Consider the following 144,179-nt stretch of genomic DNA (forward strand, 5'->3'; position numbering starts at 1 on the left):
ATGTGAACCTTCTTCAAAAGATTGTTTATTCCTCCCCTCACTCTTATTAGCCAAAGAATAAAAGGAGGAAGAAGATAGAGTATACATAGTTTTCTTCGGATTCTTGATTTGAAGGACAGCGACATCTCCATAATAAATCTTTGTTGAAAAAAAAGCAATTAAATGAAATGATGGCAGAGTCCCCACAGAAACTCTCTGGGGATCATATGCATATAAGCATGAAATACCTACTTCTCGTGGAATTCCCAACTGAAGTTTGTGAATCTGCTTTGCTATCTCCGGGGGTAGTTTTCTTGAGATGTTTATCCTTAAAATAGCTAATGGAATGTCATATGTAGCATGATGGATAAAAGGAACCCCAGGAGTCTTGACTCTCAGTCTGAGCTGTTAGACTCTCACCCAGGTTATGGGTTTTGTTCTCCAATGTTTATTTATTCAACAAATATATACTAAGAGCCTACTGTATGCTATGAACTTCTTTAGGCCCTGGAGATACAAATGTGAAAAAGACAGGCAATGTCTTAACCCTCATGGAACTTATATTCTAGCCAGTCTGTTAGGCCTCCCCTGAGATTTTTTTATTTTTTGGGTTTCCTTGCTTTAATAGATTTTTAAAAAATTTTTTTTATTATGGAAAATTTTAAACATACACAAAAACAGAAAAAAATTTAATCTTCCCTATCATCTAGCTTCTACAGTAATTGACTCATGGTCAATCTTATTTCATTGATACTCCATTCTGTCCCCTTACTACATTCCAAATTATTTTGACAGCACAGATATCACATTATTTCACTGACAGATTTTAATAATATTATATATATTTTTTTCTTCTGGATACTGGGATTCACATCTATCTGTCATCTGTGGCAGTTTCTACAGGAGACTTTGGAATTGTATGCATGTGTATGTATATGAATGTGTTACATATGTATGTAGACATATGTATATTCAGCTTCCATCCAATCAACCATTAATATCTATTAAGTCTTCCTCCTAAAGGCACATACAGTGTACTCATTATCACTAAACCCAGACTACACACTGTAGCCAAAGAAATTCATAAAAGCCCATTATTAATCATGTCACTATTTAAAACTCTTTATTGACTCACCATTCTCAGGCTAAAGTACAAATTTATTAATAAAAATAGTTAATTGAAATTGTGTTTTATGGTATTAAGCACTGTGCTAAGTGCTTTTTACATTCATTATGTTAATCTTCACAATTTAGCATCCCCATTTTATAGCTGAGGAAATTAAGGCTTTGATTTGCCCAAACATGGCAGAGATTGAACTCGGGTCAGTAAATAACAAAGACCACATTTTTCCTAGATTTTTTAATAATTGATACCTGCCTTGCAATTCAACTTTGTATCTCATTTCTTCACCTTTCACACTTTACAATAATGCCATACCAAAGTATTTGTAGTTCTCCAAACAGTACTGCATTATGTAATAGACAACCTAGTATATGCTGATGAAACCATCGAAACATGAATATAAATATTTTTTTTAGAAAATTCAAGATTTCTTTTAAAGTAATAAATGATGAGAAAAACCAGGCAGAAGGACTTTCCCACATGTATTTTATAGTTAGTATAATTTTTATTTTTAAATTTCAAATGGAGAAGCATTATAATATTTTAATGCATTGGGCCTACAAAACCCTTAATCTATTTCTACAAACAAGTCATACTGTTTTTTGTTCTGTTCTTTACACATGGAGGCCCTTCTTTTAGAACATTTACCATGCCCAACCGTATTCTTTACCTAACTCCTAATAATCCTTCAGGACTTCTCTGAAAAATCACTTCCTTCAGGAAGCCCTAGCCAACTGGGCTGAGTGTTCACGGTGTTTATTCCTATTATAATTATATCACACTGTATTGTTAATATTTGTCTATCTACCACATTAAAGATTAAGTTCCTTAAAGGTAAAAGCTTTTCTTTTATTCACTGTTTTATTCCCAGTATCTAACATAATAGATATTACACTTCATTTTTCAAACAAACTTAGGCTTATTATCTTGCCACAGCAAGGGAGAGTGCACACCGTGGAGAGTTCAACAGTTAGGGAAGAATATCTATAGGTAGTCATAGGATGACCTTGGCAAAGATTGGTTAGAATTTGTAAAGCAGGAAGTTGCTAGAATAATCAGTGGTTTTGTCTTTAGAATGCATGTCTGTGTGGAGTTATTGGGAGATAAGTTTGTCTGTAGTTTTTAGAACACCATGGGTCTGAATGAACTGGTGTTAAGAGTCTGAACTTAGTTTGTCTTACATGTCATGGTTTCATACAATTTTGCTATTTGGTGAGTTATAATACAGTTTCACAAGTTTTGATTTCTGTTTCAATCTTCAGTTCCCCCTCACATTTAGTTGCCAAATGAATTGGTTATCTTTTTATCAGAAGAATAATGACAAAGTTTCTGTCCTCAAGGAGTTTCCAGTATAGGCTATTATAGTTTGATATGTGCCATAATAACAATATAAATAAGGTATGGAATTCAGAAGAGACAACCTTTTTATAAACTATTTTTTTTATTGAAATCCTTCCATAAGCAAGGCTCTTACGTACATTATGTATTAGGCAAGTTACATACATTATTGTATTTAATCCTCAGCAATCCTATGAAGTTGGTGCTATTTTTCTTATCTGCATTTTTTTTTTCAGCACAAATACTTTTATATTACCAGGAGTTAACAAGCCACAAATTTTGAAGATGAATCCACTGCGAAGATAATAGCAAAATTTAAAAAGGAGATTTCTATGATCATGTGACTTCCGTTCACAATGAAACACTCATAATTGAAGTTTTTATTTTATAAGAGTCAGCATTCTTTCTGCAGTAAGGTAGATATCTGGAATGACCTGTTCCTGGAAGTTCACTTAGTCCAACTTAATAAAGCCTATATCCTTCACGTACTGAGGGAAACACTGGTGGCACATGTTGAGGCCATATTTCCGGGTCAGACCATGCTGGTTTGAGCAGATCCAGAAAGAACGGGAGCCCTGGCCGAATTTTCTCAGATGGCTCCAGTACAGTTGCTGATGACCCATCTTGCTCTCTTGGAGGCAATGAGGCAAAAGCTTTCTTATTCTCATTTTAAAGTCAAGAAATTGAGATGCAAAAAGATTAAATAACCCACTCAAGGTCACCCAGCTAAGAGATGATAGATCTAAGAATGTACTAAACATTTGCTGGGTGCCATCCTAGGTGCTCTATATAAACTCCAAAATAGACCTCTGAAGTAGCTACCACTCTCTCCTATTTCACTGTTGAAGAACTTGAAACATGGGAAAGTGAAGTAACTTATCTAAGATCACAGAGCTCATGACCACATTGTAGAGGCAGGATTCAGACCCAGGCAGCCTGGATCCATGGTCCATGCACATTACCACCTTATCTGCTACTTCTCCTGAGCCCTATACTCCAAACAAAACCAGTGGAAATTATCATTGTATAACACATGCTAGGAGCTGAAGAAACAATAATGATCTATGATTGCTGCTTAGCTGAGTGGTTCTGGCTCAGGGCCTCTCATGAAATTGCAGTTAAGATGCCTTCTGGGGCCATAGTCTTTAAAGTCCTGCTTGGGATTGGAGAATCTTCTTTCAAAATGGCTATTGGCAGGAGTCCTCAGTTCTACAAACTGAGGACTCCTGCCAATACAAACATGTGGGCCTTTTCATGTAAATGTATAACTGTCCTCATGATATAGAAGCTGGTTTCCTCCAAAACAAGCAATCTAAGAGAAAGCAAGTCAGAAGCCACAATGTCCTTAATGAATTAGCTTTGGACATCTAACACCATCACTTTCTTCATATTCTATTCATTAGAGTCAAGTACAGCTTGTATTCATGGGGAGGAAAATTAGGCCTCACCTTTGGAAAGGAGGTATATCAAATAATTTGTGGATGTATATTAAAACCACTGCACTACCCTTATTGCTAGGTGAGAACTATATCAGTGATTCCTTCAGGAGCCTCAGTAGAGAATTGACTGCTTGCTTGCCTATATTACCTTGGGTGGTAAAGATTTCAGTGGTATACTGGTTAATGTTTAGCAATTGGCTTTCTAGAAAACAAAATAAATGGATACATATATATGTACATAAGTTTTACTGATATAAAGAATGTGTAGCATGCAATTTATGAATAATAATAAATATATAATATCCTTTATTGTAAATTCATACAACAAATTGGTTCTCATAAAATGTTTTAGTTGATTTTTGCCAAATGCTTGTATCTGTAACGTTTGCTGCATCACTTTTTTATGTCTAGACAATCAATGAAACCATAAATCAAACCTAACTCTGTAGCACTTGCCAATTTCCATGGTGTAAATGTTCTCACCATAACCAATTTCAAGTTACCAACATATCACTGAACTCAGAGTTGGAAAGTGATTCACAGTAATACACCATTATATAGTATTTCCACCATACAGATACGATAGATGTAAATAACTTGAACATAAATAATAATAAAGGATAATAATTAGGAGATGATGAGTTTTGATTGTTTTTTAAAATATAAGTAATGTAATTTTAAGTTCAGATAGTTTGGTTTTTAATAAAATCTATGTTTAAAAATAGCTTGCGAAATTCTTGAAATTTAACGATCAGCTCTCCTAGGCTGCTAACAGCTGGTTCCTGCACATGATTGGCTAGAAACACCTTTGCTTTCCACTACATGGGGAATTCACAGTATTTCAACAATCAGAATTGAAGACAAGAAAAACAACGTCTTATGTAAGAAGCATCAATAGTTTGAAAGAGGAATATCAGTCAGAACAAACAAAGGGAAAATAGAACCGATGAAAAAAAGAGATGAAAACTTAAATTTTTAAAAGAAGCATCCATAAAGATTTAAGTACAATACACAAAAAATTTAAAGAACTTAGTAGATAAATATAAGGATAAAATGGTCACCACTGAGACAATAATCAATAATCTGTGGTATAACAATAGAAATCATAGGAAAATAGATAGCTTATAATTTTGCAAAGCACATCATAAATTAGTATATCATAGATTATGCTGTCATGACAAAGAAAACAATATTTATAGACTCTCAGAATTGTCATGTGAATCGTTGCTTAACTATGCAAATATTTTATATCTCATAGCTTGAAAATATGCATATTTTTAATTATATATGAATATACTAACAACATGTAGGTTTTTGGTTACTACAGTTTTTCTTGGTTAATACAGTTTAAAAGTCATAATAAATTTAAAAAACTAAAATTCTTTCTTTTTTCTCTTTGATCAGGTTTTTATTCAAAATTAGCTGTCCCAGAGTGATTTCACTTTTACAGAATAAACTAATTTCAGTTTATGCCACAGGCTTCTTTTCTTCTATGGTGGGTTTCTTTTCCATGGGCTTCTCGGCTGCTACTTTCTTAGTAGCTTCAGCCTTTTTTCCCGCCAAAGTCTTCTGCTTCATAACACCAACAGTCTTCTTCCCTTTCTTCCCTACCACAGGCTTCTTGCCTGGAACCCCTTTCTGATTTGGCTTCTAGCGATGCTTCTTTATCTACCTGGAGCTTGTGATTCTTGGCCTGGCAAAGAATGGTGTTCTGGCGCATGGTCTTCACATATGGGTTTAAGCTTCAACATGATAGATTTTTCAGTGGATTCTTCTTTAGGACTCTGCAATGAATCTTCTTGCGTGATGCTCGGAGAGCTCTCTGGATCTCTGGGCTAAGGTCTGTATTGAGCATCTTGTGCATGGGAAGGTGGTTGTTTCTCTTGAGAGAGGCAACTTTATGCCAAGTGCCATACAGATCATCTAACTTGCAGAAAGCACTTTCAGTCCAAGTGCAGAAACAGCCCACATGCCCACCAGGAGCAAGTTTCAAATGTTCAGTTTGCTTACATTAAGCAGAGTAATTCTGGGGATATTTCTGAAGGCTTTGATGATGCCATTGTCCTCGTTGTAGATAATGCAAGGTCCCCTGCGCTGGATATGACAATGGTTTCTCATTTTGCCCTTGCCAGCTCTCATTCGCTGAGAGGCAGATACCTTTTTTATATCATTCCAGGCCTTAAGCTTCTTAAGAAGCAAAACAGCCTTCTTGGTCTTTCTTGTAGCTTTCAATTTTATCTTCAACCACCAAAGGAAGTTCAGGAACTTCCTCAATACGATGACCTTTAGACATGACCAGTGCTGGTAAGGCTGAGGCAGCCAGGGCAGAGCAGATGGCCTATCGCTTCTGTGTTGCATTCACTCTGCTGTGCCAACGGCATCAGGTTTTGGTTGGTGCAAACATGCAGCCCCCACGGCACCCTGGCTAGAATGATGAGTCCCACTGCCTCAAACTCTGGGAATTTGAGCTACAGCTCTGCCTATACCCCATGACTCAGCCCTGGTTTGATGACCTGCTAATTCACAGACAGCACAGGGCTGTCTATTGTTTTTGCGCAAGTTGGTGTGAACAAAGTTCACAGTATCTGGTCGAGTGGGAGCCTTGAACACAGCTGGCGAAGTGACATTTTTGCCAGATGATTCCCCCTTTTCAGAGTACACCGGTGTCAGTGGACGAGCACACGCCATGGCCGGGAGATGAGAAGGCCGCGCTCCTCTCCACCTGGTGGCTCCCACAGTTAAAAAAAAGCAAAAAACTAAAATTATTTTATACATATTGCAGTACATGTGGAAATTTTTCCTATACAACCTAATTAAGTGGTACCATATTTAATGGAACAAGTACATACTGAATAAAATTTTAACATTTATATTCAAATGCTCATCTTGCCAATATGAGTAGTATATTAGCAGAACTTAATATTTACAGGAGTATGAAAAAAACTTAGGTTTAAACTACTCTCTTTAATGCTGGCAAATGAATTAATGGAATTAATGTGTCAGTTTGTTTCTACTTAAAGCCAAAATACACTCTGATATGCTACTGCAGAGCCAGCAGAGGGAGCTCAAACTTTTTGCTTTTTAACTTACAAAAGAAAATTGATTTAACTTTTAAAAGCTGTTGGATTCTGAAAAGTACTATTGTTATTTAAATAATAAAAATGTATTAGTAAATATAATTTTATTCTTTTGGTTAAAATAATATATTCCCAAACATAAAAGATATCAATATCACTCATTTTATTTAGAAATAGCAGGCAATTAAAATTACATTCTTTCCACTTACTTTTCCAATAGCTTTTATTTCAAAAAAACTTTTTACCAAGATTTCTGGTTCTGGTCAGGTAGACTAAACTAAAATGCACACTTTCCAGCTACAAATATAAAACATGATAGGTAAAATATGGCACATTTTAAATTTAAATCTTGCATATGTAATAAAACATAATATAAACATATTCCTAGGCACTCAACTATCAGCCCCTTCACATATATAAACAACATTATTAGTTTTTTATGTATCCTTCCTTAATTTTTCATGAATATACAGCTGTATATGAATATAAAGTCTCATTCGAATTCATTTTTTTTCTTATGCAAAAAGTAGCATATCATACACCCTATTATGTATCTTGCTTTTATCAATAATATATCTTGGAAATCTTTCTGTAAGTCTATAGTAGAGACCTTATTCATTTTTTAAAAAAATTTTGCATAGTGGATAGCAAGTGCATTTTAAGACTATATCATAATTTATTTAGCTGTTCTTAGTCAATTAACTTTCGAGTTGTTTCCAATCTTTTTTATTGCAAACAATTTTTTGATAATAACCTTGTATACATGTGATATGTAGTACATGTAAAGATTATGTCTGAAGGATAAAGTCCCAAAAGTGGGATTGCTAGGTAAATGGACATACAAGGTCCATGGCCATGCCACCCTAAATGTGCCCGATCTCATCTGATCTTGGAAGCTAAGCAGGGTCGGGCCTGGTTAGTACTTGGATGGGAGACCACCTAGGAATATCAGGTGCTGTAGGCAATTAAAAAGAAAAAAAGGACATACAAGTTTGTAATATTGATGAATATTGTCAAATTACCAACTATGCAGGTTATACTAATTTATATTCCCTCAGGAACAATGTACCTAGTTCATCACAATATTGGTAACTAAGTGCAATGAAACTTTTGAATTTCGGCAATTGGATAGATGAAAAATATGTACCTAGTTTTACATATAATGTACATTTCTATTATTATGAGTTAGTTGAACATTAGTGTCAGCCATTTGTATTTCCTTTCTATGAATTTACTGTTTATAATCTTTTGCACAATTTTCTATTGAGTTGTTGGTCCTTTTCTTATTAATTTGTAGGCAGTCTCTCTTAAATTGGGCAATTAGCCCTTTGTGATATGTGTCACCCCTTTGTTGTCTTTTGACTTGTGGCATGCAAATATTTTCACATTTCATTTGGCATGCAAATATTTTCACATTTACTTAGTTTAATTTATCAATCTTATTTAATGTCTTTTAGATTTTAGGCCACGGTTACAAAAGCCATCCCAACTCCGAGGTTATAGAGAATTCTCCCATATTTTATTCTGTTACATTTATGGTTTGTTTATTATTTTTTTCCATTGATTTCTGGATTGTGACTTTATTCTAAAGTATTGTGTGAATTATGGATCCAACATTATTTTTCGAAATGGGTAGCAAGTTGTCCCAATAACACCAATATAGTATAATATCCTAATGACTCCACCAAAAAAAAAACTGTTAGAACTGATAAATGAATTCAGTAAAGTAGCAAGATTCAAAACCAACATGTAAAAATCAGTTGCATTTCTATAGAGTAACAATGAATTACCTATGAAATGAAGAAAACAATCCCATTTACAATAGCATCAAAAACAATAAAATATTTAGGAATAAATTTAACAAAGGAAGTAAAAGATTTATACACTGAAAATTATAATGCATTGATGAAAGAAATTGAGAAGACAAATAAATGTAATGATATCATGTGTACATGGAGCAGATTAGTATTGTTAAAACGTCCATATTACCCTAAACCATTTATAGATTCAATGATATCCATATAAAAATTCTAATGGTATTTTTCACAGAAATAGAAAAAATTCTAAAATATCTATAGAACCATAAAAGACTCAAATAATCAAAGCAACCTTGAAAAGCAAACAAACAAACAAAGCTGGAGATATCACACTTCCTGACTTCAAACTATATTAAAAAATTATAGTAATCAAAACAGTATAGTATTGACATAAAATCAGACACATAGATCAATGGAACAGAATTGACAGCCAAGAAATAAACCCATATATAGTTAACTAATATTTAACAAGGGAGCCAACAATATTCAATGGGGACAAGAGTCTCTCCAATAAATGGTGTTGGGAAAACTAGATGTTCATTCACATGCAAAAGAATGCATAAAGTTGGACCCCTGTCTTACACAATTCACAAAAATTAATTCAAAATAGATTAAGGACTTAAATGCAAGACATGAAACCATAAAACTTAGAGAAGAAAACATAGGGGAAAAGCCCCATGTTGTCAGTTTTGGGAATTATTTTTTGTATATGACTCCAAAACCACAAACAACAAATGCAAACAAGGAGATTACATCAAACTAAAAAGCTTCTGCACAGAAAAAGAAACACTCAACAAAATGGAAAAGGCAATGTATAAAATGGGAAAAAATATTTGCAAACTGTATGTTTGATAAGGGGTTAATATCCAAAATAGATAAGAAACTCATAAGGCTCAAGAGCAAAAAAATACCAAATAATCCCATTAAAAAATGGGCAGAGGATCTGAATAGACATTTTTCCAAAGAAGACATACAGATGGCTAAAAGGTACATGAAAAGATGCTCAACATCAATTGTTAGGGAAATGCAAATCAAAACCACAATAAAATATCATCTCACACCTCTTAGAATAGCTATTACCAAAAAGACAAGAAATAATAAGTGTTGGAGAAGATGTGGAGAAAAGGGAACCCTCCTACACTACTGGTAGGAACGTAAATTGGTGTAATCACTGTGGAAAACAGTAAGGAGTTTCCTCAAAAACATAGAACTACCCATATGAACCAGAAATTCCACATTTGGGTGTTTATCAAAAAACAAAACAAAACAAACCACTAATTCTAAAAGATATTTGCACCTCTATGTTCATGGCAGTGTTACTTACAATAGCCAAGACATGGAAACAGCTTAAGTGTCACACCAAACTCTATGCTTTGTTTCTTATTTCTTTAAGCCAGTATGACTGTGGGGTTCCATACAAGTTTTAGAGAAAAAAGTTTCATTCACCTGTTGCCACTTTCTTCAAATGTTCACTTCTTTCCACCTTCTGACTAATTTTAGTCACTCTCCAGTGCATTTAGGTAGTTGTTTTCAAGCAGTTGTATTTTTAAATCATAATGTATATTTGAAGGATTACTGTGATGTCAGTGCAGTGAATTGGGTTTAGTGAACAAATGTTGGATGCAGGAAGCCTCACGTAACAAACTGATGATGACCTGAAATGGGACAATGATCATAAGAATAGAGAAGGCAAAAAAATTGAGAACATCTACAAGCTTATATTAGTGAGCTTTGTGACTCTAAACTGTCATATTCAACCCATCTAAAATTTTCTTCATTGTATAGGGAGGATTAGAAAAGAAAAGAGGTTGAGGTAGTAGCATCCAGAATTATTAATTGCTTGTCAACTAAAATTTATAAATGAGGCAAAAATGAAGAGAATTACCTATAGCTTTAAGCAAAAACCATCTTGTCCCATTTCTCCTCATTTTTCATTCATAGAAAATAAATCCAGACATTTCATGATTGATTTCATATTTGATTACAGACATATTATGTCAAGTAGGAATTTTGTCAGCTATTAGCAATAGAGACCTGATTACAATTGCTTAAACACCTAAGAGTTTATTCTTCTACATAAAAGAAGTTAAAAAGTGGATTATCCACACTGGTACAGAGTTCCACAAAGACAACAGGAATGCAGGTCTTTCTATATTTCTGCAGTGCATTTCTTACCGTGGCTTCCATCTTTAAGATCACAAGATGGCCACTGGAATTGCAACCATTATATGTCCATTTTGGAATAAGTAAAGAGTGAGGAGTAAAAGGACTTATGCAAGAGTTCTGTTAATAAAAGCCTTCTAATAAATCCCCAATCTATAACTTCCGCTTATAAATTCCTTTGACCAGTACTTAGTTACATAGTCGTATGTAACTGCAAAGGAGGCTGGAAAGTACTTTTTTTTTTTTTAAAGCTGGAACAATTGACACCTTGAATAAAATTGAGATTATGTTACTAAGAATAATGGGGAAATAGATATTGAATAAGCAACCAACTTTCTCTGCCGCATGTATCAAATGATTTTGTTGGGGCTTTCAAAAACAAAAACAAAAACAAAAATGGAATACAATGACCCATTAGCAAACTTCGGGTATCTCTCTGTATAGGCATACCCAATTTAGGTGCTCAAGTGAGCGTTAGGAAATTTACTTCCTTTTATCTCTTACTTTTGCTTTTGTCTGACTTGGAAATAGGCTTAAATGTTCTCCCTTCATGATACAAAACCTAGACACCATGAAAGGAAAGATAAACCTAACTACTGGGCCTACAGTCTCCCAGTTTAGCAGTTCCAGTGGAAAGAGATCACCTGTTTCTTAATTTTAGAATGAGTCATAAGAGGGACTCATGGTCCTTCATATGATGTGCCTATTCCTACAATCGTTATAGACAAGGCAAGTTGTGCTCTGATTGGGGAGATCTGCGTCATGGACCCTATTCTCTTGGATCGGTCCCAACTAAACCATATGAACTGAGTCAGGGCAGGCATGTTTCCTTATATTAAACTCAATGCCAGAAAAAGGGCAACTGGATGCCAGGCAGGCAAAAACAATAGGCCTGGTGCAGAGGGCAAAAACTTAGAAGGAATAAAAAGTAAGTTAAGACACTTTTAGTCTAGAAAAAAAAAAAAAGGCAAGGTACTCATGATCTATAAATCACTAGCATTATTCCTATTGTCTTCAATAATATTCAATAATACAATATCGATAGGGAGAAAGTATACTACAAGCCAATGCTGGTAATGCTGTGAACATTATGAAAAGCTTTTACAGTTCTAAAACAACTACCAAAATACTAAGAAGAGAATTTTTATAACTATGCTATTTATAGGGATATTTATTTGTGGTAACTCCTTTAATATCTACATCATAGAGATTCAAAGTGATGCACAATCATAAATTAATTCTTTTGACAATTCTGTAATAAAAAAGATTATAAGGAGAATAAGGCACAAAGCAATGACGTATATTTTTCCAAAGTCATGAATTAAATCAGCCACCAACTAAAGCTCCTGACTCCCAAAATATATGAGTCATTCTCCTCCTCATTTCCATAAGTTATTTTAGTTTACCACACGATTGGTCTTTTTTGGCATTTTTTTTTTTGGAGGTGATTGGCAGAAAATGAATATGACCATATGTTTGAAACTCAGCATCATCTGCCCTAGGGAAATACTGAACAAAAGAGGACAACACAAATACTCAAATGAAAGAAGCAAATGGGCACGGCAAGAAGTCCATGGAGAAAATTTGCCAGTAGCTAAAAATAACTAATAGTGGAGTGTAAATTGTGGTATTGGAATTTTCAATATTTGGTATGACAGCGAGTACCCTTAGGATTGTCTTTTAGTTTGTTTTCTTTTAACACAATATCATACTTACAGAAAAGTTTCAAAAATAGTACAAAGAATTCTAGAATAACCACCACCCAGATTCCTCAAATGTTAACTTTTATTATAATCACAATCTTCACTTTTTTTCTGTACATGTGTGCACTTGTGTGTGTGCATACACACACATTTTTGAACTACTTAAGAGTATATTTTGGATATGGTACCTCTTTTCTGCTATACTCTTCGATGTGTATTTCCAAAAAAAACCAAAGATGTTTTCTTACATAACCATAGCACAATTTTCAAAATTAGGAAATTAATGCCGTCTCAACAGTGTTATTTATTCTACAGCCCTTATTCAGCCCTTGTCCCAATAATGTCAAATATAACGAAGGTTTAGGACCATGCATTACATTCAGCTGTATCTTTCTACTTTCCTTCAGTATGAAAGTCCTGAGACTTTCTTTGTATTTCATGAAGCTGACATTTTTAAAGAATACAGGACAATTGTTTTGTAGAGTGTTCCTCATATTAAAGTTTGTCTGGTATTTTCTCATGATTAAAGATATGTACTCTTGGCAGAAGTATCACAGAAATGATGCTGTGTTCTTCCCAGTGAGCCACATTAGGAGGCATACGCTGTTGATTTGTCGCACTATTGGTGAAGTTAACCTTGATCATTTGCTAAAGTGGTGTCTGCTATGTTTCTTCACTGTAGCATTACTATTTTACCTCCTATAATTAATTAATGCTTTGGGGAAAGATACGTTGAAATCATGTAACTATTTGGTTACTCCTCAAGCATTTACATACTAGTTTTAGCATCTGTTGATGACTACTGCCTGAATCAATTAGAATCAGTATCTTTTTAAAAATATTATTTTATTATTAGTTTCAAGTACACAGTACATTGGTTAGACATTTATACAGTTTATAAAATGATCCACCTAATTGCTCTTTTTCTCCTCTGGCTCTCTACCTAGCCATTGCATTAATGATAACTGCATTCCCTATACCATGCTCCCCATTCCCATGACCATTTATCAACTACTAATCTATATTTCTTTAACCCTTCACCCCATTCTCCCAGCCCTCCAACTCCCTCCCCTCTGGCCGTCACCAGATTGTCTTTTACATTTGTGAGTCTATTTTTGATTAGTTTGTTCTTTTTTGTTCCTTAGATTCTGCATATAAGAGAAATCATATGGAATTTATCTTTCTCTCTGACTTATTTTACTCAGCATAATAACCTCTAGGTCTACTCATGTTGTTGCAAATTGTAGGATTTCATTTTTTTAATGGCTGAGTAATATTCCATTGTATGTATGAACCATAACTTCTTTATCCAATTGTCTGTCGATGGTCATTTAGGTTGCTTTCATATATTGGCTATTGTAAATTATGCTGCCATGAACCTAGGAATCTTTTAGTAAAACTTGTTTCTAAAATCTATACCACTCATGCCATCCTAAGTGTTAGCATAGTTATAGGACTTTCATTATAGATGAATTCTTACAACCTAAAAACACTATAATCAATGATAAGGAGATGGGATACAATTTAAATATTCCTGGTAGTGAGCTAAGGACCATCAATAGGCATAAGTGATCTTATAAGGAGGATGAAAATATTCTAAAATTGACTTATGGTGATAGTTGCACTACTCAATAAAGTTACTGGTTGAGTCACTGAATTAAATACCTGAAATAGGTAAATGTTATGATATGTAAAATATGTTTCATTAAAAATATAAAAATGGAAAAAAATTAATTAAGAATAAAACGATTTGAGTCAGAACACAGAAGCAAAGGCCAGTGATTATTCAGTGTTGTGATTTGCTTAAATAACAATTACATCTAAATCAAAAGTTCTGAACCTTTTTTTATGTCATGGGCCTCTTTGACAGTCTGATAAAGCCTATGGACTCCTATTAAGAATACTATTTTGAATACATAGAATATATAGATAGCATTACAAATAAAATCAAAAATATATTGAAATTTATAAAATATTATTTTTGTAATATAACAATATATGAGCTTTTAAAAATATGCTAAATAACAATAGATTTAAAATACAGGCAAGCCAAAATTAAATTTTATTTTTATAACACTTATCAGTGTGAAGGTTGTAGCATAGCACGTATAAGAATGATAAACTTTTTTTGATGGAGCAACGTGCCATGATACTGGATGAAGACATCCAGTTGACTTCCAGTTTTGTTGTTGTTGTTGTTTATTTGTTTTGTTTGCTTTGCTTTCTTTTGGTTACAAGTGTTGAGAATCCAGATTCTCCAAAATATATCATCATAAATTTAATTAAAGTTTTCATAGCTTGTTTAACAAGAAATGAATAGGTTCTCTCAAGGAATACCCAGATTCTCTAAAGCTCTTTGAGTTAAATTTCTATTATGAGATTGGATAGATTCACCATTTAGAGGCCCAGAGTTGAACTGAAGTTGGCCAGCTCCAGTGCAAGAATGTCTGTGGCTAGAGAAGCTAAGAACTGATACTGCGGTATTCTTGAGGGAGTGATGAGCATAAACGATATTTTGAAATATCTGTCACAACTTCATGTGATTTGAAAATATCTGTGATTTCTAATGGCAACAAGGTCACAGTTACTAAGATTTTTGCCAACATTCATACTTGAAGAATTTTCTAAATTTTAGTTAATTGTTACTGAAAATAAATGATGTACATATTTTTACTCATCAAATTTAAGCACCCTCTGAATTCTATTCATGGACCCTTTGGCCATCCAAAAGCTCCAGGTTAAGAACTCATGATATAAACATAGATAAACAGAATTTATAACCCTCACATTTTGGCTGTTTGGTATAGTTACAGAATGCCTAAAGACAGCATAAATACATTTATAAAGCTAAGATGTTTTAAGAGAAAAGGAAAATTCTGGTTCTGTCTATGTCAAGTCTAAAGATTCAAAAATAGAATTTTAACTCAGTTTCTTTCAAGATTCTTCTTCATAAAATATGATAAAAAAAACCTAAGTGCTGTTTAAAACAACAACAACAAAAATGCCTAGTGATGAGACATCTCTTTCTGCTCTTTCATTTCTAGGCATTATTCCAGCCCAAGTTTTCTTTGCCTCATCACTTGTGACAGGAACAAACTGATCTCCTCTTTCTTATTCTTATTTCTAGTTTGGGGCTGTCTTTTTATTAATTTTTTATTATCATCTTAATTTAGATGTTGAATTCTTCTTCAACACATTGCAGGCAGGGAAAGTACAATTGTGTGTTCTTGAGCAGTTCTTTCCTGTTACAAACTCATTTGTCCTAAAATGTGTTATCAGGTTCTTTAGTCTTCTAAAAGAAAAATATTGTAGGTTTCTGCTCCTTATATATTAAGCAAAAGAAAAATTTCTGAAGTTAGCAATTAGGATATATTAAAAGTTACATTGCTAAAAGTCAAATTCATTCTTAGATTCATATTATGCCAAATTGGGCACTTCCAAGACTATTTCTGAGCCTCAGTTCTCCTTAGGTGGAAAATGAGTGGAATTTTGCTATCTAATCTCAAAGGTACTTTCTACCTCAAAAATCAAACAAGTCATGACTGTATTTAACAGAGTATCTGTTGTTAGCAACTCACAGATGTCCCCATCTGGGAGAATTACTCTCCCCTACACAGCAGAACAGGAGACTAGATCAACAACACTTTGAGGGGTATAGCTCCTGTCTGATAATTGACTGACATGAGCACAAAAGGTGGCCCCTTTTCCTCAAGATGGGACCAGAATTTCTTGTGGGACTAGAGTAAAGCTGGTGTCCTGATGAGACTATACCCTTGCTAAGCTTCTTTTCTCTGTACGATCCTGCCTCCTTCACCTCCTTCTCCAGAGATCACACTCTCAACTGATCATTTCAACAAGAATCCCCATCTCAAGCTCTGTTTCAAGGGAACTGGCCATAAGATAGCATCTTACAGTAGCCATTTAGCAAAATTTTGTGGACTGAATGAATGGAGTTAATCTGTTTAATATTATTTATAAAATTTATAGAAAAAGCCTAAGAATGCTTCTCATAGTTTTCAGCAATAACTATGTGTTGAGAGTATTTCTGAGGAAGTACTATAAACATGTCTGTAAGCTTGCTTCTTTCCCTTTCTTATAAAATTAATTAAATCTTTTCCAGAAGAAGCTTCCCCCAAACGTTTTATCCAATGTTCTGCAGAGGATAGGATAACCCCAGGCACTGACCCCAATGAACAAAGTAATGCACTCAATATTTAGGGAGAAAAGAACGCTAATAATTCATATTCCCAGAGTTCAGCACATTTGATTATTTATTTCTATTATAAGGGGTTACATTAACAACTTATTAGCAACACACTATTAAGAATGTATGAGAAGACAATGCAGTAAGTGCCTAAATGTGAGGCTTTCAATTATTCAGTGATAAAGATGGGTTATGTAGATGTGTGGTTGGAACAGATTATACAGTTTGTATCAAACCACAGAGAACAGACAAAACTCTCATTTATCAACAAATCTGCTTTTAACTAATGATACAAGTTTTTTGTTTTTTGTTTTGTTTTGTTTTTTTTTAAGTGGAAAAAGCAATTACGTAAGTTTTGAAGCTTCTTACTGGAGAGAACTTCTCTATAGTTACTCCTCAAACAATCAGAAATATAAGAGCTACTCCTGTTTTATAAGAATAGTAAAATCCTGGGTACCACAGTTTGAATTCTAGCTCTCCTGGTGCATGAACTCTGTTCTCTACTCAGTTCTAGATATCAGTCTCCTGGTCCCAAATTATTTTCTTTCGGTGGATATTCAGTTGTTAATGAGCATCTGTTTGGAGATCATTAGTAAACTCCCAGTTCAGTGTAGTATGATTCACTACTTTTGCTTTCATACTTCTTGTGATAGTGCTGTTGAACAGAAAAAAAATGTTTTCCATTAATTTTTCCCTGATGAAACTGCATTTACATGTCTTGTGGGGTTTTATGTATTATAGTCCAAAGAACACTGTAAGATTTATTTTAGCCATCATGAAGAGAACACTCAATTTTCTCTTCTGTTTATTAAAGAATGTATGTACATATATTATTCTGCTTATTAGAGAATATAGCTCTACCAGAGTGGTTTTGAACCCAGTTAAATCTGAATATTCTAAACTGTTTCTTAAAATGTTTGTATTCCCCACAGTGCCTAGTGTACAGCAGACATTTCTGAACACATGTTGAAAAAAATATTGAAAACTGGTACTTGTTTGCTAGGGCTGGCATAACAAAGTAGTACAGACTGGGTGGCTTAAACAACAGAAATTTGTTTCTCATAGTTCTGAAGGTTAGAGGATCAAGGTACTGGCAATTTTGGTTTCTTCTGAGGCCTATCTCTTTCACTTGCAGGTGTCAACCTTTTCTCTGTGTCTTCACATGGTCTTTCCTATGTATGTGTGCATGTCTATGTCCTAATCTCCTCTTATAAGAGATATCAGTCATACTGGATTAGGGCCTACCTATATGACTTCAGTTATCTCTTTAAATGCCCTATCTCCAAATATAGTCACAGCCCAAAGTACTGGAGATTAAGCCTTCAACATGAATTTTGGAGGTATACAATTCAGCCCATCACATACATTTAGATTAGTCTTATACATTTTAACTCTTATCAAGTTTATATACTAAAAAAAAGCAAAAATAAGTACTTAAATTATTTTAAAATGAGACATAAATTATAGAATCACTCTTTTTTACCCGTTTGTTGGAAAATTATCTATATTAACTATAACTTAGTAGTTATTATAAGTTATATTAATATCTCCTCTTAGCAGAAGCAAATATTAATGAGGCTGATGAGATAAATTCAGCTTTCATCTTCCAATTCTTCATATAAATGGAATATAAAACTCTGAGTAAAATAAATTTGGGCGTTTTCATTGATATTTCTTTTATGAAGGGGAACACATCAATATTTGAGGCAAGAATTTGGAATTACAGTATGTTATATGTTATAACTATATTACCTTTATGGCATATTAATTAAATTATGAAATTACTTTGAGTGTAACATAAGTGAGGAAAAACCTTAGGGTGTTTTTCCACAAGACTACTGGTCTTTGTTGTAATTATAATTAAAGCCATTTCATTTATGTAAAAAATTTCTGCCTTGTAACAGATAAAAATCAAGGACACACTACACTTTGGAATTCTGATTTTTTTTATCCAGAAAATGATTAGGATCACTAGAAGATAATGTTATAATATATTGGGAATATGAAAAGAAGGGAAAGATTGTCTTCTTTATGAATTCTGTATGCAAAGATATGAATCATGTCATCTATAGAGAAAGCCTTCATATCAACTTTATAAAATATATAATATATTAATATATATATATTTGATATTGGGTTGAAGCTGTTTAACTTGGAGGTTAGTTATAGACTTTTTGTAGATGCCCTTTATTAGATTGAGAAAGTTTCTTTCTATTCTTGTTAGCTGAGATTTTTTTTAATCATATATAGATGTTGAATTTTGTCAAATGATTTTTTTTTGGCATTAATTGGTAATGATAATGTGGTGTTTTTATTTAGAGTGTTAGTATGGTGAATTACTATAATTGAATTTTGGTTACGGGACCAACCATCCCTACATTCTTGGGATAAAAAGCCCACTTGGTTGTGCTGTATGATTCTTTTTATATGTTGTTGGATCTTACTTACTAATATCTTGTTGAAGATTTTAGTGTCTATGTTTTTGAAGGTATGAGTCTGTAGTTTTCTTTTCCTATAGTGTCTTTGTCTGGATTTGGTATAAGACTAATGCTGGGCTTATAAAGTAAACTGGGAAGTGTTCTTTTCTATTTTCCAGAAGAGATTGTATAGAATTACTTTTATTCTTTAAATGTTTAGTAAAATTTTCTAGTGAAAAAAGCTAGGCTGGATATTTCTTTTTCAGAAGATCTTGAACTATGAATTCAATTTCTTAAATAGTAACAGGACTATTCAAGTTATGTATTTCTGCTTAGGTAAGTTTGGTAGTCTGTGGTTTTCAAGGAATTGGTCCTTTTTATCTTATGTACATATTAGTTATTAAATTTATGTGCACATAATTGTTTATAGGATTCCCTTATTAGGCTCTTATTGTCTATAGGATCTGTAGGTATATCCTCTCTTGCATTACTGATATTAGTATTTTCATGCCATGCACTCAGTCTTGCTAAGGTTTATCAATTTCACTTATTTTTTTTCAAAGAGCCAGCTTCTTTTTTTATGAATTAACTTTTTTTTATTTTTTAAATTTTAATTAGTTTCGAGTATACAGTACATTGGTTAGACATCTATATAGTTAGTAAAATGATCCCCTCAATTGCTCCCTCCCTCCCTCTCTTTTTTTTTTTTTGGTTTTATTGTCTTTCTTTATTGTTTTCCTATTTCCAACTTAATTGATTTCTGTTCTAATCTTTATTCTTTTCTTCATTCTTCTTGCTTTAGGTTTATTTTTCCCTTCCTTTGCTAGTTTCTAAATTGAAAACTTACATCATTGATTTGAAACTTTTCTTCCTTTCTAATATAAATATTTAATGCTATATATGTCCTAGTAAGCACTGCTTACCTACTGCCTCTTAATTTTAAGATTTACTACATAAGATGTTTAGTCCTTTGTCTTTCTTATATGTCATCAATATTTCTCCCAATTTGTCAGTTATGTTTTGTCTTCGTTTACAATTTTTTGTCATGCAAATTTGAAAAATTTTTTTATGTAATTCAATTATTTTCTTATTGTCTCTGATATTGAGTCACAATTAGGAAGTCTTTCATTACACCAAGGGTAAAGAGGAATTCACCCATGTTTTCTTTCAGTATTTTCATGATTTTTTAAATTTACATTTAAATTTTTTTGCTTCATATCCCAGTAATTTTGAGTTCTGCTAGTCTATAGGACTTAGTTCCAGGAGGGAACTCTTCCACCAGCAGACAAAATAGTGATTCTATCAAACCTCTTAGTATTTTCATGCTCTAAGGTTAATGGAAAACTCAACAACCCAAAATAAATAAATGAATGAATGAATAAAACAAGATTATTGAGAATATAGACTCTTCAGGAATTAAATTTTGGATTATTCCAACTGGTAAAGAGCCCCAGCCAGCTGATATTTTTCCTAAGAACAACGGAAATATGGAAAAGACATTAGAAGAAAAAAGTCATAGATATCAACTATAGCCGCATAGTCAATTACGGAAACAAGGTCTGTAGTAGCTTTGTATATTTTCTATTTGCTGGCTGAGTGTATGCATTTATTTGTATATATTAGTGATTTTCTCTCATTTATTATTTTACATACAAAATTTTGAAGATTAAATTTACAATTTAGCCTTAGAAAACAGATTATTCAGTGGGTCTATGGTTGAATTACAATACAGTAATTACAATAACTCTTGGAACTGTGTATCTCTCATTTTGGTAAGAGGGTGAGAACTTTTTCACATGCACAAAGAATAAGCACATCTCATGTCGGGTGGAAAACTTGAGCTGTTTCGTTGTTGAGTGGAAGTCTAAATTCATGTAGAAAAGTGTATACGGCAGCTGAGTAGCCAAAGGGTGGGCTATACAGTTATCAAATTATTGTCTCTCACTCCAAACCCACCATTCTTTGCCCTGCTTTGTGATACTGCAGCTGGACTCTAAACGTTTCACACTTCTTCCTTTAAGGGAATGTTAGGCTTCTCTGCCAGTAGGGGGCGCTGGTGTGGGCCATCAGGCAATAACAGGAAAAAGATACTTCTTTTTTAGATTCCAATTTTTAGATATTATTCAGAGCAGGATATTAGCAACTGGCTGTGCAGATTGACTTCAGCCATGCCCTAAGGCCATGATCTCCCAGAAGCCAAATCTGAGCAACTCTAGCCTGCCTACACCTTCTGGCAATGCTGTGTCACTTCTAGAGATCAGCTCCAGCCCACTCACAATCTCCCAGCAATGGTGGGCTCTTCTGCAAAACAGTGCTAGCCTATACTCTGGCTAGTTCTTCAGCCACAGGTAGGCTGTATGTTGCTATGGTAGCTTCTTCCTCTCTGAAGAGGTTAGACACTCAGCCTGGGGTCGGGGGCAGTCTTCTCCTGGTACTCGGTTCTTTTATTGTCTATGTTCTCACAGCCTACAGATAGTAGCTGCTTTTTTAACACTTGACATTTCAGGACTCATTTTGGTAGATGAGCACCTTCTACTACTTAGTAATTCTTTATATTGAACTTTTTCTTTTCAGATAACTGGCATGTTTTCTGTATCCTGGACCCTGACCCGTAAACCCTTTGAGAAGGAAATCATTTATTTATTTATTTATTTTACCAATTAGTCTTTTGCTGATTGGATTTGCTAGGAGAATAATCAGTGTACTAAATCAGATTGTATTTTGTTTTATAGTGTACTTTCTGTTCTCTAAGTTTCTGTGTCCAAAAAGAAGAGGATATGCTGTGAAACCTATTATCTATTATGACATACACAAATAGCAACCTTTATACTTGAGTGCGTTAAGGTTTCGTGAAGCATTGTTGTAAATAATTACCTAATGTCATGACATAATAGCTGAAGTAAAATTGATTATGGTTCATAAATTTTATTGGTTGGTACAAATGAATCAGCAGCAAGTTCACTAACTTTGCTCTTTTTAGGTTATTTTCAGAGCTATAAAAAGCCCATTGTAACTCTTGGTGGTTAGAGAAAAATGACATTCTTTTCTGCAGCAGATATTTTTAACAAAAGGATCCATGTCTGATCCCTGAAATCTAAATACGATGCCAAAAAATGTGGATGTTTTTTAAATATAAACCTTTAATATACATCAGTCAAGACAGAAACTGGCCTTTGGAGTTAGACCGAGGTCCCTATTTCCATTAAAGCAAGCTGCAAACTCCAGCTGATACAATGGGGAAGCTATTCTCAGACTTTAGCGTGTGCCAGGATCCCCTAGTGGGCTTGTTAAAATACAGCTTACTGGATCCCACCTGAGAGTTTCTGATTCACTAGCTCTGGGGCAGGGCCTGAGAATCTGTATTTATAACAAGTTCTCGTGTGATAATCATCTGGGGTCCACAATTTAAGAACCAGTGTTTTAGGGTAACTCTTCAGGACCTGCTTCCTCTGTCTCCTCCCCTTTCTCTCCTTCTTCTCATTTTTAATCCCAAATTGCACTTGCTATTATTATCTTGAGACCCATATGTTTGGTACTGTATTCTGCTTTTTTAAAAACATTTTTGAAACTTGGCACATTTTTTTCTTGTTCTTTCCTCAATCATCTGGCCTTAAAATCTCCCACTGCCATAGCCTTTCCATTACCTGCTTTTACCCCCGATATCATGTTATACTAGCTTCCATTGCAGCCCCTTAGCCAATGCCCCTCTTCTTCTTTCCTCCCCTCCCCCTCCTGTAAGCACACAGACACTCTCTGCTACTACCAGTTATGAATAGTAGGTTGTGGGATTTGGAGAGATTAGTTTCGAATGTGATCTTTTTGAGTTAAGCCATGCTGGGAACTAGAAAGACATGAAGCATTCTTCAATAATCCAATTTAGAATCTTCCTTGGGATCAACTGTTTTAGACTTTGTGGAATGATCTTATCTCTTCTGAACATTGTATAATCTTTTCCTCCTGCCCTGAATCCCTCTTTCACAGTTGCTCGAGCATCACTGATACCCATGCAAGTTCTTGTTTACACTGCTTTACCTTTTCACCCTGCCTTGTCCATCTACAATGTTCTATTTATCTCTGAGATTTATCTCAAGCATTGCCTTTTCTGAGAATCCTTCCCAGATGTCTTCTCCCTCAGGCATAGCTAATATGTAACTATGCTTTATGTCCCACTGGTGACATGGAACTTACCCAGATTAGGAGATTTCATCTTCTTTAGAGGATTGGCATGTTCTTTGAAAACTCTTCTTTAATTGTGGGTTTCTATTCTTTGCTAATATTCATTTCATGATAGTCCATCAAAAGATTGTTCTACTTGAGAGAAAACATTAGAACAGCATGGGAAATGAGAGAAGTGTGCTTTCACTGTGTCCTCAGCACACACCGGTTGCAACATTTCCTCTGTGTTTAGATTTGATATCACCTTCCTAACCACCATGGTGCCTGATGCTTTTCCTCACTTCCTTTTCATGACCTCATCTTTCTCTCTTGGCCCTAATTATTGATACTATTCCTCTGATACTAACCAGAGGAGCATATCTGCCTACATGCGTCCACTCTGAGTAAGCCCTATTGTTGTAGCCGCGAGCCCCCAATAGACACATGGACCACCAGAAACCAGTGAGTTATAGGAAACACACTCTTTATTCAGCCAGCTGGGGCTGCCAGGGGTACACAGACCCCAAATTAAGGAGACCCGAAATGTAGAGGTACAGGATTTTTAAGCCCTAAACTCATTCTGTCTGAACACAAAAGTCTATTTTTCTTCTATTTACTAACTGTCAACCCACAAGTCGGTTGTGCAAGTCGGGGTACAGAAGCAGAAAGCTTATTGTTAGAATGTTATGTTCCCATGGGTGATAACCTATGTTCCCATGGGTGATAGCCAAGCAGTAATTTTCCAGCCAGCACACTATTTCTGGGACCATGCTCTACAATGATGACTTAGTTTCATAGAAATTGGCTTTGAAGAAACCAAAAATGAGCATTCTGACATATTTGTCTTATATATTTTATTGTGTAATGTCTAGTGATAAAATTTCAGCAAAGAATAACAGAAGATATGAAGCTACGGCACCCTTTCTCAACTAGTTCTGTGGGAGAATTAGGCCTTATTGCACTATTGCATTAAGGCATCTATTGAATGCAGTGAATTAACTTCTTTGCTAGAGTGGTACTAGTTATGTAATCATCTTGGGAGAGTTGATAAAATTGTTGTTTAAATCATTTTCCCATGTTCTGTGGCACAGATGAGCAGAAAATGTGGCTTTTTGAGTCTCTTAGAGGATATGTGTTAGGGAAATGGCAATGGTTCTGTGATTGTCCAGGATAAGGTCCTGCCATGTCAGGGTAAAGTTGCCCATTGGAGAAAGGCAGACTTAAGCTTAAGCTTTAGAGTCCCTTACTTGCATAAGCCTTTTCTAAGGCCTTGGGAGAGACTATAGTTTTGCATTTGTCAGTTTTATTTCTTTTTAAGTAGGGTCTTCCTCCCAAATTGAGTTTCAGCCTCCACAAAACCTGGATCTGCTGCTGCTCTTATTTAAACCACATCCACCTGAAACTCCAGGATAATTACCTTAGATGGCTTCTAAAACTGTCTTAAGTAAACTATATTACATGCATTTCATCCAGGTCCTAGGTAGAGTTTTTCACTGTGTCATAGATGCCATCTTGTTACCTGGTCCATAGGTTATATGTGCAATGACACCACAATCATGCCTCATTGGCCTATGCAACAATGACTAGCCTGCAAACATGCACGAGGCATGGCAGGCCTGAATGGAACCTGCCACAAGTCCCAGCCTCAGGAGCTAGAACTTGCTCTTTGCCTTAATTTATTTACTTATTGTTTAAAAAAATTTTTTTTTTTGGTCACATATAACAGAAAAGGAAGGAAGAAAGGAGCGGGGAGGAAGGGAAGGAAGAAAGAAACAAGTTGCTATGTATGGTATTTAAAAAATAATCTAAATTCATCCTTTGGACATATTGCTGTCTATTGACATTGTCTTGTTATATGCTTTATATGCTACATAAAAAAGCATATGCTATATGCTTTATGTGCTATATATGATATGTGTATGTATAGATAATATTCCATTCAAAACTATATATATATATATAATTTAAATGTGAGATTACCAAAAAATTTCCTGACTCACATTGTTTCTTTTGATATCTCCCATTCATTTACACATATACTAAACCAATAACACTATAATGTAGAATATCTACTCAGTATTAGTGTGAATTATATAATGAGAAATATATTTCTTGAACTACATAGGAACCTTAAACTTTTTTCCTCTAATTTTTTTGAAATATTGTTTCTTAAATGTAGCAAAATTGATGTAATTTAGAGTTTAGATTTCCTAAAATTAGATTACACCCAGCTTTTCTCTCTAGACCTATGACAAACTCTAAAATAAAATTTAAGTTCTTTTAACACTTTCTTACATCATCTCCTGCCATTTCCACCTTCACACCTTATGTTCCAACAAAATTGAGCTGCTTAAAATTCTCTAATCCAGTTGGCTCCATGGTTGGTGATAGAAGTACATACACAAAGACATATCTTCCATTGCCCATCCACATGAGTTTCTCCACCTTATGGGAGGTTAAATTGCTAATGAGTATGCCAAGAATTCTAACATAAAATATTAGTAAGGAGATTTAAAATTTTGAAAGATGGATATTTCATTATGATGAGTTTTAAGCAATAACAATAAAACAAAGAAATAAATATACTGTAATTAAAATCTTTTTAAAAAATCACTTGGTATTGCAGAATAGTGCAAAAATCAGATGCTACAATCTGGCTTGCACTGGCAATCCTTGTCTTCCCGGAGAGGTATTGTATGTAAAGCTAAGGGTAAACAGATCCTAAATAAAATTCCTGGGATTGCAATTCTATTCCTTATTTTGGACACTTACTGATAGCATCTAATGGGAAATAAGATCCTCCTGCACTATTTTTTACCCACTATGGAAAGAAAATATTTTAACTGAGAAGCAGAATAGAAAGCCAATTTTATATAAATGGCGTTGAAAACAAAGTTATTGATTTTAGACTTGATTATAGCTTGTGTTCAAATAAATAAAAGGAGGCCTACAAGAGAAATGACAAAAATAAAATAAAATAAAATAAAAGGGGTTATTCCTGTCTCCTTAAAATGTCGCTAAAGACAAAAGACAATGAGTCACAAACCACCACAGCAGAGCTGAAAATCAGGGCAATTCCCCAGAACTCTGTGTGGGGAAGTGGGGGTGGAGTGTGTTACTACTTAGCAAACAAGCACCTGGCAACAGTGGGGCAGTGACTCAGGACAGTGACTCTTCTGAGGGAGGAAGTGGCTCAGCCACTGTTAGAAACAGGCTTCTGATCTGTGTCTGTATAATCAGTACATGCTAGCCTCTTTTGTCTTTGAAAGAAAGGGTCAGATTGTCCTTTATTCTCCTTAAACAACACTCCAGGTGCCCCTGATTTTTACATTAAATGCAGTTCTAGCTGTATAAAAATGTTGGCTAACCAGACGAAATGAAGGGTGAGGCTGTGATATTTGCCCTTGCCCAAACTGTTCTAGAGTTAGATTATTTTAAGAATAACAAAAGAGAGAGTGTGACTAATCTGAGGCTAATTTGACAGCTAGATAAAATGTAAAGGTTTTTGGCTGCTTGGTTGGTCTTTTAGGAAAGACTTAAAAACCGAAAAAACCCAATCAAACAAAAAACAAACAAACAAAAAGAACTACAAAGTGTAAATTTAGCCCAGTTAAAAGGAAGGGTCTTAAACAACAAAGAAACAGATGAAGTGTGTTGATCTCAATTATTATTGTGCATAATATTAAAACAAACTGAGCAAATAGCTATCATTTCTGTGAAGCACTGTGAATTATCTCTGAACCTAAGGAATCCTATAGCCAGAAAATTAGAAGACAAAATGAAATCTAAATTGGTCTTTTGGTATTGGTGAGAGCTCAGCAATGAGAAAATAGTCTATTTTGTTTGAAACCGTTTTCCATCCATTAGATTGTCTAATGCCTACTGTAACCTAATCTACATATTCGAGTTGTATCTGAATTCAAAAACACTTGTTCCATAGATGCAAACAAGGGCAGTCATGAAGCTACTTTGAGAAGTAAGAAGTCTAATCCTTAGGCGAGGGTGAAGTGGGTAAAAGGGATCAAATATGTGGTAGCTGAAGGAAACTGGACTCTGGGTGGTAATCACACAATAGAATATAGAGATGTCAAATTATAATGTACACCCAAAAATTATATAATTGTGTTAACCAATGTTACCCAAATAAACTTAAAAAAAAAGAAAGAAATCTGATCCTACGTTTCTCCTGGGTGATCTTAGAAAGTGTGTAAGTGTATTATTTCCTCATATTTCTCCAAAGAGAGTTGTCAACCATCTCTTCCTGACTTGATCTCCAAAAACTAATATCCTGCCTCATATATAACCTCCTCCAAGACATTGTACTCCAATGTTGAATGAACTCAAAAAGAATCTGGAGGCTTTCCTAGAAATAAATGATATTTATTCAAGAGTCTTGGAGTTTGCAAATGGGATACACAGCTAGGCAAACCCCCAGAAGAGTTCGAAGAAGAAAGCAAAGTTAAAAGTTCTTATAGTAAAAAGTACATTATTGAGAAGTATCAGTCCTGCATTCTTAGCCCAGGATTGGCCTAGGACAATTATCAAGTGGACAGATATCAGGCAGTCAGGATGATGGATGCCAGGTGGTCAGGAAGATGGGTGTCAGGAGATCTGGTCAGTCCCAGGCTGGGCTAGATAATGGATGTCTGATGGATGTATACATGAGTCTTTCACAGGGTAATCAGGAGGCCTGGAACATGAATCCTTCAGGGACTAATTAGAGGGTTACCTGGAGGTCCAAATGTATATCCAGGCATTGACACATGTATAGAGCATAAAGAAATAAGGACTCTTTGGATTTTACAAAACGGATTCCATAGGAGCTATGACAGTAATGTCAACTGGCACATAATGGGGACCCCCTTAGAGTGTAACTGGACCATCCCAAACCACAGAAACTTCACTGTTCTGGATAAGCCCCCATCTGCAGGAGGCTATAAGCATAAGGATCCCACCTTCTAAGATCCATATAAGCTGAACACCAGACAGATGATGCACAAGCCTGACCACATAGCATAATGGACAGGTGTGCTAGAGCCGAAAACTCTGACCTTCTGACCCATAATCATAGCCACTGGCTTGGAACCACTGAACAGCTGGTGCTGCCAGCCAACAGAGCTCGCTTTGGAGATGCTAAGGACTTTTATTCCTTTGCTCTGTCGTGTAAGACTTTGTACATTCCATGTTAACTTGTGTGGGTACCTGGTTGGTTTATCTGAAAATGTTCCTCTTAATAAACCTGGCATTGTGGAAAGACACAAATGTGTTCAAAAGTGTCATTTCGGTAGTTGCCTTCCTTGCTTGTAACAACACAGGACCGGAAATGTCAAAAAAGTTTAACTTTCTAGGCTAGTTAGAACAAAAATGGAGTCTTTCCACATGGCACAAACTTCATAATGTTAATAATTTTCACAGCTTGGTTGAAATGATTCTATTTTCTATATTCCTTATTTTAACTCTTTTCTCATCTAAAAAATAAAAACAAAAACAGAATGCCATAAAAAATGACAAAGAAGGATGTGGTTCCATAATGTAGCAGTTAGCACATCTGCTTTACATGCAGAAGGTCCTGGGTTCACGCCCCAGTGAAGCCACGGTCCATGATTACAAGTCACAGTGGCCAGAGTAGAGGAGCAGAAGCATGTAATCAGCCTTGCCACTAGCCCAAATGTCCTTGTGAAATGTCCTTGTGAAACTTAGAAAAAAACACTTTCTCACATTTTACTGCCATCTGCCAGAAAGCCACAAATCAATGATGACTACAATGTGAACAGAGCCTTCTAGAATCCTGTATAGCATAATCAGGTAACAGCTCTCCCAGTAACAGGAGATTAGGAAAGAACTAAAGAGGATTCAAGGGCTCAGAAGGATAACTTTTTCTATTTCATAACTTCCTTAGGATTATTAAGCAGATTCCTAGGAATATTTAGATGATTCTTTTCTCCTAAAGTAGGTGCTATAAAAATGGGATGTCTTATTCATTTCTACATAATTTCTATTAAAGAGCAAAGCTCATGATAAACAATGATAATTTCACAAATGATTGATGTATTAAAAATTATAAAATCTTAGCTTTTTAAAATTATAATTATTGGGGTGACATTGGTTAATAAAATCAGTTTCAAGTGTACAATTTAACAATATGTCATATGTATACTGCATTGTGTGTTCACCACCCAAAGCTAGATTTCCTTCGGTCACCAAATATTTGAACTCCTTTCCCCGTATCAACCTCCCCACTTCTCCTTTCCCTTTGGTAACCACTAATCCACTGTGTCCATGAGTTTCTCTTTGTTTATCATGTTTGTTTGTTGCTTTCAGTTGTATTTCCCACATATGAATGACATCATATGGTTCTCAACTTTTCTGACTTATTTCGCTTAGCACGATTATCTCAAGATTCATTCACGTTGTTGCAAACAGCAGTATTTCATCTTTTCTTATGGCTGAGTGATATTCCATTGTATATGTACCACAGCTTCTTTATCCAGTCATCTATCGTAGGAAACTTGGTTGCTTCCATGTCTTGGCCACTGTGAATAATAATGCTGCTATGACATTGGGGTGCATATATCTTTGCAGATAAATGTTTTCAGGTTTTTGGGTAAATATCCAGAAGAGGGATTGCTGGGTCTTATGGTAATTCTATTAGTTTTCTGAGGAACTTCCATACCGATTTCCATAGTGGTTGTGCCAATTTACACTCCCACCAGTATATGAAGGTTCGTTTTTCCTCACAATCTCAACACTTGCTATGACTTGTGCTGTTGATAATAGCCATTCTAATAGGTATGAGGTGGTATCTCATTGTGGTGTTGATTTGCATTTCCCCAATAGCTAGTGAAGTTGAGTATCTTTTCATGTCTGTTGGTCATTTGTATGTCTTCTTGGAAGAAGTGTCTGTTCAGGTCCTCCGTCCATTTCTTAATTGGATTTTATTTATTATTATTATTGTTGAGTTGTATGAATTATTGAGTTGTATGAATCTTTGCTTTGTTACTAGGATTATATTTCTTTCACCTTTGAGAAATTTAGAGCCAGGGCTCTTGTAACAGTCTTTTATTTCTTACATTAAATGTTGAGGTAACATTGGTTAATAACATTACATAAATTTCAGGTGTACAATATAATAATTCAATGTGTGTATACTTTATTGCATGCTCATCACCCAAAGTCCAGTTTTGAGTTCCAGTACCACTACTTTCTAGTTTGTGACCTTGAGCAAGTTACTTAACATTCCTGAGCTCAGTTTCTCCATATGAAAAATGGAGTATATACAATACCTACTTCATAAAGTTTTTATGAGGATTAAATAATGTTTAAAAAATATTTCAGAAATTAGTACACAGCAAACACTCAATAAGTTTTACTATTATTACTAATCCAAGCAATACCTCACCTTTATTAATTTTCACAATTAACAGTTCTATCAGTTAGGATTTACATTTGGTATCTAGTCACAAATCATAAGAATAACAGGATCTTTAACTGTTTTTCTCTCAGAAAAGAAGTTTGGGGGTGGTAGTCTAGATCTCATAGGGTGGCGCCGTAGTAATCAGAAACTAAACCTATTTTTATATTCCTATGAAAATCCATGCTTTTCATAGCCATGGCTTCTAGCTTAAAGGTTTTTCTCATGACCCAAGATGGCTGCTGAAGCTCCATCCACCATGTTTGAGTTTCAGGCAAGCAAGAGAAAGGAAAGACAGTAAAAAGAGTTCATGCAAGATGGGTATCTCTTTCTTAAGGAGACTTTCTGAATTCTGTGTCTAGCTTCAGTGGAGGTTGTAAAAGGAGTCTTTTAATTGGTCATATTGCTACCTGGAAAAAAAATCAAAGTTTTGTTATTAAGTAAGAAGACAATCAATATTGGTTTGACAGCTAGCCTTTCATAACTAAATCAGGACCCTAACACTGCCATCATAATGAAGGTTTTAATTGATCTAAGCAGTATTCCAAAATTATGATTTCTTTGTTTTTGCCCTGTGGTAAAGATATGCTTGCACCAGTGGAATGCAAGGTTCATTAAAGTTTGTGTGAAGATAATTCAAGATACAAAAGTAAAATTTATGAGTTCTGAAAATTATACAGGTTACCAGTCATTTATATCTTGCATTTCCCCTTGCCTTCAGGACAAATTTATACGGATAAATACATGTATTGTGTCATTGTGTATTATTCATGGATCATAGAGTAACTTTAAATTGGCATATAAAGGATAAAATCAGCCTATATATAAGGATGAACTCTTTTTTTGACCCAATCATTTAAAAATGGCAGCACTAATAACTAGCTTAATAAAATTATGGTTTTATAATTGACATTTTCCACCAACAATGTTCTAAGAACTGAGATATGGCATAAAATATGAAAAATGTACCTTTTCCTTTATAAATTATTACCTTTTATATAAAGGAGAAAGATAACTTAAGTAATGAAGACAAAGTTTTTGAGGAGGAAAAATTTTAATTATTTGTAAGAATTAAAGGTTAATAATCAACATAGAGACATCATTGCCTTAGAAGAATCTACCATGGTCAAGGCAGATGACCAACCATCTCGATTTGCCTGGGATGTTTCCAGTGTTAGCACTGAAAATCTCAAATCCTGGGAAACCTTTTGTTCTGGGCAAACCGGGACAGTTGGTTACCCTATTTTTTAAAGCTAATATCAAGGTAGCTGATTTAGGGTAATATAAGAGAAACGATTTTTTAAGATCTGGATAACAAAAACCTAACATATGATTCACTGATAGAAAACACTGATTCCTGGAGTCAGAGGTTAAGGTAGATGTGCCTGGAAGGAGGGCAGAAGCAGATAGGAAAAAGCAACTCAGCAGCTACAAGCTAATCAATCTTGCTTGAGTTTTTGCCATGTTATATATAAGCATGTGTTTATGGCCCTGTCAGCTGCTGACAGTACGTCTTGTTTGCAAAGAAACATTAAAAATCAAGAGGATTTTCATAGAAAACTTCAACCTTAACTTTAAGTATTAAGTCATAATCTATACATCTGATTTTTCTAGTTCTCATATAAGGTGCCAGATAATATACAAGATGTCTAGTTAAATGTGAATTTCAAATAACTAATAACTCTTTAGTTTAAGTATGTCACAAATATTGCATAAGTCATACTAAAAAATTATCCACTGTTTATCTTTAATTCAAATTTAGCTGGGGGGGGTGGTGTCTTGCATTTTTATTTGCTAAATCTGGAAACCCTCTAAGAAGAAAATCAGAATGTGCCCATTGGTACCAGTGTAAATACAATTTTTTTTCCTCAACAAGGCTCCCCGAGATAAAATAGCGCTTTTATCTTTCTCTTGTGAGCCTGCTCTCATCTACATGGTCCTTACTATTCATGAACCTTAGCCTTTACAGAAAGGGTACTGGGTGCTCACCACCTATTATCACTGAGAAAGAAGGAGGGGGTTCAAGGTAGAATTCCCTCAACCTTGTTCCTATCCCTTCTCTCTAACTGTCTGTGTCTCTGTTCCTATCCTTTCTTCTTTAGTTCCTGTCTCTGCACTGAGATCCTCCTTCTGTTGAAATCTTTTCCCTGCAAAATAGATTTCATGACCTTGGCTCCTCCAGCTTCTCCCCTCCTGCTGGTCTTCTTTCTTTCTTTGTCATGTGAACAGTCAAGGCTTTTTGATTTTTAACCAAAGGAGCCCTTCAGCCCTCTAACTGCCATCTTCTCTCCTTTTCTTTGACATTCAAACTCCTTGAGAAGAAGTCTGCACTGCTGGGTCCCACACCTAATTAAACTATGGCATTACCTGGGAAATTTTATTGAAATATTGGTCCCACTTACTAAATCCTGGGGTGGGACCCTCACCAGATCTAGCCAATTCTAACTCTTCCATATCTCTGGGCTCTAGTTCTGCCTCTGTGTGACCATAGTCCCTGTTTTGGTCCAGGTAAGTGTGACTATCACTTTCCTTCAGTTGCCCTAAGTACCTCAAACCTCCTGAATACACTTTCACCTAATCCTTGTCATATTCCTCATTTGAGTTTTTAACTGACTTTCTTTTGCCTTCAGGATAAAATCCAAATTTCTTAGCATGCCAAGTAGAATTCTTAAGTATGTGGCCACTTCTAACCATGCAGCCCAATTGCTCGTCACTCTTCTCCCCAAGAATACTTAACTGCCTGTAATTTCTCCAGGCACCGTACATTCTTTTTCCTGGGTTTTACTTGTGCATCTTCAGAGCTCCTCCTGCCTGGAACTCATTTAGCCTACTTCCTAATCTCATTCATCCTTATTTTTTAAGATAAAAAAATTACCTGTATACCTGTCTGTCCTTGCTACAGATTCTGAGATCCTTGAAGACAGGCAAGGTGTCTGATTCATCATGTGACTGCACAATATACCACAATGGCGTAAGATGTTTTTGTAGGCACTTTGTAAAAGAAAAAAATACCTGTATGAATTACTGGATCATTGAATTAAAAACATTAAAAAGCCAACAAGTTATTTCCCATGGAAGGTATGTTAGAATGCAAATTAAAATTTCAAAAGACTTAGAAAGTATAAGTATATAAGTGACTTAGAAATTTCAAAAGACTTAGAAACTTAGAAAACTTATTGAAACTTATTAAACTTAGAAATGGACAGGATCTCAGAGTTCATATAGCCTATTTTATATATTTAGAGATTAAAAAAATTAAAAATAAAATTAACTCAAATTTACTTCATCAGAATCAACTGGGTTTATATTCAGCTATGTTTCCTGTTCTTATTTGTTATCTGTATCCTTGATTCTTTGGCCTTTCCTTTGATTATCTTTCTCTTTACTATAAAATCCTACGATGGCTATCAAATTTCCTAATGCATCCAGTAAATTCAACTAGTAACTCCAATCCAAATGACAGTATGTTTTCTCTTTTCATCCCTATATCTGAATCTCTGTGCTAAATTGATCGAAGGTTTCACAATCCATTCTCTATCTCTTCTGGCCTGTGAATAGGATGTTTTAGAGAAGCAAAACAACTTATTTTGATCCACCAGTGCAGGTATTTATCATCAACTTTTTATGTTTTCCTTACATTTGTACTATTAATAAATTTTTCCATATTAACTAGAAATTGGAAAATCTCTAAGCAAAAACGAGTTCCTATATAATACTGTCCTTCAAGATATACAGGAGTCACTTATATACTTGTTTATGCTAGATTCACAAATACATATGCAAAATATTTATTAATCTATCTTGTCTCTGTATGCAAATAGCATAGTGTAGCGTGTTCACTTGTTTTTCTTCCAAATTTTTTATTGCAGTTAAATACACATAACAAAATTTACCATCACAACCATTTTTAAGTGTATGGTTTACTGGGATTAAGTTCGTTTATATTGTTGTGCAATCATCACCACCATCCATCTCTGGAATTCTCATCTTGCAAAACTGAACCTCTATGCTGTTAAATAATAACTCCCCATTTTATCCTTCCACAGTCTCTGACAACCACCATTCTACTTTCTGTCTTTATGATGTTGACTACTCTAACTACCCATGTACATGAAGTTGTACAGTATTTGTCTTTTGTGTCTGGCTTACTTTGCTTAGCACAATGTCCACAATGCTCACCTATGCTGTAGCATATGTCATAATTTCCTTTCTTTTTAAGGTATGCAATATTCCATTGTATGTATATATCACATTTTGTTTATATGTCCACCTATCATGGACACTTGGGTTGCTTCCATGTTTTAGCTATTTGGAATAATGCTCCCTGAACATGGGTATACAAATATCTCTTTAAGACCCTGCTTTCAATTCTTTTGAGTATATATCCAGAAAAGGAATTGTCGAATCAAATGGTAATTCTATTTTTAATTTTTTGAAGAACCATCATATTACTTTCCATAGCAGCTATATCATTTCATATTCCCACCAAAAGTACAGACGTGTTCCAATTTCTTCACATCTTCACCAACACTTATTTTCTGTTTTTTGATAGTAGCCTTTCTAATGGATATGAGGAAGTAATTTGTTTACCTTATTAGGATTATTTGGCCTACTTTGAATAATTTGATAGCTTAAGTATTTTTTGTTTCTATTGATTATTTTTTAAGTTCATTTATGAAGCTTTGTTTTGTTGTGAGCAAATAGTTAGTAAAACATACTACTCTCATTTCCTGAATATTGATCTATAGTGCTTCTGATACAAAATGATCAGTAACCTTGAATTGATGACAATATCACATGTGCTTCTCAAACTTGAAATCTGATGTAAAAATCAGAAAAACTAACTGACTCTTTTTGTTTGTTTAATGACTATTTATTTGATAATATTAAGAATTACTGATAGGTAGATTTTTTTAGCCACGGTAATGGATATTATGATTATGTTTAAAAGAGAGTTCTTATCTTTTAGAGATATCTACTAAAATGTTTACAGACCAAATGAAATTTATGTCTGATATTTGCTTTAAAATAATCCAGTGGAGGTTGGGGGATGAGAGAGAGTAGGTTATAGATGAAAAAAATTGGTCATTGATTGATAATTGTTGAAACTGGGTGATGGATTCAGGAAAGTTTATTATATTAGTTTCTCTACTTCTAAATAAGTTGTGATTTTTCATTATAAAAATGTTTTAATCTGTTAAATTATTATTTAAAAAGAAAACATTTGTTAAGTATGGCGAGAGAAGCTTTTCACTTAATGAAGAAAAACCTGAAATAAAATCTATATATTACACACACTAATTGCTTTTCTTGTATTTGATCCTTACCATAGAGAATCTAGGTCTAGGTCTCAAATGATATCAAACTTGGATCATATTAGAAAAAATTTTAAATTACTAAATTTGTATAATTAGTTAAATGAAATTGGAGCAAAAGCACTTTACTCATGAATTGATGCATAATCCAAACATGCCACTTTTTGCCTAGAGATTATAATATAACTCTGTCCAATAGAACTTTCTACAGTGATAGAAATATTCGATGTCTGCTCTGTACAACATGGTAGCTACTAGCCTATATGGCTGTTGAACTGGTTGATATGAACAAGTGGTTAGTAGACTAGGGAAGAGAAGTTTAAATTGTATTGATTTTAACTTGCATTTTTAAGCAATTTTCATTAAAAGTTCTGACAAATTATGTTTTTTGGTAAAGATGTATCTGTTTGACAAGTGAAAAATAAGATCACAAACGTAGTCCATAAATTAAAAATTAGGGATTAGAAGTCATACTACTTGACCTGATATACTTTATAGATATTAAAATTTAAACTGAGAAAGCATTATAAATGATTTTTCTATAAATAACGTTACAGATTTTAAGTGTAGTTAGTCAATTATTATATGTCTTGTTTTAAGATTTCTGTTGAGTACCACATTAAGGGTATTTAATAGTTAATGATAATAATAATAGGTAGGTGACATTTATAGAATGCTTAGCATATGTGAGGCACTATTAAAATACTTTATATATATTCAATAATTTTATATGTATTTAATGTTAAAGATTAACAAATTTTATTCTTATACCAACCCTATTAGGTGTAGGTACACATTCTCAAATTGTTTTGCTATTTTACTCTCTTGCAATATGTTAATAAAGAATTTCTCATTACTTTGGAAAAATCCTATGTGGTGTACTGTAGTAACTGGGAAAACAATATAAAATTGAATATGGAGACTCATTCACTATGTTTCCTTCTCTTGGCCTCTCAAAAAACTATGCTTAGAAAAAAAACCCCAGAAATAAATCTTTGTCTATCTGTTTTTTTGTATATTCAAAATTTATATATTCAGAAAAAAGTTTATTATAAAGCTTTAGCTATTAAAATGATAACGCATATTTAAAAGTTCTTCGTGGTTTATATTAGTATTTTATATTAGAAATAATCTGAAACTAAATTATTATAAAAGTTCATAAAAAATTCTCCTGAGATGTTTGGCCATTTACTTTCCCAGATGCTCACCCCGAGAATGAGATTGGTCTTAGTTGAGTCTGAAGATGCTTCTATTACCAATAAGTTATTAAGCTCAAATTCCTTAAAGAAATGATTTTACTTATTTGTCAGATAAATAAAACTAAACATTTTTTTCCTTGAAGAGACAAATCATTAGTACTCCATAAAACTGAACTCTTTGAACTGACACTTTAATCTCTCTGATGTTGGCAAATAGATTGTGGGTGGAATAAAAAGTACATGTTTCACAAATGATTCTTGTTATCCTTCATTGATTTCAGTACTCCAGAAGCTAAAAATATCTTTTGGATATGCCACGTATGTATGACCTAAGATGACTTTTTATGAAGCAAGAGATACATTGCATACATTAGTCTAGACTAGTCCTAGAAGATATGAAACAGACTCTTGAATTGTTACTATTAAGATGAATCATGTTACTAGCTGCCATTTATTGAATATCCACCATATGGCAGGCACTATACTAGGTATTTTGTTATTTTATTAAATCCTCATTTCAGTCCACTGAGGTGAGCGATTTTATTTTTATTTTACAAATGAGGGAATGAATATGCAAAGAAAAATTCAACTTGGCCAGGGTTGGTAAGCTATAGAACCAGCTTTTAAATTCAGGTCTACCATAGGTAGTAATTGTGATGATTAAATAAAATAACCCAGGTGGAAATAGCCCAAATGTCCATTGATGGATGAATGGATAAATAAAATGTGATATATCTATATTTACATATAAAATTTCAGTCTTAAAAGAGAAACGATATTCTGATACATACTACAAAATGGATGAGCCTTGAGGACATTATGCTAGGTGAAATAAGTCAGGCATAAAAGGACAAATATTGTATAATTTCACTTATATGAAATACTTGGAATTATCGAATTCATAGATATGGAAAGTAGAATGGTGGTTGCTAGGGGCTGGGAGAAGAGGAGAAAAAGGAGTTAGAGTTTAATGAGTAGAGAGTTTCAGTTGAGAATGATGAAAAAGTTCTGGAGATGAATAATGGTGATGGTTACCCAACAATATGAATGTATTAATGCCACTGTCCTGTACACTTAAAAATGGTTAAGATCATTAATTTTGTTATTTGTGTTGCACCACAATAAAAAAAATCATAAAAGACTATCTATAATAATAAATGCAAGTAGGAAGGAGGTTATTAATGACATGTCATTTATGTGGTCAAACCTAGTTCTACTTACATTTAGAGTAAATTGGGGGAAAATGTCATGGAAAACTCTTTGAGATTGTCTAAGCTTCATTTATAAAGTATGATAGTTTTATTACCTCTTGGAATATGTCCTTGTTGATATTAAAAATTCTTAAAAAACAAGAGCATTCTATGAACAAATGCTATGCACCTATTGTATAGCAATAAAATGAAGGCTTCAATCAATTATAGGGCCAACAAATCAACAATGAAGGCCTACTCTATGCAAGATTCTGTGTTAAGTATTGCAAGTGGACATATCCTATACTTCTCTGAAGCAAGCTTTGCAAGGTAGGAGAAGTAAGCCCAGATAAAAAAAAAAAAACTGTAAAGAAGAGAGGTGAGCAGGCCAAATAGATAAAGCCTTCTGAAGAGAACACTGAAAGAAATGGACACAGAGAGATAAACAGTCTGACACTCATATGGAGAAACATGCACATTCTCACTCCCCGAAAGTAAAGGCCAGATTAAAAGAAAATTTTTTTAAAGACCAGTAGTTGATGGATAGTTTTGCAATTTATTCCTCCTTTTCCTATTACAGAATATGAACCCCCACCTTTGGTATTGTAAACACATGCATAAGAGGAGGAGGCAGAAAGTAAAGCAAATCAACTATACCTGTCTACTTACATGAAGCCTGGTTCCTAATGTCAAAAGGAATAAAAGGAGTTATCTATCTATCTATCTGTCTGTCTATCATCTATCTATCTAATCTATCTATCTATCTATCTATCTATCTATCTATCTATCTATCTATCTATATCTATCTGACAAAGCACCAGTTATTTATGGGAAAATAATGAGTTGTTGCAAATCCAAGAAAATGTCATGCAATTCAAGAGATAAATAGGCAATATTAATGTCCTATGGGTAGTGCTGATATAACATACAAACCTGTCGAGAATTTTTATATGGATGCTGGTCACATGTACAGTAGGCTATGATGATCTCCAGACAGTCGATAAAGATATAAAAGGGAGCTCAATTGTATTAGTCATCAGGGAAATCCAAATTGAATCACAATGAGATACAACTATATTCCCATCATAAAGGCTGAAATAAAAAAGACAGATGATATCAAATGTTTGTGAGTCTGTGGCTCAACTGGAATTCTCATATACTAATCATGGGAGCCAAAATTGATATAACCATTCTGGAAAACTGTTTAGCAGAATTTACTAAGGCTGAACATATACTCTATAATCCAGCATATCCACTGTAGGAATGTACTCATCAGAAATGAATATATATATTCACCAAAACATGTGCAAGAATATTCTTAGCAATATTGTTCACAATAGCCCTGTTAAGAGTTGAATTGTGCCCCTCCCTCCAATTAATATGTTGAAGTCTTAACCCCTAGTATCTCAGACTGTGACTTTATTGGAAATAGAGTTGTTGCAGATGTTAATAGTTAAGATGAGGTCATACTGAAGTAGGGTGGGGCCCTAATCTAATGTGAATGGTGACCTTTTAGAAAGGGGAAATTTGGTCACAGACATGCACACTGGGAGAATGCCATGTGAGGATGAAGGCAAAGATCGGTGTAATGCTACAAACCAAGGAACAACAAAGATTACACAAAACCACCAGAAGCTAGTGGGGAGAGCCATGGAACAGATTCTTGCTCATATCACTCCAAAGAAACCAACCCCATTGACACTTGATCTCCCACTTCTAACCTCCAAAACTGTGAAATAATATCTGTTTCTTACGCCATTCAGTTTTGGGTACTTTGTTACAGCAGCCCTAGTAAACTAAAACAAACTCCAAGCTAGAAACAACACAAATGTCCATCAGTTGTATACATTTAGTAAAACAAGTAAATAAAGTATGATATAGTCACACAATGGAATATGTTGACATAAGAAACGTCCAAACCTGTTGAGTGTTTTTATGAGTTTATTTGAGACGAAATGATGACATATACCAGGAAGCAAGATCTTAAATGCTCCAGAGAGTGATAGTTTTGCAGCATCTTTTATGCATTTGAAATTAAGGAGAGATGATTACATGGAGGTGAGGGAAAACAAGTTGGGATTGGATTACAGGATATTTAACAAGGCTGTGTGCTCTCGAGGGTGGTTATAGCTTATTGCAAAGGTGTGTTAACCCAGATGCACAGAAACAATGGACAACACTTGCATAAGGCAAAGATAACCTTTTACTAAAGAAGTTATACACCTGGGGCATGACTATACGCCATGACCCCATGACCTGCCCAGTTAAAAATTTATAATCAGATCACCCTGTGAGGTGACTTGCCCTAGAAACTCTTTTTTCATCTACAAATACTATAAAGCAATAAAAATGAACTAATTACAACTATACTCAATAATATGAATCCTACAAATATAAAGTTAACAAAAAAAGAATCATACTCAAAATGTACGTATAGTATGACTCCATGTATATAAAGTCAAAATTATAAATTATTTGAAACTAATTTATGGTGCTACAAGTCAGGATATGGCTAAACTTTATATGCAGGTAGAGAGAGGAAGTGAGCCAAGGGCTTTCTAGGGTTCTGGAAATATCCTATTTCTTAATATGGGTACTGGTCTCATGGGTTTCAGTTATGAATAATCTTTAAGCTGTACAATTATGAATTACACACCTTGTGTGGACAAAAAAGGGGTTTTACAGAAAGTAAATTCACAGGGTGACCTTATCATAAATTCCTAACTGGGCAGGTCATGGTGAGTAGTCATGAACCAGACATAAAACTTCTTTAATAAAAGGTTTATCTTTGTCTTAAACAAACCCTGTCCGTTGTTTCTATGCATCTAGGTTAACATGCCTTTGAAATGCCTCTTTTCAGACCACTCAGAAGCAAAAAACACCTAGGTTAACACACCTTTAAATAATCAAAACCACCCTGGAGAGCACATGATCTTGTTAACTATTTTATAATTCAATTCCCACCTTGCTTTTTCCCACCTTCATGTAATCTTCCTTACATGTCCTTCTTAATTCAAAATGGATAAGAGAAGCTGCACACTGCCATTCTGACAAGCGTTTTTCTCAGTCTGTTGATGTCCTCCTTCCAGGTGTATTCTCTATTTGGCTCAAATAAATTTTCTTGAAAATTCTCGACAAGTTTGTACGTTCTTATGTCAACATTACTCATAGGACATTGAGCTTATGCTATAGGATTTTTGCTGGCTGAGCTATAAAACATTTTATCCTAATGTGTACATTTTAGGGGTTTCAGGAAATATTAAAAAATAAATACATATGTGGGGGTTCAGCACAAGTCACCTCAAGATGTGCCTCGGTGGTATGCAGATTTTTTGAGCTAGCGGGAACAAAGACCCTGTGGGTTAAGGGAAACTTCTGCCCCTCAACTACCTTGAAGAACTTGAATTAGGGGTTTTGCCCATAATAAGAGATTATCAGAGATAACCTCTTGACATCCTTGTAGGGCAGGGCAAACTTCTATTTACTAAATATCTGCTCTTCTCCTTGTTCTGCAATGATCCTTTGAAGTCCCAAGGCACCTTACCTCATCCCTAGCTCAGAATGTCATAAATACACATTTTTCTTTTTTACCCTCGAACGTCTAGTGCAATGTGGGGTCTCTGACTTTCTCATATATATGGAAATCCATACAAATGTATATAATTCAATTTAGTCATTTTCCCTTGCAAATCTATCTCATTCTCTTAGATTGTTAGACCAGCTGAAAGAAATTTGAAGATAGAGAAAAGTTTCTTCCTCCTCCACATAACTAATGTTAGGTATCTATATGTTTTCCAAGACTACATTAGTTCCCTTCATTCACTGCGGATATGTTTCAAGACTCCCAGTGGATGCTTGAAACTGCAGATAGTACCCAACCTTATATACACTATGTTTTTTGTATACATACATACCTATGATAAATTTTAATTTATAAATTAGGCACAGTAAGAGCTTAATAATAATAATAAAATACAGCAATCTCAATAATATATTGTAACAAAAATTTTGTAAATAATGTGGTAGCTCTCTCTTTCTCTCCCAAAATATCCTATTGTATAATACTCACCTTTTCACTTAAAGGAAACACTTTACAGTTTCCTTTCTGCATACTTGAATTTCCAGCATCACCACTCTTGCGCTTTAGGGCCTTTATTAAGCAAAATGAGAGATACTGTAACACAAGCACTGTGATACCTCAACAGTATAACCAAGATGACTACTAAATGACTAATAGGTAGGTAGCACATAAAAGCCAAAGACACTGGACAAAAGGGTGATTCATGCCAGATAGAGCAGGACAGTGTGAGATTTCATCATGCTACTCAGAACAGCATATAGGTTAAAACTTTTGAGTTATTTCTGGAATTCTCCATTTAATATTTTTGGACTATAGCTGACCAAAGGTAACTAAAACTACAGAGAGTGAAATTGTTGATAAGCGGGGAACACTGGATATTTTTGGAGAGCCCACTTATTGTATTCTAAAAAATACATGTTTTACTTGTTCCAGAGTTGGAACTCCTGAAAGGCTTAGCAGCTATTCTAGAATTTATCCTTTTTGGTTGTAATACACTTAACTATAGCATTTCTTCTATAAAAAATGTTGACATGTTGAGTTCATTTTGTATTGGAGTTCTATATTTTTGATTTTTAGTAGTACTATTTTGGAGGGCTGTTTCTTGTTGGATTTTGTGGGAACACTCAATGGAGTATTTTGGATTGTTTATGAGTTACCACATTTGATACAGCTGGAAGTGGAATGAGCTAGATATCACTCTATGACTGCATTTACCTGAGGCTCAGTTTCCATACCTTTGTTAGGCAGTTAGGTAGCCATGAGCAACAGGAGCAAAAGCCCAGATCCATAACCATAGAAATGACAATGCCGATAGCCCAACCCAAGAGGCCACCCTTCGGCCCTCCCAGAGAAAAACTCGTTTTTCAAATAACAATAACCTCTGCATCCTAGAGTACAAGGATATAAATGACCATAGCATAGCAATCGGTTTAGGCCAGCAACAAATGTGCAGTAAGGAGTACTCTGACCTTCTTTTCAACTCAGCCTCATTACACCATCATTATAATATCATGCATATAGCCAGAAGTTCATGAATCTAATTATAACAGACTGAATTCCAGGGAGGAACACATGTAGTTAACAATATCTTATATAACAGTCAACTGTCAATCAAAACTACCTCACCCTTCAATCAGCTAGCACCACCCTTGTAATCACCTATCAGCCCAAATATAAGACAGACCTCCCCACCTTTATGAAGCTATAGCCCTCTCTATAGCATATTTCTCTCTTGAAATATACTTTAATTAAACTTACTTTTCCTAATCTTCACTGATCTGTAATTCTTTATTGCATTGGTGGAAAGGACCGAGGCTCTCAGCGCCAGCGAGGCAAAAGGAACCTAGATTACCCGCAACGGTGACACCTTCAAATGAAGGTTTTGGGATGGGCTATCAGGAAGGGCCATACAAATTCTAAAGTTTTATAACTCCATGAAACTGTCTTTTACAGACAATTGAGTTCTAAGGAAATTTCAAGGGCCTATAGTGAGACAAATCATCTGTCCCATTCAAACAAAAGCATTTTGATTTTCTAGTCTATGTGTTAATATTTATGTGTGTGTGTTTTTGTAACACATTTTTTGTTTGGCTTAAATAAACTCTTATAAAAATTATCTACAGGTTTGGACATTTCTTAGTTGACAAGATTATTTAAAAAATGAGGCCTGGTTGCTGTTATAGAAGAAAGATGGCAAACAATTTTTACCACGTTAAGGAAACCTTGAAGTGTAGACAACATTTTTCTCTCCCAGTATTTTATACACACACCCACACCCACATGTATACATATAGTATTTGTCTTCTTACAACACGATCATACATTAGTTAGTCAAGAAAACTTTTTATAATAGTCAATATTCTCAGTGCCAACCCTATGGCACTTTCTATGATGAAAGTGATTATCAGCCTTGCTGAGAAAAAAAGAAGACAAATAACAACACATAATGTTCATTATGTACGGTCAGAGAACAGCCTTCTATACTCAAGTTAAAGGCCATTTCAATAACTAATGACTTAGTCCAGTGTAAAATATGTATCTCCTAAAGCAAAATAGCTGTTAATTTGCTCACAGTTGTTGTTCATGATTAAACAAAGGAACAATTAAAATGCTAAATAAAACAGTGTTAGCACTGAGATGGTTAATCAGAATCCAACTCTTTTCTAATTGTTGCCTGATGATGACTCCATGTATATAAAAGTACGTATAGAAAATGTAGCTGTTAGGAAATACTTAATATGGGAATTTGTTTTTACCTCTAAGCTAACTCTCTGGTACCTCCTCCCTTTCTTTAGTTCCTGTCTTTATCCTTTATCATACAGAGACAATTTCAGCTTGTAGTATTTACATAAACATGGGACAGTTTTCAGTGTCAGCTTGGTTAGCTATATACCCAATTATTCAATCATAGACTACTATAAGCATTGCTGTGAAGCTATCTTGTAGATATTATTAAAATCCAAAATCAGGGTATAAAATGTACTTTACGCTGCCCCATCATACTCTTCTACTTGATAAACATGCTTTGTACCCTGTGAGATACACACAGTACACGTGGACAGAACAAAAGGGGTTCTATGGAAAGTAACCTCACAGGGTGATTTGATCATAAAGTCCTAATTGGACAGGTCTTGGTGGGTAGTCAGACCTATAACTTCGTTAATGAAAGAATTTATGCTAGCCCTGTCTATTGTTCTTGTGCATTTAGGTTAACACACCTTTGAAATAACAGAAGTAATACATCTCTAAGGGGTAGTAACTCTCAAGAGAGCACATCGTCTTATTAACTATCCTGTAATCCAACCCCTGCCTTGTTTTCTACAATCTGCCTTATGTCCCTTCCTTAATTTCAAATGCATAAAAGCAGCCGCAAAACTCTTATTCACTGGAGTATTTGAGATCTTGCTCACACGTTGTCAGTTTGGCTCAAATTAATAAAAATTCTCTACGGGTTTCTTAGGTGGACACAGGTTATGTGTTGTTAACCAGACACCGAGATAGTCTCACAATGTTGCACGCAAAGTGATTTCTTGCTGTTCAACTCTCCCAAATTATTTATGTATGAAAACAAAATGGTCCTATCTTATCTCAATATTTTCTTGTATACTTCCAGTAAGTTGAGGCTCTAGAGGTCTCTTTCCTTGAGATGAGTATGGCTGAAGAGTCCTTGTTGGGATTCTTGTCTTTCACTACCAAGCGGGAAACAAAAAATATTTTAAAAGATATTTCTTACCTCACTAATGACTTTGAGCATTTTAGAAATGTCCTAGAGATGGATCTCCCTGCATTGTCTTAGGTTGGGTGAGTAATAAGAGAAGTGTCGGTAAATGACCTGTCCGCAGGTATTCTACGAATGCGTTTGCTCTGTCCTCCACATCTGTTTCTGCCGTGGTGTGATCCCGCACTCCCCAGGGTGCGGGATCACACCGTCCAATAAAAAAGACCAATCAAGGACTTTTTTTTCTCCGTTCCTTTTGCCACCGCCCACTCCTGACAGGGTGACAACCTAGACAGCTCCTCTGACTTGTCTTACTTTTCCATCTCCTCCCACCCAGCCAACCCCCGCAACTCGCGTCGCGGATGGGACGCCGGAGGACCCAGCGCGCATGCGCGACCATCCCGCGCATGCTCAGTAGCACGCGCTGCGCTTCGGAGCATCACCGCGTCGCGGCAGAGGCGGAGGTCTCCGCGGCTGCTGCGGGAGCGACAGGAAGTGAAGCGGCCTGCCCTGGTGACTGCGGCGGCACAAACAGTGGCGGAAGGAGCCCTGCGGCTACGACGTCGTCGACTGGGGTGGCCGAGGGGGCTGAGCACCTAGGAGACTCGCCGGCTGGGAAGCCGGGTCCCGAGCCGGATAGGATGGATCATCACCAGCCCGGGACTGGCCGCTACCAGGTGGTAAGTTCCAGGCCCCCGCCCCGGCCCCCGGGAATCCCGGGACTGTCTCCCTTCGTGTCGCCGAGTCTCTTGCCTCGGATTATTCCCGGAGGTGACGTGCTGGCCTTTTTTGGGGAGGGGGAGCGGGCGGGAGAGGGGAGAGGCTCTTCTGGCCGGACCTGCTTCCTTCACGCCTCCTGTGGAGGCTGTCTCTGACTCCTTTGAGACCCTTCCATTTCCACGCCCGTCTCCTCCTAGCTCCCCACCCCTCACCCGCATCCTACACCCTGCTGTAGCCCCACCCCCCAATTAAAACTTATATCTGTTTTATTTCTCACTTTCTGGGTCATTTCCTTATTCCCTGACCAAGTGACTTCTGAGACATTCTAGTGGATTGTCTACTGAAAATGGTACTGAGTTTAACGTACCTTCTGCAAAGGTTATCACCGTCATAAACGGAGTGGGTGTGGGGAAAGGGGATGTAAGCATTACGTAGGGTAGGATGTGGATTTGGCAAAAAACAAATGTAGCTTTAAAAATTGTGCAACTGTAGAGACTAGTCGTGATGCTGATTTCGTCTGTCAGCTCTAGTTAACCTTTGTCATTTTTGTCCTTTTCCATTTTGTTAATATTAAAAGTGAATGTATTTTTTCTTTCCCATTTTTGGGGGGGGTAGGCGAGGAGAAACAGGAAATTTTACTAGAAAAATGCTAATCTTGTTGGAAAAATTATTTTTCCTTAAGTACAATATTTTCCAGCTTAACCATATAAACCTTTGTATATTGAAATGAGTGAAAAGTTTTTCTCTATTTTCAGTGTCTAATTTTTCTAATTGGAAATTCCTATTGTAACACTATTAATAAAATGGACTCAGCAATAGTTGACTATTTTGTTGCAGCTAGGTAACATGTTATTTTGTAAACTTTGAGTCAGTAGTTAAATCTGTTTATTGAGAGGAGAAAAACAATATGTAGCGCTGATGTTGCAATTAATAGTACTGTTTGTGACATTTTACAAATGTATATATGTTAGATTTCACCTTTTAAACCTACCTGCACATGTGAAACAGTTGTGAGTTAAGAATTTCTAATAAGTGTTTTGACAAATAATGAAGGCTACTGAAAGATGAAATCCATTTCATCTGCTTTACATCCTGTTGTACCTCCAAATGATCCATATTCTGAATTATGTGAAAACTTATCAGTATTTTCTGGACAGTTTGGAAAATATTGTTGATAGCAGGTAGGGCATTTTTCAAGGTGTCAGTGTATACAGTTTTGGTGGTTTTATTTTTTTATAAAAGCATTTTTATTTTTTTGCAGATATTAACAAAAATAAAATACAGTAGATAAATATTGAATACTATTACCAGTGGGACTTGTTTCTCTTTGTAATGTATTTTTGTTTCTTATTTGTTTCCCTTAATGACATTAGCTGATTTGAATTTTTTCTCTTTGGGGGTTTTACGAGAATCAACTATGTTCTCATACACAAGTCACTAAACATTTTTAAGTGATGTAGCTGTGCCTTAAAATAATTTATTATATTGTCACATTTGCTTTCAGTAGTTATCACTAGTTAAGACTTGACTTATCTTTTAAAATGCCTAACGCCAAAATATTGACATTTGTTCTCTCAGTTTTAAGGTATTTTTTTTTCTTTACAACTCATTTCAAAATAAGTAGACAATATTACATTTTAATGCTCTTTTTTTTTTTTCCAAACTGGAAATGTGTCTTAGACTTTGAATGGGTGGAGGCATTCTTTCAGAGCAAAGGGCAAAAATCAGTCCTTCTAAATCATACTACTCATGATTTAAGTAGATGGGCCATAAATTTGTTTTTCTTGTAAGGCAAAGTGTTTAAGAATCTTAGCATAGTTTAAATTTAGATTTTAATTCCTGTTACTATACAGTAATTTCATCTGTCTAGTATAACTCCTGGTTTTGTTGAAAAATGGCCTCATCAATAATTATATCTAGGTATATGTCAGAGAAGCTGCTGAATTGGTCTCTAGTAGACTATTTAGCCAGGGACCAATCTGCAGTTGTGGCTCAACACAACTGTTTTGTGTGGCTGCCTTTAGCTCAGGTGTTTTGAAAACTCTGGAAAGTTTAATAAACTTGAGCAGTAAACAGTTTCAGTTGTTGAGTGTTAAGTGATGACTGAAGTAGGAGATAGGCAAGCATGCTTAGGGGTGAAATGGTATGCAATGTTAATTTATCACTTGCTGGTAGAGTTAAAATTTAGCTTTCCATATTGGAAAGTTAGCAGTGATGACCAGAACAGTCAGAATGACTTACTACCTTTAACCAGTGCACAAGTTTTATGAGGAAACTGTTTTTTCTGTGGTGTCTCCTTTCCTTCCCAAGTTAAAAAGGGTACAAATTTTGTTAAGTAAAACAGTGGATAATTGGGTAGAGCTACAAAAAGCCTTGACCATTACCCATCTAATTTCAGAAAAAGCCAGGTATTATATGTAGTTTCATTGTGTTATGAGAAATTGTTTTCTTTGGTAGGAAATGAGCAGGGTTGCCAAACTATGAAGTAGTTGACTTGAAGCTGTTAAGCCACATTCTAACTTTGATGTTTTCTATTTTAGAGGATTATGTGCCTGTACCAAGCTACTACTACTAAGATTTCAAAGGTATTCTGTTATATTGGCACTCTATGTTGCAGCAGTAGGTTTCTCAAACTGTATTCCTGAGTGATAAGAGTCTTAGAAGATTTATAACATATTAGCATATTAAAACATACATTCACATATTAAAACCATGAGAAATTCTGCTATGAAGTTGTTGATTTGGATTTGTTTAACCAAACTCTTAAATCTTGGCCACAGATTTTTAAAGAAAAATTTAAGATTATATTGACATTTCCAAAATGTTCGTTTTCTGTGATGATCTATATACTTAGCTCTGTATCCGGAGAATGAGAGTTGCCCTTGATAAATCAGCTAATACGAAGGTTGACTATTGATGATTAAAAAAAAACAAACACAAGTTACAGAGTCATCTGGGCTTTTATTTAGGTTGTGTTTACAATTTATGAGCTCTTGGTTTGGTTACTTAGAACTGAAGCCTCAATTTCCTCATATTAGTACTCACTTCATTAGGATTATTAGAGAATTTATAAATACATATTAGAGCATAGAGACTGGTACATGAAAAATAAGTATTGTTATGAATAATATAAAATAAAGTATAAAATATTTTATATATTTCAGTTATTATTGGTGACCACTTTGTGTCTTGTTTTATTTAGTAACCTGAATATCAACTAGTTCTTTGTTGTTCATGTCAAGAATTGTGAAGTTTTTAAATTCTATTTTACCATATTTAGAAGCTAATAAGTTAATCTGTTAATATTTCATGGTTGCTAGCAGAGAACAGGAGACTCCCAGGTCAGCGACAAATGGCATTATCACGACCAGCTGCATGAATATCAGCATATTTGTGTAAGATTTCCTTGCACCCAGGTCCCATGAGCGTGATGGGTCTACATGGATGCACTAGTGGGTCACAACTGAGGAACTCAAGAGCAACGGTGCAAGTACTTTTTTAGCAAGCAGCAAACATTGTAAAACAACAAACAAGCTAGTTCACCTCTCCCTGGGAGGGCAGTAACATGCTGTGGTAACCTTGACCTTCTTTGTTACCTCTGTGACTTATTATATGAATCCACTCAGTATCAGGAAATGGATAAGCTTTACAGACTGTCACACTCAACAAGAATGTTCAGGGACACTCAGGCCCACGGTGAACTGCCTTACCCAATAGAACGTATTCTGGATGAGATAATATACGTTGAGTTTTTAGGTGCAGTTATTCACTTTTGTTTTCCACTTTAAAAAAGTACTGCAGTCTTTCACCTTATGTTGCTCTTAGTTATTATTTTCTTTTCTTGGCCCAGTTCAGTTCCTTTGATCTTCACTTGTTTCTTTTTAACTTACCAGTATTCTTTATCTGATTTATATTCTTACCACGCCTCTTTTACATCATCAGGGTTGTCCATTGCTTAATCTAATCTAGGATACTTTTCAGCTCTTGTCTTGCTTCATTTTTGTCATATTGACACTTTGAATCTTCTCCTTGAAACTCCTACCTTGTTAAGAAGAAACTTTCTGCTCTGATTTTTCTCTCTTCGTGAACTTAATTTGTACTTAACTCCTTAAATATTGATGCTTTCTATGGCATGGGCTATTGTAGTAGCCTAGTTACTACTTTCTTCCTTCATCTGAACTTCCTTCAGGGTATCATTTGCATTACATGAGTCATATTTATAGAATGTAAGTTACATTTTTCATTTTTTTTGTTCAAAAATCTTCAGTGACATCTTATTAAATTCCCTCTGTCCCCATATTTAATATTAAACTTTTCAAATATATAAAGTTGGAAGACTTGTACCGTTAGCTTCCATAAACCAAGTAGGGTCTACAGTTACCAACAGTTTGTTATATTTGTATTACTGTACACCTGTCAATCACTTTTTTGATGCTTTCAAAGTAAGTTGCAGATATAAATGTACCTCAGTGCAAACTGCTTGCTTACCATTAGCTTAGAGTTTAATATTTCCTTAAGATTCTTTTTCTTTAGGGTAAAATTGACAAATAGTGAAGTGAACAAATCTTATTGGATGGGTTTTGACAAATCACCTGTTTAACCCAGACGACTTTCAAAATATCGAGTGGAATCAGCAAACTAAGTTCCAAGTCTTGGTTTTGTAAACAAAGTTTTATTGTAACACAGCCATACTTATTCATTTACAGAGGTAGAATTGAGAATTTGAGACAGTCTTCAAAGCCTAGAATATTTGCCCTTTACAGAAAAAGTTTACTGGCCCCTGATACAGAACATTACTATCACCCTAGAAAGTTCCCTCATGGCTCTTCCCTTTCAATTCTTACTCCCCATGTGATAGTTATTCTGATTCTTTTCACCTTAAATTAGTTTTGTCTCTTCTGAAATCATACAGCATATAGTCTGCAAAGCTGCTTTTACTCTGAGTCAAGTTTTGGAGATTGAGCCAGGCTATCGTGTATATCAGTAGGTCACCCCTTTTTATTGCTGAATAGTATTTTGCATGAATTATATAAATTGTATCATTATACCTCTGTTTATTCATTGTTCTTTTGGACATTGGGTTCTTTCCAGTTTTTGGCTATTATGGATAAAACTGTTAAGAATATTTTCAAACAATATTTTTGTAGACATATGTTTTCATTTCTCTTGGGTAGAATTACTGGGCACTAGGGTAGGTGTGTGTTTAGTTTTGTAAGAAACCACCAGACTTTTCCCCAAAGTAGTTGTACCATTTTTCACTATGAACGATGTATGGATGTTGTGGTTGCTCCACTACCTTTCTAAAATTTTGTTGGTGTCTGTCTTTTTAATTTTAGCTATTTGGGTGGGCTTATTGGATTTTTGAAGTATGAATTTCTCTTCTATATGTACAAGTTCCTTGTATTGGTTTTTCCTTATATTTTAGCAATCCCACCTCTTAATTTTTATGCACTAACTTCTGGAGTCTAGCAGAACCTACTTATTATTAGGTCTTCAACCATAATGTATTCTCTCTTCACATATGTTTATTTCTCATCTGAAGTTCTGTACCACACACCCTTCTGGTTTGTTTACCTCATAAAATTCTGTTCTTAAAGGTAAAAACTCCTACAAAACTATAATTGGAAGAGGGAGGCAGGGCGAGTTTCTTGTATCTGTCATCATCTGGGCAGAGGAAAAGGTGAGAATCACAGTATTGGAGAACTTGTCATACCGAATTATGTTTTTGTGTGTCTTTATACCTTCTAAACTGGTGCTTTTCCTCAGAGATGTTTGAGGGTTCTGTGAATGTCTGATCTTTATTTCATCTTTAAAATAGGTTTTAAAAAATTGTAATTGAGGAAATTCACATTCAGGTATATTTTATACCAAATTTCCACAGTTTGAAGATTAGTATGTTAATTTGTGTTGCCAAGGTAATTTGTTTTTGAATGGACAGCAGATTAAAAGTTTCTCTGGCTATTTCTGTGCATCTGCTGATATTTACTATAAGCGTGTCATTGATTTGATTTGGGTGCAGCTCATTTTTTTAAAAAAAATTGTGTAAATGAGTAAACTACTTTAGCACACCTGAATAATGCTAAATCAAATGCTACTCATAGTTTAGGCATATTTGAGCAGTACATAATCTAGTAATGGTGTAATATTTGTGCAGTAACAAGTAAATGCATTGGCATTATGTCATGACAGTACTGCATTATAGAGTTTATGTGTTTATTTTATGTTTTGAGTGCCTCTTGTCAGATTTATGCTTAAAATAATGTGTGGGAGCACTTTTTAGATATCAAGACCTAGGATTCATTTCTTCATTTATTCAATATATAATAATTTATGAAAGTATCTTTAATCTGTCAAATTCTGTTTTAGGTGCTGGTGAACAAGACAGTTAATTCTTGTCTCATGGCTCATACTTTTGTGAAGAGGAGGCAGATAAATAAGCATAATTTTAGGTAGTAATAGGTGGTTTAAAGAAGATGAAGCTGGTTGATGGAATTAATAATACATGCTATCATTATTAATAATACATCCTATCATACATTGTTTGTAGCAGCAGAGCGATAATGACTTTGCATTATGTCGGGAATAAGCTGAGAACTCTGCTAAGCACTTTACACATGAGCACATTTAATCCTTAGGACACTTCTGTGAAATAGATAATGCTGTGATCCTCATTTTGCAAATGAGAAAAATGAGACATCAAGAGGTTAAATAATAGGCTCAGCTGTGATGGATCTGATATTCAAATCTTGGTGTTTCAGTTTTACATTGCTTTGTAACAAACTGCTCCAAACACAAACGTTTTATTATGTTTCAAGAGTCCCTCCTGTTGGCTCTGATCAGCAGAGCAGTTCTGCTCCATGTGATGTTAGCTGGGACTGTAGCTATTTTGGGGACTCATTGGGTTGGAACACCCAAAATGGCTCACTCACTTGGCTAGCAGTTGATGCTGACTATTGACTGGGAGCTCAGCTGAGACTGTTGACTGGATCATTTTACTTCTCTCTGTGCCCTCTTCACGTGTCCTATCAATGTGACCTTGGTTTCTCATATTGTAGAAGGAAGCTGCTGTTCCTCTTAAGATACAGGCTTCGACGTCCAGAATGTCATTTCTACTGCATTCTGTTGGTTAAAGTAGACATAAGTCCAACTCAGATTTAAAGGGAAAGGAAATAAACTTCATCTCTCAGTGAGGGAGAGGCATGTGCATACATGGAGGCAAGGAATTGATGGTGGCCATCTTTGGAGATGATATGCCACATCAGTCAGTTTGACCGCCTCAGTTGACTGGAATCAGGATAATCCGGGAATTCCATTCATTCTCTGACACTCAGACTGAGACTTGATTGAAATGTTATAGTTGATGAATATATCAGGTGTGATAATGACCTGTAGTGGAAATGAGTACGTTGGTTTAAGAAATGCGAATAAAACTGTGTGGCTAGAACAAGGTAAAGGAGAATGGCTCAGGGTGGAATGAGACAAAACAAATAAATTTTATGCTGAATTTTATAGAATGGAACTCTCATTTATAGCTTTCTTTAATTTTTAATTTTTGTTTCAAGAAAGCAGTCAAGTCCAGGTACATAATTTGTAAGTCTCAATACTAAATGAAAATGCAGGATCCTCTCTCAACTCACAGCAGATAGGCAACCCCCCAAAGATTGTAGTCTCCACATTAGGACTTGCTTAATACCTGAATTGGTGATAGGCAAGAGACCCTGCTGGTTTACATACAAATGTGTCATGGTGATGCCACACTGGGATGTGGATGGCCACTGCCTTGCCATACTCATGGTTACAGGATGAAGAGATTAAGGTGATCCAGGGGTTTCAGCTGACTGAGAATCCTTCCTGGGTAGACAAACTGCTTGTGAGCTGAGATTGTAAGCTGGCACATGCTTTTTTGTTTTATTGGAGTTCTCGTTTAAAACTCAGATTCAAAAATAAAATTATTAAGCATTTCAAGATGGTGACCACGGAGCTTTAAAAAAGTATGGGGCCCTCCTGAAGCAGGTTTCCATGTGGCTATACCTGTTATGTGCTCATAAAGATGCCCCTGAAAGTAGTCTCATTGTGGGGGTGGTAGTGGTGGTGGTGGTAATGATCTGTAAATGGTCAGACAGTAAATATTTTAGGCTTTCCAAGCCATGTGGTCTGTCACAACTACTCACATCTGCTGTTGTAGTGAAAAAGTATTCATACTAAATATGTAAACAAATTAATGTAGCCGTGTTCCCATAAAACTTTATTTATAGATAAAGACAGTGAGCTGGCTTTGGCCTGCTGGCTATAATTTACCCACCCCTGAGGTGAGTGATAGGAATGTGCCTCATACAGGCCTGAAGCTTGGGCCTGTTGTAGGATACTTCTGGCACATTAATTTTTTATTTCACCTAGTCTTGAAATAAACCCTTAGGAATATGATAAAGTTTTTTCGCATCACTTACTTGTACCTGGTAATTAGCAGACACCTAGTTTGTCACTAGAATTGAGGTGGAGATGAATGAATAGTGGAATAGAGTATAAAATTTTCTGTGAGAATGGGGTAGACAAGTTTCTCATGCCTGATAGAAACTTCATTTTGTTGGATTGCTCACCACACTGAGCCATTCTTGATCACCTTATTTAAATCATTACACCCCCATCACAATACCATTCCCTATTTTAATTTTTCCCCCTATTTTATTTTTTTCCCCCATAATACTTGTCACCAACTGAAATTCTAAATATTTTTCTTATTTAATTCCTACCTCCCCCACCTTTTCCCTAAGTGTAAGCTTCATGAGGATAGGGATTTTTTTTGTCTGCTGTCTCTTTCAGTACCTGGCATATGGTAGGCGCTTTGATAATATTTGATAAAAACGTTCAAGACCAATTTTGTAGACTCAAAACTTTGCGTATGTTATCTTATTCTAATTTCTATTTTTATATTCATTGCTACTGAGACTTTGGCTCTCTAAGGTTTATTATTTTTATTACCTTACAGCTTAACATGTATATATTGCTTAGTGTCTTTCTCTTTCTCCCTCCCTCCCCATTCTCTTCCTCCCTTCCTGCTCTTTCCCCTTCTCTCCCCCCTCCCCCATACATATGATTGGCACCCCCTACAGTTCAGTAAATAAGCTATGAAGTCATATGCAGTGGCCCTGCTTATTTAGTACTTTCTTTAACTGGAGTTGTGGGTACTGCTTTGATTTTCCTCATCTGTTTTATACTGATTACTTAGTGACTATTTTATGGTTATTTTTCTTTAATATTAGATCTGCATTCTGTCTCTGTATTAGTAGTGTTATTTTAGAATTTTATGCATATTCTATGTGTGTAGGCCTTAGATTAAATATGGAATGCATTCTTCTGACATTTAATAAATGTAAATTTACTGACAAGATCATTGTAATTAAGGCTAGCCTACCTATCACATGATTGTAAATCAGCCTGCGTCTGTGTTTTCATGCCATGTTGTTATGGTTTCTTCAAAAGTTTGATCACTTAGCTGGAATTAAGGTGTAGGTAAAATTCTTGTTAAAGACATGCCAAATGCAAGTTGGGAAATGCTGCAGTCATCTAAGATGTACTGTCAGATAATTTCAGGGTTTTGACTTGCTTGCTTTTAAGATTTGTTTGAGCATGAACAATTTAACATTTTAAGTTTAGGAATGTGCTGTGGTTTAGTTTGTCTATGATATTTCTCCAGAATTACCTATTACATTATGTAAAGCAATCATGCTGTTTGGCAGAGGCTTTGAGAATAAGGAAATAAACTGGATGGTTTTACCTCTTCACTAATTTTGAGGCTCTTAGGACTTGTAGCCTGTTGAATGTCAGACTGAAGAAATCCAATAGTGACAGTTTTTATAAAACATTTGTTCTCACTTGAGTAAAGCTTTCACCCATATCAGCATGATGTTTTGTGAGATTTTTCCCCAAAGGGGAAGAGTCTTGAAATAACACGTGAGACCTCGTTATCTTGTTCTGCCCCTCTCCAGCCATCACTCCAAACCGTCTGTGGTCTCTCTTGCTTTCTGACTTTTGAAGATATTATTCTCCTTTTCTCTTTTCTTCCTCCTTCCTCCAGGACTAATTCCTGTTCTTTATTTAAATCTATTTAGATGTTCTTTGCTCCAGAAAACCTTTCCTCACCCCTCTACCTCCCCACCTCCCATTTCCCACCCTTTACTTACAAGTTCTGTGTGTTCTTTTAACACTGTGCACTTATTCCTATCATAGTCCTTATTCCATGGTATGTTATTTTGTAAACTCAATGGGAAGTAGGGCATAGATATGTTTTATTTATAATAGTATATAACATAGTTTTGTGGGCCCATTACAGGTATGCAGTAAATAGTACTTATTGAAGAAATTAAGTGAATGTCTTTCTGAACTGATTTCAAGAGTATGCATGAGGTTACTGGTATATATTTATAAGGTGAACAGTTTTATAGAGTTCTGTCATGTAAAAGTAACAATGTATTGCCTAGCCTATACAATGTTGATATTTTTGATTTCCATAATTAGGGTATGTACTTTGCTTACAGAATAGTGCCAGGGAATCTGTTTAGATGAATTCTGGTATTTTTATAATTTCTCATCTGATTGATGGCTTGCACTTGCAAAATAGTTGGGTTAGGTTATTTGGTCTACTTATGGAAAGAAGGAAAATAAACTGTTTGCATATTGTGAAAGTAGTTAGTGATCATTTTCTTCAACCTTCTCATTTTGTTGCAGATTGTCTGAGAGAGAATCTGCTCAAAGTTACCCAGCAAAGCTTGGAGGACAAATTTTTTTTTATTGCTCTAAATGTATCAGCTGAGTTAAAATGTATCAAAGATCCTGGGAAAAAGAACTTTCATTATAGTTAACTTTCTTTTATTCATTGTGATGCAAGACATGGAAAGCTTAGGTATAGGAATAGCTAGTTAATTACCTAGCTAATAAATGAAAGAAGGTCCACAACTTAGTTCATTGTGCTGAATTCAGCTTGTGACAGGTTTTCTTTGACCAGCATATATTTTTTAAATCAAAATAATGCAAGTATACAGTTTCAAAAGTTAAAAAGAGTACCAAAAGACAAATGAGAAATAGCAGTCTCCTTTTCCATCCCTGTTTTCCTCCAAGCCTTTCTCCTTAAAAGAAATTAACCTTTAACTCTAACTCCTTTGTTTGACTCTATATTTTTAACACAGTATTCAGTTACTTGTTGATTTATTAGTTTTACTTTTCTTACATGGCCTGCTTTCCCTTCCTAAATGATGATTTCGTAGTCTCACATCGTGAGTTCAAATCTTGGCTCCTCACTTACAAGCAATATAACCTTGGGCCAATTGCTTAACCTCTCTTTGCTAAAGCTTCCTCATTTATAAATAAGGATCATACAGGTATCTATCTCATAGAATTATTGTGAGGATTAAAGGTATGGAAAACTAATTTTTAGTTAAATCAGAAATTACTATTTACATTTTATGACTATATTGTTTACTGTGTCAGATAGTGTATTTTCTGTAACTTTAAATTTTTCATGGAGTTTTCTAATTTTTAAATCTTTATTTTTCTGTGACTCTATTGTTAATTCTTTGCATATCCTCTGGTGTTTTTTTCGAAATTTGCTCTTCAGCTATATTTTCTTTTTGTGTAGTCAAATGCTTCAGATAATTAGTTTCTTTATTTACTTCTTTGAAGACATTCTTCCTAGAACCCTCCATCTTCCTGTTTCTGTCTGTACTGTTTGTTATGTAGGCCCGATGCACAGTTGTGATACTGAGACTTTTTCCTTCATAACTTTGCTAAGCGGAGCCTCTTTTGATTTACTCCCTTATTTTAGTTGAACATATTTCCCAGTAGATTTTCAAGAAAAAAATGCCTCGAGGTATATATATATATATATATATATATATATATATATGTTTAATTTGTTGTCATTGAGTTCATAATTAAAAAAATCATTTTACTGTCTGTAGGTTTCTGGTGATAACCCCTTTTTCATTCTTAATATTAGGGATTTGCTTTCTCTCTTTTTTTCTTCTTGAATAGTCTGCGATTTTTGTCAATTTTGTTGATCTTTTCAGAGAACCAACCAGCCTTTGGCTTTGTTAAATGTCTGTGTTCTATTTTATTGATTTCTGCTTTGACCTCATTTACATATTTCCTTATTATTTCTTTCCTTTTTTGTGATTTACTTTACTTTTTTCTAGCTTTTAATGGTAGAATTTTTGGTCATTGATTTTTTTTTTCCCCCTTAATATAAGCTTTCTTCTCATTTTTTGCTATATCCTGAAAATTTTGATGTAATATTTTTGTTACTCAGTAAAGATGTTTCCTAATTTCTCTTGTGATTTCTTTGAACAATGTATAAATAGAAATGTGTTAATTTTCCATTTATTTGGGATTTTCTTAGATAATTTTTAAAATTTTCAAAAATTTTTTTTGTAGTAAGAGAATACACTCACTTTAATCTTATTTCTTTTAATTTTATTATTGAGACTTGTTTTATGGCCCAGTATATTTATTTTGGTGATGTAGTCTGTGCATTTAAGATGTATACTCTTCTATTATTGTATATAGTGTTCTATAAATGTCAGATCAAGTTGGTTTATCCTATTGTTCTGATCTGTGTCTTTACTGATTTTTGTATTCGTGTTAGTCTATTAGTTGCTGAGTAAGGGGTTTTAAAATCTATGATTGTGGAGTTATCTCTTTTTAATTATCTCATTTTCTTGCTTCCTATATTTTGAGGCTCTATTATTATGAAATGTCATCTCTTTATCTCTGGTTGTACTCTTTTGTCTTCAAGTCTTTTATTTATTAATACAGCCATTCTTTATTTTTTACACGGCATATCTTTTTCTGTTTACTTTCATCTGGTTTGAATCTTTTTAACTGTGTCTTTTTTTGGTAGTCGTAAGTGGATCTTGCTTTTATATTCACTCTGACAGCTCTGCCTTTTACTTGGAGTGTTTATGTTTAATGCAGTTATTGATATGGTTGGTGTACTTCTACCATTATCTTTCTATTTTTTTTTGCTTGTTGTTGTTCCTCCTTTTACCCTTTTTTGCTGCATTTGGATCATTTGATTTAAAAAATATTTCAGTGTCCCTTTCAGTATTTCTGTTGCCTTTTTAGCTATTCTTCTTTACATTATTATTTTTTTGCTTGCTGTATGATGACAGTAAAAAGTTAATGTCATATCACTTAACGTAAAATGTCAGACTTTATAACTTTATAGGTCTGTGAACTCTCTACCCCCACCAACCTTGATGTTATAGTTATCATATATATTACCTATACCTTCATTGAAAACTCTAACAATGTTATAGTTTTTGTTTTAAATAGTAACACATATTTTTAAAAACTTAAGAGGAAAAAATCTTTTATATATACTTAGACATTTATCACTTCCTATGCTCTCTCTGCATCTCAAAAAAACGAATTTCTCTATTATCTATTATTTTCAGCCTAAGAACTTCCTTTCTCATTTCTTAAAGTACAGATCAGCTGCTAATAAATTCTCTTATCTTTCTTTTTTTGAAATGTCTTTGTTTTGCCACCATTCCTGAAGTATGTATATATATATTTTCAGTGTAAAATTCTTGCCTAAGTTTTTTCCTCTCAGCCCTTTAAGATGTTCCATTTTCTTCTGATAACCATGGTTTCTGCTGAGAAACTTGTAATTATTTGAATCATTGTTTCTTTGTATATAATACATTTTTTTTCCTCAGGATACTTTTAATAACTTTTCTTTATCTTTGATTTTTAGAAGTTTTATTATGACGTACCTAGGTTTTCTTTGAATTTATTTTAGCCTCACTGAGATTGAATTAATAAATTTACTTCCTTCACTCCTTTGAAGAATTATAGAAATTATTTCTTCAGAAGTTTTTCCTGCTTCATTCTCTTTTTTGTTTCCTTTGAGCCTCAAATTACATGTTTTTTTAGACCTTATAAATGTTAAAAGTCTCTGTGGCTCTTTGTGTATTTGCTTATTTATTTCTTCAATCCCTTTTTTTTTAGAATGAGTAAATTCTATCAATCATTGTATCAATTTTAAATTCACTGTCTCTTTCATTTGTTATTTTTATTAGACTGTGGATCCCATGTGGATTTTTTATTTCACATAATTTTTTTTTTCATTCCAAAATTTCTGTTTGGTTCTTCTTGTAGTTTTTTCTTTCTCTGCTGAGAGTCCCTGTCATTTCATTGATTTCAAGGTAATTTTGCTTTACTTAATGGAACAGTTATAATAGCTACTTTAAAGTCTTTGGTGACTATAATCTGAGTCATGGAATTGACATCTCATGATTGCTTTTTCCCTGGAGTCTGATTTATATTTCCTAGTATTTTGTATTTCTAGTAATTTCAGATTTTATCCTGGATATTATGAGTTTTGCTATGGTCCTTTGGAGAATATAAATATTTTGTTTTAGAGGCAGTCAACTCAACTTTAGATTGTAAGCAGTATCTCACACTCTGTTTAGTGGTTCAAATCTATGCTTAATTTCTTAGGCCCTTACTAATCTGTTTGGGTCAGTCCTACACATGCCTGGTTTGAGGGTTAATGATTTCCCCTCACTTTCTGGCCTGCCTGGACTCCATTCCTTGCTGCTTCTGGCTAGAAATTGCAAGGTTTCTATTGGAGTTTTAGTAGCCTAGGCCGTGGTGCTTCTTCATAGCTATGGTTCTGCCTCAGAGCAAAGCTGGAAAACCCTCTGACTGTGTAGGTCATCCAGGTCCAACTGCCCTTCATTTTCTAGTTCAGAACAGTTCAGGCACTGGTTTGGCTTTTTTTTTAATTTTTAAAAAAATTTGTTGCAAGTTTATAGTTACTGTCAGTGGGAAGAGTGGACTGTAGGGGCCCTACACTGTCATTCTGGAACTTGAGCTAACTAGATTTTTGAGATTTTTGTTTTTTACTTCCTATATTAACTTTCTTCCTAATATTTTTGTTTTGTTTTTCTTTCACGTTGGAGGTTTTCTTTAAATTCGGTGTTCCTTCTCTGCCTGTTTATAGTCTATGTTGTGCTTTTGTGTTTTGACATGTTGATTGGTGGTTTTCAGTGTTGGGTCATTTCTTAGTGAGCTAACCTTTTCATTCATGGCTTCCCAAATGTCAGTGTCTACAGTTTAGTTAAGAAGTTATAGCAGTAGTTTTAGGTAAGGAATAATGGTGGCCTGGATTAGAATAGTAGCATCAAAGAGAAGTAGAAGAGTAGATTTAAAGATGTGTGTATTTGAATCAACAAAAGCACTCATAGAGGCGGGGTAGATTACTACCTGTAAATTTTTATTGGAGGCATCCTGAAATAAAACCTTGAATTTAGAGTCATCGAAAACTGAGTTTGAATCTTTCTTTGCCTCTAACAAGGTATGTCAGTTTACTTTAAAATTGTTCCATCATACTCACCTCAAAGGATTATTCTAGGAACTAACGTAGATGATATATATATATAGAGAGAGAGTACTTAAAAAAAAATCTAACATTTATTGGGCCTTTACTATGTCAGGCATTATTCTAAGTATGTACGGGTGTTAATTTTTGTAGTCTTTACAAAAGCCATGAGAAAACATGTCCCACTTTATAGATAAAAATGAGGCTTAGGCAGTCACAGAGTTAGTAAGTGCTGGAGCCTAGGTTTCAATTTTGAAAAGTTTATTCTAGTTCCTGTGTACTAACTTAACTAGTGTGCTTCTGTTCTTAGCCCAGTGTTGGTGATTGAGTAGGCTCAAAAATATGTGTACCAGTATTTTGTTATTTATCTGTACATAATATATTATTATACAGTGCTTTTCGTTGATCTTGTTAAAAGCAAGTTATTGTATAATGAAATAGTTTTAAGTCTGTCTGTCAGTGTTTTATTAAACTAACAAAGATTTCTCTTTAAAGCAAAATGTAAAGTTAAACATTTAGATACCCGGGTTTTTTTCTTTCCCCTCCAAAACTATTTAGTAAATTTGTTTTACCATGTGTGCTGACAGTTGGAATTTGAGTACCACAGAGAATTACCTACTCAGTTTCTCTCTGGATAGTATTTTTGCTCTGGTTTCTTTAAAGGCACAAGTTATAATATATTTTTGTCTTGTGCATCATTACTTCTAGTTCAAATTAATGCAGTAATAGAATTCATGTAAATTTTTCTAGAAAATGCCAATTATGCAAAGTTTTGTGGAAAACTTTGGTGTAACTGTTTTTGTATTGACTAGTACCTTTAGAAATGTGGCATTATAATGATCATTGTAACACGAGAATAAGTATTATTTATACAGGAATAAATATATAGGGTGAATCAGTATAGGGGCACATGATTGCTACTTTAGAGAGAGAGAGAGAGAGAAGGGGGGTGGGTTGGCTTCTGATATTATGAAATTATTCAGATTATGTTCTTAGATTTATCAGCCAATTTTTGAGGGTTTGCTTTGGCATATAACATTTTGATGGATGAGCCCTTTAACTATTGCCTGCATCTTGGCATTTGTTGTGCTTCCTGGATGAATCATCAATAACAGCATCTTAATAATTGATATTACTCTGTGTAGTTTTGCTTGAGGATTCTCTTACTAGCTTCTCTGTTTTCTGAGGGAAGAAAAAACTTTCTGTGAAGCAGTTGGTGTTTCAGGCCTGGTTCTTTGCTGGTCTTAGCTCTCTAGTTTACTTATGATAGAATATGTAAACTTTTATTTTCCTTTATTTCTTGTGTTGTAGCCCTAGTCACACTGTATTATGGCCTTGCCTCAGAGCTCTTAGTCATTAGAAGTTAGACATTCTAGGGATCGATGGATTGGGATTTTGCCTGTTTCCTCTGCCCAAAATAGTACCTAGAACATATTATTTAGTAAAATTGGTTGAGCAGCTGATAACTGACTGACCGACTGAATGAAAATTAACGAATCACAGAAAGAAGATGAAGCTCAAAGATCAAGGTTATGCAGCTAGCAGGTGGTAGATCTATATCTTAAATTTAGGTCTTCTGGCATCGAATTATCTTCTTTTTTAGTTTATTTGTGTAGCAACTACCTGATCATGTAAAAAATGTGAAATCAAACCAGAGTACACTGTACTAATTTTTAAAATGATGAATGCTTTTAATAGTAACTTTAACAATATCACATGGGCGTAGTGGCCTTATGCCCTTGCAAATGAAACTAAATCAAACCAGTTACACACCTTTCAGTTTCTGTCCAGTACCTCTGCCAGAGGTAATATCTATAGCTCTGGATTCAGTTTTAGCTAAGACTCTTTAAAATTGGCAGAAGAAAATCAGGGCCACTACAAAATGAAACAGAATGAATAGTCAAAGGTAGGAGGAAAACCAGAATGGAATGTAGTTCTCTGGAAGCTAAGAAAAACCAGTTAGAATACACTCAACTGTGTTGAATATATTAAAGATTATTTTTTAGGACAAGGACAGAAAAAAGGTTTTTGGGTTTAACAGTTAGAAGGTCAACATTCTTAGCAAGAGCTGTTTAAGCGAAAGCCAGATGGTAATGTATTAGGGTGGAAATGAGCATTAGAAGTGCACAGAATGAGGATAGATCTTTTTTGGATCTGAAGGAAAGAAGGGAGAGATGAAAATAGTTCAAAAATCACGAGAAAAAATATTTAATTTTAGCTGGGGGCAGGTTTTTTTTTTTTTTTTGGCATGGTGTGAATAGAATATATATGTGAATAGAGAGAAAGAAGTAGAGAAAAGGAGACATGTTATTTAAAGGAAAAACAGTACTTTGGGAGGCAGGATTATCTCTGTACAGTTCTCTGGCATTTAGGAATAAAGAATATAAGTTAGGATGAATGCCATAATGCTAAATTTAGAGATTCAGGGGGGATAATTTTTGCTTGAAAACCTGTTTTTTTTTCTCTGCGAATTAGGAAGCAAAGATTTTGACCGAGAGTTTCATAGTTGGAAGTGGGGAGTAGGAGAGCGGTGGAGCTGAAACACCTGCCAGGATGACGACTAGTTCTGACAGCCCTACTAGGATTAGAAACTCAATTTGTACTGGTACCAACCTACAAAGTTATGGGACTTGTTTCCCTTCTTCTACCAGGAGATAGTAGACAGACTCGTCCCATATTGGGTGTCAGTGGAATAGGTGTGGCAGAGAATGTGGGAACTAGGAAACTGAGGGTGAGTGTCATGCAAGATTTTCACTATATAGTCCAGGCTACATAGAATAGAAAGTAACCAAGTGGCAGCAAAGGGAGGGCCCAAGGAATAGACTTAGTGGAAATAAGGGAGTGAGAAAGGTAAAAGGCAGGAGATCGTGACCAGAAAGTAAGATGTAGAAACAGTTCTGGATGATACTCAGGTCAGGGAAGAAGAAAAATGTTCTAGTTACTGGACTACTCAACTCTGGATATCATTTCTGTCCTGTTTTATAGCTGAGATATTAAGTCGGTTTAGCTGTCTTGTATTATAGTAGGATTTAAGGTAGAGAGGATGATATTGTGGCTAGGGAGCTGGCTAATAAGTCTTACTGGGAAATTATTTGGAACCTCGCAAATAGTAATAATAAATAAGATCAGGATGAGAGAGGGTCTGGCAGGCTGTATAAACAATGTGAACTTCAAGAGAGGCTCTTGATCTAGAATTGGCAATATTCCAAAACTTCCTTGTTGTCTTGTTCCAGATAAGAGTATCTTGAGCTGAGTATTAATATTCTTGTTTAAAGGTCTTTGAGGAGTGTAGTCCATCTGGGAAAACTGGATTTTGTTTAAATGTTAAAAAATCATTTTGTGAAGTAACTGAAGGTATAGAGCTTTTTAATGATCATATAAGGCTTCTAGCAATAGAGTGGGAATTGTTAGAAGCTGGTTTGTAGTTTTAAGTTAATCTGTTTTTATGCATTATATTTTTCATTTTGCTTATAACATTTTATTTTAAAATAATTTTAGCGTTATAGAAAAGTGTGGAGAAAACAGTACAAATAATTCCTTTATAGCATTCATCCAGTTTCCTCAAATATTGATATTTTACCACATTTGCTTGTGATATTCTTTTTATGTATGTACATATGTATATATATATACACACGGACATTATATTTTTTCTGAAACATTTGAAAGTAAATGGCAGACATGCTATCCCTTTATATAAATATTTCAGTGTATATTTTCTAAAAACAAAGACATTTTCTTAAAACTAAAGTGCAATTATCAAAATCAATAACATTGAAACAATACTATAATCTCTAAACATATTTCACTAGTTTTTCTACTAATGCCTTTTATGGCAAAAGAAAAACCTTTTTTTTAGATCAGGCTCTAGTCCATGATTAGATATTATACTTCTTAGTCTCTTTTAACCTGGAACAGTTCTTTAATCTTTTTTTCTATCTTTCATGATATTAATGTTTTAGAAAGGTTCATGTCAGTTATTTTGTAGTATACCCCACAAATGTCCTTTAAAAAAATTATATTTTCACTCATTGGTTTTAGAATTCATAGGTTATTATTGCCTAAAAGAGTTATAATTATGGTCGTTGTCAAATGGTGATTTTCTAATTGTCATTTGTTCTACATTTATTATTTAGAATTCTATAAGGAAAAACTTTCCCTTGCCTTAAGTTTATTTATTTATGTCAATATGAATTCATGGATTTTTATTTTATTCTATTGGTTATAATCTTACCTTATCATTATTTATTTTGAGGTTCAGATCACCCTAGATTTGATCTGAACATCTAGTGAACAACTAGTGGGAACATCTTCCATCTATTCTTATGTCCTTGTGACATGTCCCTATTATTTTTGCACTTTCCTACTATATAGCACTTAAATATTGTGAAACTATCTGATTTCTAAAGTTTCATTTGGATTGAGGAACCACTGTTTACACATAAAGTGGAAGACAACTAACAACGTTTATTGCCACAGTAGCTTACTGCTGCTATGCTGGGTGCTTAATGAGCATTTCCATGTGGAGTTTGTGGAGTTTGCCGAGTCCTTTATCAGTTGGATTGTCAGATAAAGCAGTTGGAACATTGGTGGCGTGTTGCTTACGATGTTAGTGTGCCATCCTTACAATTGGAGTCCTAAGAGATAATATTACTATGAAAACACAATGCCTTTGTAGATTATGTAGGCAGTATATACTCTGATTAACAACTAGTTAAGGCAAAAGGGCACCATGAATAAAACTCTTGTTAGGTGGGAGACAAAAAGCCCTTATGAATCATTGTGACCTCAAAAATGGATTTCATTAGAAAATCATCACAGTAAAATAGATACATGCTGCTGTGACTTTGTGTGTTAGTACTGTTAACCGATTGATGGAAAATAACAAACATGATAATATCTGAGTTTATGTACCCGACTTTCTTTTCTTGTAAAGATGATAATGGTTATAAAAGGTTGTTGAATGGGTGTGGAATCTGTGAGAAATTTCACAAATGTCAGTTTTCTAACTTACAGAAGCTTATTCCTTTAAGCATACATGGAAATGTCTTTTAACATATCACATTCTGTTCTACACTAAGAACAAGAGAATTTTTTTTACTTTCATTTTTGTTCTAGAGAACTTGGAAAAAATTCAGAAAATTAAAAAAAAAACAAGAAAATAACAACTGGTAGTGCTATCCATTTTGCCTGTTGTCGTTTTGAAACTGTTAACATTTTTCTCTTATTTAAAATTGGAATAATATATGTTTTATACACATACATATACACAATTTTGTTAACTTCTTTAACACTGTATCATGAACATTTCCTTACGTTATTAAGTATCCTTTCAAAACACCATCTTAAATGGCTCTATAATATTCTATTATATTGATAGTGTTTTTATTTTATTTTGGATGAATAGATTATTTCCAGTTTTCTATTATTACAACATTATGATGAACAGCTTTATAAAGAAATTCTGTTTTATAGTTCCAGGTGGGTACTAGACTAATGGGTGGGGGATCACTTTGTAAATTATGTAAATGTTTAACTTCTATGCTGTACATCTAAAACTAATATAATATTGAATGTCAACTGTAATTGAAAAAAGAAAGGAAAAAAAAAGTGATTATAACCATGACTACAACAGTTATGTTTATTATCTAAACTTCAAATTCAAGCACCTAGATTGAAAAGAAGTTAAAAGAAGAAAAAAATAAGTGCGTTCTTCCTGATTGCAAGAATCAACCTAGATGAAAAAAATTAAAATTAGAGGACGTTTATGTGACACAATTGGAATCTAATAAAGAATACTTGAAATCATGAAAAAAAAGAAACTCTTAAGTTTCTGATTAGTTTTCTTGGAGTGTAGTCAAAGCGAGAATTACTAGGCTAAAGTGTGAATGTTTTTGTAACCTTTTTTATTTTTATAAAAAATGATATATACTTATTTTTTAAAATACAGGTGGCATAAGCACAAAGCAAGAATCAATCTAGACACCCAAATCTTACCAGCCAAAAATAATTTATGTTAATATTTGTAGAACATCATTCCATTTGTGCTCATAGATAGGGATAAGATTATATAAGAATGAGATAATGTTATTTATGCTATTTTTAGAAATGAAAATATGAAATACGATTTTGTTTAAATTTAATTTAACAAGGAGAATACCTTAAAGAATTGCTGAATTCTAGGTGAAGTTTTCTTTTTAAACTACAGAACCATTAGGTTCTGTAGGATTTCATGAAAATTAAGAAAAGAGTATAAAAATCAGTAAGAATTTGGAGTAATTTTAAAAACTGCTTATTTTAATTTACTTTTATTTAAAAATATTTTAAAATATTAAAGTGGGTTGTTATTGATAAGCATATTTTAATTTTGAATATTCGAGATTAAGTCCCTGGTTTGAAATATGAGATGAGTGGTACTAATACTACTTCTCACCTCTTCTTTCCCTAGTTTCTGATTTTTATGTTGCATATATTTTATATTTTCAGGGGTATATAATGTTTGCTCTCTGTTTACCAGCATTTAGTCTTTAGCTCTATATTTAGCATTAGTTATATATTTAAAAAGATACAGTGCTAAGCACCATATGTTTTCCCATTGCTTTTCTCTTTATTTGCTTTTTATTTGATCAATTTTATAATTGCATGGTTTTCATCATAGAGTAGTTTTTTCCAACGATGCATGGGTGCTATACACTTTATACATGGAAGACAATTTGCCTAGCTAAACTTTGGTTTTTAAATAAACATTAAAACTATGAAACATTTCAGGCATAAAGAAAAGTACAGAAAACAATTTAAAAGATAGTTATATTCATCATGGAGATAATAGATGTTAATATTTGCCATATTCGTTTTAGATCTTGAAAAATTTTTTTAAAGAAAGATAAACTAAAGTCTACATTCGTGCCTTGCCCCTCTCTCTTCCCATTACACTGTCTGAAGTTGGTGTATATATCTGTGAATGCTTTTATTACATATGTGTGTCTGTATAAAGTAGATATTTAGTTTTAAATTATGTGAAATTGTATTTGTTATAGTATTTTGCTGGTTTATACTTTTTCAGCTTGCTATATTCACTTAGCATGTTTTCAGGATTTATCTATGGTGGTTCATATCTAATTCATCAATTTAAATTTTTTGTGTGTGTGTGCTGTATGAATCATGGAATAATATTTATTTTCTACTGGCCAGATGGTTGTTTTCAGTGTCTCAGAATTACAAACAGTACTGTCGTGAGCATTCTTGTCCATGTCTCTTTATGTGCAAGTGTGAAAGTTTCTAGAGTTGACATCTAGAAGTAGAATTACTGAGTACTACCCATGTTTGGCCTTACTAGGAATTGCCAAATTGCTCTTCCGGGTGTTTAAATGAATTTCTATTCTTAGTAACAACAGTTCTATTTCTATTTCTTTCTAACACACAATTTTTATTTCTTTAATTATTAGAACTATTTTTCTATTAATTTATGTTCCTCCTGTGTACTGCCGATTAATTTTCTTTGTCCAATAATATTTGTTTTTCCTGGAGTTTTTATTTTTACTAACCTGTATCAATAGATCACCCTTTTTGTGCCTCTTTTTAGTTTTTGTACTATATTCTTCAATAGTAAACTTTTTTTTTTGATGAATAAAAGTCCTCTGGATACTTTTTACTGTTCTGTGCTCTGTCACTGATACCTCTTTCATCACTGTGTAAAGAGTCTCTGTCTCTAATCTAGTGACCTTCGCCTTGTCAACTCTGTTTTTGTGTGGGAGAGGATATAGCTCCTTGTCATTTTTGTGACTAATGTTGGCAGTCTTGTCTAGCTGTGATAAGAATGACCGTCTTTAGAGTAGTTATTCTAAAGACTTGGATGACGTGGGGTTGGCATTTATATTCTTGTTTAGAATGTGTAATTCAGTGATCTATGGTTTTTGGAAAACAGTTTAATTAGCTAAACTTCTGGGAACATATATTTGCTTATTGAGTGATGGTGACTGCCCCCAAAAGTTGAATGATTAAATATTTCAAGTTCCTACTATGTGTAAAACACTGGGAATCATGGAAATATATGATCCTGATATGTTCAGTGCACCCATTACTTGACTAAGCTCTCTCCTGCCTTTTGGTAAAAGAAAAACTGGGTGGGTTGGGGGACTGTGCATTTAATGTGGAGCTTACTCTATGTCCTTAACTCTGTGAATAAAGCATATTTTCTAAATTTCAGAAGCTTATCTGATTGGGAAAGTAGAAACATCCCTAAATCCAATTAGAGGTTGCCAAGGTCCCTAAGCCTCCAGGGCCTCATGAAGCACAGCATAAACTTGCAACTGGTAGTTTTCTGGAAGGAAATGGTTGTAATTAGAATTTACTAGCTCTTGTTTTCCATTTTTGTGCCCGAATAGTTTTGCTTTTAAAGCCTCTTAAATGTTCACATTATGATTGCTGAAAGGGGACATATTTCAAGCCTGATGATATCTATTTTGATATTTTTGCTATCTTTAATGTCTGAGAACTCTGTTATTTATTATGAATTATACTTCTAAGCCACTTTTGCTTTTTCAACTTTAGCAGCTACTACGTTTTCTGACTTGTTTTGGTGCATGCAAATCAGAAACTTTCTGAAGAATCCGTCAAAGCATTTTTATGTAATTTGATTAAGGAAAGAGAAAAGAATAAAACCTTTCATTACAAATTGCCATTACCATTATGCTCATCAGTGCCTAAGTTCGGTAGGATACCAGTGTGTTAGTTTGTGAAAACCAGAGCATTGGGCTATTTTGAAATTCAGGATTTGAATAGTTTATAAATTAAAACATTATCATTTATAATTTCTTCTGGCTTTTATAAATGCACAAGAGCATCTTCTCTAGTGAGGTTACTAAATTACGGTCCCCAAGCCAGTTAAGGAAATCTTAAATACTAAAATTGCTCTGTATCATTATTTCTAATAAAGCATAATTTGATGGAAGGCAGGTTTGTCTTGGAATTATTCATCTGTGTTGATTTACACAAATACTAAAAGTGTGTGGTGTTTCCTCAGCTGTGTTGAGGAAGGTGGAGAGGGTCTCATTTCTCTCCTAACTTTATCTGTTTCCTTTCTAGTCATCAGTTCTCCCGCTGACGATCGCAGCAGTTTTGGAAGTCCTTGGAGTGGATCATCTTAGCGTGTTTTATTGCTCACCTTTGACTCAGGCATCTTGCCCAGGAGGAAGGCCATGCTGGTTGGGAACCAGTTGCTGTGCCAAAGAAGAGCATTATCCGGATTGACCTAGATAGTCAGGGACTAGTCATGGAGTAGAGTGGGTTCAGTCCCACCCAAATTGCTCTTGTTGGGGAGAATAAAGTTTGCCCTCTGTAGTCTCAAGGTTCTTTTGGCTGGTCTAATAATCAAATAAACATGAGCTAGAGTAATATGAGAAAATAACCAAATTTAATTATGTATACATGTATGGGAACCCTGCATACTTGAGAAGTTTAGAGACAAAGTGTATAAGACATTCTAAGCTAGGAATGAGGTGAGGTTTTACACTTTGGGGCTNTTTTTTTTTTTAAGTCTGCACGGCCTTGGTTGTCTTTAGCTCAGAATAATCTGCATACCACCAAGGCACATCTTGGAGTGCCTTCTTCTGAACCCCTGCACTGTGACTCTGTAGTGAAAGAGGGGTGAAAAGGATTTTAGGGAAATAATCACATGTCTACCACAGATAACCTAATTTCTTAAGACCACAGTATGGTCACTAATAAATATATTTGGCAAGGCTGCTTGCATTGTAGATAGAGAGAAACCCAAGTTAGTGGCCAGACTTTGAAAAATGCAGTATTTAAAAAGTAAACTTAAAATGTATTATATGTAACATGTATTTTGGTATAAAAGCACAAAGATGAGGCTGAACAATTTCCTATGATGAAATATATAGACATTTATAGGCATACATTATGTTCTTCTCATGCTAAGTTGATGTGAGCTAGACTGATAGGTTATAAGGAGACCTTGAGAAGGTAAGTGGAAGCCAGCAGGGGGAGCAGCGCCCTGAAGGCAGACAACCTTAAATGAAAGAAAGTTTGAAAAGGTGCCAACCCAGCACACTCAGATATTTTTCTAGTCTGTCTTTTTTCTTTTCTTTCTTTTTTTCTTTTGAGGGCTATGAGATCGAACAAGCTGTTAATAATCTTTATTAAAATCATATTGTCCTATTGATAAAGACAATATCAAAGGACAGGTCTTCCTTAGGTAAAATCTGAGTAAACTAAATAGAATTTTGAAAAGAGTATCTTTCTGTTGATATTTTATAAAAATTTAAGAATCAGGTCAAGTATTTGTCTTGTAATTAAAGGACAGTGAATGCAACTCATGAGTGTGCCATATAGAGAGCAGTTTGTATTCAAAGATGGAATTTTAGGCTCTGGCATATTTAATTGCAGTTTTAGCATATAAAAAGGAATTTAACCAGAGGTTGAAAATACAAATTTATATAAGATCTTTAATCCATCTGTTTGGCGTATTTGTTCCTTGGAGGTCTCTGGAATGTGAAAATGCTCTTTCTCCTTTCCTTTCACTTACTTAGGTAATAACTGGCTGTTACAGACTTAAAATACTTAAGTTAACAAGGTTATTTTCTCTCAAGGCTTTACATTTTATACTACTATGACGGTGACCTATATTGCATTTTCTTTTAATTTTAACCAAGACTTTGGAGCTTTTATTTTCAGTGTTCAAAAAGACATATACAACCTTGGCTTTTGTAGAGCTCTTACTTTAGCTGGGAAAAGAGATTGTAGATGATTACATAAATAATTGCTATTGTGATACCTGCTCTGAAGAACAGGGTACTTTAAGATTATGTCAGAGAATCCAAATCTACCTTTAGGAGATAAGAAAGGCTTTCCTGAGAACTTGATTTTAAGCCTGAGATCTGAACAAGTTGTTTAGCTTGAAGTTAGCTAGGCAGTGCAATAGGGGAGACAAAGAATTGAACATACACAGCCCAGAGTCCGTTTTGTATGTGATTATGTTTAATTTTCTTTTAAGAAATGAATTGTACACTTGAAACTTATTTGATTTTATTAACCAATGTCACCCCAATGATTTTAATTAAAAAAATGAATTAATGAATAGATATACTGGTCTGAAGCTTAGAAAAAGTCTAGTTTGGCAGTATAAACTTTGTCTTCTATTCTTTAATCACTTTATTTCCACATTAATTATCCCTTTCTTTATTTACCTTAAAAAAACAGATGCAGTTTCCGATTTGCTTTCTTTATACTTTTTGTGTTATAATTCTAGATTGTGTCATTTTTCAAGAGAAATTGCATATGCATTAACCTATAGGAACTATTATTATGATATTACATAATATTTCATATGAAAAAAGCTTATATAGTGTCTGCCTTAACGTTGTTGCTTCTGAGACATGCAAAACCAGAAATTAGAGGTTTCATTAAAAATTTCAAATGAATTTATGTTTAGTGTGAAAAATTCAAATAGTAGAGAATGATGGAATATCTTCCCCCCTCCTGCAGGTCTTTGCTGTTTCTTGTGTATCCTTCCAGAAATTTTAATTAGCCATATTTATTACACAAATAATATCTCTTATTATTTTAAAGATTCAGTTATACCGTATCTATTCTCTACCTTTCTTTCACTTATCGTGAATAGACGATAGCAGCTTAAAAACGAAACAGAAACTCTTATTTAAAAGAAAAGTTAGTTGTGTCTTGATAAAATATCTGATGACACTTGGTTTTAAACAGCTTTTTGCATACCTGTTCAGTTGATGGAGCATCTGGAGCTCATGGTACTCTTTGTGGAACACCATGAAATGATGATATTCTCTTGTACTAACAAAAGATTTTTACTAGCAGAAATATGCTTGTATTATGAAATATAGCAACATGACTAAACTTTTGTACTTTCAAAAGAAGAATCTGAAAATTAGGCATGATTTGCTAGCTTGCAGTTTTTTTTTTTAAATTAATATTAATTTGTTACATATATATTCTTTCCTAATTGTTTATATTTTTTCTTTGTTATATGCTAGCTCTCATTAGCGGAAGTGTCCAGAGGCAGCAAAGTTTTAGTGGAAAATATATTTGGGAAAAAATCCTAAAATTAAGAAATTCTGTAATGGTATATGTGTGCGTGCATGAGGAAGACAGCTATGATTCACTTATTTGATAGAAAGTCTAGGTCCATTTGCCAAGCATCAGTGTTTCGTGGAAACCTATCTTCTGAGCTGTTGGTTTTGAATGCTTGGGCTGTCTGCAGCGATTCCTTAGCACCTGCTATTACTTTATCTTATCCCTTGGAGCATAGGTAAGGTCGCTCACTTTCTTCTTGGGTTACTAAAATGAATAGCTTAACTCTACCAGTTGATTTTATTGCAACCCTAATCTCTTTTCTTTTCTAAATCAGATGTTTTAAATAGAGCAGTATTGAATGATAGAGACTACCATAGGCTTTTACTAGAGTTTTGTTATCTTGTTGTTAGAAGGAACCATTGTCATCTATTCTAATATCATACTAAGAATCCTACTATATGTAGGTTGACATACAATTTTTTTTGAGACTGAAAGGGGTGGAGGAAATGTTAAATTGAGTGGGGACCTGGAACAATATGCATAAAGTGGACTGTCTGGGGAAAAACAGGTGTATGGTCATCCTAGTTATACAGTAGCCTTGCCAGATAATCATCCAAACTGCCTGAAAATATTTGTTGCCCCAGAGAAAAACTGGTGCTCTAATAATTAAAAAATTCTAATTAAAAAAATTTAAAAGTTCTTTTATTGAGCTAATATTGATCTCCTTGCAGCTACTAACTTTTCTTCCCAGTTTTGCCCTCTGGTACTAAATATAGTCAGAATATGGTAGTGTACAAAATATATCAGCTTTTCAGATGCTTTTTTTTAAAACAACTTTTAAAAATCTTAGTTATCTCCCTGAAGTTCCGACAATGCCTAAATTGAAACAAAAAAAGAAGAGAAAAGGAACAAGAAGAAAAATGAAAAAAAGGCGATAGTACTGGCTAATCCACCAGGCTCTGGTATAGGGCAGTTCTCGCTGAACAACACTTTATGGCGTATGCATACATTCTCATCTTGGTATGTTTAGAAAGCATCGAGTGAAGTTCCCTACCTTCTCAAAAGCAAAGCTTCTGGTTATTACATTAATATTTTATTACCTTAAGATAGAGTGAAGGACTACAGTATAGGAGTCATGCCTATTAAAGTAAAAGAAATAATAGTTTATACTTGGGAAGGCTGGACTTCCAGCTAGTTAACTATAATGCTTACAGTTTTCTTATCATTGAAAACATTCACTATATATCTATCTATAAAGAGTGGCTACAGATATATTTAAGACAGCCCTCTTGGACGTGGTTTCATAGTATAGTGGTTAGCACGTCTGCTTTACACTCAGGAGATCCTGGGTTTTCACCCCAATGGAGCCACGGTCCATGGTTTATGGCCATGCCACCTTGAGCAAGCCAATGTCTGATCTCAGAAACTAAGCAGGGTCGGGCCTGGTTAGTACTTGGATGGGAGACCACCTAGGAAGACCAGGTGCAGTAGGCATAAAACAATAACAACAACAAAACCCTCTTGTCAACTTTTTTCCCTTCAGGCTAAAAAACTGTGGTTCTGTGTCTATGGCCATGATACCCTGAACAAGCCCGATCCTGTCTGATCTCAGAAGTTAAGCAGGGTCGGGCCTAGTTAGTACTTGGATGGGAGACCACCTAGGAAGACCAGGTGCTGTAGGCGTAAAATATAAAAAAAATAAGGGATTGTAAGTTGACAAAGTCCTTGCAATCTGTGAGGTCAACCAAGGATTACCTCACCTAAAAAATTAAAAAAAATTGTGGTTCTGTATGCAACTTTTCATCACCCTGGACACTATATTAAAGACATTTTTTATATGTTTTTGCCCACATTTTTTTTGAAGAGGCTCGTAAATAGGACAAGGTGGGAGGATGACTTTTGAGGTGATGTATAAATGGGTAGGACACAGAGCCTGGTTCATTACTGTATATATATGTAGATCCCACTCCATTTTGCTGTTTAGGTAACCATTAAAAAAAGTAAAATAGAACCATTGGACAGTGTGCTAAATGAAAGTTTTCCATGAATGGCATTGTCTAATTTGATAAAGATATAATTTGATTCGAACCCTCATATGGATTTAGTTAAAAGGCAATTAAAGTAGGTTAATTTATCAAGGCGCCAAAATTATTACAGTATTGTATTTAAAGCAAACTGGAAAGTCTTTGCTATAGTGGGCAGAGATTATTGACTGAATTTCACTGTTGGCAGATAGCAAATGTTCACTGTATATTACCGTTTTGTAAAATAAAACTGGAGGTGTTAGGTATGGCAGTTGAAATAAATTAGGGTATGTTTTACAGGTTCCAGAGCTTTACTTCTGAGATCATATGTAAAAGTATCTGTAGTTATTATTTTTATTGTAGTTATTTGAATAAATCGACAGGTTTTAAAAATGAAGGGGAGCATATTTATGTATTTGATGCATAAGGAATGTTTCTTGTGAAGAACTAGAGGAGAAATGTTTTGTCATACAGGATATTTTTCTTCTGTACAGTTCATCTACATTTGCAGCATTAACAGTAGTTTGGAAAAGTGGTTTCCTCTTTTTGTTATCTTCACTGTTGCTGAATTGTTTTGTTAATATTGTTAAACGTATATCTGTACTTGACGTTTATTTGCCTTACTTTGCTCATCTAACATTTTTGCTCTTAAAAGTATGATCAAGGATGACTAAACTAGGAATTCTCCTGGGCACCTTGTAATGGGAAACATGAGAGGTGCTTTGTGACACATGCTTTGGACTAGGGTGCTGCTAGTCAGGAGGATGGTCATTTAGCACCTGCTTGGAAAAGTGCCTGCAACAATCTTTAAAAATTGGTGTTAATTAAATAATAGAATTACATTAATGTTTCTTTTTTCCTTTGTTCTCTTAGCTTCACAATGAAGAGGATAATTCAGAATCATCTGCTATAGAGCAACCATCAGCTTCAAATCCAATACCACAGATCATGCAGACTGCTCCTTCAGCATCAGGACTTGAAACCGACCCTTCTCCTCCACCTTATAGTAGTATTACTGTGGAAGTACCTACAACTTCAGGTATTATTGTTTTAGTATGAAACATCAATGAAGTAAATAATGTTTTTAATAGTTTAGGTTTTTTGTTTGTTTTTTACCAATATGTTTCTATGTAGTTATCATCTCTCTTTATGAGCTTGTTTGATTTTATACATTCTTTTAAAAAAAGTTTTTCCCAAGGATAGTTTGTAAAATATTTATCTCATACATTGTATGTCTCAATGTTCTTTTAAAAAATTAATTTAAAAGTAGATTTTTAAACTTTCTTATGCTTATGAGAATCTGTTCTCTATATACTAGCATATAACTTTTGGAAGAAATAAACATATACATACATATACACATGTAGATCTACATATGTGTGTTTACCTACTTACATAGTTATAAAACAGATTATTAATGATGAGTGTGAGTGGGAATGTATTATTAATGGAGGTAAAAGGTATACATACTGTTATCTCGTACACATGATAATAAAGCAGTGATTCTTGCTTGCTCATCTTATCCTTTCAGGTCATTCTGAAGAACTACCCGTATCTAATTCTCTTTCTCTGGCCACAATTTATATCCGCCCCTGCCCCCCGTAATGCTAATTTAATCATTATATAGTATTTCAGATATTATTTTGTATACTATTATGGATAACCTAAATATTTTATATGTTCATTATGAAACATTTAAAAGATCAGTTATTGAGAAACATTTTACTGCAAAAAATCTTTCATTAGAATATTTTATCTTCTTTATCTCTTATTCTATAATTAATGTCATCTATTTTTCTCATACGCATGCCAGCTTTCTCTGGTTACCATTTTTACTTGTCCAAATTTTATGTAGATCACATGGGATGTGTAAAAAGACTCAATATTTTTTACACCAAATTCACTTACTTTTTTATGTAGTTAGTGAAAATCATCTTCTCCATGGAGGTGTTCTCACTAGTTAAATTAGTAAATGCTTATACTTTTTATTTGTATATAATGTTATTTGATCAATATACTTGTTCAGCACCCAGTTTGATGCACAGTTTTTGTATTGGTTTATATCAGGTTTGTGTTTGGCTCTAAGATTTAACAGCTGGATTCGTGCTTGTTAAAATGTATTATCGGCTAACTTTTCAAGTTTCCAGAGTAGTGCAATGAGTTTGCTATCCTAGATTTATTTGATGGTAATCTTGAAGAAAGAAAATTCTGTTGATGCCCATGCCTGGATGATGGACGATACTCAAAGTGAAATTGTAATCTCTTCATTGTGGCTGCTTTTGCTATTGCTTCTACCAAACTGCCTCAGGCTTACTGGATTAAAGTAACAGTCATTTATTATTATTAATTCTCATGGTTTTGGGGGTGAACTGGGCTTACTTATGCACTTTTCTTCTATGATCTCACACAATTGTTATCTGATGGTACTGGGGCTGGAGGAACCTTGCAGGCTTTCTTATTCACATGTTTGACAGTTGACGCAGGCTTCAGCTAGGACCTCAGCAGAGGCTATCAGCCTCATGCATATGCAGCCTCTTGTTGTGGCCTGGGCTTCCTCACTGAATGGAGCCTGGATTCCAAGAAGAAGCATTCTGAGAGAAAGCCAAATGGAAGCATTCTGAGAGAAAGCCAATTTTGTTAACATCACCTGTTAACAACATTGCGTCATAAGTCATACAGTGTCACATCTGCCACATTTGACTTGTTAGAAGTGAGTCACTGAGTTTAGTGGTTATTCAAGACTATCAAGAAATTAGTCTCCACCTCTTGATGGGATGGTTTTCAAAGAATAGAATAAGGTTTAAAACCACCACAACCAACTGCATACTGCCTTTTCCTCTACCATCAAACCTCCTCCTTTGACATTCTTTCCCATTTCAATAAATGTCTCCCAGGCCAGAAACCTTGGAGTCATCTTTTTGGTAACATCATAAAATTATATTGTTATCTTTTTCTCCTTCAGTTTTTAATGTAATGAAATATGTTATTAATAGATTTCTTCTTCTTTATGCTAATCTATCCCAGTAGTCCTGGAATAGATTCTATTTGTCTTTCTATTCTAATCTCTTCCGGATATAGATTTGTTAAAATTTTATTTAATATTTTTGTAGCTTTATTACTGGAATCTGTAATTTTATGTACTGTCTTTATGGTTTTGGTATTAATACTATGGAAGCAACATAAAATGAATTGAGAAACTTTTCATTTTTTATGATCTAGAATAGTTTTGATGACGTAGCACGACATTTTTAAAGGCAGGTAAATTCCAACTGTAAAACAAGTTGAGCCTAATATCTAGATGTTCTGTTATTATTACAATATTCTTTATCATTACTGGACTTTCTTATGTTTTACACTTGTGCTAATAGGCCATTCATGACTATGATAGAACACAAGAACTGAGTAATTCTAGAATTTTGGGTCTCTGTTTAATGAAAACTATTGATATTATTTTTCTTCACCTTCTTGGTCACTCTTCTATTTTAAACATGGTCAGTGTCAGTTTTCTGTGGAGATTATATTCTTCAGTAGGTAACTTCATAGCTGGTTTCATAGATCTGAGCTACATTAGTAATAGGTGACATTTGTAGAATGTTTCACAGTTTACAGAGTCCTCTTGAATGCTCATCTGTTTCATCCCTTAATAGTAAATAATAGCCTTGCTGGGCCAGTTTTATGGATGAAGAAGTAGAACTTCATGGTGTTTAAGTGATTTGTCTGAGTTAACATAACTTCCAAGAAGAGGAGCTGGGTTTGGAGCTCCCCAGACTTTAAATCTTCTGGTTGAGAACCACTGCTTTAAAAGGTAGAAGAAAAAAAATAAAATTAACAAGTGAAAATTAAAGACAGTCTACTGCTGCTTCCCAACTTCCATCTGTTACTGGTGGGAATATTTTTTCTCTCTTAGATGTTGAAACGTTTCAAAAACTTACATATCTGTTGTTAATATAAAAGATCTAATCTCCATGGGTTCTGTATGTCATTGTTCCAGTTTAAAAAATCTGTCATTTTAATGTTATTGCCTTAACATTCATAACCATTATTTTCACTTAAATGTTACTTCTACTCTGGTCTTCACAACTAAAGAAATCTATTTACTCGACTGCTTTTATATCCTAATAATAAGTCTTTTGTAAGATTTATAACTCTTGTGCCTTATGGTAGATAATACGATGACATACTATATTGCATTGTTATTACCACTTCCTCTCATTACATTAAAAATGACCTAACTTTAGTTTTTATAGACAGCATTTAAAAAACTTATTTTAAAACATATACATAAAAGACAATAGGAAAAGTTTTGCTAAAGTAAAATGTGTTTGTTTTCATGTTGGAAATGCAAGAAATTTTGATAAAGGTAGAGAAAATTATAAACCAATATAGAGAATGTAAATACTGTATTATAAGAGAGGAAATCACAGAAGTGATATCAAACATTTTGGTATGCACTATTTTTAGAATGGACCTGTTTTTTTCATGTCACTGATTCTAGCCTAAGCCTCATCAGTTGACTGGCCAGTATCATTTTACTTATACTACTTATCTTGGCAATAAATGATACAGTTCCCCTAAATAAGCAGTCTTTACTTATTGCAATAAAATTCTGGAGATTGATCATATTTCAAATATTGGGGAGATAAAAATTATTCGTACAAAGAAAATCAAAAGGAGCTAATGGGAAAAATGGGAGGAGAAAGGGAGAAGAGTAAAAAAGAGTTAAATATTAATCTTTTGACAAAGAGAAGTACTGAGTTTGCTTTTGTGATTAGGGCAGTTGCTAAAACTGAGGTATATAAAAATTAACCTCATTTTATTAGAGCAAAGTATTTGGAGTCAGGAAATCCCTGGATTCTGCCACTTAATTGGTTGTGTGATACTTGCAAATCACTTAATCTTTCTGAACCTGAGTTGCTAAGATTAATGTACATAGACTAGTATATTAAATGGTTAGTATTTAAGCTGTTATTCCTATATTTTTACTTTTTTGATTGAGATTATGCGCAAGTAAAATAAATTCTTTCAGCATAGCACTATTGCTTACTTCTCTTGTCTTGCACTCCTTTTCAAAATTTCATCCTTGAGGTTGTTCTTTTGTATATCAGCCTTTAGATAATATTTATCAGTCTTTTTTCTTTATAATAAATATAGGACTAAAATAATATATATAGCTTATAACATAGGAATACAAAGCACTAATACTTCTCTAGTGGCCTGTTGTGAATTATTAAATTATGTTTTTGGCTATAAAAATTATATCAAATAGTTAATTTTAATGGTTATCCTTTTTAAATGTTTTCTCTTCAGACACAGAAGTTTACAGTGAGTTTTATCCTGTGCCACCTCCCTACAGTGTTGCCACCTCTCTTCCTACGTATGATGAAGCTGAGAAGGCTAAAGCTGCTGCAATGGCAGCTGTAGCCGCAGAAACTTCTCAAAGAGTAAGAAAAATTCCTTTTTTGAGAGGAATATTATTTTTATTAATATGTACATTTAGCAATATCAAAAATAGTAGTCTGTATTTGAGTGTTTGTGCCTGTAGATTTTTTAAAAGTATTTTAATACTTTTGTGTGTCATCATTTTTTTAGTGAAATTGGCACTCTCCTAGTTAAATTCACCTTCTTCATTCTTTGACCTCACTTCTGTTTCCCTTTCTTTTGATCTTCCCCTTTATCCCATCTTAGCTTGTGGTCATCCTAGATCTTATCTTTACCAAAACAATGATCATTTCTTAAATTTTTGATTTCAGACGTCTCATGTGGTGACCTTCCCCTCCCATCATTCTGACTCACCCGAGTTAACCCCACTCTAATAGTCCTCCTTCACCCAGACCTCAAGTACATCAACCTTTACACTGTTGATGTCCTTATTTCTCTCCTTAAATAGTTTACGTTCCATGGTCTGTCACTATAATCATAAATCATCTCTTTTCCTATTCACGTTTTATATATTAGCATAGTCTAGAAACTATGAATGAACTCAGGGTATATTAAAAAGCACAGATAAATAAGTTAAAAGCCTTCAAATTATGTTTGTCAGTTCGCTTTTTTTTTGGTCCTTTTAACACATGCTATTCTAGAATGTTGAATGATGGTCAAGGATTCTACCTGCCCTTTCTTCCTCATTTTTCTGTCTTTGCAATGGAGAGAATCAATGATATAAGTATGTGTAATTTCTTTTTTTGGTGAAAGGAATGGCTGTCTCAGTAATGGAGAATCAATGAAATGCATGTATGCCAGTATATAGCCAGATATTATTTACATTTTAGTTTGGCTGCAAGCAAGACTAGGGTTTGTTGCCTTTTTTCTTGCTTCAGACTTTGAGACATTATTTTAGATCCCTGAATTCATCCTATTTTGTTCAGGAAAAAGAAATCACTTGGGAAAGTTAGAATTAGGTAAGGGGCTGAGAGAGAATTTCTATGTACAGCATTCTCCTCTTTGCACCATCAGGCCAAAGCCAGCAAGTAGATTCTCTGGTAAGTGAGCGTTTTTCCTGGTTGGGTTTCTTTCATCAGCATTTACAACCCTTTCCATACCTGCTCCCACTGTCATCCTCCAACATTCATAGTTAAATGTCAGCATAAATAGCTTTGGGCACGTAAGTAAAGACAGTAAACTCCAAATTATTTATTCTTAGGGAGAAAGTAAGTCCCTATTAAGACAGTGGCATAAATATAGCTCAGTCAATAAAGATTTTTGACGCTGGGAGGGGAGAATCATAAGAGGAAGAGGATAGATGTATGAAGTATAGAGCTTCTGTCAAAATCAACTCTAGGTTGCTTAGCACATACATGTTTGTACATATGTATACATGCACACACTCTCAATGAAGTAGAGGGACAGTAACTCTTTTTCTGAGGTGATGTGTCCCTAGAGACCTTGGAAATGGCAAAGGTCTTTAAAGGGTGCCGTGGACCTTTTGTCCTTACTGCCCTAACTTCCATGCAATAGGATAGAACTCTGAAGAGAAAGTAGTAAGCATTAAGTCTTGCTCTCTGTGCTCTGAGAAAAGGATAAAGATGATTTTACTTTTTGGAGAGAAAACTCTGGAGTGTAACTATTCCAACCCTTCCCTGTCATCATTTCCAGTGTGTTGTTTTAGAAAGTTATGTGATAACCCGGCCTGAACTGGCACATGTCTAGAAGGAGAAGTTTTCTGTTTTTACCTGCTTCTGATACCTTTCTAATTCTAGCTTGAGAGGATTATGGACAATTTCATGGAAAGCAAAATAGAATTATACATAAGAGACAAACTTAGGTCCTTGTAAAAAACCTTTTAAATTCATCGGTTTCTAACCCAGTGCCTCCATGACTCTCTTTCTGCAAAGAATGATTGAGTGTGTTTTTATATCTGATTCAGATAAAAAACCAGTCTTATTTGCAATTTGAGTAGAGGCATACCTTGGAGATATTGCAGGTTCGGTTCCAGATCACCACAGTAAAGTGAGTATTGCAATAAAGTGAGTCGTAATCTGTGTACTGGTGAAGGGTCTTGCCTTCAGTTTGTAAAAAAATGAAACATCTGTGAAGTGCAGTAAAGTGGAGTACAGTAAATGAGGTATGTCTGTGTAGTTAGTTGTAAATAAATCAGCTGGGTGAGCTGAAAAGCTTATTTCTTGAATCCACTCTCATTGGGAGTACATAGGTGGCCAGGAGACTTGGAAACGCTATTTTCCACTGTTTTCTATTTCTAATGTTTAGGGTTGCATGTATATTACAGGTTACTCATTTTTAATATTTCTAGGGAAAATATTTGAATTTCAAATAATTCACATTATAAAACTTTTAGAACATGCCTTGTTCTTGTTCATCAGTCTCATAACCTGGTAGGGTTCTTTTTTTGTAACTTGTTTTAAATTGTATGTCAGTAACTTGTCTTTTGATATAAAAATTAGCATTTGATAAATTGTGAGCAACTCTAGGACAAGGACCATGTGTTTACATTTCCAGCACCAAATGATTATCTGCCACATGTTGGTGTTTAAGAAATAATGGTTAATTAAGTTAATGAATGCTTTCTTTACATTAACCAGTGTGGGAAATTAAGAGGAAGAAAATACTAGAATAGAATCTATTACAGCTCTTATTTTAAAATATTTTGGTGTCTTTTACCAATTTTAGGATTTTTAAATCAATATTTAAGGTAGTTGAAATTATTGCAAATACTCTTTTATTTTTAAACATTTTATGTAATTTTTTTTGTTCTTTTAATGATTGAATGAAATTCCATGGACTCGATATACTATAATTTAGTGGCCATTCTCTCTAGTGAACAATTAGGTCGTGTGTGTGTTTGCGTGCTGGTGTTAACCTTGTAAAAGACATCTTTGTGCATATGTCTTCTATCTTTTTAAAAATGATGTCCTATGATAAAATCTCTGGACTGCTGTTTCAAAAGAGTATGAAATATTTATATTTTTGCCATCATATTGACAATGGTTTTGGGGGCTAATACTGTACTTCAATGTTTATTTCATCAGTTAACTTGGAATTATATAAAATTTTATTAATATGTATTTAATTGTTGCCAGTCATTACATATACCATAAGAAGGTTGCCTAGGATACATTCGCAGAGTTTAAGGATTTTTTTACCCAAATATGAGCAACGTGGTTTTGAAAGTTTTTTTCTTTTAGGAAAACAACATATATGTAAGTGAGACCACCATGGCTGGATGGAAAGAGTGTCAGTGTCCTGGATTCAAGTTCGACCCTGACCTAATTAATTATGTGATTTTGGGCAGGGCCTTTAGCTTCTCTGGTCCTCTGTGTACACTAAAAATTGAAACATTAACACCCAACTGAGATTATGTATATGTAACGTGGAGATAATATATATGTAAATCAGGTCATGTCACTCATTTGGTCAAAACTTTATACCTCCCAGTATCCCAGTAAAATCCAAAGTCCTTCATTGGGTCTCTTATTTACTCTAGTCAAACCTTGTGGTTTCCCTAATGTGCCAGGTATGATTTTACTTTAGGGCCTTGCTTATTAGGTCCTCATAAGGCACTGGCTTATTCCTTTGCCTGAAACACTTCTCTGAGATATCTAAATAGCTAACTCTCTTATTCTCCTTTAAATCTTTGCTCAAGTGTTATATCTCAGTGAGGCTTCTTGACTATCACATTTAATACTGTAACCCATAAGCTCAAGGTGTTCCTAAACCATCTTTTCCTTTATTTTTCCCAGAGCATTTATACCTTTTAATAATTGTATAAATAACATATTATGTCTTTGTTTGTTATTTGGCTCCCATAACTGGAATATAGACTCCAGAAAAGCTAGCATCTTTATGTACTCTTGTATATCCCAGCTACCAGGAAGCTAAGTCTTGTGTAGAATGGATATTTCATCAATATGCATTGGGTATTAGAGACAATCAGTGATAACAGATTTTGTATATACTTTCAGAGAAGTTCTCTACATTTACAAGCAAATACATTAATATGTTAGTATATTTTTGTACACAAAAGATATACAAATGATTTTCATTTAAGGTATTTTAGAGACTGACATGAGAATATTAAGAACTTTTGTTTTTTTCTATTTAAAATTTTTACATTGCCTTTTGAATTTCACCAGATATATATCTAATAACTTATTTCATTAATTTGTCAAGAATTGTGAATGATCTGAGATTTTACTAGTAGAGCTACCTGATTAGCTTGTTAGTTTTGTGGATGCTGGCAGAAGACATGACACTGCTGAGTTAGAAACAAAAACTTTATTTTCACATCAGTAGTAGTAGCCAGAGTATTAGCACTTTCTCACACCAGTTTCTCTGAGCCTCAGTTACTACAGGATAACTTAAAGGGGGGCCAGTTGATGCCTCCACACACAGTGTGGAACCCTGAATTTAAGTGGGAAAAAATGTGTATATCTATCTGTACAATATATTTGAAGAGCTGAATTGCTGGGTCAAAGGGTGAGTACATTTTTATTTTTGATAAATATTGCCACATTGCGAACCCCAGAGATTGTACCAATTTATACTCTACCACTGATTATGAAAGTTCCTGTTTCCCATTTGACACTTAATGCAGCAGTGTCACATCTGTCTTCCTTGATATTATTTTCATTAATTCGATATTATTCAATTTTTATTTTTGTGTTTACCTTTAAAGTTACTCTTTTCAGGCATGCCCATGAAAAATTAATACTTGCTAATATTTTTGAGTGCTTATTATATGTTAGACATTGTACTCATTATTTTTGTCTCTACAACAAATTGAGGATAGTAGATTTTATTTGAATTCTTTTTTTTTTTTTTACGCCTACAGTACCTGGTCTTCCTAGCTGATCTCCCATCCAAGTACTAACCAGGCCTGACCCTGCTTAGCTTCTGAGATAAGAGGGGATCAGGCATGTTCAGGGCGGCATGGCCGCAGACTTGAATTCTTATCCTTACATTTAAGATAATAAAGTTATAATTCTTTTAGTGAGCTGTTCTACTGTTGTATGTTTTGCAGAATCAGGAGGAAGAGTGTCCACCAAGAGATGACTTCAGTGATGCAGACCAGCTCAGAGTGGGCAATGATGGGATTTTCATGCTGGCATTTTTTAGTAAGTGATCATCTTTCTGCAAACTTTTTTGTTATTGTTGCATATATTAGCTTTGTGTATATTTAAAATACTATAGACAGTGAAGAAAGGCAAGTGTCGTTAGCAGGTATCTACCAGGTTTGAAATGTAAATTGTTCCCCCTATTAGCTGAGTATGATTGTATGTTATAATACAAATCCTAGAATTTATTAAACACTTAGCAGATACTTATGTATTATAGTCATTATGCTAAGATGCTCATTGTATAGAGATATACAGACATATTTATGCTAAATATGTGTTTGTATGAGAAAGGATGAATGTCCATTCAACACTGAGGAACATGTAGAATGAAAATATAAATTCTGCTTTGGGGACAGAGGACTGCCATTTGAGTGTCTTTAAATCAGAGAAGTTGAAAAAGGAAATAGTTTAGGCAACTAGAACACATGTGATTTGAGACACAGAAATATGAAAGAGTAAGTCTTATTTAGGGGAAATGGTGAGTAGTTAGAAGCCCAGAAACCTAAGCAATATTTTATAAAATGTTGCAAAATTCTTGATATTTGACTTACAAAGTAGACTTCTGATCCTTGAGGGATGACTGTTATTGTCTCTATTATTTCAATTCCTAACTAGCACATAGTAAACTCAATAAATAATATTGTGAAATTCAATAAACTGTTTGCTAAAATAAGTTTTGGAAACCTAATATTAAATAATGTAAGTAAATTTATTAGTCTACGATATGGTTAATTTTTGCTTTCAACCTAGTAAAATGATCAAGTTTTCATACCTTTGATAAAAAGCTAATTTAATTCATTTTAATTTATGATTTATTCTGATAATAAAACCAAGGAATAGTTTATTTAAAGTGCCACATTCAACTTTAAAAATAGAAAATACATACTTCCCGAATTGAGTTACTTTTGAGTCTGGAAACTCACTCATCTTTTCCTCCATTTTGGAATGATTTCTTGCCTCCTTTTATTTCATCTTGTGAAGAATAGAAGTAGATAACCACTCTGAAATGGGGGTGATAGTGGGCTGGCAGTTATAGTTTTCTTTTCAAATCTATTAATATTTAAGTCTTGTTTTAGTTACAATTTCTAATTAAATACGATATTAAGTGTGATGAAAAGGAAATGAATAAACATTTTGGCTATAAATACTGTTTTTTACTGTTAGTCTAGTGAACCTTGGCTTTTTTTTTAGTTTTGATTCAGCTGGTAACCTTTTACATTGATAACACACTTTGTAGCATATTTTGTTTACAAGAAGTCACGTAAACATTGATTTCTTAATTAGAGACGAATTTAAATTTATTGTATTATTTGTAGTATAAATTCTTGTTTCTTAGGAATAAAAACATGTTTTTTATACCATCTAATTATTTGACTCAAAGCTTAAGTATTATTTCTTCATTTCTGTAGTTACTAAACCCTACTATCATCTTTTTAGTTTTTATTTTTTTAGATATGAAAACATTTCACTGATGTAACAGTGTTGTAAATGCATTACAATGTAGAAGCTTAGTTGACTTTATTTTTGGCCAGTGATCATATATTAATTAATGTAAATATAAATATGTGTTTATATTTAATATATTTAATGTAAATTTTGTGACTTTTACTAAAATTTTACTGAATTATGTTTCTGCAATTTATATTTTTTTGCTTATTCTATAAATATTGCACTATTATGAGTAAAATTATAAATTGTTTCTCATCTTTATTTCTTTACATATTGTTTTCTGGTGGATTGTAGGTCAGTGCCTGAGCTTATTTGCTTTACTAAGCATAGATTTATTTGTAATCACTACCATCTAGTGGCCATTCTACAAATTGCAACTTGCTGTATTTTCCATTCTCCTTAAACTGTCCAGTAGCTAGTATATAGATTCTATTCTATTGTCTATTTCTAAGATTCAGAAATAGATTTTCTTTACTTGGTTTATAACTTAAGCATTTCAGGTTATATAAGTTGTACAAATAAAACTACATTATATCAGTAAGAATATTTCAGTTACAACCTTTCGTTGGTTTAATTCTTGCCTTTTCTGTTTTCAACATCCACATTTCTGTTTTTTACCACATGTAACTCTAAAGAAAGTTTACACCTAAACTGAGTAAGATAATTGCATGTTCATGTTCAGAAAATGTAAAGAAAGAAATATATGTATCCCTGATAATGTTTTAGCTTCTCATAATCCCTAAAAGTGTCATTACAAAATGCCTATTATATGCCTAACAGATTTTCTCTCTAAGAGAGTGGAATAGAATTTAGTTATTTATCAGTTAAAAGCTAGAAATTAATATTTGGCTTATTGAATAATTGACAGTATTTGAAAATGACCTTGAACTCTAGTACTTAAAAATGAATGTAATGGGCTCTATTTAGAATTTTTTTCTTCCAGGGTCAAGCCTTTTGTATCATATGTTAATCAGTGTGCTATAGTAATAATTAATCATCTGCATTACACCCATTTTAGACTTGAGGATAACATAATTAAAGAGAAATTAAATTAGTTGTACCTTTGAAGAGAAAAGAGTGTTTTGAAATGTGAATTCTGATTTGTAAGAAGTTACCAAACTGTCTTCCAAAGTTGGCTATACCGCTATGCATTCTCACCAATAGTGAATGAGAGTTACTGTAGACATTTCAATAGGTGTACGGTAGTATCTCATTGTGGTTTTAATTTGTATTTGCCTAATGATCAATGATCTTTATTCAGTAAATTTACCTACTGTGGACAAGTCACAGTAGGTAAGTTACAGTTATTAAAGGAGTTGTCTGCATATGACACATAATGAAAAAATACATTAATGATTTGTTCTATGCATGCAAAGCTGTGTTTTTACATAGCTTTTAGAAGACATTACATGTTGTAAATGAATCTAGAAAGGGAACACCTAAGAATTGTAACTGTACCTTAAGAAACTCATAATATTTGTGAAGTATTAAATTTTATTGAATTTGTTTTACTTATAAGAGAAATAATTTTTATCTGATTATAATTTTAGTGGAAATGTCTTAAAACTAATAAATTATTATTTCATGTCTTTCTTAATGGCTGATAGTTTAAACAAAAAGCCTAAGAATAGGACCAAAATTTACCCCTGTTTAAGTTCAGAATTAAGTATAGTGAAATTGATTATTCTTTGCTGAGAACTTGCTTTCTTGGAAATCTGGTACATTTATATGTAATGAAGATTTTTCTGTGATCAAAAAATTAAGTTCTCAATGTTCGTATTATGTATATATTCATTCATCTGTGATTTTCATTTGTTTATTATCAAAGCAGGTATCAAGGTTTTTAATTTTAAAACTTTTATTTTGAAATACTTTAAAACTTAGGAAAAAGTTGTAGAAATAATACAGTTCCTATGTAACTTTCATCCAGCTTTTTTCCAAGTGTTAACATTTTATGTAACTTTGGTTCAGTAATCAACATTAGTAAATTAATATTAACAAAATACACTAACTGATTTACAAACCTTATTTAAATTTTGTCAGTTGTCCCACTAATGTCTTTTCTCTGGTCCGTATTCTAATCCAGGCTTGCATGTTGATTTTAGTTGCCATGTTTTCTCAGTCTGCTTTAATCTGGAATAGTTTCTTAATCTTCGTTTCTTATGACTTTGATTCTTCTTGAAGAGTACTGGTTAGTTTTTTCTCATGATTAGATTCAGGTTATGCATTTCTCTCTTTTCCTTTCTTCCCCCTCCCTCTTCCTCCATCCCCTCTCCTCATTCATCTCTCCCCTCTCCCTTCTCCAGAAATACTACAGAAATGATGTGTCCTTAGTGCATCATATCAGGGGGTGGCAGAGGGGGGGCAGAGTATGATCTACATATGTTTTATTACTGGTGATATTAATTCTCAGGTTAAGTTGATGTCTGCCAGCTCTCTTCACTATGAAGTACTGTTTCCCCCTTTTTAATCGATAAGTATCTTGTGGTTATTGCAAATTTGAAAGTATAGCCTTATACTGTTTAATAGAGAAACTATAGTGTACAATATTGCTTTCTAGGTTATCTTGCTAACCTTTCTGGGTAAGTGGGAGGTATAGATGGTAAAAAGATAACTATATAAGGGAGGAAAAGACGTGATGCTCCATTCCTGGCTATACCACTTTCTTGCCTTGCGACTTTATGTGGAGCTTAACTGTTCTAAGTCTCAATTTGTCCTTCTGTAAAATGGAATTAATTCTTACCTTGCCCTTCTTAAAGAGCTAATGTGAGGATCAAATGAGTGAAAATATATGAATACACAAATTATGGAGTTTTATTAAGTGAAGGTGATGGTAATATTCTTCTCCATCCTTAACTGGGAATTAACCTTTTTTAGTTGTAATAAGTAATGTGATTTAATGTGGTCGTCAGCCTTATTTCAAATGTCATTAACCTGTTTGACCCTTCCTGATTTGCTTTCCTCCAAAAAAGAGCACTCTGAAGGTGAATGTGGAGAAGTAGAATCAGAGCAGCACTAAGCATACTTCACTAATTTTTCTGAGTTTGTTTCCTTGCTTCCTTGCTGTTTGCGTCCCCAAATCTTACATTTCCTAAGGAATATAGGCTATATAAGTGTGTTGCTTTTTTGGGTTCTATCTTTGGCCTTGCTTTGTGGGGAGTTAGGTGCCCTGTACCTTTTAAGTTTCCTTATTTTACCATAGATTTCCAGGGAAATGTAGCATGAACGAAGTAGAGCTAAAAGAAAAATGTTCTTCTCTTCTTTCCTAGGCCTCTATATATTCTCCTGCCTCTACTACACATTATTTCTTTTATAGATTTTACATGTTTACAGTTTAGAGTACCTTTATTAAATTCTCTTCCCCACACCCCCAACTCTGACATGTCATAGAGGGTCCAGAATTGAATGATTCTTTTTTTTCTGTACTTTTAAGATATATTCAGCTTTACTTTCTATCTTATAGGCCAAAGGACATAAAAAGTGAGTCTATCTATGCACAAGTGGTCACCAGCTTCACTGTTATCTTAGTGATTAAACCAATTAAAGATGGTTAAATTATGTATTTGTCTCTTCCATCTGCCATAACAAAATACCGCAGACTGGGTGGCTTACAAATGGAAATTTATTTTCTCAGAGATTCGGAGGCTAGAAGTTCAAGATCAAGGTGCCAGAAAATTTGGTTTCTGGTGCAGGTTCTTTTCCTGGCTTGCAAATGGCTGTCTTCTTGCCATATTCTCACATGACCTGTCCTATACATGTATGTGGAGGGAGAGCTGTCTGGTGTCTGTTCCTCTTATGTGGACATCAGTCCTGTCAGATTAGGGCTCTACCCTATAACTTCATTTAACCTTAATTACCTCCCGCAAGGCCCTGTCTCTAAATACAGCACATTGGGGATTAGGGCTTCAATCTATGAATTTTAAAGGAACACAGTTCAGTCCATAACAAGTTATATCATATGAGCACAGTTTATAGGAATCCGTACCACTGGTGGAGAGCAAAAAGAAAACATGATGGCTCAGTAAACACTTTTTGTTCTTTTGCATCTTATTTCTGGTGTGGGTACAATGATACGAATAATAGATATAGGTAAGTCTGATTTTGAAGAAATTAATTGGACAGCGTTTGAATTATTTTTTTCCCAAAGCTAAATGTACACATACTGAAAGGTAAGAATATATTTTTGGAATATTTTCTTGTTTTTTATTTTCTGCCTCAGTGCTTCCTATATTTTAACAGCATGATTACAAAATGATAGAATGTTGACAGCACACTGGAATAAAGGAAGAAGGTGCTCAGGGCTGGTGGCACTCTGTCTTCTGACCCAGACTTCGCCTGCCTGCCCTGAGGGCCAAGGAGAGAAATAGCTCAGCCTGTCACAAACTCGTATGTGCCATACCAGTTGGGAATCTCTACTGCTATTCATTATTGTAAATTCTTTATTTTAAATAGATATAAAATTATTTTTTGATTAGCTAAGTGTTATGTGTTTTCCTACATAGCTAACACAAATATTAGCCAATGAGATATAGAGCAGCTATTTCTAATAAAATATTCTATGATGATGGAAGCATTCTATATCTCTGCTGTTTGATAATATCGTAGCTACAAGCCACATGTGACTATTGGGCATTTGAAATGTGGATTGAGTTACAGAAGAACTAAATGTTTAATTTTATTTAGTTTTATTTGACTTAAATTTAAATAGCTGTTATAGAGGAGGAAGAGTTCCTGGGGCACAAGGAAGAAGCAGTGTGACTCGTGGCATTGGATAGCACACATATAGAGGATAGCAAAATACTGATCCATATCTAGGCTTAAAAAAAGAAAAAGTGGAAAGTTAAATAGGCTTTATTTCCAGTGGTGTCTCCTGAAATTTTTTTTCCAGAAAAGATAGGACCTACTCTGTAAGGTGAAGAGATCATTTTGTATAGGTAATAATGATAACTAACACTTATTCAGGAATCACCATGTGCCACGTTCTGTACTATGTTAAGCTCTTTACATTCATCATCTCACTTAATCCTCTTATCAACTTTGTGAAGTGGGTACTTACAGATCTGGGAACTGTGGACAGTGGCTCACAGAAGTCAGCAGGGTCCAAGGTCACATATCTAGTGACTGAGTACGCTGTGACTCAAATACAGTTCTCTTATTTCAAAACTTGTTCTTCTGACTATTTCACTGTATAATACAGCTTCCCATAAATGATTGAGAAAGCTGAGACTAGAAAGCATTAGGAAGGAAGAAATTAACTAAAGTAGGGAAATTTCTTCAAAGAAATAGCTACTCCATTTAATCTTAACCTAATGTGCTTCCCCTTTGTCTTCAGAATTCTGAAAAGTCAGAATTTCTCTAGGTAATTTACTTTGTTCTCTCTGAGGGTTAGTTTGAGATATATAGGGCAGGAGGATGGGCACTGAACAGGACCATTGATCTTTAGAAGTTTTATTAATATTATTACTATCGTTATTTTGGTAATGTTGACAACTTGAGCACAAATAGGGCACTCTGATTATATCTCAAGGACCTATTTCAGAATGGTTTCATCTACAAGTAATAGAAAACCCTTACTCAACTGTTTTAAATAATTAGGAGATTATCTCACAAGATAGGCAGTGCTTGGATGTGTAGTACAAAGGCACAGAAAGTATCAGTGTGGTGGCTCTGCTTTTCTTCACTCTCCCGCACTTGGAGAGGTGGTTTCATACTCAGGCTGATAGCAAGATCCCTGCAGCAGTTCTAGGTCTCATGTTCAAACATCTAGTGGAAAGGGCGAGGGCCATTTCTTCTTTTCTTTTTACATAAAAGTGGGCAATAGTATAATAAATCTACATTTATCCATCACCCAGCTTCAACAGATCAATTTAGAGCCACTGTTACTTGCTGTGTTTTTAAGAACCAGGAAATGTTTTTCGGAAGTCCTATTAAAAAAAAAAAATCGTTGGCAGGGAGTTTTGGCCTCTTGTGATTTTCCCAGATGACTTGGGACCCACCTTTTGGGGCTAAGTGCAGGGTCCAGCCTTCCCCGGAGAGTCTGGGAAGGGATAAAACAAGGTTTTGTTAGGAGGAAGAAGAGGCAATGAAGATATCTGCTCTTGGAACCTGATTTTATAATTTATTTGGCTCATCTTTAATATTGGCTGATTAGTTGGCTATTGCTTAGGCTGAGCTTCTTGGGTGGGATCACATGGGAGCTACATTGTGACCTGGTTTTTATCTGGTTTAAAAATGTTTCATCCATTGGTGATAAACTTTAAGGAATTTATTGCTATTGATCCAACTGACAAGAAACCAAGCTTACCCATCTGTTGATGTATAGTAAATAACATGCAAAAGGTAAAACACAGTCTGTAAAGAAGGTTTAATTGGTACAGAATTAAAAGAAAGGGGACTGCTATTTCCATTGAACAGTGAAGTATTGTTAATATCAAGTCTCTCTTAATTTGTTTCCAAAGTATGGGTTTTAAAAGAACTGTTTCTATTGCTTTTAGTGGCATTTATTTTCAACTGGCTTGGATTTTGCTTATCCTTCTGTATCACCAATACCATAGCCGGAAGGTATGGTGCCATCTGTGGATTTGGCCTTTCATTGATCAAATGGATCCTTATTGTCAGGGTGAGTGTCTTGATAATAACCTCTGTCACTTTTATCTCTAAAAATATATGAAATTCCCTGTGTGGTTCATAACTGTTCATTTTATGCATATAAATTCAATTATTTTGAGACTTATACCTTCTAGACTTAACTATTATAGTGATCTCTGTGGTGTGAATGTTTATAACTGTGTTTATGATAGCCTGTTAATATAGTAGTCCCCTCTTATCTACAGTTTTGATTTCCTGCTGTTTCAGTTACCTGTGGTCAGCCACAGTCCAAAAATATTAAGTGGAAAATTCCAGATATTTTGAGAGAGAGAGACCATATTCACCTAACTCTTAGTACAGTCTATGGTAATTGTTATACAGGATATTGTTATAATTGTTATATTTATTATTGTTGTTAATCTTACTATGTCTAATTTGCAAATTAAACTTTATCATAGGTATGTATGTATGGGAAAAACGTATGTGGAGTTCAGTACTGCTTGTGGTTTCAGGGTCTTGGAAACATAACCCTCGCAGATGAGGACTACTGTGTGTACATGGAAAGAGCTTTGAAAGCAGAAAAAAATTAAGTTTGAATCTCATCTTTTTTATATCACTATTCTAACTTTAAGTTTTTAAATTGTTCTGAGCATTAGTTTCTTCATAATAGGCTGATAATAGCTGCCTTTCAAGAATTTTGTGAGGTATGGAAATAATATAATTGAAGTATCTTGCCAAGTTGCTGCACAAATATACATGCTCAGTAACTCGTGGCTACCACTATTGTGACATGGTACAGGCATGCCTAAAATCAGTTAAAACAAAAATTTCTATTGGTTAGTAAAATTATCATGGACTTAAATATCTCCTCATTCTCTCTCTTTTTTTCATAACATTAAGAGATCAAAAGTAAAGTATAGGTCTTTCAAGTGGCTATCAGAACTCAGTGTCTTCCCTTCTTATGTTCTTTCTAAGCCTTCTCATTTTCCTGCTGTTTTTGGAAATCACCCTCTGTGTACCTCTTATGTACAAGATAGTGCGTAGGGAGACAACAAGGATTAAGTCCTTTTCTTTCTCGTATCTCAACAACTCTTCTAGTCCAACATAGTTCTCTGTAATAGTTGCATAGACAGTACTATTGTTAGCATAACCTTTCCCAGTTCTTCACCTTTGCTTCTTGAAGGCTGCTTTTGACTTCTTTTTACAGTTTTATTTTTAGTTTCTTTAGGATAAGGCCTAGGAGAATGTTCAAAAGTGGCTTTATTTACTGTTTCATAATTTTTTTTAGAAGTTACCCATATATTTAAGTGCTAATATACATTTAATAAAATATATATTTCTATAAATCATATTTATTTAAACATTGATTTCTAATTGAATGAGTCACATCCTCCTGTGATTGTCAGTAGAATCACATAGCTGATATGTCAACTGCTCTTAAGTACTTCAGACACTTGTGTACTTACATTACCAAATTGATTAAAATAGTGCCTGTTACAAAAACATGTATTTTTTTAGGCGAGGCAACCCTTGGTTGACCTCAACGACCTTGTCAGCTTACAATTCCTTATTTTTTATTTTTTTTTACGCCTACAGCACTTGGTCTTCCTAAGTGGTCTCCCATCCAAGTACTAACCAGGCCCGACCTTGCTTAGCTTTCGAGATCAGACAGGATCGGGCTTGTTCAGGGTGGCATGGCCGTAGACCAAAAATATTTTAAACTGTGAATTTAATGTGTTTCTTCATTATTTTTAAACTTATTTATTCACTTCCCAGGCAGGGTTCAGTAATCTTATCTGACTCCCTCTGTTAAAACCAGATCATAGGTTTTTGGTTATTAATCAGTTGATTCTTGGTTAAGACCTATGGATTGGCTTCTTCTGAAATGATTAAAACTTGAGCCATTGTAATAATTGCCCCCTGGCAGATTTGAGTTCTAATTTCATTTTTAAAAAATGTAAAATGGGTTACCACCATGAGCATTAGAACCGAACCCTAGGTTATATTATCTAGCAATCAACTCCAGTTAATGTGATAAGATGGGGAACTTTATAACTAGAACTTAAAGAGTTCCTGAAAGTTTTGTAAGGTATGTACTTGCATCAAGTTTGATCACCAGGACTATTTAGTTTCCCTTTAAAATATCTTTACTGAGTTAAGGTTAATATTATACCAGTAGTATTTATTGAGAATTGATGTAAGAAAAGGAATTTTTAAAACCGTTTGTATAAAATAATAATAGCTGCCATTCACTGAGTACTTTATTATGTTCCAGGCATAATTTGTTACAAACACTAAATTCTTTAACCCTATCTGTATCAGTGATGCTGGTGACAATCCAACCATTTATTGATGATTAAACTAAGAATAAAAAGAGTCTAATAACTTGCTTAATGTCCTGCAGTTTCTATGTGGGCTGGATTTAGCTTGGTCTCAATTCAGTGCCTGTTCTCCTAATTCTGTACTGCCTCTGTACTTTGACTTTTATTATAATGCACCAAGCAATAAATTTTCCTTGGAAGTCAGTGCTAAGAGAAAGGTTTTCTCCTAAAAGCCTGGTGTTTCCTTTTATTAGACAATAAGTAATGTGTAAATCATACTGCTGCTTTCCTTTTCATTTCTGAGTTGTCATTAACTTCAGATTTAGTGTAAATATCTTTAGCCCAAGATTCTGATGTTTTTTTGGTGTGTGTGTAAGTAAGGCTTTTGATGTTTTTATTGTTTCTTTAAATATGTATATGTGTTTTATTAAAAACAAGTTTTTTTTTTTAAAGTAAACAGAATGTAAACAATAAAACACTGGATTATATTAATAAAATAAAATCGGATAAATTCTTGTTGGTTAATTTATTTTTTACAATTTGATTTCTGCTGCCTGTGATTGGCCAGTCAACATAACTTATTTATTTATTTTAAGAAACAGCAATTGGTCTCAGCCATATGATTTTTAGTATTTTACAGCATTTTTGATAACTTAATAATGAGTCCAAAAGCTCATTATTTTTTTTACATAGTGAGTCTTTCTCTTTGACTTTGAGGTGAAGGTAATGATATTCTTCACTTGGGAGTAAATAAAGAATAGCTTTAGTTAAATAACTTGGGTGATGAATGACATTGTTCTAATTTTCTGGTTGCCTCTTGCCACTTAAGACTATATATTAAATATATTTTGAAATTAGAAAGTTAAAAATGTATTGCTTTGGTTCTTTATTTCTTGTCCTTATAGTTTCTAAAACCTAATTGAAAACTTTCTATTTCTAATTATTAATCACTTGATTAAAAATAATGTAGTGCAATCCTACTTTACAAGTTATATTTTCCCAATTTTCTAGTTCTCCGTTCATTGTACATTTTAAAGGTGTCAGTGAATGGGGGATTTGCATCTTTAATGGTATTAGGAATTTTTTAAACTTTGAAATTTCTAAAACTCTGAGCCTGAGAATTTAGATCATGATTCATTTACAAATTGTAAATACTTCCTGTGAAAATACTTAAAAGCTTTAAAAAACAGTTAGATAATCTTTAGTATTTATCTTTCCTCAATAGTGACATTACTTATAATTTTTAAGCATTTTTGTTACTACAAAAGTATAGGATTTTAAGCTTTTATGGAAATTGCCAATGAATAGTTGGAAATAATGACCTATAAAGTTGGAAATAGATACTTTTAATTAATTTCAGATTGGAAGACAAATCTATACTGAACAAAATCATTTTTAGTTAAATCAGATTCAGTTTGGAGACCAATGGAAATAGTAGATAAAACAAGCTAATTTTTAGTAGTTTTAGAATAGATTATAATAAACACTTTTGAAAACAATTATTTGATGCATCATTAGATGCTAAAGAGTAATAGCCAAAGTAACTGAAGAAAATTAGGTTGATATTTTAAAAAAAACTTTAAAAATGATTAATGGTTACCAGAGGAAAGTGGGGGTGAGGGGAAGTAAAGAGGGGTAAAAGGGGTCAACTATGGGTGGTGAACACACAATGCAATATATATATGACATACTTTTGGGTTGTAACTTAAAATTTACTGGATTTTGTTGATCAGTGTCACCCCAATAATTTTATAAAAAAATATAATAAATCATAATGACTAGAATCTAATCATAGAAAAGTACCTTTGTCCAATATTATCAAACCCTGTCTCTATCTATGCCTGTTTATATTCTTATTTCACAGAGAATATGAAACTGCCTACCATGGCCACTAATAGGAACTGTTGAAATGCCACTTCAAGGTTCATTTAGCTGTTCTCAGCTCACTGTTAGGAACTGAATGCTGGAGCAACTAGTTTGAAAATAAAAAGACTCTAATGAGCTGGGTGTCTTTATGTGCCTGGTATTCTTGGCAGTGATTAACAGTAGGGGGTGTACAGAAGGTCAAAAGCTCTTCTTTTTAGAGGTCAGCAGAACATCCCCATCTGATAAGATTAAACTAATGTGGCTTTTGGTGTTAATATCTGAAGCAGCGGGTTGCTGTAGTGTATTTGGGATGGTAGTCATGGCTTTGAGAGATTATGAAAAAAGAACTGACGTGGACTTTTTAATGAGAAAATGTTGGATTCAGATATATAGCTTTTACCTTTTTTTCCTCACAAGCAGTTTGAAACTAATTTTTGTTTCTAAAATACTTTGCATATGTTTGTTTGCCATGTTTTTTTAATCAAATAATTATATATATGTCATTGTTTTTTCTTGTTTTTCTTTTTGTGCTATTTTTAAGTGCTAAGAGATTACTTAAAGTAAATCATTCTGAAACTGAGGCTAATCTATGATTTTCAAATTAGGCACATAAATATGATTAATATGTTTATTTTTTACTCCATAGTTTTCTGACTATTTTACTGGATATTTTAATGGACAATATTGGCTTTGGTGGATATTTCTTGTACTTGGTAAGCCTATTCTCAATGCATTTCACTTTGATTAGTTTGCATTTAGTTTTATTTTTGATATTTCCTAAAATTGTAAGTTATAAATTGTGTTACAACTTATGTGGAAATAATTATTCTGTAAAATTTCATATCCAAACACATATCATTTCAGCTGTTCACGTAATTCTACATAATACTACAGATTTCTTAGATTTAAAATACAGAGCTATTCAATTTAAAGAATACAGATTGAATGACAGTTGAACACTATAAAACCTGAAAATACTAACATGAGTGAAAAATAATTGTCTTCAGTTTTATCTTGGAAAATATACGTACGTAATTTCTTTTAATGATCTTAGAAAATGTTGACAGGAAGATAGTTAAATGTGAATGTTCTATCCATTTTCTTATTTTTGGATCACTGAAACATTCTTTATACTTTTGAAATTTGCCCTGCATTAATCATTAATCAGCCAGAGAGACATAAGGAAAGGCTTCATGCCTAATAATCACTGTACTTTTCTTAAAAGTTATCTTCTTATAAAGCATGCCGTGTTATTCAAATTGATAAATTTTATGGATTTCTATTTTTTGTTCCCTTGTGTTTTTCACTTTAGATGTATGATAATTAAGTTAATCTTAAAAATTACATTTACCTTTAACGCACATTTCAAATTTATTTACTGACATGAAGGACACATTTTATTTCTATATAGAATTTTAAAGCCTACATTTCTTTAGTAAAATTAATTGTACTAGAAAATAATGGCATTTCAGTAGGTGGCAGTCTTCTCCTTGAGTTGTTATTTTCGTCCTGCTATTGGATGTGTAGGATTTTGTGGGACACAAATTCTTAGTGGTCATTTAAGGTCACTAGAGATCTGGATTCTTTCTTTAATAAAAATAGTAAAATTATTCTAGTGTTGTGATTTTTGGGGGGAGTTAAGACATACGGAGGTTAGCCAGATTTTATATTGTTATTTGTATTCTGACTACCTGAATTCTGTGCTTTTTATTGAGATTCTTACTTAAAAGTGAAAGAACGTATAAAGTCTGTTTAGGTATTTAAGCATATTAAATGAGTATATTTGCTTATATATTATTAAGGGATTGAGGATCTTAGGAAGATAACAGAGTGGGACAGAGAGGAATGCAGAGGACAAGTGCAATTTCTACATTAGAGCCATAATCGAACATTTAGGGCAACGTGAAAATTTAATCCATGAGCAGAATGTTGAAAACATTGTAGAACTCAGAAGCAGTAGCTACTGAGTGATTGGTTTCTAGGTATGAATTGGTTTATTTTAGAAAATACCCGAGGAGAACAAAATGTGTCTTAGAAACAATAGCTTCATAGACAAAAGAGGCGATTTCACAAATAATTTTAGTTTGCACTTTTCATTAATACTTTTACATTTGGATCACAATCCCATTATCTTTGAACAGCATCTGGAAAGACGTGGTGGAATTCAGAGTGGGAGTCACAAACGGAAGTAGTTAAGGTCTGGGAAGCAGATGGGATCAGATTCAGCTGAAATTTATAATACTTATTTAAGTCATCGTATATATCTTCTGTCTTTATTATAAACATGCTTCTTTTTTTTAGTACTTTGATTACTCGGAGTTGGGGGTACAAATTTAGTTTGAGACTTTACATTTTAAATTGACAAACTCTTCTTCCTTGTAAAAGAAAAGTTACCTGCATAGGGATCTTCTGTTTTTGTACCCCATAGTTACCTGATTAAAAATTTACTGGGGTTAATAAATGTTTCCCTTAGAATTATATGCTTAAGTATATCAAAAATTTAATTCTATTAATGGTACTGCTTTTTATACTTAGTTAATATTTTCCATCTGAAGCTTTGAAGCATTTCACAGGCATTGTTTTATTAATTATTAGATACCTGTGATGTAAGTGGTTATTATTTAAAAGTACTGTTTTTACAGAGAAGAATGCTGAGATAGATATAACTCAGTTCCTTTAAGAAATTACTAGAGTGGCTACTTCTCAAGTCTTTCCTGATTTTTATCTTAATTTTTATTATAAATTAGTCTTTTGCTTTTACTTGAAAATAAGAACTAATAATTAAAATTTTTTACATAATGCACATATCTTCACATACAGATTTCACTGATGACAGACACTTGATATATTTATTGCTAGTCAGGCTTATTGGTTTTACCCCACAGTTGTTAGCATTAACATACACATTTTCTCTCTTGAATACTTTATATAAGTAAATATGCCTTAATTTGCTTAGTAGCTATATTAATAGAAAATTTTGGTAAAATGGGATTTCTATGAGTTGAATCAGTTAAGTGCATTAGGTAACTTTACTATCATTTTTTAAATGTATTTTTGTGTAATTCTGGATTTTCATGGCTGGATTTGCTTTACTTTAATTTCTACTTCAGATATCCTTAGGCTTAATAAATCGAAAGACTTTTTAGGTGGCAGTAAGTTCTGTTTCCTCATGATGGAGTTATCATTATAGTGTAAAATGTACTATGGAATGAATGGAATTCTATAGATAAAATTTCTTAATCCAAGAGGATCTTGTTTATAATTGTCTATTTTAGATATATCATGCCCCCTTTCTGTATAAGAAAATAATATCTCTATTATTTTAACCTTCTTAGGCCTGCTTCTTTTCTTCAGAGGATTTGTTAATTATCTAAAAGTCAGAAACATGTCTGAAAGTATGGCAGCTGCTCATAGAACAAGATATTTCTTCTTATTATAGAGGTAAGAAATATTAATGTATTAACTGTTTATTCCCTTTATGTATTAAAATTTACCAGATGCATGTTAAATGCTTGATGTATACTCATGTTATTTACTCAGATTTAGCACACTTAATATTGTTAACAATCAGCCTATTGAAATTTAATAAAGTGAACTTTTAAAGATCACTTAGATTTTTAAAATTGAATTTCATAAATTTTAATTTTTAAAATGTATAATGAGTAAACTGAAACTTTGACTACAGTATATTTATGAAGTAACTACCAGCAAAAAATTTGAAGACATGAAAAAATATGATAAAGCATTTACGCACAAGGGATGGGCATTTTGCATGAAACAATGTGAAATCCACTTCGACATCTGGTGAAAAGAACAAAAAAATTCTGTGATTGAAAAGCAGTTTGCCATGCATTGATCTTAACAAACTAGATCAAGGAAAGAAAGTTTTGTGAAAAAAATAAAAGCTCTGTTATTGTTTTCTTAACATGTGCCAGTTTGTACTAACAATGAAGGCTACAGCTTGCATAAATAATAATTAAAGAAATCAGCAAAGGTCTTACTAGGTATCCAGTGAGTTTCTGGAGGCCATGTAGATAGTGAGAGCATTTATTTATTGTGGAGGTAGTGATATTTTTACATAAAGAGACCTCATCTCTACTTTCTACCCTGTTTTTGAAAGCAAGTACCATACAATTCATATCTATAAATGATTTGAACTTTTAAAGTATTTGAACTGCTTAAACAAACGGTCTGCTAAAACACTTAATTTCTGGATTTATCCACAAGTACAAAGCTTTTCAAGGTTGTTGTATACTAAGTTTTCTTTTTATACATAAATTATATGGTTTGTGATTTGGTTGCTTAAATTTTATTTTTAACTTATATGAATTTTACATAAGCTAACAGTTTATTTCTACTGTAGAGTACAATGAATACAATTGTATTTCTGGATCATATTATAGTATATTATAGTTTAAAATGTTCCATTAAGATCTCCCCGCAAAGATGTCCCATTTTCTCTTTAATGAGTAAAATGTCTTTGCATGCAGTGACATTAAGAGTTTGTCAGTTTTAACTGTATGATAAAAGTCAAAGTAATTATACTAATTTAAATGATTTTCTGTGGGTAGTCAGTATGATTATCTTGTTTGCATTTTCAAGAGTCTAAAATATAATGTAAATGTCTTTAGATGGTCTCCTATAGAAGCTTTAAACTTGGGAATATATTCTGATATAGGCTATTCTGTCATCTTTATAAAAAAATTACATACTTGGTATACTTTGTAAATTGGGGTTTTATAGTATTATCATTTATATAACTGCAACTTAATACATTTTAAGACTAAATCTTTCTTTGTTCCTAGATTTGCATCAACCATACATTCCTTTCTTATGCCAATGTGAAATTCCAGATCATCTGTAAACCTACAACTTTAATAGGATATAGAAGACCACTAATAACAGAAGACACATTAGTCAAGAAAAGATAGAGCTCTCAAATTGAATGGCAGGGTGGTTTATGCCTAATAGCCATTTCTGTTCATTCTCTTAAATATTTATATTTCATTTGTTTTGCACATTTGCATATGTGCGCATTTAAAAGATTTGCATACACTTGAAAGAAACCATAAAGTTGTAGCAGTGAAGTCCAGTCACATTTGGTTAATCAGTGATATAATTGAAAGAGTTAAGTGATAAACAACAGTCTTCCAGCATGTAAATGCCATTGACTTCTGACCTGAAGTTTAATATAATAAAAAATGAAATTAACCATGTCAAATGCTTTAGTTTCTGGTTGTTAGATTCATCTGGTAACTCTATACATGAAACATCCTTTGTTAGGTATAAAGATTTTTTGAAATTTGCAGTGCTGATTTTTAGAAAGGCTTTGTCAGAGTTTTGAATATGATTTTACATCATTAGCAAAGCTCTTTCTGTAAATAACCATGCATAAGTTACTTTCCACATTTTTTTCTTAGAAATTGTCTCTAGATATCTTTTTAGTAATTTTAAATTAAGTGAACTTAATATATAGAGAAAATTTGGATGTTAAAGATAGTTTCTTTTAGGGCAAATTATAAGAAAATATGGGTATTTTACATGTTCTTTATAAGAAAAAAAAATTGTTTAAGGGACATGCCAGTTTTAGGGATTATCAAATGAGAAGCTTGGCTTTTTAGCATTGCCCGTCTTAGAGATTCTTACAGGAAGAGATTGTATTAGATATTATATTTATTTCATTTAAGACATTTTTGAAAACTAATTTTTTGACTAAGGTGTCCTCATTTGCATTTGTCTTTTAAAAAGCCAATAAAAGTATCTTTCAGTATCATTTTAATAACTTTTAGATGTTTAGTTTGTTAAATTTAGCAAATAAAAACTTGTACTTTAATAGCTTCTTGCTTTATGATTGTAGGATTAACTTGTAAAAATCATATCTTGAATTGAGAAATGTATCTGTGGAATATAGGGATGTGGGGTGTATATGTGTATTGCGAGAGTGTCTGTATGTGATCATTATTACAACTGGAATCTACATTCACAAGCTACTACATTTTGCAAATCATTTTATGTCTCATCTGTTTTTCTTTTCAGTTATATCTTTGCTCTTGAAAGCCAACATTCAAAATGATGGGAATTATTTCATCTTTAAACTTAGAAATAATTTAATACAGCTAAATAGAACATAAAATTGATTGTTTATTATTAGACACTGACTACTACTAAAAGATACATCTAAAACTATTCAGGGACATTTTTCCATTTCTGAAAAAATAAAATCTATTATGTTTTACAACATCTTTTGTATTTATCTGTATTTTCTTGTTTATTTCATTGTCTTTAATAAATAAAACATGCAGTTTTATGTTTGCTAATTGAGCCTCCTATTTTTTATTTCCCTTCACTGAGCCTCCTCTCCTGCAGAAAATTTTTATTGTTGATTTAAGTACCTAATGTTACACCCCTTGAAGTAACACAATACCATGGGGTAAATAAAACAATACTTAATTTAGTTGCCTGATTTGGAAATTAATTACAATTAGAATGTACTTATAAGAAATATAAACTCATGCCGAATCTCCTCTTTATCTCATTAATTTTCTATAGACCTATACTTTGTTCTTTTAATAATTTTCAAATGAAATTAAGCTATGATGCATGCTAATTTAAAAATATTAGATCAGGCATTAAATTCAATTTAGTAAAAGTTTATTTTAGTTTTTGTGGTATTCATCCTTGATTTCCAAATATGGATATGTCACTTTTGATCCAACATCGCAACTTCACTTGTTGTTTTGATTTTTGTTCCCCCAGGTCTATAAGATTCAAGTGTGCATGTTACCTAATCCTCTATAATTTGTACAGTTCAGTGGTAGCCTTAAATCTCATCCGAGCAGGGGAATTGGAATATTATTTTTAAAAACTTAACATCCCCTTTCAAATTTATCAAATTCTGCATATTTCCCTTCATTTTCTGTGAGTGTGGATAGAACAGCTGCTGGGATGTTTTGGGGACACTTAACCACTTTGCACTCTGCCTTAGAGATTGAAAATCAAAACCCTTCTTGGGGTGTCTAAATTTTTGAATGAATGTGAACTTGGGCTTGGAAATTAATGAAAATAAGTTACTTCTGTTATATTTGAATAAGCTAGTTGTGGCCAGGATTATTCATTTTTATGTATTTATGAAATAAACTAAAAATATATTTTTCTGTGTTAAGGATATGTTTTAGAAATCTAAAAGTAAAGTCAAATCCTGTTACACTCAGTAAAAATGAAAATCTGTTTATTAGGAAAAATACTAATCTCCATAGCCTTTTATTTCGAGCTTATATGCAATATCTCACGCCTTCGAGATTGTTCGTGAATTTTAACCTGTTAAAACAATAATCACTAACATTTCTTATAACAGGAAAAGTGAAGTCCAAAATGTTTAATTGGAGAAAAATTTAGGATTCCTTAATTTATTTTTCATCTGGTCCGTACTGTCCCCCAAAGCACAAAAGTAATGATATTGCATTTGATACTGTATTTAACTAGAGTGACAGATATCCTGATCTTGCTCAGAACAGTCCTGGTTATTCCCATTTTCTCAGCTTAAATAGGGCTTCTTCCTTTCAAAAGTGTTAAAATTTAGAGGACAGATTATATGATTACCATATGTGTAACTGTGTACTGGACTGAGAAGTGACTGCCTAAACCTCCTGCCCTTTGAGGAAGGAACTGCGGTATTAGGGCAGGGGCCAATTATTGTCACAGTCTTTCCTAGCCAACCATTTGTTAGGTTTGTAGAATATGCATAGTATCTTCTTTTTTTAATAGAAATTGTTGTATTTGAATGATTCCAGCTTATGGTAAATAGTAAACAATGAGCTTTATATTTTCAAACTGCTGTTAAATGTTATTTTAATAATGTTATTCTTCAAATAGTCATATGAAATATCAGTGTATTATTTTTTAAAACCTCATTCTTGATAAAGTTCAACTGTTAGATGATATCGTGCCATATAGTATTATAGGAATGTCCTTGCCCATATATAAAACATGCTGATGTGTTTTACTTGTTAATAAAGTTCTATAGATGTGAAAATGTGAGCTTGTGATGCATCCTTTTGAAAATCAGTTTAAGATCCACAGTATATAATCACTACCTTGCCTCACGTGTTCATATGGCAGACCTTTCAAGATCTGAGATGAAAATAACTGGTGTGAAATTAGGTTGGATAGCAACTAAAACAAAAGTTTGCCCAAAGCGCAGAAGAAATTTAGAGGGAAGCTTCTGCCCTCAGAATATGAAAAGTGGCAAATAACCTTGTTGGAAAGCATGAACTCTTCAGAGGTACAATGTATTTATACACGTGTGCATAAATGCATTGCGTGGAAATATATTTATTCCTTTTGCATCAACAAGTTAGTTTCTCAGCCATCTGAATTCTTCCATAATGGTTTGGTTTGGCTATAGAATCTATGGAATTTGGGCTCCAAAATTTTAATTCCCATCTTATTCAGAGATAAGACCTAAAGACTCTTAATCATTAGTAAATACTGGTGACATCTCATCCTAATAAAATAATAGATGGTGATCGAATAAGTGTGAAGTATCACTTCCTAAATCCAGATTTTAAAAATGTGCAGACTATGAAAAACATGTAGCATCAGTTCATTGAGAGTTATGAACTTTTAAAAGACATCTGAATCTTATATCTCCCTAATCCTTTTGGATCTCCTGGGATGAATTCCTGATGGAATGATTATTAGGACCTCTCTAGCTGTGATTGTTACTTAATATGTTGCATTATAATCAACTGAGTTTGGAGTGGGGATGGGGTCAGGGGCGGGATTAACACTCTGGCTTCAATTTCCAGAAGTTCCAGTGCAATATATCTGCCCCGTGACAGCATATTTCCTTCCCATAGTTCGAAGTTCTGGAATTTGAGTCTCAGTAGTACGTACCAGTAGTGATTCCTTTCTCATCTTCCATATCTAGCTCCTGGTATACAGGTGATAGAAAGTTACAAGCGTTGGTATCAGTGTATCAGTCAGACTTACAAAGAAAGGAAAGGCAGGTAAAGTAGATCTTAAAGAGTTGATGAACATTTATTGAGTTCTTGCTTTGTGACTTCTCTTAAATGAGAGTCATTCTGGTTTTCATGCCTTTATACATGAAACATGGCTCTGTAGGGCAGTTTGTGTTCCTTGTGGCAGAATGGAATTGTTTGTGCCGAGAAGGCAGTTACTTTCTCTGTAATCCAGTAAAGCAAGCAGAATTGGATTATCATGTAGCTGATTTGTCTTACCTGAAAAAATAGAATTTCTTCCCACTAGCATGTTCCCTTCTCTATCCTTAAGGAACCTATAGATTATAGAGAGGCAGCTTTTTGTAACAGAAAGACTGGGTTTTGGAGCCAGACTAACACTGGATTCAAATATAAACTCTCATGCAAGCTCAGGCAATTTGCTTAACCAAAGTCTCAGTTTCCTTACCTGTTTTTTGGGAAGCAAAATATGTACCTGAGGATTAGGTGAGATTTGCGCAAAAGAAAAAGTTAGGCATTATTACATCTTTGCTTGGTGTGTTTTCTGACCAGGCTGCCTGTTAGCGTGAGCAAATGCCTTCAGGACTTGGAATAAGCCCATGCCTGATGTGGGCATTGTATCTGCCAGCCCCTTTGAGAAGCATGATTATAATAGGATCATGTTGACCTAGCGTTGGCTCCTTATATCTTCTCCGCAGCAAGAGGAATTAAAGCAGAAGTTGTTTAGATGACAATGGATATTAAGGGACATGATCACACAAAGAGAGGAAGGGAGTTGCCTGTTTACTGAGCAATAAAGCACTCCAGCTGGTAGGAAGAGAGAAGCTCGCACAGGTCTCTCTTGGCCTGGAGGCCAGTCGTTCAGTTTCACTGTGAGATAATGAGATGATTGGTAACTTATTGCTTTTACTTAGGGAGCCAGTACACTGAAATCCTGGTTGGGAAGTGATCAGAAAATAAGTTGGTGGGCAGGTGGTTTCTAATTCTAGGATAAATTGCATCACCAGCTTTCTCCTATAATCATGGATTCTTAATCCTGGGTTTATTTTCAGAAATGTCTATTACTGTGAAAGGGAAATACTTAGATGGGAGTTAAGTCCCCTAAACTCTCCCCTGATCATAATTCTGGTCAATTAAATATTTCTGAGTGCCTGTTTATAGTTCTTAAAGGATGATGCTCTTGCCTCCACATGAAATCCCTCTCCTACCCTATTTCCACGTTTTTCAAAAAGAGCTTAAACACCGTGTCTTTGGGGAGGCCTTTCTCTCTTATCCTCATACTCTGATTCTGGTCCTTCTGGTTCCCTTAGCCCTGTGCATTTTTCCTATCAAGGCAGTTATGATACTGCACTGTCATTATTCATTTTTGTTTATTATCCTCAGTGGCAGATACTATATCTTACTCCACTTTGCATGCCTTCCCAACACCTAGCATGGAACTGGAAAAATCGAATGAACGAGTGTGATGGATGGATTGGTGCTAGTGCCAGGCTCTGTGTGCGTAAAATGCATTCTGCCCTTTCACTCAGAGTCTAATGGAGGAAGGTTTATAAATGGGGAAATAAACTAGTGTGATATAGGAATAAAAATCATGGGTCCAAGCAACTGAACTTTGAGAGAATCAGGGCACCCTTTTACTACAGAGGTGACGTTAGAACTAGATCTTAAAAGAAACATGCAAATACGTTTAAACTTTTCATACTTCGCCCTCTCTTGCATGATGCTCTCCTTCCGTGATCCTCCTCAGAAGGAAGTAATTGTCTTTCCTATTCTCATCACTCTTCATCTGCATCTCTTTTTTCAACCACTTTCTACTGTGTGCCACAGTAATTGTATTCATGCCTCATCACTTCTGCTTGAGAGCAGGATCTAGGCTACTGTAACTTCATAGCCTCCAATGTGCCTTACACACAGTAATAAGCACCTTTAAAAATTCAAGGTTTTTCAAGGGTCATTGCGAGCCACTCATTTTGCCACTGCAGATACTATTGACTTCAGAAGCCAACAGTGGCACAGGTACCCTCTTCTCCAAATACAAAGACCTCTCATATCTTTTCACATATCTCCCAGCTCCTTTTCTCTCTGCAGAAGTGTCCTGTTAACAGTTTATTGTATGCTCTTACATAATTTTCCACGTACATTTTATGCTAGGATGTTCCTGCATCTGTGATGTCAGCATAACTTCTTGTCTCAAGTATTATGTCTCAGATAGGGTGACTTTTGCTCTGTAGTCCAAGAGACAGCTCTCAGAGGAGAGTACTGCAGACATAGTTTATGTCTCTTGAGAAACCAATATTTATTTCCTTGTTTCTTTAGTCTCTAAATGAAGATGACTTGTGGTTTCAAGGCCTTTGGGAGCTAGGCTATTCCAGGATCTGATATTTGCAGCATTGAAATGTCTTGCTTTATGATTTTATAGCACCATTTTGATGAGAAGTTCTCTGGAACCAGGTTATTGAGAAGAAATGGATCAGGGTTTTACAAGACTATCCAGCCTGGGTAGGTTTAGAGAAGACCAAAATGATTTGGGTTTGAGATTAATTTCCTTTGGTTCACGACCAAAATGTGTCCCAGGATGTGACAATAGTTGAACTCAGCCACACTATCAACTGGATATAACTGACATCCATAAACTACTTCATCTGATAATAGCGGAATATACATTCTTCTCAAGCTCACATGGGACATTCACCAAGATAGCTGACATTCAAAGCACACCTTAAAATTTTTTTAATAATAGAAATCCTACAATGTCTGTCCTCAAACCACAATGGAATTAAACTAGAAATCAGTAACAGAAAGATAACTGGAAAATCCTCAAACATACTTCTAAATGACACATGCATAAAAGAAGAAATATCGAGAAATTTTAAAATATTTTGAACGAAATAAAAATCAAAACCATCAAAATTTGTAGTGCATTTTTGATGCAGGATGTAGCAAAAACAAGGTTTTTAGTTGTACTTCGTGGGAAGAATAGGAAAAGTATAGCTACTCCATTTCCTAGAAGTAGGAGTCCTCAATTACAATCTTTAACCGATTTCATTTCACCTAGAACAAAATCTGAAGAAACTGTACCATTGTGAAATGATCACAAGCTCCATTTAACTTCAAGCCCAAATATTTTGCTTTCAAAGCAGTTCTGACCCAATATGTGAAAGTCCATCTTAGGCAGGATTGCTTTAAATCTACAGATCAAGTTGGAAAGAATAGACATCTTGATAATATAGCATGTGCCTGTCCATGAACGTGGGAAATGTCTCCATTTATTTAGTTCTTCGTTTATTTCCTTCATCAGAGTTTTATAATTTTCTTCATATAGGTCTTGTACATATTTTGTTAGAATTATACCTGGAGATTATATAAAATACACCTCAGAAAAAAATGGAGAGAAGAAGGCAGACCAGATGGGGACTCTGGACCCAGGAATGACACAGGAAAGAGCTCCTCGAGTTTTTTGGTTTTGGATATGTCAGATATAGAGCAGAAGAAGCCAGTGACTTGGACACACCAAAGGCACCAGTGCAAATAGGCTCCAGAAAAACTGATTTCTCTACCAGAGGACCAAGAAAGGGCAACCTAATAAGACAGAAAGTTTTTGGACGATAGCCACCCAACTGCTAAACACAGAAAAATGTGGTCTCATTCCTTCCTCCACTGACAAAGTGGGGAACCTAGACTTCCACACTCACCAGGCTGTGACAGGACACCCCACCTTCCTCTGGGCTAAGAAGGCCATGTAGGGGGCTTGTGTTAGGTGTCGGAGGACTCTGAGTGGAGAGTCAGGCCTTTTGCCAGTGATAACAAGGCCACGCCACTCAGTGTCAGTGGACACCACGCGGGCAGCCGGAACTCCCTTCTCTCCTCAGCTACAAGGAGGGAGCTCCCTTCTTGAGTGTCAGTGCCGGCCAAGTGCGGACCTGGACTTCTACTCATCTGGCAGTAACAAAGCAGCCGTTCCTTTCTGCCACCAGAGAAAGCCAACTAAAACAGGTTTAAATAAGAACCAGAATCACATAACATAATACAAAATGTCCAGGTTTCATTCAAAAATCACTTGTCATAACAAGGATTTCAATTTTGCAGTTAGTTACTCAAATCTAAACCAGAAAAAAAAAAAAAAGTCAAGAAATCCTCATGTGACCGTGGAAGTAAGTATTTAACCTTACAAGTAACTTACACTGTAGAAAAATCCAAGTGATTACAGTCATTGGTTATTTATTTCAATGTATTTCAAGAATGCTAACAGAGAGAAGCAGGTAAATCCCTATGGTCTTTAAGCCCTGAGCTTGAAGCTGTGCCGAACGTATGAAAGACAGAGCCCTGGTGATAAGAGCAAGGATGGAGGATGAAGCGAAGGGAGCAAGAGTATCCTGAGAAACATGAAATACTGTAGTGGTCTTGAATTATGAGACGACAGAGTCCAGATGTGCAATGGGACCTGTATACCTTGAATTTTTCCAGAGATAATTGGAAAATCAAGCTAGCAAGATTTTTGGAGGCAGTTTTTTTTTAGCTTTTATTGGAAAAGTATTTTATGTTTTATTAAGTAAATAGAACATCTATTTAGGTGCCTGCATCAGTAAAAAATTAAAAATGCTCTTAAAAATCTTTAAAATTTTCATCTCTATTGTATATTGTTGCTGATCATTTCACAGATTTTGGGGTGAATTTTGAAAAAAATTTAATATGAATAAGATGACATTCTTAAATAAACAGACTAAAAAGTACTGCTGAATTTCTTAATTTAGTTTACATCGCTCTCACCCCTCAGGTCTGGCTTTCTTTAGCATTCACATATCTGGAAAGCGGGATGAGGAATAAATAACTTCCTTATTTGTAACCAAGTTTGTCTTTTTTGATCCTTGAGAAGAAAAATGATTAGATGCGTTTACTTAAAGGTAAGTAATAACCGAATGTTTATTGAGTGGTAGATGAGTATCTGAGAGAGTAGAGGATTATGTAAGCTTCCAGTTCTGCCTGATGCATCTGTGCATCCAGAATGCTCTATAAAATCCTTCACTCTTGTTCTCCTCAGAATGAGCCTTCCTGAATTTACCATATAAACTTTTAATGAGTGGCCTATTTGTAAAAGCCCCTTCCGGATTGGCAAATACAAGTTGATAGCAGACGTCTTTCTTGTAATTTCCTTTTCTTTTTATTTTCCCTGCTGAGCCTCACGAGGGTGGGAAGCACACCACAGCACAGCACAGCACAGCACAGCACAGCACAGCACACACACACACACACACACACAATACAATTAACTCTAAAGCAAAAAACCATGAAAAACAAAAACAAAAGACAGCATTCACAGCAGCAGTCTACAGCATTTGGTAGAGCTGTCTCTTGGTATCCACAGGGGATTGGCTTCAGGACCCCCTCGTATCCCAAAATCTATGGTTGCTCAAGTCCCTTGTATAAAATGCCATAGTATTTGCATATAAGATACGCACATCCTTCCTTATACTTTAAATCATCTCTAGATCACTTATAATATCTAACACAATGTAAATGTTATGTAAATAGTTGTTATACTGTATTGTTTAGGGAATAATGACAGGAAAAAAATGTCTTTAGATATTCGATACAAACACAACCATAGCAGACCTAATTGCAAAGTACATGTCAGCAACAACGCAACGTTTCTTTTTTCCTGAGTACAGGCATACCTCATTTGATTGCACTTTATTGTGTTACACAGATGTGCATTTTTTACAAATTGAAGGCAAGACCCTCCACCAGCAAAAAGATTATTGTGATACTAGATTTATGGTGGTGCTCCGGAACAGAACCTGTAATATCTCTGAGGTACGTATTCTCTATGCACGGTTGGTTCAATCCATGCATGTGGAACCTGGGGTTACAGAGGGTCAACTGTACTGTGATTTCAGAATGAAATGAATTAGACACTTTGATTTTTTTAAAAAATGGTATCTGCTTTAACTTATGTGGAAGTTTTTAGACATAAAACAAAAACGTATTTAATGCTAAAGCTTAACTGATTGTTGAAGTAAAGATAAAGTGATACATACTGATACTTGGAAGCAAAAATAAGAAAAGATTGAGATTGCTCTTATTTATTTATTTATCGCTCTTGATTTATAGTAGGCAACTAGAGTGCATTAATGCTATTAGCTATTTTTTAAGATAATTTTACAAGTAGAGGAAATATTTTATTGTCCACACAAAGCAAATCCATGTAACCTTCAGTGTTATTTCCTTCTTACTGTTTATTTCTTTTTCCTCTGAAATTTACATAGAAGATGTAAATTAAATTCAAATATGAATGAGTGAAGACTAAAATATGAAAAAATTATTATTAAAATATGTTTAATCAGTAGATCAACCAGTATTACAACCCCCTAAATGTGCATATTTATGAGAAAGAGCAGTACCATAAAAACAGGGTACTTTGAGATTTAATGCAAACAATACAAGTATAGTTTGATTATTTATTAAAAAGCTACAATGCTCTGAAGAAAAGCCATTCTTTTTCCACATGCTCTTTAAAGAATAAGAATAAATACTTTTTCAATGAGAAACTCAAGTGCCCCTACAATTAGAATACTAAAGTTGTCTTTTTAAAAAGTTCCAGCAAAATTTAACATTATTTTGATACAATTTTTATTTGGGCACATTCCTTCCAGGTCTTGACCTCATGCATAGTTATTGCAGTTTCTCAGGCAAATTGTGTTCTCTTTTTTTCTTAACGATATTTTATCCTAAATTTTATTTTTATATAATTATCATAAGTATAGTTTGTAGTAGTTTTAATAATCTCATTTTAGGGAATTTATCAAATAGAAAAAATTCAACTGAAGAAAAAAACACCTTCTAAAGATATTCATAACAGGCTTATAATAATAAAATAGTGAATATAATCATTGTCCAGCAGTGGCAAATCATGGCCTATAAACTGTATGAAATATCACATTAGTGCTGTCAACAGTGGCCAAAAGGATGAAGATACAATTCTGATCATGGCTCTTTGGTCAGCTCTAGAGACTAATGGTCCAGCTGAGTAGTTGAGTGATTTTCAGTGCTGCCTTCTGCGTTATGCCTCTGACAAAAAACCTCACTTGGCAGACAGAATGTGAGGAAAAGACTAATGGGTAAAGGACACTCAGAGGTGGCACCATTCACTGGCATTTAGAATAAAATAAAAGTGAACTCTAGCCCCCAATTTGGCAGTGCTACAAGCTGAGATGAGTTGCAAGGTGTAGTCGTGATCCTCTTCCTTCACGTTTTTACATAAGGACTCATGTGCCGGGATGACTTAGGTCACCTGGCTCTGGAAACCAGAACAGGAAAAAGTCACCTGAGAGACAAAGACATGGTGCTGGAGGGACTGGGATAGATTAAGTGCGTCGAAAAGCTGAATGCAGGCAGCCTGGGTGGGCCTGGTCCAATATAGATCAGAATATTTAGCTCTCAGCAAATTGCAAATGCGCCTTCAGTGGAAAGAGCCCTCGCTGTGGCTGATGCCCATGGAATCCTTGCAGTTCTGATCTATATCCATGCAGGCAGGGCAAACCTTTGGGTTCTCGTTGGTTATATTTGTCCCACTGGAAATATATTTAAGAAATGTTTTAACTAACATCATTATCTTTAACAAATATGCCAAATTTAAATTTGTCACAATATGTCAAAACTAAACCCCAAAATAAAAATGGGTCAGAGGTTTCATGAATAGGTTTACTGTTCGTTGATACATCATTAACAAATGTTCTATATCACTTATTTATGGTAAGCTTAGGAAAATGTTTTATATTTTTAATGCAATACTTATTTTGAAATGAAATATCGAAAATAATTGCAAACCTTTCTTTAGTGCAATGAGATAATGACCTAAAATATTAATCTATACCTCTTTTCTTGGTCTTCTTGTGACTCGTACCATACACCCTCCAGTCAGGCAGCAGGGAAGGTAATACTAACAGTTCTCAGTGTTTGGCTATTAGAGCAGCAATGCAAGGACTAACAAGGGGCTTGACTAAGAAAAAAATTCATTGTTCAATCTCCTATTCTCAAATACACATTGACGTTCACGACAGGGATAGCAGTTGAAGCAAAAACGAGTTTTGGGTTCTAAAAAAATCAGTCTCAAAAATCAGTACTCTGAAGAACTGAAGTAAGACAATGCCGCAAACGAGGCATAGAAGAATTTGGACAGATCCAGGTAGCCCACCCACCAAGACTAGATAAAGTTACAAGAAGAGGGTAGACAAGAGAGCCATAGTTACGAGAATGAAGAACTCCATACGTAGCTTTGTAACTGTTTATGAGAGAGTGACAGATTTCTCACATTGTGATGTGAGTCACAGTGTTAAGGCAAAGTGTCAGGGAAAGCATCTAAAACCTTGTTCTGTCCTTGAGAAGGGCACAGAAACGGGCAGAGAGGGCTGTAGGACATGCAGAGCCTCAAGGAGAGATATAGAGGAACAGCCAAGGAGTTTAGACTGTGGACCAGCTGGGACTATAGCCAGGGTACTTTGGGACTATAGATGTCTCATACTAGGGAACAGTCTAAACGAGGACCAGCAGGAAATCCAGCAAGGGCTTATGACAACAGGCCCAAGTGCCCTCCGACCCTATGCCTGAATGTTATATAGGTCCTTCTGAATCGTGGACACAAATCTCAGAGAAATAGAAAGAGGATGGGAAAAACATTCTAAATTGGCTGAGCAAATTCTGCTTGACTAGCATTAATTTTATGTCATTAATGGAATGAGAGCTCAAGAATCAAAATAAGTTTAGTTATAGAAAAATAGTTTTCCCACTTGAATTTGTAACCTGAGATTCAATCTCCTTACATAGCTATTAGCATAAAAACTTAGTCAAAAATTTATATCACAACCTTACACATTCAAATAAAATGAAATATCTTAAAATTCATATAAAAGTTTAAGTATCAACCTTTTGGAGGGCGGTGTTCATTTTATAGATTAGTTCCATCAAGATTTATTACATCTAGAAGGGGTTCCTGCTCAAATTTCAACAGCGTTCTTGTGACATAAATGTCAGTGCTGTTACAGTAGTTTCCTTCGTGGAGAAAAAAAATATTGTAACATAAAACTAAGTTTAAATGAGGACCTTGGTTCAGAGGAACCAGTAGGTGAAAACTGTGCTTTTTCTCCCTTTGTGGGAAAACGAATATCCCAAATACCGGGTCCCCTACGTTTGGTTGGTTCTTAAAGAAGAACTTTCCACCTAACACTGGGAGGTATTATTCCAGCTGTCGTGTTTCTACAGTCTCCTGGCCATAACTAAATTGGTCCAAAGGTGCACAACTGACCCAGGCTGAGCCAATCAGATTCTCTCTTTCAGAAATTCAGAGCTTAAACATACAGAGCCTCGGAATTTTGGGTAACTGAGACTCTGCAAACTCATTTGATGAGTGAGGTTCCTAGAGCAGCCCTGACTGGAGTCTTGAAAGCCTGGTTTTCAAGAATCTTTGGATTCCTTAAGAGTTTCTAAACCCTTTCCATCTTTTTTTTGCTTCGGTTAGCTAGATTGGTTTCTGGTACTTAAAACAAAAAGAGTGTTTCAGCTCCTACTTACAATGATATCTTCACTTGATGGAAAGAAATAAATCCACTTTAGGTAACAAGACCCCTACTGTAATATCAGAGGGTCCTTTCTGGGGGGCTGCCCTCTACTTTTCTTACTGAATATACAAGGCATTTTCACATCCCACTTCAAACACGTACAATCACACCCAATCACAGTGTTCTTTCTGAAATCAGCTCACAGAGGTTGCTGAGGTACCCCTGTACAACCTAGCCCTTTTTCCTTTTATTTTAGAGGAAAAATAATTTTGTATTTTATCTAATTTATTCTTAGACAAGCACAATTACTTACCAATGACACGTGTGCACCTGTTGGATACTAGACAAATTCTCAACCCTTGGAATCAGATTCAACACTGCAATTCTTGTTTCCTGTTCCATATTAATTTTCCAGTGGTGCTTGCTTTTTTATCACAGCAATCACTGAAAACTCAGCTTCACAAAAATATGGTGTCATGAAAACAAATGGAGTGGTATCTAATGCTGAAGCTATGAAACTACTTTGAATGACTAGTTCGTGCATTGTTTGCTAAATGTTGCTGTATTTCTCTGAAATGTTAAAGCAGCCTGTGGCTTCCCTGTTAGTTGGCGATAGTACCCTGGGATTTTAGTTCTGCTAATTTTTGTTTTATATATTTTGAAGCCAGGTCAGTGGCCATATAGTATTATAATTGTTATGCTTGCTCAGAGTGGATTGGACACATTATCATTATGAAAAATCTCTGACCCTAAAATGTTTCTTGCCTTTTCATGTTTCTGCGTTTCAGTGAAGCTATTCTTGACAGCATTTTAAACCTGCTCTGGAGAATATTTATATCTGCTGATGTGTTTCCTTATAAGAAAATGTTGGGGCTACTTGAAAGTGAAATTAAAATTCTAGGGTAGTCTCTTATGGCTTATTCTTGCCAATTCTGTAAAATACTATTTAAAAAAAATAATGCAGTGTTTGGAGAGAACTTACTACACAGCGCATCCTCCGGCACAGGTCTACTTTTTGATTCCCTGCTTTCTTTCCTGGAATGACCTGTCTGGGCCCAGCGGCCCAATGCTTTGCCCCTTGGAGGAAACCCGTCATTACAGCCAATCCTAGTACTTTGGATTTTTCTCTCTCCTTTCTTTTCCCTTGGAGACTATAAGCATACCACTTAGGTAGAAGGGAAGAAAACGTAAATGTCTTACTTATAAAGTTCTATTTATAAAATTTAAAAGTTTGCAGAGTGAATTATGAGCTGCCTGTTTCCTGTCCAGCATATAAAGAGCATAGATTTAGGTTTCTATCAGGAAATATCTTTCCTATAAACATAATCAAATTATTTTAAAAATTAGCTTTGAGTTTAGGTTTTAGCTTTTTTGTTTGTTTGTTTTTGAAAATATCAGGATATGGACAAAAATCTTGTTGACAATTTTCACTCATATGAAGTCATCTTGGAAAAATTACATTGGTTAAATAATTTGAATAAAATTATGTAAATAGTAATTATATATGTAATTTTGTTATAGTATATAATATAATTTTATATTATTTATAGTAATTCTATACTTATTAGTTGATAATCAAAAGATTATTATATTAAGTATAACGAACTTTCTAAATATTTATATTGCCTGATAGCTATCTATTGGTGAAATTAGAGAGAAGTTTTATTTTAATGAGATATGGTTTAAATATTTAACTATGTGACATATTAAGTATATGTCATATCTACTGAGAGTGACTTTATATTGTGGCAAAAGACATTTTTGACACATTTCTTTTACCTTGTACTCAGAACTGAGCTCTTGGGCTTATTAGTGTTATTGTCAATATTATAAATGCACAGGGCATTTGATGCAAGTAAAGAATGGAAAAATATTTTAAAAAAATAATAGAGTTTTATAAAAGAGTGATGACTCATAATGAGGGATTGTAGTAAAATTGAGCGAATTTATATAACTTGTCCACATGCTGTGTCCGCTGAAAATTAGAAGTCATAAAAGAAATAAGTCAAATTTCTTATTCTCTGTTATGTCCACAGATTCTTATTTAAAAAAAGAAATGGAGAGAGGAGATAGAGAAAAGGAATTACAGGAAGAGCAAAGAGCCTGAGCAATAGAAAGGAGGTGAGAGAAAGCAGCACATGCTCAGGCAGTTCAGTGCTGCTCAGCAAAAACGTTAGAGGCGGATACAGCAGAAGGACCTAGAGGCTGAAGCAGGGACAGGCCATGGAGTCCTCGGGAGAGAGCTGGGAGCAGGAAGAGCTGAAAGGGGTCAAGATCTGGGAGGATAGGTTTTCTTAGTAGGACAATAGGTGAGAATTAAGATTCAAGGTGGTGGAATCTCCTGGGTATGGATCTAGGAATGCTTACAGGGGTTGAGCAGGCATTTGCTCGATGCCTTTAATCTTCTCATTTACTAAACACAGTTTTCCAAATTATAGTGTACTTACCGATGGTAATAATATAAGTGGTGCATGTATGAACATTTTTAATACTTGTGTTATAGAAAAAAATATCTTATGTAGTACATATCTGGATGTTGTTGCACATAAATAAATTAAAAATTAAATGATTTAAAGAAAAATATGAAGTATGTAAGCGATAGTCCCAGGGAAAATGATTAGGACAAAAATAATAAAGGTGCTATGTGATGGTGGTTGGGAAACCTTGACAGAAGAGGTGAAGAGAGGTATTGAGAGATGAGAGCCCAGAAATTGTGGGGCTGAGGGAGTGTGCTGAAGGTTTGGAATAGCCATCGAAGTGGTGGACCCTGGAGCTCTAGAACAGTGGAAAAATTATTGGGCAGTGTTGGGGGCCCAGCTGAGGCTGGCGGCATGTGACTTTTTTACTTTAGTCAGTCTCTGTGGTTGTAAGATATGTCCCAGCAGCTCAGACCCCTACAGCGAGCACTGAGAAGGCAGAATGGGATTTTGCACAGGGTCGAGCAAAGGTTGGAGAAGCAGAATTGAGGAAACCTCTGAGAAAGTGATCCAGGCGATCAACGATATAGTGTTATTCCACTTCTGGGTATAGATCTAAAAGAATCGAAAGCAGAGACACAAAGAGCTCTTTGCGCACCCATGTTCATGGCAGCATTATTCACAAAGTCAAAAGATGGAAGCAACTCAAGTGCCTATCGACAAATAACTGGATAAACAAAATGTGGTATATACATAGAATGAAATATTATTCAGTCTTAAAAAAGAATAAAATTCTGATTGCGCTGCAGCATGTATAAATCTTGAAAACATTGTTAAGTGAAATAAGCCACACACAAAAGGGTAAATTTGCGTGGTATCACTCATAATGCTTGAGGAGGTCATTGAGAAGATGTGACCACCAGTTGGCCCATGAGCTGGAGGGGGCAATCAGAGGCTGGCTCCTCACCCCTCCCCTGTTCCATCCACTATTCCCAAAGCCAGAGTCATTTTCAAAGACGCAGCCTTGAGAGACCAATGTGTTGTTGAGACCACCCAACTGTGAACATGACTTAACCCCATCAAGGCCCCTGCATATATGATTATGATTCCTGTTGCCAGGGGGCGGAGATCTACCTGTCTTGTGGCCACAAAAGATGGGCCTCATAACTAAGTCCCCTCGCTTGTTAAACCTGCCACATTCATGGGTCTCTCCCTGCCCTTTGTATTCAGGACCAGTTTCAGATTTCACCAGGGAGGCTCCTGAGTTTGTGAAGAAGTACCTCAAATAGCCAAATTTATAGAGACAGAAAACAGGATGGTAGTTACCGGGGGCTAAGGGGAAGGGGGAATGCAGAGTTATCATTTAATGGGCATGGAATTTTGGTTTGGAATGATGACAAAATTCTGGAGATAAATGGTGGCAGTATTTGCACATCGTGAAAGTACCCAGTGCCATCAAACTGTGCGTTTAAAAATGGTTAAAATGGTAAATGTTACGTATATTTTTCAAGAACAACAAAAAACCAACTTTAAACCTATTAATTCAATGAGAAATAAACAACATAGTAACACTTGAAGTCTTACAGATGGTGCCTTTCCCACCTGGGCCGTTGACAGCTCCGATGCTGCTGAGGGTCTCACAAGATGTTTCAGGAACTTAACTCTCTCTACTTTTTAGTCTCCTCCTCCCTCAGAAAGACTCAGAACAGGCCTGGGGTGTGTAACAGTTACCAATCCTCATTCTGCATCTCCCTGCTTCCTCAAGAGCCTCAGCCCACTGAAAACATGATGTCTGCCTCCTTCTTTAGCCACATTTCTTGTTCCCTTTATCATGAGAAAAGCTGGAAAACCACATATCAATCAGTTCAAATAAATAGGCACCCAGAGCAGTCGCCAGCTCCCCAGTTCAGGATCCGAGTTTGAGCCAGGAAGAACTCACTTATGTAATAAATACGATAGATCGTATTATTCTGAAAGTAACTTTTTACTTTGTGTTTGTTCCTCTTATAGGTGCTAGTAGAAGGGAGTGGCCTGTCTTACTCAATTGTGTGTATTCATAGTCCCTAATACTGTGACAGACACATAGGAGTAGGCATTCAGCAAATTTGACCAGTTAAACTGGGGATATTCAAAGAATAAGCCAAATAAACATTTTTAGTAAGTACATGAATTAGTTACCTATTGCTGTGAAACAAATTACCCCAAACTTAGTGGTTTGAAACAATAAAAATTATATGTTACCTTTTATAATTTTGGTGGGTTGGAAATTCAGGCACAGCACGGGAGAGATGGCTTCAGGATGACTGGGGCCCCAAGTGGAAGACTCAGTGCCTGGGGGCTAGAATCATCAGAAGGCTCATTCATTCATATGCCTAGTGCTTAATGTTGGTGCCACAACATGTGGCTTCTCCATGTGGCCTGGGGTTCTTCTCAACAGGGTGGCTGGGTTGCAAGGTAAGCATCCTAAAAGACAGAAAGAGAAAGAGGCAGAAGCCATATATTGCCTTGAATGACCTGGCCTCAGAAGTCATGCAACATTTTTGCAACATTAAGAACAGTTTCAAGGTGAGCCTAGGTTCAAGAAAAGGGAATACAGACGCTAATGGAGATGGATCAGTGTCACTTTGTAGAAGGGCTTGTGAGATGGGTTATATATTAAATACCTTTGCCACAGGGCCTGCAATGTGTCAGGCACTGTGTTAGCCTTTTAAAAAGAATATTTAAGCTCTTTTAGATGATTGAATAGAAATCAACGATAGCAACTTTTTTTTTTTTTCTTTTTAGGCAAGGCAACTCTTGGTTGACCTCACAGATTGAAAGGACCTTGTCAGCTTACAATCCCTTATTTTTTCTTTTTTAATTTTTTTTTACGCCTACAGCACCTGGTCTTCCTAGGTGGTCTCCCATCCAAGTACTAACTAAGCCTGACCCTGTTGAGCTTCCGAGATCACACGGGATTGGGCTTGTGCAGGGTGTCATGGCCGTAGATCTTTTTTTGGTCTTTGTTCTTCTACTTCATGTTTTCATAAGTCTAAAACAGCAGATTATAATTGATCATCTTTTTCATGATTCAAGGCTGATTTACTTATTAACTTGTTTGTTGAACAAATATTTATTGAGCACCAACTGCCAGGCACTGAAGTTAGGTGCTGAGGAGAGAGGTGAGCAAAACATAAATGGTTTCTGACCACATGAAGTTTGCAGTTTGATTGGTGATGGAAGAAAGAATTCTGGCCATTGTTTAATGCATGTTCGGAGTCAATACAGAGTCAAACAGTAGAATCATGCATTGGTAAGTGCATAAGAGATTTTCGTGACGGCCACTCTTCTTTCTTGGTATGCCAAATGGTTGACTATTCTAATTTTAAACCTATCTAGGATATCAAAGAGAAAGTTACTGATGAGAAAGCCTCATTGCAATTTAAGCTCATTTTCCTCTTCTCTGGTTTTCTGAGAAGCCACAGAAATGGTCAGATCTCTCATTACAAAAACTTGGTGTATGTTCAGTAATTGTTATTGAGTCACTTATTAGCTCTTCCCTTTTCTGGCTAAATTTTCTCAGCTTTTAAAGTTTTCCTCATATGGAGTATTATCTATCCTGTAATTATCTTAATATTTGTCTTCTTTCTGCAGGCAATCTCGAGCTGTAAACTATTTTGAATAAAGCCAAGAAGCCAGGAGAGTGAAAGGATAACTTGTGGGCCTACAAATATCGTATTTCTGTGAGTACACACCGATAACCCGGCTTTTAATGGGACACTACATCGTTTCATATGTATCTTGAAGTGCACTGACTATTCTGTTTTTCTTCTTTGTGACGTGAGCTCCAACTCATGTTTATAATCTTGCTCTCATTTCTGCTTTGTTTTTAAATGTCCATATTCAACTCCACTGCTGGAATTAACACTTTAACGATTGAAATAGGCTCTGGGATCTTATTTTCTCATCTCGATAATTTAAATATTTTAGCATCCTTTTGACCTAGGATCGAATATTTGAATTTATTGTGTTTGGACAAACCAGTTTTAGACACCTTTGGACTTAGTTTCATTCATTCAGTATATATTTATTGAGCACCTACTATGTGCCAGGCAGTATGCAAATGCAAGGGGTCTAATGCCCAGCAAAAATAGGTACGGTCTCTACCTTCTCAGAATCTAGTGTCCGGTAGGGGAGCTAGACATTAAATGAATTGCAGAGCAAGGAAACGCTTGCTTAATAAGAGGCAGAACAGTGTGCTATTTATGGAAAGGTGTGTGGGTTGGGGCAGAGAACCTATTTTAGTTAAATGACCTTTTAATTTTCGAAATGTTTAAGATTTACAGAAAAATTGAGAAGATACCACAGAGCATTCATACATATCCAGCATGCAATTTTCCCTATTATTAACATCTTACACTGGTATGATACGTGTGTTACAATTAATATGCCACTACTGATATATCATCATGAACTAAAGTCCGTACTTTATTCGGGTTTCCTTGGTTCACACCTAATGTCCTTTTCTGTTCCAGGATTCTATCTAGAATATCAAATTTCCTTTAGTCATCATGTCTCTTAGGCTCCTCTAGGCTGTGATAGTTTTTCAGACTTTCCTTGTCTTTAATAATTTGGACAGTTTTGAGGAGGACTGGTCGGTGTAGAATATTCCTCATTTGGAATTTGTCTCATGATTTTTTCATGACTAGACTGGGGTTATGGGTTTTGGGGGGAAAAGGCCACAGAGGTAAAGTGCCACTGTCGTCACATCAAATCAAGGCTACATGCTTTGGAGATGCCTTACCACTGTTGACACTGACCTTGCTCACCTGCTCGAGGTTGTTTGTTAGCCACCTCCACTGTGAGCTCTGTCACTGAGCGCAGCCCACACCTGAGGAGAGGGGGATGTGCTCCACCGCCTCGAGGGCAGAGTTTCTCCATAAACTACTTGAAATTTTTCTGCATGACAGATTTGTCTTTTCTCTCCCGGAAAGTTTATTTTAATAACTAGCTTTGTAGTTCACTAGCCATATGACCTCTGGCAAGTCTTTTACCTTGATGAGTTTGTTTCCTTATCTTTAAAATCTGTCTTTTTCACATACATTTTTGAGCCATGGTCGGTGAAAATGCTTCGTGCTTTATGAACTGTGACCATATAAAGGTCTTAGTAATTGTTTCTCTTAGTTCGGATTTTTTGTGTTATCTGTCCCCACACGCCTTCTAACCCCAGCCTTTCCTGGAGGTGATTTAGATGGTGCTTTCTTCCCCCTGGCATTCAGTGACAGTGCACTGGCCGCTAGTGGGGGAGGAACCATGGCCTCAGGGGGTAACTGCTGGCTGGGACAAACCCTAGGCCCCAGTAGGGAGTTCTGAATTGCTTTGAATCCCTTCCCTTCCTGCCAGGAAAGCTCCTCATCTGGGGTGATTGCTGCAGTTGAGATTACCCAATAGAGCTGTTTTAAGGCTGTTACCTAGGTCAGAGGTATGAGGAAAACAAGGGCTTTTTCTAATGGGGTAACGTGAAGAGAGTCTGAGGTCAGGAGCATTTTGGTCTAAGGTTTCTGATGGTGGCCTCACTCTCCTATCCTTTGGAGCTTCCTCGCTCTCTTCTCCCTCAGACTCTCTTTAGAGCATTTTTGGTTTCAGTTTTGTGCAAGTTCCTAATGCCTTTGCAGGTTGTGATTAGGATGATTGTCTTTATAAAAGACACTTGAAAGTCAGGTTCGAACAAGGCATACGCACGTTCTTTGCCGAGGATGTTAAGTTGTTGACTGAAAGCCTGCCTGCCAGAACAAGATCCTTCTGCGCACAGCAGAAACAATCTGCTATTGTCTCCAGGGATAAAACAGTGCCAATAAAAAATGAAAACTCGGAGCCAAGAGGAGGAATATCACATTAACTGCTTCACCACTAAAAGTAATTACGGGAAGAGAGAGAGAGGGTAGAAACCCTCTCTTTTGTTTCGGCTTACAAACACACACCGAGCACAGATGTGGCGACCAGAGCAAAGTCTGTCATCTGTTCTGGTTGGTACAAGGGAGCAAAGGGTTCACTGCCCGTGTGTGCACTTGTCAGGGGCAGAGCTCTTGCTTAGGTCAGAGCATGCTTGACGGGGCCACTGGAGAAAGCCGGGAGCTCCTCAGTTCCCTTCATGCTTATCTGGGTCCCAGAAGCTGTGACTTCAGGCACAGTCTTGTGCCAGGACTTAGGGAATGGGAGGGACAGTGTGCACAGCTTTAAGGGGAAGAAGGTAAAAAACAATATTCCTAGAGGGAACCCAGAAAGGAGAGATGAAAGAGAAAACACCAAAGAAAGTAAACTGAATTAAGTAATGGGGAGTTTATTATTATTATTATTATTATTATTAATTCTTTAATTTGCAACTTAATAAACTTGGGGGCATGAAAAGATAGGAGCGAGGACTAAACTTCTCAGAGTGCCCTGTCCTATGTTCTCCTTTAACTCTGATTAATAAAAATAAAAGGATATTAATTCAATGTATGTAGGAACTCCATTTTCTTTCTTCTTACAGTCTGTTAGATTCTCGCCCTCCACTGTAACTCATAGGACACTCTCAGGTGATATTCTGAGCCCCTGTTCTTCACTTGACCACTCACACGATTCAGCCTTATCATTTAAAAGTACCGTGCAACAACTCAGGACTCCAGGAGTTTGGGGAGATACTGGCTTCGTGAGTAACCACTAAGAGGTAAAGGAATGAGCCTCTGGGGCACTGGTCTGAGTTCCCTCCTTTTCACAAGGCCTCTCCATGCAGAACAACGGCCTCCAAAGGAGAAGCCCATTTCCGAGTTACCAAGATTCCTGGCAAGGTCTCACTCTAATTTTATGCATTACAAGTTCTTCTGTGATCCTTTATGAACTATCTGTGGTGGAGCAGGAAAAAAATCTGTCCTTGTTTTACAGTCTGGGTCTGATCATTTCAGTACCTGAATCACAACTGGGTCTGGTTCTATTATGGTTTTTTTCTCTTAGTCCTATCTCTGGGTGTGTCTGATAATCTTCTAAGGAAGGCTGGAACTTGGGTATGAAAAATTTTCAGAGAGAATATTATTTAGCTTCTGAAAGGCAGTTAGTAGAGAAGCAGATCATCTTAATCCAATCAGGGGAGCAAACTGACTTGAGTCTGAATCTCAGTCTTTAAGGCTTTGACTATTTTGGGTTTGCCCTTCTAAGGTATAGAAACTCTCAAGTGAAACCCTGGAGTGTTTGCCTGGGCACCTCCGCTTTGGCAGCCCCTTAACTCCTTTTTTTTTTTTTTAATCTTCCCAGCACAGTGAGACTGCCAATAGGTCTGTTTAGTGTTTCAGCCTTTTAGCAGGCACTTTTTGGATCAGCTTCTCTATCTCTTGGCTTGTACCACAGACAAGTGGATGACTGTCTCAAGAGGAAAAGTGGCTCGGACTATCAGGCTTATTTTCCTGTGTTTCCCTTCTCTCTAGGACCTTGGCTTCTCTCATCTTGGGTCTCTTGATAGTCTTAAACTCTCAATTTTGACATTCCTGTCCCATGACATTGCTCAAAGTTTTGCTCAGTTTCCCTGCCCATCAGCAGCCCCCTTCTGCCTAGCCTCTCAAGAGATTTCCTTCTTTCAAGGATTTCGACTCCCTCGATTTCTAGGCTACTTTCATAGTTCTTCAACATCAGTAAGTAGGGGTGTGTGTGTGTGTGTGTGTGCACGGGCGCGCACGCGCGTGTGTGGTCCTGCTTTTCTCCTTTTTTTAAGTAGGAGAACTGGTCCACTATGAGCCAGAGAAGAAAGTCCTGCCCTGGTTTTAAATGCCACCGATGGAATGTTCCGCAGTTTCCTTTTCTTCTGCCTTGTTTTGAGTCTTTAGTTTTAACCCAAAGAAACAAAAAATACACCCGTTTCACTTATGATTTAAAAGTAATGTCTCATATCTGGGATTGTGTATGTGTTCTAAAGGACAGGACTTCATATTTCTTGCTTCTCCCATTGTGTCTTATGGACTAGGTACTCTAGAATAATTGTAGAATAAATGGATTTTATAGTTGCTATCTTACTTGCAAGAAATCCCCCACCCGCCCCCGGGAATCCAGCTGAATCATTCAGGGTGTCAGCCAGACAGAGATTTCCTGCCTGAGATAGGGCAGACCATCTGCATCTCACTTGAGGCCAAGGAGAAAGAAAGCCAAACGACAGATCACATCAGTTTCTTAAACTAAAATAAATAGGATGACTCCAGACAATATCAAAATCCCTTCCAACCCTAATAGTTTGCACATTTGTTAGTGAACCCACCCTCATTCTTTGGTCCCTGACTGAGCATTTTGTTAAAGACGGGCACCTTTGTTTCCTCAGGCCACTCACATGCTCAGTGGCCCTCTGGGATAAGGGAGGCTGCAGTCTGGCTGCTGACTTTCCATTAGTTCTGTTCACCATTGTGTTAGTTTCCCAGGGCTGCCCTAACAAATGACCACAAACTGGGTGACCAAAAACAATAGACATTTATTCTCTCACAGTTCTAGAGGTCAGAAAGTCTGAAATCAAGGTGTCAGCAGGGTGGGCTCCTTCTGGGGGTTCCGAGGAAGAACCATCCCGTGCCTCTCTCCTAGCTCCCGGTGGGCGCTGGCAATTCTTGGCATTCCCTGGCTTGTGGATGCATCACTCCGATCTCTGCCTCCAACTTCCCATCACTTCCTCCTCACTGTGCCTCTGTGTCTGCTCCTCTAATGACACCGTCATGGGATTTAAGGTCTACTCTAAATCCAGGTTGACATAATCTCAAGGTTCTTAGTTTCATATACAAAGACCCAATTTCCAAATAAGGTCACATTCTGAGGTTGAGTAGACATGAGGTTTGGAGAGCACTGTCCGCTCAGTATAACCATCAAAGTAGAGCTGAAAACCATAAGCTTTACGAGGACAGGAAATGTGTCTGTCTTATTCAGTGCAGTATCCTTGATGCCTAATTCAAAGCATTTAATATTTGTTGAATAAATGAATGAATAAGGTTGAAATAGGGTCTAAATGGTAGGTGTTCAGTACATGTTGCCAGCTACAATCAAAATAAGATGTCATTTATAGGACAGTAATCTAGGGTGCTTATTCTTTTTGAGTTTTCAGTGCAGTTATGTAAGGTTCTATGCCTTATTGGGCTGATGGAAGTGCAATCCATTAGCTAGAAGTGTATTACTTTGTAGTCTACTTTAAAAAATTCATCTTTATGTTATTTCCTTGCTTTTACTTTTTCTCTTCTTATTTCTCTTTCTTGTGTTTTCTCCTATTTTCTGTTGGATTAACACTATCATCAGTTACAAGTCTCTTTTTTCTTCTCAGTTCTTCCTTTTCTTCTTTCCCATCTTTTTCCTTGTTTCAACTCCTCATAACTGGGCTTTTAAAAGCTATGGGCTTGGAATGTAAATATATATATTTTACTATATATTTCAACAAACATATATTTTAATAAGACTTGGATGAAAGGGATCCCAAACATTTAGGTAGATTGGGATCTGGAAAAAAAAAAAAGAATGATATTTAGTGATTTTATATTGAGTTTTCCTGAAGAAAGGAGAATTAACTATTTTGTATTTTAAATTAGTCATAAGAGGAAAAGAATTCCATGTTTTTCAGCATACAGTCTTTTAAGGTATTGCTGTCTACATCTCTTCTCACCAGTAAACTAGGACATAATGAGGGAGGCGACATTATACATAATAAGCTGCTAGCTATCCAACTAAGAAATCCTTTCTCACGCTGTTTCCTGCAGAGTGAAATTGTACGGATGCCTGCAGATATCTAAACTTGCTGCACTGTTTGAACATCCCTATTACCTTTCTGAGCCTCAGATCTAGTTCTTTGATTTGTTCTCTCAAGCTCCTTAAAGCTTCTTCTATGCCAGTTTGGATAGTATTTAGGAATCTTGATGAATATGCTCATTATCTAATACAAAGTGACATAAAACACTCCTGCCACGAACTCTGCCAGATAACTATACCCTGCTGAACTCTTGCAATTCATTCGGTACTAGATTAATAGCATTTATGTTATTCATAGATCTCGGTTGACCTTGATCTGCTAGAAGCTCCCTCCTTTTTATCTCTGTTCTGTACTGGGGAGGTTTTGTCCCACATTGACAATAGTTCTTTTATACATCAAAGCACACCCCCCACAACACCCCAAGTTATAATTTTCCTTGCATGCATAATATGTATCTCTCTTCTGTTCAATGTCTGTTACTTCTTACCTATGTTTAATTGGTGGATAATAGAATTTTCTATTTATTTTTGCAAAAGGAAAGTACTTAAAGATTAAACTTTTAGTATCTGAATTTAAAAAAATACAGGTTTTTGAATGAAAAAGTTCACAGAAAGGATTTTTTCTTCTTCTTCTTTTTGTTTTTTAAATTTACAAAATACAGATTAAGCAAAGATCTAGTCTCATATACCTTGATTTGGCCCATATCTTTAAAATAATATATTTATTTGTCTTGGAAAACAAAAGAGTTTTCATCACACTAAATATCACTATTTGGTTTGAGTATTAAATGTATATAAACATATACATACATATTTATACAATTATACCGTCTTTCTATGACTAATGATTCAGACATTGGATAAAGGTTTGTGGGTGATAATTGAGAGTTTAATTCAATGAGTCAGTTCTGCTATTCCTTTTAGGAAATATCTTTGAAAAGCACTTGCCAAAAGCCAAACAAACAAAAAAGAAAACAAAATCTAAAAACTAAAAACTTATAACATGGGAATTACTTTGAAATGTGAATCTTCCCACTTCTCGGGAAAACATCTTAATTTTAAATTACCCCTTACAATTTACATATTATTTTTTGTAATCAGCAAATACTTATCGGGTGTTTAGAAGTTCCATGTAAAACATTTGCAACTCAGTTTGCTAGCAATTATTCTAGTAGCAGTTAGTAGGTAGGTAGCATCTTTTAAAACCTTTCGTAAAGTCTGATTAAAGTGTTCAGTCTCTTGTTTTTAACAAAGGATTCCAATATTTATTTATTTAATCTATTTATTGTTCTGGTATATTACTTCTCTGTGGGAAGGTATTCCATAACTATTTCTGTTAGCAAGATGTGTAATGAGAATTATCTACTTTACTTAAAAAACATTATCCAAATTCTTAAACTTGAGCGTGAATAAATAGTACCTGAGCAGTTTTTTAAAATGCAGATTCTTGGGCCCATCTTGTGAAATGCTGACTTAATAAATCTGGGGGTAAGGAGCCAAGCCTGTGCTTCAAGGAAGCAGCCCTGTTGATGCCAGTGCGCTTGGCTACAGATCAACTTTGAGACACATTATTCTAAACTATTATGAAGCAAAGAGCTGAGTTCTGTTTCTGGGGAACTTATCGAGTCTTGAAGAGTCTTTGCAGAATACAGCAGAAATGTATTCTGGAAAGCTAATGTTGTACCTGGACACAATATAAAGAAGCATAAAATGTATAAACTAGGTGGAAGAAATACTTCACAGATCTGGCTTTTAATAACTGCTCAAAGCGGGCAGTGGAAGTCCTTACGAAAATTGGTCTAGAAAGTATTATGGAGTGAGGAGTATTGTTGGAAGTTAAAGTGGTAGGACATTTTCCCTTTGACCTCTATTGAGCTTATTTAAAATAAGCTGGGTTCCATGATTACTCATGAAAAAGTCTAGAACAGGCTGAAACTGCTCCATGAGCATGAAATTATTCACCAACCCATCTTACCATAACTGTTCTATAGGGGTACTTTGGAAATGAAGTGATTCAAATCATTAGATAGTTTTTAACATCTTCAGAATAAATTTCTCATTTCAGATGAATAGATGTGAGTAGTCCAGATTAACATAATTATTGTAGAGCCTACTGTAAAATTAGATCATATAGTTAATTTGTTTTTTTTTAATCTACATTTTACTTTAGTTATTTATATGAGATAATATATATGTGAAAATGTCTGGCACAGAATCTGGCATGTGCTAAGTACTTAGATCCAATTGCATATTTATCATCTCTTCTAGGATAACTGGCAACCACCTCAAACTCAATATAAGCCAAATTGAACCATCTTCTCTGCCTCCACTCTAGATGTTCCCTGAACTAACCAGTAACTCAAGCCAGAAGCCTTTGTTTCATCCTTGATGTCCTTCTCCTCTCCAAGCGTTGTTGATTTGACCTCCTATATATCTCTTAAATTATCCACTTTGTTCAGTGAACCAAAGTTATGACCTGTATGAAATTTCTAGGCAGGTTATACGTGATTGCCCTCAAGTCCGAAGAGCTTAGTACGTACAAGGAACAGAGAGGGTCAGAGCACAAGGGGAAGGGGGACCCCAAAGCACGAAGGGCCCTTTAAGCCATGTTAAGAATTTTTGAAAGTTTATCCTCAGAACAATGGGAGAAGTTTGAAGAGTTTCGAGCATGGAAATGTCATGATCAGATTTAAGGTTTACCATGATTGCTCCTTTCCGAGTATCTCTGATCCTGTTTGTCACAACACAAGACCAGGTTACAAGCATCTCTCTTCTGGGGTATTATACCTGATCTCTCTGCCTTCTCCCCTCAAACACATGCTCCACACTGCAATTAAACAACAGACCAAAATACACAAATAAAAAAGCTAGAAATCTGATTATATCACTCTCCTGTTTCAAATTTTTTAATGATTTCCTAATGCCCTTAGGATGAAGTGCGAATTCCTTGACAGGGGTTCCATGGCTTAAGGCTGTTTGCCTTTCCAGCCTCTTCTCTCACCACTTTGCCTCTCACACACTCCAGGTACACTGAACTTCTTTCAGTTATTCTAATGAACCGTGCTCTCTCTGGCCCAGATCTTCCTGTTCTCCATGCCTGAGCACCAATCCTGCCCAGCTCTGTTTGGGATGGCGAATTCTTTAAGCTTCAGGTTTCTAACTCTTGACTATATGAAGTTTCCAGCTAATAACTGCCATCTTTCCCAATTGTAACATTTATCACACATTTTCTCACTAGACTTAAGCTCCACCACCGTCTGTCCTGATCAGTACTTCAACCATAGATCCTTGAACAGTACCTGCTACATGGCAGGCTTTTAAGAGACCTGGTAGGTTCTCAACACACGCACCTACAGAATGAATAAATAAGCAATGCCTATTAACTTCCTTCTCTTTGCCTTTTATATCATGTCTTCCTTCTAAAGAATTCATTGGGAAAAGGAGTATCTCAATAATGACATATCTGCTTTGAGTTTAGATGATAGATTTTAATCCAGTGTCAGGGATCAAGTTAACCAAGTTAAATTTCAGACAGGGATGTGGGATCTGATAGATTAGGCAAACAAAGACCTTAAAGACTTAAGGGAAGTTATTTCTGTTCTAAATGAGGGATGTTAAATTTGGATAGTAATTGTCAATTGCTCTCCATGAAGTTTGGACTCGTTTACATGTCCACTAGCAGCAGTCTAATTCCCGATTCACTATATGGTTGCTAGCACTGTATATCAGCAAACTTTTTGAACTCCGCCAATCTGATAATGGTAAAAAATTAAATTTCAGTATAGTTTTAATTAGCATTTAAAAATTATTCTTTGAACAACAATAAAAAAATGGCGTAGACCCCAACTCGAGCCCCACCCAAGCCATATCCAAGTGTATCCTCAACAAGTCAGGTGCTCTTTGCTGAGACTCACACTGCTGGAGGCAACTGACCTCGGTTTCTGGTGTGGCCTTTCGAGGCAACTATAAGCACAGCATCTATGAATTGCTTGATGAATCTTAACAGGTGGCCCCGGAGGGGTAGAGGCTTGGGCTAAGTTTGGCCTACAGCTGAAGTCCTCTCAAGACTGTGCCGCTGGACACCTATTTCACAAATCCACACTGATAAGACCGGAGACTTAGGAGCTTTGCTTAGTACATAGAAACAGACACGGAAAGGCAGCCAAAATGGAAAGACAGAGAAGCAGAAACCATATGACAGAACAGAACAGAGATCCAGATATAATGGAGTCAAGTAATCTAAACAGATGCAGAGTTCAAAACACTAGTTATAAAGATGCTCAATGATCTTTTGGGAAGTGTAGATAAATTCATTGAGAATTTCAACAAAGAGATACAAAACCATAAAAATGGAAATGGAAATTATAAAAGGGAACTAGTCTGAAATGGAGAACACATTATCTGAGATGAGAAGTATATTAAATGGAATAAACAAAGGAATAAACACAGTGAATAAAGAAGAGGATCAAATGCGCTATCTAGAGGACAGGACAGCTAATCAGGACACTCAGAATGGCAAGAAAAAAGATGCCAACACTATAAAAATAATTTAAGGAGGATATGGGACACTATTAAGGCTTCAAATATCCATCTGATTAGCATGACTGAAGAAAATCAAAATGTTGAACAGCCATTTGAAGAAATAATGATGGAAAACTTCCCTAACCTGGTGAAGGAAATGGACATAAAACCCCAGGAAGCTCAGAGAATTCCAGAAATCAGGGATCTAAAGAGGCCCATTCCAAGACACATCATAATTAAAATGCCAAAGGTTAAATACAAAGAGAGAATATTAAAAGCAGCAAGAGAAGAACAAATAATTACCTATGAGAGAACACGCATAAGACTGGCAGCAGATTTCTGAAAAAGAAACTATGAAGGACAGGTCTTGGCAAAAAATATTCGACAGGATGAAGACCCAGGATCTACAACCAAGAGTAATTTATCCAGCAAAGCTATCATTTAGAGTTGAAGGACAGATAAAAAGCTTCGCAGACAAAAATAAGCTAAAGGAATTTATCACCACAAAGCCAGTACTACAGGAAATGTTGGAGAGACTTTAAAAAAAAAAAAAATCATGTATCAAAAACAGGAATAAAGACTAGTAACAACTACATTCCTATCAATAAGTACCTTAAATGGAAAAGAATTAAGTGCTCCAACCAAAACACTGAGTAGCTGAAAGGATAAGAAAATTAGATATATGAAAAGGAAGAGGATGGAAAAAGATATTGCTTTGAAGGACATAGAAGGTATTTAAGACAGAGAAAGATAAACACTATATGATTTCACTTAGATGTGGAATTTAAGGAATAAAAAGGACAAACTAATCAAAAGTAGACTCACAAATATAGTGGACAATTTGGTGACAGACAGAGGGGAGGGGGGTTTGGGGGCCTGGGAAATGGAGTGAAGGGTTAAAGAAGTACAAATTAGTAGCTGATGGATGGTCATGGAGATGGGGAGCATGGCATAGGGAATGCATTAATATGATGGCTGGGTGGAGGGTCAGGGGAGGGAGCAATTGGGGGGATCATTTTACTAACTATATAGATGTTCAACCAATGTACTGTATACTTGAAACTAATTAAAATTTTTAGAAAAAGAAACTGAAAAATTATTCTTTGAAAATCTTTTCATATTTTTAAGAGAGATTTACTCTTCTGCGACTTGTCTGTTGCCTAAATTCTGCCTACTTTTTATTGGTCTTTTCTTATTGATATCCAGAAGCTTGTTTTAGAGAAATTGAACTTCTTTTTGACATGAATTCAAATATCATTCCCAGTTTGTTTGGAAATTATGACTTGATTTATGGTATATATACATGTATATATATATACATATATATATGTATATATACATGTATATATATATACATATATATGTATATATACATATATATGTTTACCATGTAGAAATGTTCTATTGTTGTCATCAAATTTAAAATCTTACTTTATGATTTTTGGATTTTGTATCAATAATAGAAAGACTTTTCGATATTTTTTTCTAATGTTCTTAATGTTTTATTTTCATGTTTAAATATTTGATTGAATTGGGATTTCTTTTTTTGTCAGTTCTGAAGTAAAGAATCCATTTTTTTCCCTCTAGTCAGTTGTACCTGTACCTTTTATCGCATACTTTTTCTCCATTGATTTGAAGTGTCACTTTAATCAAATATTACATTTTGTATTTATTTCTGCAATTTCTATCTTGTTTATCTATCTGCATGTACATATGACAGAATCATACTGTCTGTAATAGCTGTAGCTTTATAATTCATATTGAGAAGGGCTAGTTTCTTTGACTACTATTATTATTTCAAAATTTTGTAGTTGTTTTTGCTGTTTTATTTAAAAAAAATTTTTTTTATTTGGTATATGTAATTTAAACGTTCCATGTGTATAATTATCAGAATTAAGCTAAATTTATAAACTAACTTAGGAAAATTTAGTTGGTATTTTGCCTTTCTATCAAAGAGCATGGTATGTAGTTCTGCTTGTTTTTTGGGTCCAGTTTTCATTTTTAAACTGAAGGTGTTCGATTCTCTTTTTTAGCACAAAATTGTCTTTAGAAAGTAGGAAAAAAGTGTAATTTGAATTTTTCCTTGGTTTGGTTTTTGGTCTTTAGATTTGGCCAAAATGTTACCCTGAAGTCACTCACCAGTTTTATGTCTGACTTTATAATGGGGGATGGGGGTGGAGTGGGGGGTAGGAAGGAAGTTTATTCTTGTAATGTTTTGTGAATACTTGGTCCTGAAAGCTTGGGTTGGTAGATGAATCCTAGCAATGCTGTCGCTTTTTGTCCTAAGAGATTTGGCTGTGCAACATAAACTGTAAATACTAACTAAAGCAGTGCTTGCTACTTTACGGCAATGGTTTGCAAGTTCTGCTAGTGCATTGTATGGCTGTGCTTTCCAAGGATTACTATTCCTTGTTGTGGCCTTGGGACTCCAATAGCAATGCCAGGTCATCCAGTTCAGGTAACACCATGGCACTCAGCATGTTAACATTTCCTAACCAGCCTCGCTCTCATGCCAATATTCAAAAAGGGCAATCTAAACAAATACTTATTTACTTGTTTAGATCTTGTCTGAAATTCTGCAAATGAAACCTGAACCTTTTTGAAGTCGGCGCCCTGGGTAATAAAAACATCCTTATCAATGTTGAGCATGAGCTGTACTCACGGTGTCATTGTTTTGGGAATATGTAGATTATTGCCAAATCGTCTTTCAGTTTGTAAGGAGCCACTGTGCAAATCTTCTGAAATAGTTCTGACTTCTCTGCATGCTCTGACTTGTCATGAAGTAGAGAGCTTTCTCTCACAGCTAGCCAAACTTTCTTGATTCCTCACTGCTTTAAATTTTAAGAGTTCCTGTTTCTCAGAGAGGTACTTGTTTTAATTGAAATTATCTCTTTGCAGCATATATGCCAACACCTCTATTCTAAAAATCAGAATTTTTTTTTTCTATATTTAATTGGCTGTCCTTTGGGGACAAATAGAATATTTCAGGTTAGTGGTGAATTAACCTTATTACTTTGTGGAGATATTTAATTTGGGAAAAACGTCCTGAAATGTATTTGCTACATTCTTATTTCTTGCTTTGCCTGCACAGGGTCGAATCAGGGCCCATGGTAGCCTTGGAAGTCAAAGTGAATTTCATGAACAGATAGAAGGAGGCCATTGGCTGCTCTTAATTTATTTGACACTTCACAACTTTGGGGAATTTATTCCACTATCTGCCTGCTCATTAATCTGGCCATCTATGGTGTTTTGTTGTTTGTTTGTTTTGATTTGATTGACTTTGTTTTTGGTCCTCTATGAAGAATAAGAAAAGAGTGTTTTGGTGGTTTGGCTCCAAGTCCAACATAAAACAGGGGATGGGATAGAGGAGGACTAGCTACTGTGTTGAGGGAAAGACAGTGATATCTGAGCAGAGATGTGGATTCATTAGGGGGTTAGCCATGTGAAGATCTGAGTAAAAAGCTTCCTAGAAAGAGAAATAGCAAAGGCAAGGCTCTAAGGTAAAGTTGAGCTCAGTGTATTCAAAGGTCAGGATGCAGGCCAGTGTGCCTGAAGACTGGAGAACAAAGGTGAGAGGGGTTAGAGGTGAGGTTAGAGCAGGTGTGGTGTATAACTACTGACATGGCTCTCAAGGATTCCCACCTCCTACTATTCACACCCTGTATCACCACCTCCCCTTGTGTGTGGGCTGGACTTAGTGACTCACTTTTAATAAATAACATATGGCAAAACTGATAGAATATCACTTCCGAGGTTAGGTTGTAAAGATCTTCTTGCTCTCTTTCTTCCTTTCCCTGCCTCTTTTTGACTCACTCCCTCTGGTGTGGCAAGCTATAATATTTTGAGCTACTTTGTGGAGAGACTCATGTAGTAAGATTCTAGGGGTGGGCTTCAGACTGTAAGCCGTGAAGAACTGAGGCCCTCAGACCAACAGCCCATGATGAACTAAATCCTGTGAGCTACCATGTGAAGGAGCTTGACAGAGGACCCTCCCCAGACAAGCAATCAGATAACTTGCTACCCTATGCAACACCTTGAATGCAGCTCAGTAGGGTCTTAAAGCAGAGGACCCGATAAAGTTGCACTTGGATTCCTTACCTACAGAAACCTTGTGATAATAAATGTTGTTTCAAGCCATTAAGTTTTGGGGTAATTTGTCATGGAGCAATAGATAAATAATACAGGTGGGTAGGGCCAGATTATAGAGAGATTTATTGGCCATGGTGAGGAGTTTGGAATCTTTCACTGCAGTTCAAGGAAGAACATGATCACTTTTAAAAAGATCACTCTGACTGCTCTGTGGGGAATATATGGCACAGGAGCAACAGTGGAAGCAGGACAACAAGCAGAAGGCTCACAGAGAAGTATAAATGTGAAATGGTCAGATTTAAGATATATTTGGACATAATGTTGATATGACTTGCTGGGGATTGGGTATGTGGATGAGGGAATCAGGAATTGTGGATGACTTACACATTTTTGGTTTGATCTACTGGGTGGATGCAGGTGCCATTTGCTGAGATGAGGAAAATAAGGGGAAGACTAAGTTTGGAGTGGAGATGGAAATATCCATCTTGAAGATGATAAACCCACGTGGAGATGTCAATGGGGAAAGGTCAGGGGTACAGATGTTTGGGGGATGGGTGGGGCAGTTCTTTGGGGGAATATATTTAAATGAGTGCTCAGAAGCTCTTGAGAAGAACTACCCTAAGAGAAGTCAACATGCTCTCATTTTGTTGAAAGAAAACAGGAGAGAATTAGGGTTGGTGATCCTGTATATAGCACCTTATCCTCTGTCTGAGTTCACATGTTCTAAGGTAAACGGGAAATAATAACAGCCTTCATAAATATTAAAATAAATACTTTCAATAAAATCTGCATTGATTCATTAATTACCTTTGGTGCCAGGACTTCTGCAGAAATGGGAGATGGCAGTCTCAGTACAGATATCAACACTTATGATATGAAGTGGCCTTGACTTGGATGTTGATGGGTCTCGGTAGTAATAGCAGTGTCATTGTCAACCATAGGTGATGACTTCTTCTGTGAGCTACAGTGATGCAGCTGCCATTTTTGGCCTCAGCAGTGATAGGAGGAGGGGAAAAAATGGTGGACGCCAAGTCATGGTTAGCAAGGCACTTCTTAGGGATTTTTCTTTTGTTGAGGACTTTGAAATAGGTTGTACTTTCTCAGTTGGGATCAAATTGGAGAATACCATTATCATGACCTATTTTTATCTCTAGGATGTGATCTCTGAAAAACAGGGGTCGTTGAAAGAGAATGTCTATATTTGTTGGAAAACTGTTGTCAAGAACATTAGCTATTGAGCCACACAATGTCCATATATAATATCTATGATATTAATATTTACTATTTTATTCAAGACATTAATGTGCTTCCACTATTATGTTCAAAGCACTGATGAAGGTGACTGTATTTCCTGTAAACAGCCTTACTTCTCAGGAAGATCACAGATAGATTTTACTCTCAATTCTGTTTATTTAAGCTTATGGTTGGCACATTTGTGCTCACCTCAATTATTAATTTTTATTTTATTTTTATTCCTCAATCTTCTTGTTAAGATGGTAAGATGTCTTTTACTATAAGATCTTTCAAGCTTTTCTGTTGTTTTTGAGAGAGATAAGGGACTTAAACATTTTAAGGTAACAATATTGTATTATAAAAATCCTAAGTATTTTCTATGCTGTACAATATGACACAGGTTTTTCCCCCCATATGTCACTAACTCTTTATTTTAAAATACTTCTCACCTTAAACTAGGAAAAAAGAGAAATTCAAATGATTAGATTAAGCTCTTCTTTGTCTTTTGTGCCCTCTCCCTCTTTTAATATTAAGGTTTGGGATATGAGGCATTTTGAGAGCTGAGGACTTTAAGAAAAATTGTACAGCCTAGAAGAGGTTAGAGATTTTTTGGAGTGAGAAAGTTGTTGACTGAACAGAAAGTTGAAGAGAAGTTCTGAACTAGAAATGTTAGCACATGAATTCCAAATATTTGCTCTAATATACTTAAAATAAAAATTTTCTTTGATGTCATATTGAGATCTATTTTTTCCAAACCATTCTTTAGTTTTTAAAATTTCATGGCATAGCATGGGCCATTGTTTTTCCTAAAAACAGTATTTGTTACTTCTGATGTGATTCATGAATTAATAACTAGTCAACTTAATGGTATAGCAAAAATTACTATTTCTTAAAATTTTAGATGTGATAAGATGAAATTACTAAATTAGTAATAGAAGGGATACACATTGTATGATGTCACTATTAAAAAAAATCTCCTATCTACGGCCATGCCACCCTGAACAAGCCCAATCCTGTCTGATCTTGGAAGCTAAGCAGGGTGGGCCTGGTTAGTACTTGGATGGGAGACCACCTAGGAAGACCAGGTGCTATAGGCGTAAAAACTAAAAAATAAAAAATAAGGGATTGTAAGCTTACAAGGTCCTTGCAATCTGTGAGGTCAACCAAGGGTTGCCTCGCCTAAAACAAACAAACAAATAAATATCGCCTGTACCCCTACCCACCATTTTTGTGTTGAAAACTAATTAATGTTATATATAATTCAACATTTAGAAAAACTGATGGAAATTGAAAGGTTTAGAAAGAGCAGATATTGTTAAAATTAGATGATTGTCTCTTCTTCTCAGAGATCTCTTCTTATTTGGTACCCCACACCCAGCCCTAAGGCTTAATCAGGGTGGATTAATTATTACCTAAAAATGCTCAAATGGATTATCCACTGAAAATAAAGCTGACTATATATTCAAATGGACTCTGAAATTGTGCCAGCCTAAAAAATTTTATCTTCTTTACTTATGGGGTGACCTATTTGTTGATTTTGTAGTTGTTGCACTTATTAGTTTTAAATTTAGTCTGAGAGTGCAATTTATTTTCCTTACTTAGAAATTCCTGGAGTGTAGCTTCAGCAGTCTCACTATAGTTCCTAAATAATAATTTCAATACTTTCTATAGTATAAATAAATAGCCGAACATATCTTTTTTTCTTTAAGTCAATTTTCAAACTGAACAGTTCAGTAAATCTGGAACAGACAAGGCTATACTATATAACCTTTTAACTTATCAATGGAAAGTCCCAGACCTAAGTTTCCAGTTTGTATTTGTGATGAATGTGCTCAATATAGGATTATTGAATAAATGAATTAATGAGCAAAAGAAATAATCTCCTTTCAAACTCTGATCCTTTCAGATATGTCTCTCCCTTCATTACAAATTAGTTCACTTACTTGTTCAGGAATATTTCCCCCACAGTCTGAAGCATAGTTGACCAATGATGTATCTTACCTAAATACGACTTTCAGGTTTTATAGTCAAACCACAACCTTCTAGACTTGCAGAAGAAGATCTGTTGTGGACATTCTGTCTCTGACACGCTTCATATGTATGCTAAAAATGTCTGAAGTGATCTGGAATATGTTTCATACTGAATCTTGCCTTGTACAAATTTAGTCTAAACTTGACAGGTTTCTTCGGCGTGTTGCTATATAAAATAGTGACATACTATAAACCACCTAAAGTCACAAGTGTCCTTAATTAGAAAGGCATTAAACACTTAAAGATGGATTTTAAGAGCTAGTATTATTTTTGCCATGTATTTTTTTCTTGTTAGAAAAAATTGGCTTGGTATATGGATGAAACGATGTATGCAGGGCTACAAAAAATGCCATATGTTTAACTTGAGGTAGAATTCTCTTGAAAACCAATAACTAGCATTCTTTTTGAAAATTTTGTTTGTTACGATTAGAAAGTTACTTGTTCTGCTTTGATTTACTAATTAACTTCACCGGTTTCGAATGTTTTCTGAAGTGAACCTGAGCCACAAACCGATCGTAATTTCCCCAGCTGTAGAATACTATACTCTGTCTTGGAACACGACACAATGATTTGTCAAGATCTGTCAACTTGATTTCCGGAATCTGTCCTTGTTTTTCAAATTAGAGGTTTTGTGAACCATCAGGTGAACTGACCATTTTAACAGATAAAAAAAAGTCATGGTTGTCAGCTGAGAAGTTTTTACAAATGGAACCATCTCCTTATTTACTAAGCCAGTGAGGTGATAGATTCCAGGGATCAGGTTCAGTACTTTTCAATGGCTTTAGTGATTTAAGAGACTGCTGAGCTCAACAGAGTGGAATTGAGAAATTTTACATTAAAATAGACAATTTAGAGTTCATTGGCCATGTGAATGAAATCCATTAATATGTTAACATCAATAGCTCTGAGTCCTCTTCTGTAAAATGAGGGAGTTAGAATGAGTTCTCAAGTCCGTTCAAGTTCTAAAATTTAATAATTTTTAGTATAATATGCTTGCCATTTCAATCTTAAAATTTATAAAAAAACAGTAGATGACATTCAGGAGGGCTATATTCTGAGATCTTCATGAATTCTCTAATTTTTGAAAATGGAAATGCATCACATGTTTCCTAAGTATGTTTTTGTGACACAAGTTTTCCATCTCTTCAATATTAGCTAAAGTTTTATATTTCACTTAATAAATATTAAGAAAAATTGAGCATGCATGATAACTGGTAGGGAAAAAGAAAGATGCATTCAGCTAGGAGTGATGGGCTGTTTTCTAGATCTCGAATCTGGCTTTGCATCATTATGATCTTAGGAACTGAAAAACATACAGATCCTCTGTCTTTATCTTAGATCCATTAATTCAGAATCTGTATGACTGATAAGTAAGTAGCCAGATAGCCCTAGTTTTTAAAAACTGTGATTCTGATACATAGCTAGATTTGGTACATAGGTTTAGCTAAGTAATTTGCTTGAAAAATCCTCATTGTTTGATGCCTTGAGGAAAGTACAAGCCACAGTTTTGAGTTATTCTTCAAGAGTTTATACCTCAAATATTTAATCCTCGAATGCCAAAGTTTTATATTCAAGACTCACAGTTGGGAGAGGGTAGTAATCCTGTATTCTGTCCTAGTAAGATCACAACTTTAGTTATGTTAAGTTTTGAACTACATGCTTTACAAGACATTGACCACTTGAATCTGCAGTCTGGCACATCTGCTTCATGCTAATTGATCTGAGGGAAAACTTGTAAATTTAGGTGGCAGAGTTAGAGAGGTCCTTTAAAAGCAACACGATTCCTACGTTATCATTCTTACTTTATCAAGAATCAAATCAATCGTAATTTTTATAAGTAAATATATACAGTATACATTTTTATTCCTGATCTCATTTGATATATGATTTTTACTGGTTAGCTGACTTTTACATTACTGATCCTATATCTACGCCATTTTAAAAAATATTATCTGCTTTCATGTTAGAGTAGAAATTACCCCAATAACTAAGAATATAAATACAATTAAAGAGAATTGGGTTTATCACTCTAAAATACATACTTTTAATAAAATTCTAGGGGCTTTTAAGCTTTTTCTGAGGTACACGTTAATTTTCAAATAGCATTATAAAATGGCATTATATTATGAAAAGAGTAAGATGTTTGTGTCAGCCTAGCATCTAAAAAGAATGCTCAGCACACAGTAGAGGCTCAGTAATAATTTATGGGATAATTTAACATGTTTGAATTGAGTTTTGACAAAAAACACTATTTTAAAAGTATTTTTAAAGTACTTTTAAAATTATATTTGTATTCACCGAACTTTTTTTTTTTTTTGACGATTTACTTGAATGAGTGGGGGTATATCTGGCCTCAGGGATTTAAAAGGCTAAAATAGTGTTGTTAGGTGTGCTCTCCCCACCCTACTCCTCTCTGCTGGTTGGTCACATTCTCCCTATTTCAGATGCACTTCCTTCAAGTGGTGAGAACAGGAGGTCATAGCCATAGGCTGCTTTAAGTTAGTGACCCCAGAGGGAAGCGGGAGCTCCTCCTTTCAATGTCCATATATAATATTTCAGAGAAGAACTCTCATTGGTCTGGGTTGGGTCACATTCCATCTTTGGACCAAGCATGATGTGCAAGGAGATTCACTGCTGACCAGAGCTGGGTCACATGCCCACCTCTGTGACCAAGGGCATGTGTGACATCTGTGACTAACTGTGATTAGCAGCTGGAGCCACATAGATTGGGAAGATGGAGAAGAGGTCAGTAGTTCCTAAAAGGAAGTAGGAATGTTGTTACAAGAAGAATGTTGAAGGTGAAGCTAGGCAGACAAAAGAAAAATGTATCTGCAAC

At 34.8% G+C, this 144,179-nt stretch overlaps 2 protein-coding genes, 1 long non-coding RNA gene and 6 pseudogenes across 3 annotated transcripts; 5 read left to right on the forward strand and 4 right to left on the reverse strand.

Moving 5' to 3' along the window:
• Positions 1 to 2,577: 2,577 nt before the first annotated feature.
• Positions 2,578 to 3,288, reverse strand: LOC120621555 (40S ribosomal protein S29-like). The gene has a single exon (XM_039886964.1). It carries the CDS (start codon positions 3,199 to 3,201, stop codon positions 2,893 to 2,895), a length of 309 nt encoding a protein of 102 aa, XP_039742898.1. The 5' UTR covers positions 3,202 to 3,288; the 3' UTR covers positions 2,578 to 2,892.
• Positions 3,289 to 5,219: 1,931 nt separating this feature from the next.
• On the reverse strand, positions 5,220 to 46,094 carry LOC120621553 (60S ribosomal protein L4-like; annotated as a pseudogene).
• LOC120622166 (uncharacterized) lies at positions 7,802 to 7,920 on the forward strand (annotated as a pseudogene).
• An 81-nt stretch (positions 46,095 to 46,175) lies between the features above and the next one.
• Positions 46,176 to 106,838, forward strand: NDFIP2 (Nedd4 family interacting protein 2). Its single transcript, XM_039886963.1, has 8 exons — positions 46,176 to 46,508; positions 76,885 to 77,050; positions 81,319 to 81,452; positions 86,486 to 86,579; positions 94,526 to 94,650; positions 99,453 to 99,519; positions 102,142 to 102,247; positions 103,612 to 106,838. The coding sequence occupies exons 1-7, from the start codon at positions 46,191 to 46,193 to the stop codon at positions 102,243 to 102,245; spliced, it is 1,008 nt and encodes a 335-aa protein (XP_039742897.1). The 5' UTR covers positions 46,176 to 46,190; the 3' UTR covers positions 102,246 to 102,247; positions 103,612 to 106,838.
• LOC120622410 (uncharacterized) lies at positions 75,552 to 75,670 on the forward strand (annotated as a pseudogene).
• Positions 81,460 to 84,927, forward strand: LOC120621556 (uncharacterized). The gene is made up of 2 exons (XR_005658190.1): positions 81,460 to 83,457; positions 84,651 to 84,927. It is a non-coding gene; the product is annotated as an uncharacterized LOC120621556 (long non-coding RNA).
• On the reverse strand, positions 86,288 to 86,406 carry LOC120622467 (uncharacterized; annotated as a pseudogene).
• Positions 96,207 to 96,325, reverse strand: LOC120622298 (uncharacterized; annotated as a pseudogene).
• A 33,453-nt stretch (positions 106,839 to 140,291) lies between the features above and the next one.
• On the forward strand, positions 140,292 to 140,409 carry LOC120622380 (uncharacterized; annotated as a pseudogene).
• Positions 140,410 to 144,179: the final 3,770 nt, after the last annotated feature.

The sequence above is a fragment of the Pteropus medius genome, unplaced genomic scaffold (genome assembly GCF_902729225.1).
Source record: "Pteropus medius unplaced genomic scaffold, Ma_sr-lr_union100, whole genome shotgun sequence".
Taxonomy (NCBI): Eukaryota; Metazoa; Chordata; class Mammalia; order Chiroptera; family Pteropodidae; genus Pteropus; species Pteropus medius.

Bases quoted from the DNA above. Each gene is read 5' to 3' on its own strand.
- NDFIP2 (XM_039886963.1), top strand. From the start codon at position 46,191: ATGGGACGCCGGAGGACCCAGCGCGCATGCGCGACCATCCCGCGCATG. The intron at 46,509-76,884 runs GTAAGTTCCAGG...TTGTTCTCTTAG, and splicing joins GGACTGGCCGCTACCAGGTG to CTTCACAATGAAGAGGATAA. The intron at 81,453-86,485 runs GTAAGAAAAATT...TATGTTTTGCAG, and splicing joins CCGCAGAAACTTCTCAAAGA to AATCAGGAGGAAGAGTGTCC.
- LOC120621555 (XM_039886964.1), bottom strand. From the start codon at position 3,201: ATGTTTAGTACATTCTTAGATCTATCATCTCTTAGCTGGGTGACCTTG.